Source organism: Polyodon spathula, chromosome 2, assembly GCF_017654505.1.
Source record: "Polyodon spathula isolate WHYD16114869_AA chromosome 2, ASM1765450v1, whole genome shotgun sequence".
Taxonomy (NCBI): Eukaryota; Metazoa; Chordata; class Actinopteri; order Acipenseriformes; family Polyodontidae; genus Polyodon; species Polyodon spathula.
This window is the reverse complement of record NC_054535.1, coordinates 57,871,904-58,005,555: the sequence shown is the minus strand read 5'-3', so window position 1 is coordinate 58,005,555 and position 133,652 is coordinate 57,871,904. Positions and strand designations below refer to the sequence as shown.

The window sequence follows — 133,652 nt, the reverse complement described above, 5'->3', positions numbered from 1 at the left end:
TTACAACATTTTTAGGGTTAAAACGGCAGGTTTTCAGTCTGAAACAAAAAGGTTTCACTAAATAACACAGTACAGTGATTATTATTAATTAAAAACTGACTATTTTTGGTAAGGGACTGTGTGGACATTCACTTTGCCACCCACACCACTCCCCTTCTGACAGGCATGTATACAAAGAAATCAGATTGAAAAACAAAACCATAGAATAGACAGTAAACCTTGACGTAGGTAATGTAATTGCATTCTTATATTTTTTGGAAGACTTCGACATCGAAATATGTGCACAATATTGATATAACATTCCATATCGTTGACCACTACTAGAATATACAGTATATAGAATAGAATTGACTAATATAGAATAGAATTGACTAATATTGTGCTACGTTAAAAGGTGTCTTATAAATAATAACAGCATAAGCACATTAAATGAAAGTCTAACTTATTTGTAGATGAACTGGTTCAGGTTTTTTTCTGTGATGCAAACACTTCTATAAACTGATGGTCGGGAATACTGCAGATAAGCTCCTTTTTCGATCGACAGTGCGTTAAGTCTGTCTTGCGCATGAAAGTTTTTTAAACTTGTAATTGGGGAAGCAATGGTGCTCTCCATCAGTTGGAAGGTTTCTGAAAAAGTGCCCCGAATGTAAAGGGTCGTTCACACCGGACGTGGCACACATGCCGCCTCCGTGTGCGTCGCTCTGTTTCGCCACAGACCACTGTTCACACCGAACGCGGCAGGGGAAAGTCAGTGGGCGGTCTGTTGTTACTTCACGGCTGCATGTACAAGCAACAAACAGTAAATGCCAGCAGGAAGGGAAAACTGTTTTTATACAGAAGACACAGAAGAATACACAAAGCTAGTAATCATATATATATATTTCAATTACAGATAATAAATATATATATATATATATATATATATATTTTTTTTTTTTTTTTTTTAATAAAACCTAATTTTAACCCCGCGCACACACCATCATAATCCCTCCACAATTACCCAAATTATCAGGCAATTGTGTTGTTTAAAATAAAACAAAAACATGTTGCTTTTAAAAACTGAGATATTTTCTTTCTTTCTTCGTGAGTTTTGTCTGGTTTGCTGGGTATAGGCAAAGACAGTGTGAGTTAAAGGCATCATTATGCGTTGATATTATTGTGCATTATACATATGATTAAACAATGCAGCTACTGCCATCCCATCATATCAAACTTTGTTTGGGGGGGTATTGGCGGACTGTAAACATGATAAACACAATACCTGGAATAATGAACAGCAAACAAAAAAGATAACTGCGATCGCCCTGCTATACCAGAGAAAGAAAAAAAAAAGTAAGATCGCTATGGGTCCATGACACCCTCAAAAAAAGAAAAAGGTATGGCGAATATCATTGGCTGATACAGGAGTTCTGGTTTGATGACGGCAGATTTCAAACCTACTTAATGTTGTATTATACAACGCTGGAAATCAGAAATTAGACCCAAAAGCTATTCCTCCATTGTATTTTTCTTTTCTTCCTCACAAAGGAGCCTCCTACTTTCCCCTGATTGGTTTGTGGCAATTTACGTCACGGCACAGCGCGGCGATAGTTGAAAATATTATCTCCTGCATGCTGCTCTGCGTTGCTGCTTGAGTGCCACTTCCCTCTGCCACTGCGCATGACCGCCATCATTGAAAACAACTGCTTTTGCTGGGCGGCAGTGCCATGCCGCTTCCAGTGCGAATGCCCCTTTATTCTCCTCCAGCACTTTAAGCAATGTCAATACTCTTTTTACACTTTCGAATTCTGCATTGCTGTACAAAACTGTTAGTTCACTTTGAAGCTTTTCTTTGCATGGCATTGGGTATAATGTCCAACTGGTCATGGGGAAAATCCACATTAAATTGATGGAAGCGTTCTTGATCAAAACGATAAAATGACAGAGCGTTCCGTTGCCTGTAGAATCATAGTGTCACATGCTTCCTTCCCGACATCAGCATTATTCAATCTAATTCTTTTCTTTGGTGGTTCCGTTTCGCTTAGGTTTTCAGCTTCTTCTGCAGAAAGGTTTTAGCTCAATTCTCCAGAGAGTGTTTAATTACTACTGCAAAGAGACTAAGAGACTGTTGTACAGACAGAGCTGTTGGTTTTCACAAAGTTCCTTTTTTATAATGATTGAAACAACAACAGTATTTCGATCTGACACAGTTTAGAACAGTTGAATATAATGTACCCCTTTGCCTGGAATTCAAATCCACTGAATGCACTTGAAGTAAACAGTTTGGATTTATTATAATTCCACTAGTACCATTACAAACCCTGTTTATATGTATTTAGTGATTACTGGCAAAACTTAAATTAAAACACAGCTCCTTGTACATAAGTCTCTCACTTTGTATTATATTATGACTTCCATGCCTATTGTTTTCAAGTGCATGGTGGATACAATTGGCTGCCAGTCATGTGTAGTATGCTTCACTAGTTTAATTCACTCCTTAATAGTTGCAAGAGGGAAATAGCTGCAATATTCAATCAATTGCTCTATCACTCACAAACAACCAAGCATTAGATATATACAGGTATTTAAAGCAAGATAAAAGACAACCACCACATTCAGGTTAATAATGCAAAGACAATGAAATAAACACAATTCAATATTAGGGCCTGTGACGGAAAGATGAGTTCTGGTGATGAATCTTCCTCCCGACCTGTGAGGGCGCTAAAGAACGGGAGGAGAAGTATCTGGAAGGGCTGGCCTGACAGTTCATTTCCAGGTCAGGGAAGTGGGTCAGCCTGGAGAGGAGCGCGACTCTGTTGTAAGACCATATTGATTTGAAAGGTAAACGAGAGGCAGCTGCAAGTAAAAAGGCAGCTGCAACCGTTTATCTCGATATCATGCGGGATTACATATAGGGGCCAGGGTAACGCTGATCTTCTCCTTCGTTTGGGTAACGTGAGGAGAGAAGGACTGAGAGAGGAGCTCTCAGAGTGTATTACGTGTTGTGTGTTGTCTTTGTTTAATTGTCTTTTTCGCACCACTAGACAGTTAACGCACACCTCCGGAGCTGTCGCCACGTAAAGCACTATCCGGAGCACCACTGCACTGAGCACCTGCACGTTTTCGATCACCCAAGACTGGTGACCGTACCGTTGTTTTTGTTCGGGACTGTGCCCTTGTTTTCATTATCCCCGTGCTTTACACATTGTTGTGTATTGCCGGGGATTTATTATTTTTGACGGTCGCCAGACCTGGAAAAGAGCAATAAAGCACTTATTCACTGAATCACTGTTGTCTGTTCATCACTCCTGCACCGCATCACCGCGACATCTGTTCCCCTTACCAACCACTTTGCCACAGGGCCAGATAGGAAAACTTCCAGCCCTGTGAATGTGGAAATAGTAAGATTATGTCTTAGTGTTTGCAAGTTAAGGGGGAAAAAAAAAGATATTCTAGTTGTCCCTGAAGCAACTTTACTCAATTTAAATGGTCAGATATTGATGCATACTTACTATATATATATATATATATACACAAACACACACACACACACACACACACACACTACCTGTATAATACCCCCTTTATATGTTTAGCACGACTGCAATTTCATTTATGATCAAGCTTTGTGCCAAAAGAAAAGCAGCAGTAAAGCGCAACACTGCCAAAACAACAATTCTGTCAATCTAGCGAAGAAAAGATTTATCCTTTGAGAAAACAATGAATGTGTACAAGAACATAAAAATCAGGGAGCAGATGGAAAACCATATGGACATGTACATATTCTATGATTTAAATGCAGCATGACAGTGAAGGCAATGGCAAAAACATCAGTCTGCACAACACCATGTGTGATTTTCACAAGTAGGCGAAATCAGTTATCCCTTCAGCATAACAGTAGAAATTAGCTAAGCCATTTAGCACCATTTTTTCTTATAAATAGTTAATGTTACACAATAAAATGAAGCAACTTCAGAATACTTTCTGCAACAATCCACCAATCAGAAGTATTTATGCCTGTTTTTGTAACTTTGGTGTTTTCCCTCTTTTTAGAAAAAATGCTGCAAACGACATCTTTGAGTAAATAGCTTTGCCCCCTGGTGTGAATTAGCACCAGACTTAAACTACAAATACTCAAATGTGTTACCTCTTAATTTTAAACCAAAAGTAGCTTGTGTTCCTGAATTTTACAAGTTGTTAGGTATGTCACTGTGTGGCATTTCCAAGAAGTTTTCTTCTTCTTGAAAAGTCTATGAACCCAATGTCACCCTGGGGATGTGTTTAGCCTTTTGCAGCATTTCTATTCCTAAATTAATGTGCTGAGAGCCAAGGACTGTGCCAAAGACTTCCGTGACAGGGGTTGTCACCTGTCCAGGTTTGACCCGAACAGTCAAAGAATTGGCATCTGTGTTAAGGTGGCAGGAATTAATAAGCCTGGCCACCCTCCTAATGTCTGGGTTTAAGTAAAATGCATAAAAAACACCAGTTTTCCTTTAATATTTTATTGACATATACATATACAGACAAATACATGTGAAAATGTGGCTGGAGCCTTTATGTAATTGTTACTGATTAACTGGGTTCCTTTGCCTGAGGAGAGCGTAAAGGAGACACACATGGAGAGAAAGAGAAAGAAAGAAATATAAAAGTAAGACAATTGCTACCTGGATTGTGAACTGTGTAGGTGTTGGTTTGTTTGTTTTTGCATTGTTTGTTATTTTTGTTACCTTATGAGTTTGTGATTGTAACTGAAGAGACACGTGTGCTTCCTGTTGCTGGCTGAAACAAACATCGAAATAGGTAAGCGAATTACAGTTAAATTGATAGTTTAAATAGTTGATTACTAAAGTAACCAAACTGCACTTAAAAATTGTAATTTAGATTTCCTTCGTGTGCTGGGCTATGTTGAATTGGGAGGCTGATTGTACGTGTACTAAGTATATGGTTCCAGGCCTACAGCATAGTATAAATTGGCAAACAGTGTTTTAGAGCGCCAGCCATCTAAGGGCCACACATCCAAGGGAAGTCTGAGCTGTGCCAGTCCAAGTGAGGAGCTTTCCCAAATCTCTCCTAATGGCTACCAGAGGTTTCATTCCTACCTTGACACCTAATGTCTGGATCCCCTGGACACAGCGTGCTCACTCTTTCTCCTCTCCTAGAATGTACACTGGTAAGTACTTGCTTCAGATATCGTTACTAAGTCCCTCTCCCCCTATACTGCCTGCTACAAACTGTAAACTCTCCTTCCTGAATCGCCGTTCTCTGACTAACAAATCTCCGCTGTCAACAAACTTATAACTGATACTAATCTTGATCTTTTCTGTCTAGCAGAAACCTGGCACTTTGTAAATGATAAGAACTCGCTACATTTATCCACCCCAAATGGTTACTTGCTCTTTGACATGCCTCACTGGTAGAGGTGGGGGCACCGCTGTTATTGCTAACTCTGTGTTTGCCGCCTCAACTCTCTCTTTCCCAGCTTTCTCTTTGTTTCAGCATCTCGCTATCAAGTACCCCTCTCCTGTCCCTCACCCTTGCTGTTATCTATCGTCCACCAAAGAATAACTCTGCTTTTATTGCTGAGTTCTTGCAATTCCTGTCCCTAATCTGCACTTCAACTGACAAAATTCTACTCCTAGATGACTTCAACATCCATGTCAACTTGCCTTCTTCTCCCTCTAGTGACCAAATTTGTCACGCTCCTCGACTGTCTTGGACTCTCAATCTGTCAACCTTCCCACTCGCACCCACAGACAAACCTTCAATCTGCTCATCACCAGGGTCTTGATCTCTCCAATCTCTCAGTCATGGATATCTCTCTCTCTGACCATTTCTTAATCACTGCCAATATTAATATTCCTGCACTTTCAACTACTACTGATACTGTTATTTCCTTCTGTCCAAAAAATCGGAATGTGTCTCTTCTTCCCCTGTGACTTGTACTCTCCCATCTTTGGTCGATGATGCAGTGTTCCTCTACAACACCACCCTTACTCAGATCAACATAGTTGCCCCGCTTACAACCAAAATAGTGAAGAAACATCAAAACTGTCCATGGTATACCCTCAAACTTTGACTGCTTAAGTCTGCCTGCCACAAGTCTAAGCACAAATGGAGGTCGTCTGGACTAACAGCTCACCGAGAGATTTGGACCGATCACCTCAGTAGTACTTCTCAGAACTCATATCTCTGGGACATGGTAAACCAAATATTGCCTTCAAAACCATTGACCAAATCCTGCATCCAGCCATCAATAAATCCCATTCATCCTCCTCTCTTACCTGCAATGATTTCTCCTGTTTCTTTCAGAACAAAATCGACACCATTTATTCTACTCTCTCCGGCCACGAACCCAGCATAGTACTTGACCACCTTGACTCTCCTCCGATTTCCCCTCCTGCACTGTTCCTTCTCTACTCTCTGTATTACTGATGTCTCCAACCTATTGTTGAAATCAACTATTGCCACATGCCACTTCGACTCCTGGCCAACAAATCTTGTCCGTCTCTGTGCTCCTTCCATTATGCACACTCAACCTATCCCTGGTCTTGGACCTGGTTCCAACTGTCCTCAAGACTGCCTGAGTAACGCCAGTGCTCAAAAAACCCTCCCTTGTCCCGGCTGTCTTATCCAACTTCCGTCCTATATCCAATCTTCCTTTTCTCTCCAAAACTCTTGAAAAGGCTGTAGCCAGTTAACGAAACATCTTACAGATAACAACCTGCATGAATCTCTGCAGTCTGACTTCCAGCCGTATCACAGTACCGAAACTGCTCTGCTCCGGATTGTAAATGATCTCCTGGTAAGTGCTGATGCACTGAGCAGGAGACATTGTCCTCCTTGACCTAACTGCAGCTTTTGATACCATAGATCAAACCATTCTTCTTGACCACCTTCAGAAGTATGTTAGGATCTCTGGAACCTGTCTCTCCTGGCTGTCCTCTTACCTATCAGGACGCATACAGTCTGTCTTCTATGATGGAAGCACATGTGGTGTCCCCAAAGGATCTGTTCTTGGGCCTCTTCTCTTCAATATCTACATGCTTCCCTTGGGTCACCTTATCCTCCAACATAGTCTCATGTTTCACTCCTATGCTGATGACTCCCAGCTCTACCTAAAACTAGACCCTGAATGTCCCTTTGCCATGGTTCGGCTCTCAGCTTGCATCCAAGACATTAAGGCCTGGATGTCTGCCAATCAATTTTCTTCAGCTCAACACCAACAAATCTGAGTAGGATCAAAAACTCAACTCAAGAATCTCAATATTGCTGCTTTGAACATCGGAAATTGTCTGCTGCCGCCTTCCCCCACTGTTCGAAGCCTTGGTGTACTTCTGGATAGTAACCTCTCCTTTGATGCCCACATCTCCTTTGTAGTTAAATCCGCCTTCTATCACCTCCGAAACATCTCAAAGGTCCGTCCCTACATTTCGCTAATGGATGCAGAGATACTCTGTCATGCGTTCATCTCCTCTTGAATCAACTACTGCAACTATCTCTACGGTGGTCTTCGGTCACATGCCATAAACAGACTACAGCTGGTTCAAATGCTGCTGCTAGAATCCTTACCAGATGTAAAAACATGATCACATTACCCCCTGTCTTGCCCAACTGCCCTGGCTTCCTTTTAAGTTCAGGATTATTTAAAAATTCTCCTGCTCGCCTACAAGGCCCTCCATCACATAGGTCCAGAGTATATCTCCAACCTGCTGACCCGCTATGTCCCTATCTGCAAGCTTAGGTCCTCTGACTTAGGCTTGCTGGTTATACCCAAGCAAAAGCACGCCACATTCAGAGAGCGCTCTTTTAGCTTCATGGCCCTGACTCTCTGGAACTCTCTACCAGCCTTAGTGCGTGCAGCTCACACAGGGCAGGGATATATATACAATGTTTGTGCTGTTTTATTATTATCATCGTAGTTAGTCGTAGCAGCATCATGTCACGTACATAAACGATGTATTTGTGTCTTGTGTGGACGGATGAAAGCCGTCCGATTTTTTATCTGCTGTGTGAGACCGGTGAAAAGCCGGTCTCATAATATAGTCACATGAATGGGGTTAAAATCTCCATTCATAAAAACCTTCTGCAAAAGGTGGTCATCTCCCGAGTTAATTGATTGATTGACTGATTAATTGTTACTAATTGGGAGATGGTCACCTTTATAAAAGCCTGCAGCTGTCTGTGTCTCAACCAGCATACAATTTGTTTACCCTTGTGCCCTTTTGTTTTGTGTTTGTTTAAATCTTTTTTGTATTATTAAATAAAACACTAAGGCGTACGGCATCTCAGTGTCTCAGTTTGCTCCGCCATTCCTCACTGTTTGCAGTCTGTGACTCTGGTCTGATTTCACCACTGCAAGCCACCCTTTCACAAGCTCCCACAACTGCTTGCTTCAAATCAACTCTCAACACCCACTTGTTCTCTCTTGCCTTTAACCCTTTGCGGTCCATTTATTAAGTGCTTGTCACGCGTGTCAGGTCCAATTTATTTTCACATGCGAGAGTAAAACAGGTTTAAAAGGCAATGAATCACAAAAGCACACTCAGTACTGTATCACCAGCCAAGCCCCACCCTTTGTTCGCTGTCTTTTTCACATACCTCTTTACAGATGTGCATAGTGATAAATCCTCTCCTGATCACTCATTGTATTAGCAAACTCCTCAATAACGCAATCCAAGTCATTATTTTATTACTATAACATCTCCAAAAAGATCTGCAAATGTCTGTGATATTCTTTGAGCGCTGGATGCGGAGGCAGCTATCTGCTTTGACTATGTCCGTGTTATCTATGTGATGCATGGGGCTATCAGATACGCCCTTTTTTTCGGCTTCATTCGGCTCCTATTGGTCTCACTCAGCCATTGAAAGGTTTTCTTGACTTTTTCTGGAGAAAAAGCAAATAAAGACCTGTGCTTTACGTCTTTTTGATGATGTCGAACAGGGTCCGACTTCGGACTGGAAAGGGAAAATTATAACGTCAGACCAGGTTGGACCGCAAAGGGTTAATCCTCTCTAAGCCTGGTATCTGTTATTAGCTGTTGTCTAAATTGCTATTTCAGGTTTCTGACTCCATCTTATCTGTACGATTCTGCTTGACACACGCATCCATCCACAAATTCAGATAGCCTTTTCTTTAATGTATTATGCCTATATGTAATGTATTATGTATTGTTCCTCACTTGTAAAGCTCTTTGTGATGGTGCTCCACTATGAAAGGCACTATATAAAATAAATAGTGATTGATTGATTATTAATAAAATACGAGCGCAGCGGTGCAGTTTTGCCCCTTATGCTTTTGTTTTGTGTACTGCTTCCTGGATGCTCACGTCACCACCACCAGTCATCCTGTCACAGACAGTTCTTAGATATACGTTGTTAATATGCACCTTTTACTTGAACATGACAATTATAATTTATTTCCATGTGGACGTAAACCAAATATATGTCTGCCACTGCACTTTAACAATTCTGTTAATAGAATATCTGTGACAAGACCCAATTATCTCTCTGACATTTGTTACAGATTCATACATGGTAAACGTCCAGGCAGGGACTGAAGGAGGTGGGTCTCCAAGGTATGAGAAAAACTGTTTCATTTAAGGTAAAAGTGTCTGTAATAAAGCAAATGTTATGCAACATTTCAGAGGTAAATTGTGATACTAATTCTTAAAAATTGCAATGGAACAGTTTGACACTGTACATATGAACACCTCTAATATCCCCATCACCATGTAAATGTATTCTCTGCATGGAATAAGGGGCATCAAGGTTATCCCAGTGTAGATCCAACATGTTGAACTGTTTGATGATCAAATGACAAAGTAACTGAACCTTAATGCAATTTTAAAACTATTATCCGACTGTTATTAATGCTAGTGTTGCATTTGAGGAACACTTATATATCAATATAAAAAACATATACAGCTTTAGTATATCTAATCAACTTTGTTTCCAAATTATTTAAAAAGCATGAAACTGAGAATTGGAACCCCTCGAGAGCAAGAAGAGTGTATATTAGATACTATATGGGTCTTACTCTCCTTACATCTTCTGCTGCCCTCAATATTATACAATCTAGTTCTAATTCTAAGTAAACAGATATGGAGAGGCTGCAGCACAAATTGTATGTTACAAAGCTCTGGCCTCTAACTTCCTGAAATGTGGGATTACCATGAATTTAGCAGAATGGAGATAAATACATATTAGAGTGCACAGACACGAAAACCAATTAAGTAACACATGAACGTTCCATACTTCACTGATTTTGGAGAGGGTAAAATTAAACTCATTCAACATTTTTTCAGATCCAATTAATTGTCACAACCCTCATTTCAAGAAGAAAACAAAATGCATAAATAGGTGACTCTGGTACTGGCATAATTTCCACATGCATTGCAAATGAATGTAACATTAACTGTTATCTTGGACTTCTCACAACATGTGTTAGGAGGTGTGGAAGGTCGCCAAACTCAAGTATTAACGTAGGGTGGTCAAACGAAATGTTAGATTTCAACAAACAAAATAGATTATTACATTTAGTTTTAATGAAACAAATTCAGCTACTTGTTCTATCATCTTGGATTTGAGTTATGCCTTCTTGATTTGAACTTCATACTGAAGCTTTAAATTATATATATATATATATATATATATATATATATATATATATATATATATATATATATATATATATATATATATATATATATACACATACACACACAGTATCAGTCAAAAGCTTGAGTACACTTGCTGGAAACTAGGTTTTTTTTTCATAATTGACAATGTTTTACGTCGTATACGTTTCTGTAAATACTTGAAAATGAAAACAAATGTTACAATATGCAAAACAAAACATAAGGAGTATCAAAGCAATGTTCAAGAAAATTGAACATTGTCTCTAAATCTTGGATTCCTCAAAATGCTATGCTGGTTGAACTTGCCATGGACTTGATAAAGATCACCAACTCTGTCACCAGCAAAGCAACCCCAGATCATGACACTGCCTCCTCCATGCTTGACAGTGGGAACCACACATGCAGAACTCATGCGCTCACCCTCTCTGCGTCTTACAAATACTCAGCGGTTGGACCCAAATATTTCAAATTTTGACTCATCGGTCCATAAGACCGACTTACACTCCTCAAACGTCCATTTCTGTGTTTTTTGGCCCAGGCAAGTCTCTTCCTCTTATTCTGCACTCTTAACAATGGTTTCTTTGCAGCAATTCTTTCAGTTAGGCCAGCTTCACGCAATCTCCTCTGAACAATTGAGGTTGAAACATCTGTACTTCTAGTAGCATTTAGCTGAGCTTGTATTTCAGGGGCAGTTAATCTCCAGTTTTGCAGACTTGTGACTCGAATGAACTTATTCTCTGATTCTGAAGTCACCCTTGGCCTGCCTGACATTGTTCGGTCCTCATGAGTGCCAGTTTCTTCAAATCGTTTGATGGTCTTGGCCACAGCAGTTACAGACACTTGCAAAGTTCTTGTGATTTGTCTTAAAGATTGACTTTCATTTCTTAAAGTAATTACAGACTGTCTTTTTTTCTTTGCTTAACTGAGCGTATTTTGCCATTTTCTTCTCCCTTACATTCAGGAATGACAAACTTGTGCCTATGCTACCTATATTTATAGTAATCATGGACACTCACCTGTTAATAATAATTGTTGACAAAAGGTTAACTAGGTAACATGCTAGTTAACTCTGAGAATATCTAACAAAGACACTTTTATACTTAGGCCAGTGTTCTAACACCGTGTTATACACATTTCAGACTTTTAACTGACTTGGGCTTCAGACAGAAACCCCCTTGCTTTGGGTGACAATTTCATTGAAATTGACAAGATTTACATTTTCATTTAAAAATTACATTTTTGAATGCAATTCACTTATGATTATCAGCTTCTATAAGTACACATGTTATATAATGAAATATGAAGTGTTTATAGACAAGTTTATGCAGTTAAAAGCATAGATAATCATGAAAAACACCTGGTTTGACTGGTACTGTGTGTGTGTGTGTGTGTGTATATATATATATATATATATATATATATATATATATATATATATATATATATGATATATATATATATATATTATATATATATTACACAAAAATATCAGCACTACCAATAAAAAAATAATCTAAGCTAGATGGTGATTTTAAATTAAAAGGCTTAAAGTTTTACTGTACAAGCAAGCCTCCCAAAAACACACCTCTCACTGTGGGAAGACTGGCAAGGGTGGCATGTCACGCACAGTAGTTCTGCCAGTGCACTAAGTCTGTACTGAAGATAAATGTAACGTTTTAAAGGCATGGGATTTGTTTTATTATCAACACACAATGATTAGTCTTTTAAAAAATGAAATGTACCATTATGAAATATTTTACATATATTTTTACAATACATGTTTGAGGGTAAAAAGCCCCTGTGTTGAGACAGTACCAGGTGAAGCTCGCTCTGCCCTCCTACATCTCTGTTGTAAAAATGGTCATATTTCCACCCAAATATCTAAAAACCCAAGCATGGTTGGCTCTTGGTTTAATGACGATGCATTATAGACACCTTCAACAGCAAATAGTGCACATCGTACATCAGCCCTGATTGGTTTAGGTTCAGAGTAAAGAAAGGAAATGCTTTTTTTTTCACCTTTCTGTATATCCTACATACTAGGACCTACACTGGCAGAAAGCTTGAACTACTTCTCATTTATTATACAGCCATGAATCAAAGTAGACAAAGCTTGAATAAGGATAACAACAAAAAATGTGACGCCATGTACTTGTGGCAAACAACATTTTCACGCTGTCATCACTGACACATTTTTGCGAGGTGATGTTTTGAGATCAATATAGAAGATACTACAATACTATACCCTTCTTCAATTGCTATACTATACTTCTATTTTTTACTCTAAATTAACATTTAACAACATTTTTACCAGTTTTAAAATGTCAGATGATGATTTTTTTTTTTTTAATGACGGTTTTTAAAGGATAATAAAACAAAAAACATCAAAGTATGAGAATTATGATTATTAGGTATGTTTACCGAAGTATTTATACTTCTAAAAAATGAAGAAAGATTGTGCTTCACTGATTAGTATTCAATTATATGACGAGTTAAAAACTGCAAAGTTCATGAGCAGCACATTGCAGAACTCTCAACAGGCAGACTCGCCAGACCCTTGGTTTGCCCACCCTAGTTAAGGAATCTTACATATCCATAAACGAAGAGAACTTGGGCTCAACTTACGATGACTCAAAGTATTTCACATTCAGAAACAAGTCTGACTACATGCAAGGGCATATGACATTTGTCTAATATTGGATTTGTATGATTTAGAGTAGTACACACTACAATTAGTAAACATTGAGTTAAAGGAAGTTATTTCAAAGGTCATCCTTGTGGTTTATATGGATATCAATAATATGATTATTACTTTATCTAAGGTTAGATTTCTATCAGTTGATTGAATACTGTTTTATTATTATTTTTTTTCTTTTATCTCCTGTTTTATTATTATTATTGTTGTTGTAGTTGTTCCATTTAAATGGGCTACCAAATTAGGGTTAAGTGACAAAATGGAAAACCATTAAAAAGAGGATTAATGCTCTTGCTCTTCCAACTTATCAATTAACATCTTTTACCTCATTTATTTGAATTAAAGGTAATTCTTCTATAAAGGGACATTCATTTCAATCATGTTACTGCCTTCAACCGAAAGCAAAGAACTCTATGTCAGTGTAGAATAAGTTATAAATCAATTATAGTCTAATTACACAGTGCAGTTTTTGAAAATGGTAATTTTGTATTTCATGTTTCATTTTCTTCAGTCAGTCAGAGTAACTTGTGTTCAATGTTGAAATTCATTTTTTTCTGTTTGAATCAACCCTTCAAATTCTAAATATGAAATAACCCCTCAAATCCTATCACAATTATGTGCTTGAAATAAAACAAAACTCACCCATGTGTTGTGTCTAGGGCTTTGAGGTCTCTTCCCGGAATCTTATCAATAGATGTCTCCATGGGTGAGTGCATCAGTGCCAAACATGAGGCAATCGACTGGTTTGAATCCTCTCTGCAAACTGCAATTGAAGATTAAACACACATTTTAAAACACCAATGCTGAGTTATACTGAAGATAAAAATAAAATAAAAAACACCTGCTAGTGTTGGGACGATAATAACATTTTTGTATCACGATTATCAGCTGAAATTAACACGATAATTAATTTAGTGTTTTGAAATCTTAAAATTTCATGTAAACATGTAAATGTGTTTTTTGCTTCAGTGCTTAAACCTGCCTGCCCCCCCAAAAAAGTTCTAGCTAATATTAGAGCTTAGCAACCACTCATGCTCAATATGTTTTGTAATTTTTACATTCCTAAGAATGAGAGGACCAAGAAAGATGATTTTGTGCAGAATTACAGTGAAATTGGCACATGTCTCTTTAAGACCAGACTTGATTGTCCATTTTTTTATTGTTTTATTGTTTATAGATATATGTATATTTATAAAATGGGCCAGCTATTTTTTCCTTTTTTCTAAAATGTAAAAATAAACTTTTAACCTTACAAAATCATTTAAAAAAAAAAAATCATTTTACAGTAGCAGGTAAGGACATTAGAGTGCTCTCAGATCACTGAAAAAAATGCATGGGCTTACAAAAACAGCCAGGGGCAAGAACACAGTTTAACTCTTTACAACCTCAAGTTAAGTTTGATACATTTCACCAGCTTTCCAAAAAGAATGACACTTTGTATCAAATACAAAACAATGAACATAAACTGCTAAATAAGCATCACATTCCTGTGAATATCGAAAGCAGAAATATGTAGCTTTAAATAACATGTTTACACAGATAATCACGAATAAACTAAAATAAAACAGGTTGGCATCTCGCTTTCATCTTGGCAAATTTATCAACACCAGCCTGTATTAGTAAGTCTAATGTTTTTGATTGTCGGGTTTGCTTCCAATAACCAAAATATCGCTCAATCTCTCATCCCCAGTAGCTGTACGCAGGTATGTTTTGACCCTTTTCATGCACAAAAAGAACCTTTCATTTGCCAAACTAATACCAACATTTGCATATGGTGAAAATCTGTTAGAAAAGAAATCCACTAATTTTCATGTATAACATTGCCTAATCATTTCTTTCCATATAAATATATATTTTAAGAAATGTAACATTTTAAAACAGTAATTATAACAGTACATTTCAACCAGAGTGTATCTAACACTGTAGTCCACCACCATTTAAATATCATTTTTCGCTAACTTCTTTCTGGATCCAGGTTAGATTAGAAAAGAATGATGTTTGAAATACATATTTTATTAATTTTGGAAGTAAACTTTGACCATCTTATATGTGATTATATTATGTGTCTGGGAAGTGGAAGACATAATGTTCTTCACTCGCAGTCCCCCTCCCCCTACCTCCAATCCAAACAATGTCTGGGGGGGGGGGGGGGGGGGGTAGGGGCAACTGCCGGGGCCCCCTATAGGAAATGACGCCCCTGATTTACATAGAAGTTTGGGCTACATATAACAGATGCTACTAATGTATTCTTCAACCCTTCTATCATTATCATTAATGTGCTCATTAAAAATTGCCTGCAGCAAATTAACTGAAACATTGTTAATTGGAAATGTGGAAGAATTCAGCAATCACCTGCATACATCCAGTGGTTTGGTACACCTTGTGGTCGACAGTGTGAATATTAATTAGTTTACAAATATTCTGATAATTGTTCAATTTATGGTCCTGTAATGGAACAGGCTGATGAAATCAATCACACAAGGACTGTTTTAATATGTATACCAAACAACTAATCTTCTCCTATAACTTGAAACACTAATAGTATACACTATAATACAAACATTTTGTATAGAATGGTTTCCTGTAATTTAACATGAAATGTGTAGTTTTTATATTGTTATTATTTTCTAAGAGAAATCTAAATTGTGTAAAAATATAGATACATATGTTGAACTTCACCGTATGTAATTTTCTAGAAGCTAGGTATAATATTTTATATTATGTATACAAAAAACTTTAGGTTTAAAACAGAAATCATGAAATAACAGCCTCAAAGCTTAGATTAACCACTGCCCTTGCTTAAAACAAAAAAAATATAACACCCAAGATCTACTAAAAATATGGAAGCCTTACATTGGCACCTCGAAAAGAAGCTGCATTTTAAACTTTCAATCTTCATATAACCTTCTATAGGCTATATCTTGGGAAGTATTCAAGATAACTAATGCACATGGCATTTTGTATGTTTTCATTAAATATATTCCTGGTTGACAGACTGAAATCTGAAGAATATCTAAATAAGTCAAGCTGGAATGTCTATTTGATTTGATAATAAATTACCTGAAAACAAAATATTTAAACTTTAAGATTTTTGAGTTTGAGAGAAAACACCCCAGTTTAGATGAATGTGTTTCTTTGTTACAGATCTATAAGGTTGCAGACACTCCTCATTCCGTCAGTCAAAGTTTATTTTTATTTTTTTTAAACTGTTCAGATCGGACTTGATGGTACACTCTGAAACACATTACTACTCACTAATGTAAGTAAATCTTAAGGAAGTAAAATACTGCCCTTCTTTAGCACTGTGGTGAATGGACACCGATAAAACTGATTCTACTTTTATTTTTCTACTTCAACTGAAGTAAACCCATATTTCAATGATTAGGGAAATAATTTGAGTACAGATTGTCATCAGCTATAACATTAACGCCAGAGGTAGTAATAAAGATTGTGGTAATTAACATAGCCAAGTATCCAAATGATTAATAATGAACCACAGTAGTATTCTTAATAGGGTTACCCTCTGCAGTACAGCTATTCCTCTGAGGACATTGCATAGAGTGTAAATGTGCAGACCTGAAGGGTCTCTATCAGTTATAAAAGGAGTAAAATGTTTCCACTTCCATACCGTGAAGGTACAAAAAGTAGTAATCCGGAACAAAGTTACTTCATTTCTACCGATGTTCCATCTGGACCAAAGGATGAGAAGCACAGGGCCCTGAGTGCAGAGGGATTAATAGACCCCATCGTATCCTGAAAACTTTAAGCAAAAAAGGAATCAACCTCTTCAGGAGTACTGAAGGACAGCCGCTCCCCTCCATGATTTACTTTCAAAATAATAATAATAATAATAATCTTTATTTTTATATAGCGCCTTTCATAGTGGACCACCATCACAAAGTGCTTTACAAGATACTAGACTAGGGTGTGTGAACTATGCATCAGCTGCAGAGTCACTTACAGGACCCAAAAGACAGAGCACAAGGAGGTTAAGTGACTTGCTCAGGGTCACACAACAAGTCAGTGGCTGAGCTGGGATTTGAACTGGGGACCTCCTGGTTACAAGTCTGTTGCTGCTTTATTTAACCACTGGACCACACAGCCTCCTAGAGAGCTGGATATACCAAAAATTGTCCACTCCCTAGGAGTGAAGCTTTGCTCTCACTTCACCAAAGGCCCTCCTCTTCGCAGTGGTGATAGCATAGTAATCCACATAAAAGGAGAGCTTTTGACCCTGCACGTTGATCGGAGTGGATTTTCGAGCAGCCTGGGGGAGTCGTTGTCAATCATTATAACAAAGGCATTGAAATATCATGGTCATGGTTTACTGAAGTCCCGAAGGCCATCTGTGTATACACAATGTGTTTGATTTAAGTCCAGAAAAGGGTAATAATTGGAGTATGGGATCATGGCCTTCAGCCCCTTCAGGAAGCCGTAACCAGTCTGACGTTAGAGCAACGATTTCTGTCCTCAAGGTCTGCCATTTTATCCTGCATAGCATCAGTTCATTTTGTCTTTTTGTTTGGTGAAGATCAGCTGTGGTGATATCCTGCCTGGCAGTTAGCTGTCTCAGAGAGGAAGCAATATCAAAAACCTCCTGTTCAAGAATAATAGCTGTTTTAGTAACATTTTGAATCACAGGCCGTAAGGCTGTGTCATTTGCTTCCTGAACTGATCCAATAATCTGAAAATAATATAAAAGCAGCATAAATTGTTTGATTACAAATTTAAATTGCGAAGAGGTAGCAGAAGCTCTAACAGCAAGCAACCATCCCAGTGATAGAGTCACATGATCTCCTTAATCATAAATATATGATGATGCTTTAGTTGGTAAATTTATGGAATGCACTGATGGAAATGGTCAGTGTGATCTTTGATGCGTCTCCCGAATGCTTGGATTGTCCAGTGCTGTCCATTTTCTTTTCTTTTTATGATTTCAGGCGAATAAACCTGGCTTGTTTTGTGCTCATGTCATGTTCATACCTTCTGCAGATACTATTTCCGTCAGCACAGCGATTTCCCCAACGTTCGCAAAGTACCAGCTAACTTGCGAAAAAAAATTCTGCTTCATCATAAATCCCAGGGACATTAAATTTAATTAGAAATCGGAACTGCTACACATCATATTCCACACATACAGTGTGTACACAGAGAATGTGTTTTCCCAATGTTTCAATTAAAAACAAATTTTTACAGATTTTATCCCTATTTTAATATTTGTAAAATAAATATATTTTCTGGGACATTTTTTTTTTAAAGATAAATGAAAATGTGGAACACCAGTTATAAGTAAAACTGACTCATTGTTTACTTCTGTTCTATTGGCTCTTAAAATAGCTTTTTTGGCATTTACAGACCCCTAATTGCTTGAGAGTTGTAGCGTCAGATTGGGTCATAATATAATTCTGTGTATGAAAGTAACAGAAATGAAATATACAGAGGGGGATATTAAACCATTCTCCATGTCATCTTGGTTTCTGGTCACCAACTCCCCCACTGACAAAGAATTATTTTAAAAAGAGTCGTAAAGTAAATACAGCTTATCTTCACAATCGCTGAATGACTCTTTTGGCGCCACAACCCAGAGAGTTCTGGGTGCTTTGACATCTTAGACAGGAACCAGTCCATCACATAAATACAGACGGCAGGGGGCGGAATAGCATACCAATGGAGAATAAGGGGCCGCGTAAGTACAAGAACAACCAATGACAAACACTTCACATGGACTCAGGCACCGCCCAAAATAACCAAACTATCCAATCACATGGGTAAAGAGAACATTACAAAAGCATGAGTGCGACACTGAAATGGGGCTCCCAATATCAAATCCAAGGTTCTGATACACAAACCAGTCTTTGAACTGTGACAATCTGGAGATCCAGCCTGCGAACAGCTGGAACAGAGATACTGTTTTCGGACACTCTAATACGAGATAACTATTCTAGTGTTTGCCTTGGTGTGGGAGTCTGCTGCGTGAGACATCTAAAATCCTAAAGTACTTGTAATCAAATCTCTAACTTAGCCCTGACTGAAAGAGTTGGATGAACATTTGAAGTAGACATAAATTGAAATATATTCAGTTTATTGAGCACTAGCAGTGCCAGAGTTTGCTGTGGAATATCCCGGATGAAGAGTGCACATATTGCTGGAGGAATTGCTGTTTCAGTGGAATATCTAAATAGTTAATGACTAGTTCTTTGCAAAGACATTTCTTTTGTACCCTGAAGCGGAAACGAAACGCGAGGAAGGCAGACCATGGAACCTGGACCTGTTCTTGCCAGCAAGAGAGCTTTCTAGGGCCTGTACTGTTGAAGACACGGAACAGCTGGAGGAGGCAGCACAAGTCTGTTAAGCATTAAATGAGTAGTGTTTTAATCCTCTTATGAACTCGAGAATAAGCAGAACTGAAAGTAAAATTAATGTTTTGTTTTAAGTGGAATGTAAATAAAGTATTATTGCTTTCAATTCATGCTTTGAGTTAATGAACACTATGGTATTTGTTTTGAAGTGATTTATACAAATGGATGTGGGTTTTATAAGGCAATTATCATTCTGCATTAGAAACTAGAATCCAAATTTATCTGTTTTGTTAATAGATAATTCTCGATAGCTTGTCTGGACGCAAAGAGCGTCTTTATCTAGCAAGAGTGAGAATTGCCTTCTGAACCAAAACTATATATATATGAGACTGAATTAATGATGCTTTGATTATCAAATATTAACAAAAGTAAATATTTGTGTTACAAACGATATCCCTGTTAAGACTAGCCTTCGTCTTAAATAGCTGTCAGGAATGCATTTGTAACCTTAAGGGAATCTCCCATAATTGTGTTGAATCGCTAATTGCTAATCAACCAGCGGGAGTGGGGGGTGTCGTTATTTGAACTTTATTTTCTGTACTGTTTAGTTTAGTTAATTCTTCATTTCTGTATTATGTTAGTTTAGTTATTTCACCATTTTTCCTTTATTTAGTTTTATTTTTAATAAAACTGTTCCTTTGTATTCAGGAGAAGCATTGTCTAGTCTGATTATTTCAATAGAGGTCGGGTTCTACAAGACTTGAATTCAAAACAAAGTATTTTATTATTGCAATTTAAACTAGCCCAAATACAAACATACCTTGCACACTACAGAGTTATATATGCACAACTTGAGTATCTAAAAATAAAGTGTCTAATTTGAACCTCTTCATTCTAATTGTAGTGCTGATCACTCTGCCGAAACAGATTTAATTAAAGCACTCGTAAGGTTTTATATGAATTGTAATAATTTTATATACCCCTTTAGATGACAGAGAGGGGGGAAATCATTGAGGCTGTCTCTGCAGCATTGTCCGCAGCCAAGGGTGAATGTCTGCCTGGGGAGTCTAGATAAGAAAGTTTTTTTTGGGGGGGGGGGGCTAACTTTATTTCCTGGTTTTGATTGAAGATTACAACTACCTGGGTTGTGTAACCTGACCTGTATAGCAATGTCTGAAAACTGTAGTTAGTTGCTCGGAATGTGAGTCCTGAGTCCTGTAGATTTGACCTGCAGTATTTTCTGTTCAAGATCTTTCATGCAGCTTATGCATGTGATTGTATTCTGTACTGTCTTTTGGAACTGCTTTGTTTCTGAATTAAACTGTTTTGACTGAAAATTATCTGAAGAAGACTAACCTTTTATTTATAATAAGTAAAATGAACCTTACATACTAACTGATTTGATCCAGATGTGAAACCAGTGCCATTTTACTTTGCATTGTTAGTCTTGATCTGTAAAGAAGGGTTACTGCATCAGTCTGAGGTTTCAAGAAGAATTTGAATAACTAGATCCTGGACTGGGCAATTGTTCTATTGTTCATCTCTGTGATGATTTCATGAGATAATGCTATCCAATTTATACCAACTGTCTGCTGAAGGGTCCAACATGCTCAATTTGCTGACCCATATTTATATTTTACTTTTGTCATAAAAGCTACACATACCATGATAATGTAGCTTTTTTCTTACTGTCTGCATTGTTTTATGTTTTTATAACTCTCCACTGAAGAGTTTAACTTAGTACAGGATATTTCATTGTGTTTATCAGAGAATAATGATGCTGTTTTTAATTTCGTGCTCATACTCATGCAAGAAAACTTGGGGAGAGTGATACCTTGAGCGACAGCATTTATGTATCATTTAATATATGATTATAGGACGTTATATAATATATAGGGCTTCAACTTTTCGGTTCTTATTTACCAAATCACTACCTCCCTTTACATGTTAATTTGTAGTTGTTAAGATGACTGCAGCCTAACAGAGAAAAATACTTTTTTTTTTCTTTGCTATAAATCAAGGAGATTTTAAATCAGTACTGGGTATTTTATGCTGAAAAGAAAATCTGTAAGGACAACTCTTTAAACGATTGAAAATAACAAAAAGCACAACAACAAACTGGGCGACTACAAGAATGAAATCCAATTAGGATCAGGGATGAGAAATGAACATAATTTGTCACGTCTTTTTGATATAAAAATTAACAAAACAGAATCAGGCTCAGTCAAGATATGAAGGTAAAAAACAATGAGAGTGATCAAAAATAAAACCTGAAAACTTCAAGCCCTAATGATACAGAATCTTTTTCATTAAAGTGTTCACCCTGAAACATTTTAAACACATTGTGACAGGGTAGCTGATGTGGTGGCGTCAGGCCAGAATGCAGGAAGAAACCAAACACAGTACTGCAGGGCAAAAAGACACTTCAGCGCCGTTTATTTAAACAACAAAAATATCAATAAAAAAGGTTTAACAAAAACACTGCTCAAAAAAATAAAAATTTAAACAAAAATAAAATCACAAACAAAAACTAAACACACAGGTCAGGCTGGGCAGATCGCCTTCACTAGTTCTGTTTTCAAACTGCTCTCGCTCTGTTCTCTCCTCTGAACACCCACCCAGAATGCAGAGAGCTGCAGGCTTTTATTTACTATGGCAGAGGGATTATCAATTATCTCATTACCCTTTGACTACAATCTGCACAAGTTTTTTTAATGCATAACTGGCAGAGGATGGGCTGCCAGCCTCGCCTCTGCCAGAACACTTAAAACAAAACAAAAACACACGGCCTTCGCCGTCATATAGAAATACAATAAATAAATCATAAAACACAAAATACTAAACTGGACAGGGGCGGAGGGGTACCCTGTTCTAAAAAAAACAAATACAAGAACAGGGCTACTCGCCCTGTTACACCCATATACCAGGATTACTATTGAAAAAATCAATAAGGACACAAGTATGCAGCAAAACAGCAGGATCTTTATTTACAGTACAGACAGCAAATTGGCAAATTCGACTGTCATCACGACATTCAACAACACTCCTTACATCACCAACCCCTGAGTAGCTTGCAAGCTGTCCTTAAATACCCTCACAGACATACACAGTTGAAGCATTATAAATGCTGTACCCAATCAGAAGCCTAGCCTCTCCCCTGCCTCTGACAGGTGCACCCCTCATTCCCCACTTTCTCATGCTGCATCCATTAGTTTAGGTTGGGTGAGGTCTTTAGCATAGTCCCATGCATTGTGCTTACGTGTAAGTCCCGTGTGCCAGCAAATAATTACTAGCACCAAACAGTCTCAAGCAAGTCTCTGCAAGTTGCATGCTCTGAGCTCCGGTGTCGGATACAATAGTCCCAAGCGTACAAAACTTCCCAGTATGGTTTCCTTTTCCGACAATTGCTTTTTACATACGAAATGAAGGAAAGCTGCGCTTGCACATCAAAGTGAAAAAGAAAGACTTAATTTCCCAGTGTCCCTCCCTTTCACACAGTGGCACTGGAACAATGTTTTAAGTGGGGATGCTGAAAGCCATTGAACAAAACTGTAACCCCTGCATATGATGGGAGCCATGCAAAGCCAGGTGGTGCCACCGCACCCCCAGTTCCTGCGCCCTTGCTTTCACAACTGCGCTTGTACATTAAAGTGAAAAAGAAAGACTTCATTTCCCAGCATCCCTGCCTTTCACAGCTGCCCAGTTCAGCTCAATTAATTTGTAAGTTGTTCTGTAATTACAGAGGCCCTGTTGAACACACACAATAAAATATAGACAAATATAACAGTGCAAGCACTTTGTAATAGACATCTTAGTCGCCATTCTTTGCATTCATACATACACACACACACACACACACACACACACACATACACACACACACACAGTAGCTACATGTTTTACAGGAAGCCATACTGGGAAGTTTTGTATGCTGCATCTGACACTGGCTTGCACAGCATGGTCTGACTTGCATAAACGATCTCTAACAACAATCCAGCCACAGACACGCAGTTCCGCCCGTGCGTTTTCTTACAATATATCTACAGTGGGGTTTGTGGAAAAATTCCCCCATGCCATGACAAATCCATGGCACCTCGAAACATGGCACAGTTATTGTGCGGTGCAGCTTGAAGTGTAAAACCAATACTTTCTTTATTCAGCAGTATGTGCCAGAGAGCTTTTAGGAATGTAATGGGCTGTATACCATTTCCCCTTAAAGGTGGGGTGCAATGACATAAAAAGCCATTGTTCAGTGCAGCTAAACTTTGTATACATGTCCTGAAAGTTTTTCATATTCGTTACTTATAAAGTGAAAAAAAGGCAAATTTGCGGTTAGACTGTTTTCAAAAACCTTCGAGAACTCGACCCGGGAGAGCGCGCGTGCGTGACATCACACCAGGACATTCACTGCTGTAAATAAATCCAGTAGATGGAGGACAAAAGTGAAAGTGATGTTACCGGATCGGATGTTTTAGCACCTAAATAAAACAGATCAGAAATGTTGATCTTATGCTTCGTTTATATTGGCTTCACAATGTATAAAAAAAAGCGTGTTTACATTTGCACTTCTCGCTCTTCCGTGATTTGTTTGTCGGTACAGCAGCACAGGGCAGTTTTTTTTGTGTCAGTTTCAGGTTTTTTTTATTTGCTGTAGCATGTTAGTGGAATTTAGTTATTAATCAAACAATCTGAATGAAATTAATGTTTACTTAAATTGTATTACCACTGAATGTTCCCCAGTTACAGAAACCCCTCACTTTTGAAACCAAAGTAATGCCATTGTTCACAGCTGATATGTGTCGTTATTCCAAAGTGTTTCTTAAAGGAAAATAAAATGGTTACATTTTACAAAACCGGTAACAAAAGGCCTCAATCGCTTTTTTGTTTCTGTAACATTAACAGTTTATGATGATAACACACCTATATTTAGATAAAACGGAATATAAAAGTAATAATAAAATATTAAAATGTTACAATTAATTTGTAAAATTGGTAAATCTATAACTTAGTGCACAGGGTACAACATAGCGTACGAAAACTTTGATGGGATCTACAATCTCTGAACTAGTCTCTGTTCAACAATAAACAAACTCTGGCTACTTTTGACTTGCTTACTCTTCGGTATCGAACCCTGGTTCTGGTTCTGGTTTTCTCTCTCTCACTCACACACTTAAACGGTTAGGGGGGATTTCTGATGGGGGGATACAAGACTGATTACTGTATTTGTCATTTTGAACACATTTTTGGAAGATTTTTTTTTTCTTTTTCATGCTTTCATTCTTCTAAATCAAATCTTGCTTAATGAACTACTTTAAGATTTTACTTCAACTCTGTAGGCAATTGCTCAAGCCACTGCTGTCTGTAGCTGTGAAAGGGAGCCCTGTCACTGGTTCCTGCGAACTGAGACGCATTGATGGGAAACTGATTGGGAGTGAGGCTCATCAGCACTGAGCGGATCACTTGCTTTGTTCACATCGAGGAGGAGAGCGTCTGCTCTGTAGGAGCTACTACATAGAACCCCTCGACTGCAAGACGGTGTTTGTGAAGGCTGCCAGGCCTTTGTACAGCAGTATCGAAGCTGTGCTTTAGTGCGAGAGGTCTCGGTTTCGCACCCGCCCTCCGCCTGTGTGTGGATTGCATCACCCTGTCTGATGCTCCTGCCTGCGTTAATCGAGAACGCTACAATATTTTTTACTTTAAACATTCTTTACATTTTGAATCAGGTAAATTATTTCATAGCTTTAACACGGGCTGACAGTGCGCAGAACTATGGAGGATAATTCGTGCCAAAATTAATAAATAAATAAACAAACACTGAAATGCATTACATTTATTTAGTTTTTTTCATTTTGGCACAATCTTTTCATTCTAGTATTTCTCAATGAACATCAATCACACTGGAATGCCAGGACAATCCGTTAAGTAAACTGATGAGCTAGTAACTGTGCCTTGGAGGTTGTGTAGGGGTGTTGACTGCAGTTGTATAATGCTTGCAAGTTGCAACCTTGTCTACATGCGGTCTAGTCATTTTTCCTTTTATAAAAGGAAATTGGAAAACGGGAAAAAATAACTTATTTTTTGTTTTAGCTGTGAGCAGAGAAATAAAAAAATAAAAATAAACACAAAGTCGTTTTCCGATTTTATAGAATTAAATGCAAACATGATTTTTGGCTTATTTCATCATCAGGTTTGTGTAGTGTGTTAAGAATGTTACATACATGTCATTCTTTTAGGGTTGCCAACTTTCTATTTGTCCAAAACCGGACAAAACCAGGAATGCGAGCAAAGTAATTTGGGGGTGGGGGTGGTCATGGTCTGGTTCGTGCTGATCACAAAACCAGGAATGCAAGCTAAGCGATCAGAGTCAGGGAGGGAGGGAGGGGTGCTGTGTGTGATTTTTTTGTTGTTTGTTAATAATAGAAGCACAGTAATCGGATTCCGCTAAGCACTAAATGGCAAAAAATAACGCAGAATACATTTCAGTGTAGTTCTCAAACTTAACGGACCGATAATAAAAAAGAATAAAAAAAACATTTGCACAGTGGACTGGCTCAGCAAGAATGGAACTACCAAAACGGCAATGAACAGTGAGTAAGCAAGATTCACAAGAACCAGACTTTTGCTGTCTGGTCAGTGGTTCTAACCATACATGGTAGAAATTCCCTTAAAATCAAACATTGGCAACGCAACATTCTTTATATATTCATTTTGTTGTTGCCAAACAATATGTCCTGCATCCCACACTGGCCCACTAAAATATAAACTGATTTACTTTTATATACAGTAGTTGTAATTCACCCCAAAGACCTGGGGCTCGTTTGTATATCATAGAATATCGTACTATATAGCATTACTATATAACATTGCTTGTGCAGATTGCAGGTAATAACTGATCGAAAGACCTGTCATATCTGCACCTACGATCTCGCAATATAGAAATGGGCACCCGGTTGTTGTCTGTGCAAAAAAAAATCTCACTGAGCTCAAATGAGCTGTGTGACGGACTAGTATTGCTGGAAACGGGCGGGACTAGTGGCATACAAGGTTCCCATTTCAGGAAGTCCTTTGCTTGGCTATGCAGTTTACAATGCTTTTAACTGTTTTTTTTTTTTTAATTAGTTAAATGTTCACCTATTTAGCAACCTCTTTTTGAGGATGTTAATTGGAATGGTTTCTTCAGCCGTCAGTTCTCGATTCTACGCCAGCAGACCAGACAATCGAACTCACCAGCAGCAATGTCCCGACCTTCCAGTATGATTGACGCTCAGTGAGAAATAGAGTGAAAAGATTGTGCCAAAGTGAAAAAATAAATAAATAAATAAATAAAATAAACAAATAAATGTAATGTATTTTGATTTGTATTTATTTATTTCGTTATTTACAGTATTTATGTATTTATTTCCTTATTTATTTTTTTTTTTTTTTAATTTTGGCACGAATTTTCCTCCATAACACAGCAAGCTTCAATATGAAAGCTGAAAATGTATTTCAATAAACAACACGTTTTTAATAAATAAAAAAAAAAAAAAAAAAAAAACATTCCAGCCTATTTTAATAAAGCAGGCTTCTGTTATTTTGCAATACCACGGCTTCAGATTATTACCAGTGCTTAATAATAGTGACAACATTTTATTTAGAGTTGTTGTTGAACTTAAACCCGTTCATGGCCCCGCAGCAACACGAACCTACTCCTTATCTTTAAAAAATACACAAATTACCATTTGAATATAATTTAACTAATAGAGAATAAAAACAAACGAAACTAACAACTACCTAGCCACCTAGCCTGTATTTAATGAATCATTTTTTGTAGTCTCCACAAACTGCCCAGCATCTTCTGTTGCAGTCACACCACTGCTAACATTAGCTGTTGTAAATAGTGCAGAGCGGACTGTGTGTCAAACCAATGTTCCTGTTTATTTTATTTATTAATGTTGGACTTATGGTGTCTTCTGAATGACTTTAGGTTGTTTTTTTGTTTTTACATTTTAAACTGTTTAAAGGCAAAACCACGACAAAACATAGAATAGTAGTGTGTTTACAGTGAGCAAAAGAAGCAGAGTGAAAAAATGTATAGTTTGCCTCCCCTGTGCTTTATGGGTTAGGTGCCTATGGTCTCAATCAAGTCACTGTTCAACAGGAGAAAAATATACTAAAGTCTCACAAAAATCTAAAAGTTTCTGATGAGTCTGCTACCAGACCTGTCTCTGTGGCTGTCGTCACAATGGAGACACCTGATACTGCATTTCAGTTCCTTATGGATGGCACCTCAATTTAAAGAACTTGTATAAATTAACTGTGCACGAATTACATTTGAATTCTATACTGGCAAAAACATTTCACAGTTTTAAAAAAAATATACCACCACCTCCACCACCACACACACACACACACACATTTTTTTGTAATTTCTACACAAATCATAGGAATGGACCTGGGAGAGGCTATTTTGACAGAAGTCCTCATGGAGTTATAATAGGGCAGACAGTGTTGGAAGCCTGAAAGCTATGTGTACACTTGTTTGAACTAAGACTACAACCATAGCTGTCTGTTTTTTTTTTCTTGTAGAACAGGTCTGAATGTCAAGTTAAAAGCAGAAAAATGACATCATTAGTAACAATATGGCTGGTTTTAATGTAATGTTTTTATTTTTATTTTTTTATGAAGTAATTAAAGATTGGTATTAATCAGGGTCTATGAAACTAGTCAATACTACCACAATCACACAAAATCAGCCAACAGTGATTTACATGTTCTACCAAGCTAATGGGAGACTCAACACCCCATAATGTGCTAAAGGATAATTGTTATACAGCAAGTGGTGTCCAGTACCTCATTATCTAATAAAAAATAGGCTTGAGAGTCTTAATCCCCTCAGACTGACTTGGTGTTTTTCTTGCATTAAAATTAGTATACAGTTGTTATTACATTAATCCACAAATCTGTGCTTGAGAAACAGCATTGAAAATAGTTTTATTTAATTAAGTCATAAAATCACAAAGAAAGCTACTAATTGTGCCCAACCTTCATTTATTTTCTTTTAGAATTAAATTAATGCTTTTCTTTATTAATTGCTTCACATAAACCATGGGTTTAGGCACCTAAGGAATTATGTTACATGGTTCCAAATACTGTCAATCAAATGCATGCATGGAGTACAAAGCACTCAATTAGAGGGAAATCCTCTGTAGGTGGCTGACACAAAACCTGAACAAGACCCTGTGTTTAATGTGCAGTGCCATATGCTAATTTAATGCAAAAATTGGCCAGCGATAAAAGGGCACAGGAGATTTTTAAAGCAGTGCCACCAGAGATGGCCATGTGCAGTACAATTTTATGAAACCTAGACTAATGATTTGTTTAACTTTTAATCCAAAAGGCCTTTAACCCACCTACAAAACAAAACAAAACTTTAAAAATATCAATACTAAAAATAAACTTAGAAAAGTCTGAGAGAAATAGTTTGACAAGAAGTTGTTATCAATGCCTCTGTGTTGATGTGGTCTTTTTGTGTTAGAATATCTAACCAGAAAACCTTGAAATTCAATTCCTTTCCATGAAAAAGCATAGGAGAGTTACTAACAAAGCAGACACACTCCAAATGAAACACAAGGACTGTACCTTTCCAGTAATTACTGATTGAAATATAATAATGACCTGCTACGGAGGTCCAATGGCCACACCTTCTATAATGCACATTGCACTGTACAATACATGCATTCTTATTGGTCTACCTCCTTCCTATATATTAACATGTATAGGAATTTAACAAGTTTTACTTGTTCCTAAGCTGTGCCTTAATGGTCAAGGCATTACTAGCTACAAAAACATTAGGCGGAGCAGCTGATTGGTTAACAAGAAATAATTTAAAAAACAATATTTAAAAAAAAAAAAAAGGGGGGGTTACAGGGTAAAAGATCTGTACCCCGACTTGGTCCATACACCTGTAAATACTATTCGTATGTGTAAAACTGTGTAATGGTGACTTCTGTTGCTTTTCCTTATGTCACTCTCTGCAGTTATGGCCAAAAGTTTTGCATCAACTTGGAATTTTAGGATTGATTATGTAATCAAATAAACTACAAAACGATATCGCAAAAGTCTACCGGAAGCTATAATAGTAGTACAACACACCCTCGCTATGAGAAACCTGTTGGGGTCCAAGCCTTCTGTTCGTTATATCGAGGAGTTCGTTATAGCAAAAGGACAATCAAAATGAAAGATAACCTGTTGGAGTAAGTTAATGAGATGAGATTATGAATAAAAGTAGAATTGCATGTACCTGTTTGTCTCATGTAAGCAGTATTCTGCCTTTGCTTTATCCTATTTGTTAAACAATTAAAACACCGTACAAAAAACAAAAATCCTGAATTGAAGCTGAACTTTTATTCAAAATCAATCTGACATGAATCGTTTCAAAGTGCACCAAATCTTAATCCAACATACAAGAATCCCAAACTGAGTTTTTACTCCAAATCAACCGACATTAAAATTTTGACATGAGAAGTTAATCAGATCCTCAAGTTTTTTTTTTGTTTTTGTTTTTGTTTTTTTAATCAATTTTGCTTTGCCGCATGGTTGTTGAACAGGCCAAAAAACTGTGCTTTTTGACAACCTATATTCACGAGAGAGATATGCCTGTGTTACTGCTTTTTTCAAACGATCTATGCAGTTTCTAGCTTTGTTGCAACATTAAATTATTTTTGTTTTGGAGAGTGAGCTGTGAGCATGTTACAGCGTGTATTATTTATTAAGCCAAAAGAGTTGACTTCACTGCAGGGGTGGCATCCCGTGCGTACAGACCAGGATGTTGACATTGTGTGTTTATATTATCTTTTTTTAAATGTTTCTATTTGGGGTTTGTTATAATGAAGGGCATTATAGCAAGGGTGTATTGTGTGGGGGGAAAAAAGCATAATCAACAAGTACAGAGAGACATCATCTGTAATTGACAAACCCAGGGCTGGAAGACCCAAAAAGCTGTCTAACAAGTATGAGCAATATTTGAAGATAATGTCCTTAACCCTGTGCCACCTACTAGGAATAACTATAAATTGTGCATGTATCCAACAACGTTCTATTTAAGCACTAGTAGTTTTATAACCATTAATCACAAACTAAAACCCAATATATTAACAGAAAGGTATTGAGTAGATCTTTCCAATGGTATCTTATGATAGCATATTGTTGTAGGGTGTTTTATAGATTTTGTCTTATATGCAACACCTCAAAGAAAATACTGAAATATGAAATATTTAAAAATTGTGCACATTTTCATATTTTCCAAACGATATACAAAAAAAGTTAGAGCATATTGGAGATGTGCAATTTTATGCAGATTTCAAATACTTGTTGCTTGTACAGTTGTAGAGTTACATAAGGTTTTGTCACACAAAAGAAATGTGCATAAAAGAGCCAATATGGCAGATGAAGAACTGAAGGTGAAACTGAAGAAACCTGGAAATATAATATAATCCCGTTTGTGATTAAAGTTAATTATTTATGTGTAGAGGTCTCAATATGTATGCCACACAAGATGTTGAGTATGTTTATTATTATTATTTTTATTTCTTTATTTATTCATTTTTTAAAAAGAAGAAACTTGCGAATACTGTATAGGGTAATGTGGCAGAGCAAAGCTCTGCCCTTTAAATTGGCAGGGATGGGGTTAACTTCCCCTACCTGCCTGGGTTTATTATGTTCAGGTGGCTGGGGTTGATTAGTTGATTAGGTTGATTAACGATCAATCAGCGCCCAGCCACCTGATATAAAAGGAGGCCTCTGCTTCTCATTTGGGGAGAGGGAGCTGAGGAAGCAGGTTGGTTTTTTTTTTTTGGTTGTTTAGAAAGTTTGAATCCAGTGAAGGCATTGCCCAGCCTGGAAACTGTTATTTTTGTAAGTTTTGCTTTTTATCTTTTTTGTGTTTAAATTGCTTTGTTTTGGCCCTTGTGCCCTTTCATTTTGTGTTTATTTATAATAAAATAGTTATTTTTTTGAACTGCAGTCTGTCTCTGGGCCTCTATCCACTCGCCAGCCTGCCACATTTGGTGTCAGAAGTGGGATAGCGCCACCTAGAGGCTCAGAGCAGTATTTTTGTTTTGTTTTGTGGAATTTTTGGGATAATTTATTTAAAAAAAAAAAAAAAAAAAAAAAAAAAAAAAAATGGGAAAGAAGAGCAGACAGCGGCAAAGGCAGGAAAAGCAGCAGCAGCTGAAGAAATGTAAGCTGCTGCAGCCACCGCTGGAGGACCCGGCCAGCCTCTTCCCCTGGTGTTCCTGGTGTGGGAAGGAGGACCATCGTTGGCGGTCCTGCCCAGACGTGCCACCGGCAAACTGGTGTGGCCGGTGTGAGGAGGATGGCCACAACTGGGCAGGATGCCCCTACAACCAGGCCCAGGAAGAGGTGCCGTGTTCACCCCGGGCATCAGGGGCCACCCCACTACCTCCAGCACCACCACCTTCACCACCGTCCCAGGAGATCTGGGATTGGTTGATGCACCCTGAGGCAGACCTCGTCCACGATCTCCCCATAGTTATCAACACGCTGTGGCGTCGAGATGGGGAGAGGTGGGAACAGTGGGAGGAACAACACCACCCGGCCTCCTTCCCAGAGGTTGCCCTCATGGTGGTTAATTACCTGGCGGTAGACATGGGAGATGCCCCGGTCACTCCAATAAAGAGGGGTGAGCCGCCTTCCCGAGAGCCAGAGAGGGGTGAGCCGCCTTCGAGAGCCAGAGAGGTGTGAGGAGCTGCCGTCGCGCCTAGAGCAAGAGAGGGGTGAGGAGACTCCGTCGGTCCCAGAGCCAGAGAGGGGTGAGGAGCCGCCGTCGCTCCCAGAGCCAGAGAGGGGTGAGGAGCCTGCCGTCGCTCCCAGAGCCAGAGAGGGAGTGAGGAGCTGCCGTCGCTCCCAGAGCCAGAGAGGGAGGAGGATCTGCCGTCGCTCCCAGAGCCAGAGAGGGGTGAGGATCTGCCATTGCTCCCAGAGCCAGAGAGGGAGGAGGATTTGCCGTCGCTCCCAGAGCCAGAGAGGGGTGAGGAGCTGCCGTCGCTCCCAGAGCCAGAGAGGGGTGAGGAGCTGCCGTCGCTCCCAGAGCCAGAGAGGGAGTGAGGAGCTGCCGTCGCTCCCAGAGCCAGAGAGGGGTGAGGAGCTGCCGTCGCTCCCAGAGCCAGAGAGGGGTGAGGATCTGCCGTCGCCCCCAGAGCCAGAGAGGGAGGAGGATCCGCCGTCGCTCCCAGAGCCAGAGAGGGGGGAGGATCTACCGTCGCCCCCAGAGCCAGAGGGGGGTGAGGAGGCTGTTCTTCCTCAGATCCAGAGAGGTGGAGGCGTCGCCCCCAGAGCCAGAGAGGGAGGAGGATCTGCCGTCGCCCCCAGAGCCAGAGAGGGGTGAGGAGCCGCCGTCGCCCCCAGAGCCAGAGGGGGGTGAGGAGCCGCCGTCGCCCCCAGAGCCAGAGGGGGGTGAGGAGCCGCCGTCGCCCCCAGAGCCAGAGAGGGGTGAGGAGCCGCCGTCGCTCCCAGAGCCAGAGAGGGGGGAGGAGCCGCCGTCGCCCCCAGAGCCAGAGGGGGGTGAGGAGCCGCCGTCGCCCCCAGAGCCAGAGGGGGGTGAGGAGCCGCCGTCGCCCCCAGAGCCAGAGGGGGGTGAGGAGCCGCCGCGCGCTCCCAGAGCCCGAGGGGGAGGAGCCGCCGCCGCTCTCAGAGCCGAGAGGGGGAGCCGCCGCCGCCGCTCCAGAGCCCGAGAGGGAGGAGCCGCCGCGCCGCTCTCAGAGCCCGAGAGGGAGGAGCCGCCGCCGCCGCTCTCAGAGCCCGAGAGGGGGAGGAGCCGCAGCGCTCTCAGAGCCCGAGGGGGAGGAGCCGCCGCCGCTCTCAGAGCCCGAGGGGGAGGAGGGAGCCGGGCCGCCGTCGCCGCCTCCGCCACCAGAGGGAGCCGGGCCGCCGTCGCCGTGCTACCTTGGAGATTCGGGGCCCCCTCAACCAAAGAAGGCTTGGGGGCTCCGACATCAACCCCGCCCACCACCACCTACCATAACAGCCCACCCAAGGGACATAATTGGACTCGAGGAGGGTGGGGGGAAGGGGGGAGTTGGCCGATTGCGGCCGGTGTACGTTGTACATGGGGGGAGGTGTGTGGCAGAGCAAAGCTCTGCCCTTTTTAAATTGGCAGGGATGGGGTTAACTTCCCCTACCTGCCTGGGTTTATTATGTTCAGGTGGCTGGGGTTGATTAGTTGATTAGGTTGATTAACGATCAATCAGCGCCCAGCCACCTGATATAAAAGGAGGCCTCTGCTTCTCATTTGGGGAGAGGGAGCTGAGGAAGCAGGTTGTTTTTTTTTGGGTTGTTTAGAAAGTTTGAATCCAGTGAAGGCATTGCCCAGCCTGGAAACTGTTATTTTTGTAAGTTTTGCTTTTTATCTTTTTTGTGTTTAAATTGCTTTGTTTTGGCCCTTGTGCCCTTTCATTTTGTGTTTATTTATAATAAAATAGTTATTTTTTTGAACTGCAGTCTGTCTCTGGGCCTCTATCCACTCGCCAGCCTGCCACAGGTAATGTGACAGCCTGCGAGCAGTGACGTCAGGCCAGATACAGGAAACAAAACAAAGACACCAGTACTGCAGTTCAAAAGACACTTGCAGCGCCTTTTATTAAAGAACAAAAAAAAAAAAAAATTTTAACCAAATTAAATCCTCACAGAACACAAAAATAAAATGGCAAACAAAAGCAAATCTTAAACACAAAATAACCCTTACGGTCCAGCTGGGCAGTAGCCATCGCGGAACCTTTAAGTTATTTTATTTTATTTTCTAAATCAGATTATTCTGCCTTTTATTGCAACTGTAGAGGGGAAATTGTAAAGGGGTACTTGAGCTGAAACATCCAATCAGAAGGGGTACAGTTCTAAAAAAAAATTAAAACTACTGATTTTGAGGATAAAGTTGCATGCAAGTTCTTTTTCAATATTTAATTACTTTGCCAGTGTTCACTAGTTGATAAAATGGGGTATGGTTTAACTTTAATTAGTCAGTAATCTACTGTTATTTTTTAAAGGAGAAAGGCCTAACAGTATTTTTTTGTTTGTTTTTACAGTATTTATTATGCTAATCACTGCTAATATTAATCTTCTTGCTCCTTCCTCCGCTGCTGACACTTATTTCCTTCCATCCCAAGAATCTGCTGAATCCTCTGAAACTCTCAGAATGTGTCTCTTCATCCCCTTACTGGTACTCTCTCATCTTTGGTTGATGATGCAGTGACCCTCTACAATGCCACTCTTACTCAGATCATCAACACCATTGCCCCACTTACAACCAGAGGTCAAGAAGGATTGCAACTGCCCATGGTACACCCTCAAACTTAGATTGCTTAAGCCTGCCTGCCTGCTTGAGCACAAGTGGAGGTCATCTGAACTAATGGTTCACAAAGAGATCTGGACCGACCAGCTCGGTGGCTACAGACGTGCGCATGCTGCTGCTGGGGTGAAGTAATTCTCTGAAATCATAACTATGGGACACGGTAAACCCAATATTCTCTTTAAAACCATTGCCCAAATCCTACATCCAGCCACCGAAAGATCCATCTCCTGTTCATCCTCCTCTCTTACCTCTCTTCATGATTTCTCCTCTTTCTTTTGGAACAAAATTGATAACATCTTTTTCTACACTCTCCTGCCACAAACCCAGTTTACTACTTGACCACCTTGACTCATCACCGGTTGCCCCTTCTGCTCTCTTCTCCTTCTCTCCTCTCTCCATTACTGATGTTTCCGGCCTTCTGTTGAAATCAACTATTGCCACATGCCCCTTGGACCCCTGGCCGACTAATCTTGTCCATCTCTGTGCTTCTGATCTTGTTCCTTCTATTATGCACATTCTCAACCTGTCCCTGCATTCAGGCTTGATTTCTGCTGCCCTCAAGCTTGCCTGAGTTACGCCAGTACTCAAAAAACCCTCCCTCGACCCAGTTGTCTTATCTAACTACTGTCTGATCTCCATTTTCTCTCCAAAACTCTCGAAAGGGCTGTAGCCAGTCAGCTAATGAAACATCTCACGGATAACAATCTGCTTGAATCTCTGCAGTCTGGCTTCTGGGCATATCACAGTACTAAAACTGCTCTGTTCTGGATTGTAAATGATCTCCTGCTTAATGCTGATGCTGTTGCTCCCTCTGTGCTTGTCCTTCTTGACCTAACAGCTGCTTTTGACACCATAGATCATAGCATTCTTCTTGACCGCCTTCAGAAGTATGCTGGGATCTCTGGAACCTGTCTCTCTTGTATGTCGTCTTACCTATCTGGACACATGCAGTCTGTTTTCTATGCTGGATGTAGTGGTGTCGCACCCAGTCACTTGTGATGTCCCTCAAGGGTCTGTTCTTGGGCCTCTTTTCTTCAACATCTACATCAATCCTTTGGGTCACCTCATCCGCCAACATAGCCTCATGTTTCACACCTATGCCCAGCTCTACTTAAAACTCGTCCCTCTGCCATGGTCCAGCTCACGGCTTGCATTCAATACATCGAGGCCTGGATGTCTGCTAATTTTCTCCAGCTCAACACTAGCAAATCAGAATTCCTTCTAGTAGACCTAAAACTCAACTTAAGAATCTCAATATAGTTGCCCTGAACCTTGGAAACTGACTGCTGCTGCCTTCCCCCACAGTACGAAGCAATGGTGTACTTCTGGACAGCAACCACTCCTTTGATGCCCACATCTCCTCCGTGGTCAATCTTCCTTCTACCACCTTCGAAACATCTCCAAAGGTCATCCCTACCTTTCCCTCTCAGATGCGGTGACACTGTCATGCATTTGTCTCCTCTCAACTTGACTACTGCAACTCTCTCAATGGCGGTCTTCCAGCAAGTGCCATCAACCAACTGCAGCTAGTTCAGAATGCCACTGCCAGGATCCTTACCAGTTTTAAAAAAGTGAAAACATCACCCCCCCATCTTGCCGAGCTGCACTGGCTACCTGTAAAGTACAGGATTACTTTGAAAATTCTCCTGCTCACCTACAATGCTCTTTATCACACAGGTCCTGAGTACCTCTTCAACCTGCTGACCCTCTAGTCCTTGCCCGCAAGCTGAGGTCCTCCAACTTTGGACTACTTGTTATCCCCAAGCAAAAGTGCACCGCATTTGGAGAACGCTCATTTAACTTCATGGCTCCGACTCTCTGGAACTCTCTCCCAGCCTTGGCGTGTGATGCTCCCACCATCGCTTGCTTTAAATCAACTCTCAAGACCCATTTGTTCTCTCTTGTTTTCTATGATCTTTAAGCCTGATATCTGTTATTAGCTGTTGTGCCTTTGCTACTTCTAACTTTTAAAAATATATATATATATATATATATTTTATTCTCATGATTCTATACGACATATGCATTCACAATGTTCTAGAATTTTCACATCCTAGCCTTTAATGTATTAATGTATTATGCATTGATTTTTATTGTAACTTGTACTGCACTGTGATGGTGGTCCACTATGAAAGGCTCTATATAAAATAAAGATTGACTGATTGATACTAAGTAGGAAAAACTTGCTAATACTAGAAACACATCCAGGTCTAGCAACCAGCTAATTTGTGGTAATAGTTTCCCTGAAAACGATTTTCCAGAAGAACATGCTGAAAACTGCATTTCTTCAAATAAAACTGTGAAAGCAATCTTTTATTTTGAGGTAAAACATCTTAAATGTCAATGACACAAACAAGTCTGTATATTTTTACGCATGTAGGTCTGTCTTTCAAGATTTAAATGAAAGCTACATTTTCCCTCAATTATGCGTGTTCTGTATGTATTCACAATGAATATCAAATCAGTTTATTTTCTTCACTGCAGAATCGTTTTTGATCTGTAGTGTGTTGTTTAGCTTTGGGATGCCAACAGCTCAGTGTTTACAAAAGAGCAATAAGGATTCAAATGACCTTGTAGATGCATTGCTTTTTATTCTCTAATTAAACCACACAGCAATTCTGTCAAAGACTAAACAAGTTATGTTATTAGTTTGAAGCAAAAGGGCCCTGCTGCCATGTTAAGTGAGATCTGCATCACATAACCCCACGATAAACCTCACCCATAACTTGAATACTGACTAAAATAAATGGTGCTCCTGAAGAGCAGATGAAAGAGAGCAAACAACACTGGTATGCATTGAGTAAATATGGTGCAGGTCCAGAGTGTAATACACATTTCCAATCAGCCAAAATATCCTAGAGCTGACCTTTAAAAACTTTCAATAGTAAGTATGCATCAAACATTAGGTTATGTCTCTACAAGGGCTGATGACTTATACAAGGAAAATAAACAGTATTCATAACTCACATAGGAAGTATATCAATTATCTTGCCAATCTGACACCCGATGAAAAGAGCAGCACAAAGTAGAAAATGCAGTACTTCATTAAGATTCATTCTGCACATTCACAGAACTTAATTAGTGAAATTAATTTCCTTGTTAATGATAAAAAGATTTTTTTTTTTTTTTCAACCAGCTACAGTACTTGAATGCAGTTTGCATAACAACTTGTCATCTTTCACTTATGGTTAGTTTCTTAAATCACAAGACTGGTTAGTTTCTTAAATCATTGCAGGGGCTTTAAAGAGAAAATTGGTTTGGGTATAAAATGTCAAAGGAACCTCAACTAGTGTATTCCCATGTAGTTTAGATCCGCATTATATGTTTCCTATTTCATTCATCATATCCTTTAAAGCTCTGGGAATCATGTCTAAATCAACTGCAATCATGTATTGAGTTGGACCACCTTGCCCTGATCACAGCCTTGATGTGACATGGCATAGACTCCACACAGTGCTTGAAGGTGTCTGGGATGTTAATCCATTCAAGTATTAGTAGTTGGCAGCTGGTGCAGAGAGTTAGAGTAGGCAGAGAATTTTAATGAAATTAAAATTGGATTACGATCCATTGATTTTAGTGGACATTGAAGATGGCTGAATGAAAGTGGATGAGTGCATTATGGTCTTGAAAGTAGACATCGCCACCAGGGAGCAGCATTGAACTTCGACAGCTTTATAGTGCTGCAGGGATCACTTGTCACATCGCACGATAAAAGTAACTTGCCTATTTAATTCAGGGGGTGCCATATTCAATCTGGTGAACAGGTACTAATAAAGTGTATCTATCTATCAGAGAGAGAGAGAGAGATAAATGCATTTCTGAGGAAAAACAAAATGACCCCTAGCACTTAACCACCATTATGCAATTTGGACAGTCCTGCTGAAATGCTTTCAGTCTTAATCTAACCATAACCTATATTTGGGAAGTTCTTGTTCCATTGGGCTTTGAGGCTTACCGAAGCGGTGCCGCTGATCTTCTGGGAAGTCCAGGTCCAACATGAGGTCATCTTCATCCAGCTCACAGGAGCCAAGGTTATTTAAGACATCCTAGTTGTAACAAGAAGGGAATATATATATATATATATATTAGAAATACAAACTTAATACCATGCTTTTAATTAATACCATGCTTTTATGGTAAAACTATTTTAGCAAGGTGTTCCCATGGGGGCATTCTGTTCATCAATATTTACTATGGTGTCATCTGTGCTTGACTTAGATTTAGGATTTAGCCAGTTGGTAACCTACTATCTTTTGTATCTGTTATGACTGTTGTTCCAGTACTTTGCCAAATGTTTTGCCAAGTTTGATGGGCATAAATAATTTTTTTCAGAGTACCATTCTTAAAGAACTTTCAATTGTTCAAATATGTAATCACTGTTTTTATTTTTAACTTATAGTATATGATCATCTGTAACAGGATGGAGTGTGTGGTGATCTCAGACCCAGAAGAAACATTCAGTACTGCCAGGTGAAATGTGAATTGCGCTGTTGCGCAGTTTAATCAATAAACAGAAAATAAAAGTTCATCACTTCATCACTTCCTGAACAGAAGCATAATTCACTATTATGGAAACTACCAGGGTACCGGGAGACGGTTCTCTCACCTGGGAGCAGCAGCCACATGGAAATGAAATTTTAAAAAATGGGAATAATCTGTCTTTCTCAGTTTGCTTCGGAATTATAAAAAAATAGATTATTGCAAATAGATTCACAAAGCCTACTTTTAAGAAACTGATTGCATTAAAAAGTACACAAACCAAACAGTTTCTTTATCCCACACTGGAGGATGGGACTAATTTTCCAAATGTGTTAATATTTTCAGATAAGCGCTACAGAAACCCCTACAGTGTTTACAAAAAACACTTTGGGCCCGATCTTCGATCTTCGCGCAATCCCCTCGCTAAATTTGTGCCTCGCAAAAAAATGGTGCTTTGGCACAAAATGAGAGATATTCCAAAACGGCACAAAGCAGTTGTGAGACATTGGAATATAGCAGTTTTTTGAGCAATTCACAAATCTGTTTGTGCCTCACAAAACCATCTGCGCATTCACTACCAATATAGCAACTGCACACAAAAGCCAAGCGAGAATGCAGAATGACGGACAGTCACCATTAGTAATGGCATTACCCCGACAAGCTGCTATCATTGGTGTTGCCACAGTATGTACCGATATGACAGCAGACAAGACCACACAATATATCGTGCACACATACATACGGACCATTCAAATACACAATTGGCTCCACAGCTAGGCGCCAACTATTCAAATTAATGTACTGATAACGCCACTGTTTTATTGAATACGGACAGTATTGTATAGGTTTCTTTAAAGGCCAGCTGATCCGACATAGTTTTTGAAGTAACATTTTTTAAAAAAGGCTTTGCTGTCTGTTTTTTTTTTAATTTTTTTTTTTTTTTTATATATATAAGTCGTGCCATGACAAAGTCTACTGTGGTAGCGCACTCTTTGATTTGTAAATGATCCTTTGCTTATTATGCCCCATGGTCCTGGAATCAGTTCCAGTCCAAACTAAAGCTGCAGACCCAGATATCTTTATTGCAGTTTAAGAGTAAACTGCATGATTTTGTGACAGAGTTGTAATTGTTTTAAGTAGTTACGTACTTTTGTGTATTTAGATTATTGTTTTAAATGTGATTTGCCTGTGTCTTAATTGTATTTTATTGTGTACTTGTTCTTGTTGTCCGATTGACTTGCTGCTGCCTGCTTGGCTAGATCTCACTCGTAAAAGAGGTTTTAATCTCAATGTGACTACAAGGATTTTATTTATATATATATATATATATATATATATATATATCTATATATATATATATATATATATATATATATATATATATATAATCAAGGTATTGATATCAAAAAACTAAAAACTACTAAACTAACTACAAAAAAACAAAAAACAAGGAAGATATTGTATAGTCAGCAACCAGTTTGGGGTCATACAAGTACTAATATATTTGTGCACAGTTTTTGCAAAGGCTTTGTTGGGCACAAAAGTCGTCGTCTTATATAGTATAGATTATAAAATGACGACTCTTGTGTCTAGAAAAAAACTGGTTTTCTGAATAAGGTGTCTAGAAGGGCTAGTATTCCGATAGTATCCTAATACTAAGTGGGTATTCGGTATCACGTTTTTGGAATACTGGTGTCCAGAATACGGACGGATTCATTTGGAATACCCTGTTTACATGGTATGGAATAGTTATTCAAATTTCCCACTATTCCGAATACAACTGGAATCCTGATAGATCAGGACAACTGGAACAGGTGCCCAGATAGCAATATGGGTGCAGTCAATTGCACCTACCATGCGCGGCAGGTGCAAGACCTCATAAAAACCCTGCATTAATTCCTCACTGTTTGCTCTGGTACTGGGGAATTTAATATGTTCGTCAGCACGTTGCAACAACGCAGTTATGAAGCTGTCGAGGTGGTGGGACACTGCTGTCCCGGTAGCAAGGATACACATACAGACAGACACTACCAATTGCTCAGACAAGGCATGACTGCGCAGGTTTGTTCTGACCAGGTCATCATGCAGCATGTGGCATAGATGAGTCGAGAAGATACCTGGACACAAGGCATTTACACCCTTTCAGCATATCTTCGCCTATGTCGGGGTTGCTGTTGCTGGGTGTGCCTTGCATCATTCACATCCTCATGTCAACGGACACGCTGCATGCTACCCATGTTTCTCATTGCTGCCTGTTTGTAGTCAGTGCTGGAATGGTAGTGTGCGCTAATCCTTATTCTGCGCATCACAAACCTGGTTTTGTGCTTGGCGCATACCTTCCTATATACCAGGATCATGCATATTGTCAGCCACTCCCCCTATATTGCGCGATGCATACATTCTATTTCTGCACAGTGCAGAATGGATTGTGACACGCAAAAGGACGTTTCGAATATGGCAACTTGGCACAATTTCGGCACAGCAGCCATTTGCGATGCGCATACCACTCTACGTGGAGCACAAACCTTTCAAAGATCTGGCCCTTTATCTTTTCTGTATTCTGTGTTTTCCATATCATAGTCATTTATTATTATTTTCTGACATATTCCCAATAGTTTTGATATTTTTATATTCACACATCGTAGGTAAATAAAATAGGGAATTACTTTTTTCAACTTTTACACAGGAATGTTCATCAGGAACGAGATTTTTATCATCTAAACGTTGTGTTGTATCCAGTTCATGCTTCCTCCTACAACAATGCCTGTGCTCTGATTGAAATGAGGGGCAAAACAGAATAGAACAGATCACTGGCATTGTTTCAGGAAGGAACGTGCTATGGATACACTCTGATCCTTAGACATTTTGGTAAACACTCCTAAATTAATGTTGAGGAATCTGTTGCCCAGTTTATTTATGATCCATGATGGTGACTAACGTTTTCAACAAAATAGTTGGCAATATGTTGGCAACATGGAACACCGTAAAGGGAATGTAATTTAGAAGAAATGTCTGTTTCTTGTAAATTTGTTCTGTAACACTTTAAGTGTTCGTAACCCAAGTTATCAGTATGTCAGAACTATTTTAACATTAAATCTGTGACATAACATTAATTTGTGGGTCACTGTGGCAGGGCAGACAAAAAGCCCTGTATGTAAATGTGTTGTAAATATTGTACTGTTATTTCAAACTTATTATGTATTTAAAATAATGGTTTGTGGGTTTATTTAAAAGAGAAATATATTGTTTATGTTTATTTAAACAGGTGATATTAGTGTGTTATGATTTAAATGTATTCTGTGTTTATTTAAAATGCAGTGTTTTTGTTTTTTTGGTTTGGATGTGGCCTGGCAGGGGTGATTGTTTGCAGTTCGTGAAAATACGTGGATTAATTAGTTGTTGTCGACCACGCAAACATTAAAAACCCTGTGCAGAAGGTGACCATCTCCAGATTAATGTATTGATTAATTTATTGCTAGTCTAGAGATGGTCAATAAAAATGGCGCACAACTAATTTTTACTTCAGTTGCTAGATGCCATGCTGGATAAACAGAATATTTAATAGATTTGAATTGTATGATTTTACATTTCTAAAAGTAGAGGTAAGACATTTCATAAGTCACTTGAGGCTTTGCCTTTTGTAAATCGTGGATCTTAGAATGGGGCTAAATGTAAAAATAAAACGTTCCAGCTGGCAACAATGTTCATTCGGCATGTATGAGAAACCTAAATAAACACTAAAGTGCCTGGCCACACGGGTGACTTTTGTCGACGGCAACAAAGGGATGACAGCTGTTGTTGGTTTGTCGCCTCGTGTGACCACCCTGGTCAACACCCTGGCAACACTGTCTCCCACTTTAGGATAATGTTCTATTTTTCAGGCAACACGAGGGTAACATTTTCAATACAAACCAATCATATTTGATAGTAGTGCACATGACAATAAAATGGCGATGTGGATGCATGACTTGGAAGTGAAGCTAACAGATTATTTGCATTTGTTTTATTGATTTGAGAAATAATTACGTATAAGAAAATTAAAGATTCCCGTGGAGGCCATCTGTTACTTTTTGTTTCCTTTGTTTCAATATTATTTATTTATGTATTTATTTATTTATTTATTTATTTGTCGTGACTGGCTTATGCGTTGCTCAGCTGGAATGTATGGTTTGTATCGTAGATTTGTCTCTTGACATCTCCTTTTGAAAGAGCTCTCCTTAGAGCTACCCTTCACCGAGCTTGTTCCTATAAGTCCACTGACAACCCTGGAATGGAAAGCTTTCAACATCATGGAGACTGTCCTGAAATATCCCTTATACAAGACCAATGTGTTTACTACAGTTACATCAACAACGTGCCACAGGAGTCTGTGCCACCACTTCCTGCTCTTCCTATCAATGGCATAAAAGGATTTCAACATGTCAGTCTCATCCACACAGCCCATGTAACAGTTGTAATCTACAACCATTTAAGTACAAGGCATCCAAATAACAGACCCATCTTTTTCCTTTCTTTTCACCTGTGTAATGTCAGTAGGACAGTGTAAGGCTGACAGTAACTGGACAGCATCTTTATCCTTCCATCTGACACAGGACACTCGCAGTTGAAACTGAGAAATCAATTTCTCCTCTTTTTAACTCCTTCTCTAATTTCAGGCTTGGCAAACCTTTTCTATTTGTCCGCGCTGTTCCATAGCACTACAGTCCCTTGCCTTCATTTCCTGAAGTAAGGGCACAGATGTGAAGTAATTATCAAAATAATATGATAAGCATTTCCTTCCAATCCAGAACAGGGTGCCTTTACTACCCTCTCTCCTAAATTATGCTCAGTGCTTCCTTCGACCTTTCCAGTATAAATCTCAAAGTCACAGACGTAACCGTTCATGTCAGCTCGACCCAGATCTTATACCCTTGCTTTACAGGCTTCATGGGCATGTACTGTTTGAATAAAGCCCTGCCTTTAAATTTGACCATAGTTATAATTTGACCTACTGCCTGCTGCATTGTTGAGGAGTAATGTTTCTGTAAATTACTTTTAGTTTGTCAGTGAGTGGTCTAACTTTGTAGAGCTGGTCAAGGTTAGTGTCATTTCTCTCAGACATTACTGAATTATCATTCAGATGAATGTTTGCAAGAAGCCAGCTAAATCTATTTACTGCAATAAGTGATGAAAGGAATGACATCTTAGTGGAGGGTGGGATGACCAAAAATCATGGCAGGCAGGAGTTTTTTTCACCCCCATCAGTATGTTAATGGCAGCCAACACCTTCAATTAATCATTTGTTGTTTGCTGAAATGGATTGCCTTTTTGTGTTGCATACAGGTTACAATACCATATAATATGCTCTACCAGTTCGTCATCAAACAAGCACGTGAAAAAAACTACTGGATTTTACAAGTTATCTACATCTTTGGGGCCAACATCTTCTGTCAAATCCAGCAGATTTAGGGGAATTGGATCCTTCACCCACTTCATTCCCACTGGCTTCTCTACATGCACATATGCTTCAGTGTGTATGTCCTCACTTTCAGTGTCTATGGCCTCACTTTAAGAAAGGTCAGTGTCCCTGTTTTCTGACTCAATGTAGGCTTCTAACCCCCTCCCTGACTGGTGCTCACTGGGAGCCACTCCATGTCTTCCTCATCAACTCCTTCTACCTCCTTCTGACTCAGGATCTGCAGGAATATCTTCCATCAGCAGTCTTGCTACCTCCTTTACAAAAACTTTTGTACCTGCTTTTTTTTTTCCACGAACCTGAAAAAGAACACTGTGCTGTGGCAGGGCAATTGCCCTGCACAGGTGGGAATGGGTTTATCGTGTGTCTTTTTGGAGTTGATTTATTTGATTAAATTATTGTTTACAGACTGGTGCTCGATTGAGACTTGCTACCTACTAGGCTCGGTTGAAGGGAAGGGCAGCAAGTGATTGGCTGTGCTGGTCCTCAATGAGCAGGTGGGCGTGTCTTGACCAAGTGTCCGTCAGCATAAAAACATCCGGTGGAGATGACTCTGGGTGATTGCAACGCCATGCTACAGAGCGGACGACAGCTACGCAACCCTGAAACTGCAAGCGGTGCTTGTGAAGGCAATGCCCAGTCAAGGCCGTATGAAGCAGCAAGAGTCGTCGTATGAATATCGGCTCATCAGTAGGTTAGTTTAGGGGATAGTGATCCCATTTAACGTATAGCAAGGGTTACGTAGTGTAGCCGGGACATCTTGTTCATAAGGCTAGTGCTTGCCCTGTATGGAACCTTTTATTTGTAGTTTTGTACTGTGTTTTATTTTGCCTTTTCTACAGCTTGCTGTATGTGTCCTCTGTGCGTTACCATCGCAGGTAACGTCACATGACCCCTTTGTTTAATTTATTTTTGTATTAATAAATCCTGTATGCCTGTGCTGGCTTTTCAACTCTGTCTCCATTGTCTCCCGGTATTGCTTAAGCAACAGTTACCCACACAGGTGACACGAGCACCCTGTCACAAACACATTTGGATTTACTTTTATGATAAGTGAAAATAGCTGCATCAGAATGAGCATGTTTCCAAGCAGCCATCAAAGCACATAAAAATAAATTTGAATACGGTGCTATGTACATGAAACCAAGTAATGTAAAATGTCTTATACACAAATCTTATACATATTTCTACTCTACATATGAAACATACCTAACTTACATATGAAACAGGCAACAAATGCTGAAAAAGCTAACTTGAAATATGTTTTCTGTTATTCGCAATACGCAATAATAATAATACATTGCATCATAGTGGTATGGAAATAAAACCACATAATATAACATGGTTTAAAACTATTATAAATATACAATTTCGTAACTTCGCAATATATATATATATATATGTCTACTCTAGGTGATACTTAACACAAGAAACAAGCAAAAACCACAAAAAAAAAACCTGAAACCAATTTTCAGTACTTCAAAACATACACAGCAAAAGCATGCCTTCCGATCAACTTTCTCTCCAATTCTCACACTCTGACTTCACTATTTACTGTTTAGTCCAATAGAGGGCACCCCTAATGAATGTCAAACGCAGTGGTTTCAGCTGTAATCCACAATGCATTAACAGGAAACAGTTACGAATTTGTGGTTTCATAATAAAACTACATCGTCTGAAACGGTTTAAATAATTTTGTGCATATCTTGAATACTGTCTTCATAATTAATCTAGCGTATCTGTTGCATTTTTTAACATGTGTACGGGTGCTGTGTTAATTTATTTTGACAGTTTATTAACGTTAGTTTGTCTGTTATATTATTATAGTTTATTAACATACACTTGACTATTGCTTTTCTTTCACTTGTTCTGTTCATTTCATGTTGATGCACGTGCGTCATGACAAGTAATACATATTTATTTATTGATTCATATTGTTTCTGGTGGTCAACTCTGTCTTAGAGAACACTTCGGATAAAAGAGCACTTTACTTGCTTCTCTAGGGGTGTTCTCTTAACCGGAGACTACTGTGTGTCAAACAAACAGCCGCGGGCCGGATCCAGCCCCCGGAGCGACGTCATCTGGCCCACAAAATATCGTGGAATATATATATATATATAATATATATATATATATATATATATATATATATATATATATATATATATATATATATATATATATATATATATATATTCATTATTATTCAATAGGATAGTGGTAAAAAGACGAGGAGTGGGAAAGAGAGTGTGACAATTGTAGATAGTCAGGAAGAGTGTGGAGCAAAAGTGAGAAAGATCAGCTTTTGAGTTGATCTTTTGTTTTATTTTAGCGTGAACCCTGGTCCGAACAGGAATTCGTCGTTTCTATCGGTTTTAAACAAACAAATAAATAAACCGGTATCATTTGCAATCCCACCTTGTCTTCTGAGTCGTGCTTCACGCGAACCTGACGAACGCTACAATATAATGGCTTTGATAATGTTTTACAGTATAATGCTTTGATAACACACGGCACTATTGTTACACTTTTCATGGATAAAGACATAATGACACTTGATACTACAGAACTTACAAATCAGAACTAAAACTCTTGTTCTGGCATCACTGGTGTCATCTATACGAATCAGCTGATGTACTGCCGTCTCACCCACGTGGTCGGTGATTTGACAGCAATCACAGCAAAATGACAATTTGAGTTGCTCACGTGAAGGAACTTGCTGGAGGCATGTTTGCACATGTGTTCTAAGAAGTGACGGTCAGTGAAATAATCAGTATGTGCTATTTAGGGGAATGCAAATATGCTATGTATGATAATTTTTGTTAAATACAATAACTTTGAGGTTTTGGGTTCTTCTTTGTATTTTTACAACTGTCACTCAGCCCACACCAAGCTCCTGGGTATCGGATCAAGCCCACCAAACTAAACGAGTTTGACACTTCTGGATTAAGGTATTTATTTTGTGTTCTTCTTTCTGAAGGAGAATAAAATACGCCTACAGTAATGTAAATTATACTGCTTTGTCCAGATTCTTAACTATTCTCCACTTTGACATATTCCATTTCAGAATGACAGAAAGCATTCTTGTTGAATACTGTAGGTATAAATAAATTGGACAAAAATTATACATGGGATCGGAGAAACAAAAAAAATGCACAATAACATATAACTGTTTTCAGACCAAAAATAATAATCAAACACAGCTGTTACTCAGTTTTCTTTGCTACCAAAAAGTTACAGAGACGGCAAGTAGATCTGACGTTTTAAATATCGTTCCTGATTATACAGTATTACGCATTTTTCAAGAACGACACAAAATTTGTTTGTGGAGGTCATCAAATTTGATAAAAACAAATAAGCAAATAAAATCAAATAGTTTACTGTTTGGTTATTTATAGCCTATGTTCATTATTGACTGCTGCATCACATTGGGCATAAAAAAAGACTGAGGTAAAAAAAAAAAAAAAAGAACACATTTTCTAATACTGCTGGTGGGGTGGGGGGTGGTTGGGAGGCTTGTACAGAATTTCCTTTCCATTTGAATTCCAGCCTAGAGGTGTATCACATCTGTGTATCTATGAATATTTCCAACTACAGCACCTAGGGGTACCAAAAATTAATCTGATGGTAGTGTGCAAATATATGTTAAAACATAATTACTGCACAGCTGCATTTTAGATAAGAGCAACAGCAACAAGATAGAGGCAGAATGAAATGGAAGCATTGCGGACTGACTACAGGAAACTTTACTGCACCATCCTACTGAAAAGAATACATAATCAGTATAGCTACTGTATTCCATTTGTAATGTGAGCACCATTCCCAAAATGATCATGCAATCAATGACATGAATGTGTAAGCATCTGCTACATTTGCACATATTTGCTATTATACCATGAAACAAATGTATTTTTAGGTCACAATCTATGTTAATGGTCACTTTTTCATTTATTAACATTCCGAGCTAACTAACTATTGTCAACAAAATGTTTTTTTTTTTGTTTGTTTGTTTTGTTTTGTTTTGTTAATGGTTAGTTATTATATAGTAAAACATTGAAAAGTATTCCTATTTTTAAAATGAAACACATTTCACAGATAAAATCAACTAAAACAGACGACAATCACTTTTTGTGTGGTTAGGGGATCTAGTTGATATCAGTTAATAAACAGATATTGGCAATTCAAATAAAGCAACACGTACTTTTAGATGGTATGCCCTTTGTTAATGCATTTAGTTAAAATGCTCTTTGGTTTATATCAGTGGTTTTCAACCTTTTTTTAAAAATGGAACCCCTGTTGTCTTTTTTTTTTACAGTAAACTTTTAAATTACAAGTCTTTGGATGCACAGAATCAAAAGACAGTATTTATGAATCTCTTTGGAAACATATGTATTCACTTTCTATTCGGCAAAGTTATTATAAATAATCCAAAATAGTCTGCACTGTAAATATTTATCACATTACCATTAACTTCCCATAACAGCATAACTATGTGTGTCATTTAAAAAGTACTTTCTGTATTCTTCGATTGTTTTTCTTATGCAAGTGAGAAATGTAAACCTTTTTTACTTGAGAAACGATACACAGGATGTGTATCTGTAATCTGGATGTACTCTATCAAACACCAAAAACAATTCAACCAGCCATGATAGCTAACCAATAGCAGTCAACTCCTGGGTGATGTCACTGGAGGCTCATCGCTTCAGAGATGGACAGTTATTTATAGGTCTGTAATTACTTTGAGAAACTGAATGGGGTTTTGTCCTGTTATTTGCCTTCTTTCGCTTTTATAAAACTATAATCCATAAACACAGCTAAAACTAAAGCCTGTCAAACACTCTGTACTGTAATCCTATGCAATGAGAAGTTGCAACGTTTGTAAAAACTGAAAAAAATTGCTATCATGTCATTGCTGATATAAGTTTATAAAAAAAGTTAAAAAAAAAAAAAAAAAAGGAAGAAAAAAAGAAAATCAGTGATAACTGTGGTGTGGTAATGATAGGAACAGGGTTCACTGCTGATTGAGTCCAGCAGAGGATAGTATTGTAGCTGTGAATTGAGCTTTCATTACAGTGTCCTGTTACAGTCATGATTTCTCTCGTCTCCAGACCAGTGTCAGATAGAAGTTGAACAGCTGTTGCTCTCACACATGATTTGTGTACCTTTTGGTGAGACTGGCTTTTTCACTGATGGTAGCCATTAAGTTTAGCTGTAAGCAGGAATGGAATTTTTAAAAAGCTGGTAAACTTTGATTCACAGTTGGTGCCGAGATGTTCCAGCGAGCATCTACCATCTATTAGACCCCGCTTCAGCTGGAAACTGATTGGCTGATGGTACAAAATCGTTTTCAAATGTGAATTATCGACATCCTTGTCTGATTCATATACTGTGTGTTGATTTTTTGTTTATATAGGTTAACATAGACTATATTCCTTACATCACAGCGTTCTGTACACTTGACTTTTTCAATACATAAATTATATATAAATACATCCTGGTTCAAATTAATTCTGATGTTAAACCCATTTCCCTCTATTTCCATTTCTAGCACAGTGAGGATCATGTTCTTGTACAACCATATACCTGAGTCAGTAACCATACAGCAGAGTTATGAAATTGTATTTAAAAAATGAAAAGAATTTTAAAAAAAAAAAACTGTTTTCTATGTAAGATCGACTTTTTTACTCAAAGTGTATAAACTACAGCAAGTAGTAGCATTGTAAAATGGCTAATAATCTGATTTAGAACAATCTGATACCTAGCATATACAACTGATTCAGGTAAAGATTCACATTCCACAATTAATTAATATGACTTGTTTTATTTTTATGTGCTTTGTTTTGCTGATTCAGTCTTTATTAAAAGAAAGGTACCGGTGAGATCTTTTGCTGCATAATCAGCTGCTGTATAACTGTGGTCAAGTAATATTATTGACTGTTTACACACAAATAGTATATACAGTTAAAAAAGAGACCCCCACGCACACACACAAACACGCAAGTACACATACTATGATTGTCTATATATGTTTAAATAGGCACGGTACTAAAGTAGGATGACCATACGTCCACAATTTCTGGGGACAGTCCCTGGATGAGATACCGTGTCCCATGTCAATCAATGTCCCTGAAAGAATCCCTGAATACTCTTACTTTGAATTTCTCATGTTGGTTAATAAGTCAGATGCACAAATCCGTTAGAGAGAAATATCCAGACCGTTTCCATTATTGTTATTATTATTATTAGTAGCAATAACACTGGAGAGCCACAATCCTGCAGGTTTTCTAGGTGTCTTTACATCATCAATGGCTAAAGATCTGGAACACCTGTTAACCTGACTAATTAAGATAATAATTGGTGCAATTAAGTAACTGGGAGCTGGGTTGAAACGAATACCAGAAGACCCTGTAGCTCTCCAGGACCCGGGTTGGAGACCCCTGGTCTAGATGGTCCAGCACTATTGCAGTTGCCATAGCTAATCCAGCTTCTCTAGTGCTGCCAGCATCAGGAATACTGGAGAGTACAAATTTTTATGTGTGTCTAATGCTATAGTACTTTTTTACCCAGGAAAGGGAATTGAGGGTTGGGTATAGACTCAGTGATGTGGCACTGTCTACCGCATGTCAAGAAAAAGCAAAGTGCTGGTGTGTCCAGGCCTTCAGGCTGTATTCACACTGGGTCCGTGTTATCAATGCACTTGCTGTTCACACTTATATGCAAGCAAAGAGACCTAGTTTGTTTGGCTACAAGCTAAAGTTTGTTTTTTTGGTCCCGTTCATAATGCAGTCTGCAAGTCCAGTTGGTTTGTTTAGATGGTCTGTGAACCAGATGTTTACTATATCCTGCAAGGTATTTTGAAAGATGGCAGCTATTAAAGTATTGCTTCGGTTTTTAACAGCATGTTTTAGATTCTTACATATTGCTGCCGAAGAAAGCACAGGAACTGGGGGAGCACTTTGCTAATTTCAATAATGAATTTGTGCCTGCAGTAGGAGAATAATAGTGCAGTATTCAGTAGTGCAATGCTGCACTGTTCTCCTACTGTAGGCGTTAAACAAAGTAATTTACTATTTTTGTGAGTTTTGTCCAGTTCAGCTTGACACTTGGTGTCTGACCAAATTTTTATGAGAACTTTAGTTTCTCACACTGTCCATGTAATTTAGGGTTACCAGATTTGCAGAGTGAACAACTTTTTTTCTTCTTCTTCAATTCACTGACACTGCAGCAACCCTGAAGGCATTAAAATAAAAGTATATAATAACAAAATAATAGTTTAAAAATTAAACATTGGGTGTATTTATTGCAGATCATAATAACACATATTTTCTTTATATTGTCATCACAAAACATGATCATCTATTAGTATTGCCATTTAAACATTTAAACACACAATCGGAATGATTAAACAAATAATCCATAAGATAATTTATTTTATTTTTGAATGATGCGAACATGCAGCCTAATACATTACTCTGCTATTAGCTTGCTGAGCTCGCTGACACAGTTTTGTCCAACCGGGACAAAAAATGAAGGCTGAAAACTGGGGCATTTTGTTTTTGCTCTACTTGTTTCATCAGAATATGAACTAAACTATGCACAAAATGTTTTCTTCCGAGTTAGGTTACCTTGTATAGTTTGTTTCCTATGTGCAAAAGGACCGAGTACAGCAGTTGAGGTTCAGCAAGCAAACCAGACTACCTCTTTAGGTGGACTCAGTATGGTTCGTTTCCCAAGTAGACTTTGGAGGACCAAAACCTATAAAAAGACCCAGTGTGAATACAGAGCTACCCCTAGAAGTACGTGTACCCCAATTGAAAACCCCTTGTTTAGATAAACATTTGTATTGATTTTGAGGACATAGTATTGCGGAAACCTACACTATACTGGTTTAGTAAATGGATTTGACTTCAGGTCACAACTCAATCCCTGTCTAACCATATCATTCAAATTATAGAACAGTGCTGCACAAATCCGGTCCTCAATACCCAAAGTCACCTAATTGATTAAGTCCTGGAAGGAGGTATAATTGATTAAATGTATTAATCTAGGGTACAGGTGGAACAAACCTCCAGGACCAGAATGCTATAGAATATTATATCCTCCACCAACAGAAACCAAGCAAATGTCATTGAGACATCGATTAAGTATTGCACATAACATTGCTGTTATATATTAAGCACTGAAAATATCTCTTCAGCATTATCCCTTTATGTAAATAAATATACAGTAGACATATATACCGTTCGTCTTCTACTAAGAATCAGGCATTTCCAAGCTGGCTGTTGTCTGGACTTCATCATGTGCGAAGACATTTAACACAATATTTAAAGCAGCAAAAGACATACACCTGTTTTGTATGAGTCTTCAGTAATAATTCCAAAACATAAACAGCTGCTTTTACACTAATTTTAAATATTCTGCTGCCACCTGGTGGCAAGTCTACAGAAGTGCATTTTCTATAGCTTCTGTATGTATCTCAGCTCTTATTGTGTATACAAAAATATGAAATCATTTACATGAAATGTAAGTGATTTCTTGAAGCTATACTTTAGAAGAATACACTGTCAACTGTCCTCTCCTTACCATGTTCCAGGCTTGTTCAGCCAAGGCATTTGAGTTACTGTGTAACGTAGGTCAATTCTATATTTCAGTACTTAAACAGATACGTTAATTAAAGGTCATTTCTTTGGAAAAAAGAAAAAAAGTTACATATACAGCACAAGCACTTCCCGTATAATATACATAAATGAGAAGCTTACAGCAATGTCTTCGTATCTGTTTTAAAATACCTCTGCACTTTTGCAACATGGGTATTTTTTTAATTGTTGAATAAATACAACATATAAATGAAATAATTTATAAATGAATCTATTTCTATTATAAATGCAGTATGCACATATGTATTGGTTTATGCATATCTCAATAAAACACTTTCTGCACAGCTAGGAGAATTTCTCACTGTTAACTTGCATTTCCATTTGTTTTTTTGTTTTTTTTTAACAATTCACCCTGATGATTTTATTGTAAAGTAAGAAGTTGATAGGCATTTCCTAATAATTGCTACTAATTTACAATTTACTAGCAACTATGATTTTGGCGATATATTACAATAAATATAATTTTGGATTTAATATGCTCCATAGATATTCTTGATAAACACCTATAAGATTAATGAAGGGAGTCTTGAATACACAATATGCTAATGATACATCTACTTTGCCATCCTCCATTAGTTTCCATTCAGCTACACATTGTTTATATATGGTTTACAGATTACAACACAGAGATTAATAAACCGAGTTTAATGACTTGCAGTCACTGCCTTGTCCCTCAGACCCATTTCTGTTGAAATTATATATTTATGTTCATTTATTATTTAGCAGGTTCTAAAATATGTAGCCATGAAATCCTCAGGAGGTTATATTTCTATTAATAACCAAACCATTAGGCTCTATCAGGGGATTACATTACGAGTGCTACATAAATCAGAAAAAAAGTTAATTTAATTTATGAATAAAATTCATGTTTTATCACAAGTGACAGAGTTCATAAAAGTTTAGTACAATTTGTCAAACATTCCATAACATACTTTGAGAGGGTGAGTCTATAAACTCTCTAGGGTTCACTTCCTAAAGCAACTAACTCATGCTTTTAGACGTTTAAAAGCAGGTTTAAGAGCATTGTTTAAAGCACTGAATAGTTAATCCAGCACTTAACCATTACGATGCAGGCATGATTGTTTAGACTTCATTAGCCAGTGTGATTGGCAATGCATTTGCATGTCTCAGATGAGTTGTTTACATATGAATTACAACTACAACTTTTTACATTTAGTGTCAGTTCTGGGAGTTGTGTTTTTTTAGGATACATCAAATTAACTTTCTATTGGAAAGTTACATTTTCTTATAATCTGATACGATAAATTGCACCATAGCATACATTGTTATGTTAACTTTGCTATTAGGATGATAACCAGTATAATTTAACATGCTACTACAATAACATGATGATTTAGGTTTCCATGGAAACAGAACGCTATATTGAAAATTTTTTTCATGTACATACGTGGGTACATGCAAAAAATATATTACTAAAGTACACATGTTCTTATGTCTTGATGCTCCCTGGTATGCGTCTTCATTTAATAACAAATTAAATGCATTTTTTAAATAAATTATTTCAGCAGTTTATGAATAAAAGCAATACAAATAAAATTTAAAAAAAAAAACCACTTTATTCTACATTTCAATAGAAATGTGTTGTGATTTATTCACTTTTGTATGCTTTAAGAAACTGAGAATATAGCAAAGAATATGTGGGTCAGAATATGCTGTCACTCAATAATATGTGTCTCTTGTTGGTTTTGGGCTGGTAATGCACTCGTAGCTCTGCCAATATATTTTGACCCATACATTATTCCAGTTTTAGCCATTTTGTATGCATTTTCAAACTTGTACCTTTTGTGTGCAGAAACAGCTTTTATGCAGATTCTAACCAACAGTAGTGTCAAACACGCTTTAATGAATGTGTAGTAGGGGATTACAAGACTGTAATTGCAGGACACATGCAGTAATGTTTACAAAAATGTAAGAAAAAAATACATGTGCAAAATACAAGTGTCGAATTTCAGGTTTTGACACACTTTGAATGTACTATACAATATACTGAAAATATATACATGGACCCCAGCAGATCCCCGACACCATGGTGAGCACAGCAACTGGGGTAATTTCCATCACCTGATTGCATTAGCAATTTCAGAGTTCTCTCCTCCTGAATATTTATTTTTAACTTTAAAGTAAACCTCCTGAACATTCAAAAGTTGTTTACAAAATGTTAATCCCAAGCAATATTTATCACACCACAAGCTGGACCTACAGGCAATGGCATGGGTTTAAATTCCAATCCCTTCATAAAATTTGGCTTCAATCTCCTCTTTTCTGTCATTTAAAATGTACTATTTTAATTTCTAAACACGGGGGCACAGCTTCCAGTGATGACTGCTTGTAGCCACTGCTGTGACACACACCTACCTCTTCTTTCTACAGTCAGGTAATATGTGCAAACATCAGAGCTATGTATAAAAAATACATCACTTCCTATTCATTTATAATATAATATAATAATAGCTTTATTTTTATATAGCGCCTTTCATAGTGGACCACCATCACCAAGTGCTTTACAGAGGCAGGCTATGAACTTTGCATTATATGCAGAGTCACTTACAACAGGACATTGATTTAGTATGTCATTCGCAGGATGGAGCACAAGGAGGTTAAGTGACTTGCTCAGGGTCACACAGTGAGTCAGCTAGTGGCAGCAGTGGGATTTGAATCGGTGACCTTCTGGTTACAAGCCCTGGACTTTAACTTCTGGATCACACTGCCCCCTTTACAAGCAGTATAATGCTAACTTACATTCTGCCTAGACGGGGTCGATTATAGTCTAGAACTGAAAATCACACAAATCGCAAACTTACACATCTAAAAACTTATACAGTCACTTTTGAAAACTGAGTTCCAACCAGTCTGAATCTAAAAATTCTGAAGTCTACAAAAAAATGTAGTCGGCTTTCAATATTCCTACTGTATCTACAGGATAAAAACTATAAAAATGTATATAGCCATAAAACCTTGCTTAGTCGTGATGTTTCATCCTGTAATAACAGTTTAACATCTTCAAGATGTGTATCTGGGGATGCTTATTCACCTCCAGTTCTGGATTCCTTTAAGCATTGCTGGGTCAAATTATTCAAGTTGGTCAAAAGAAGTTTTGAGCAACTGATCTGTTGAAAAGAACCACACAATATCTCCTAGACGTGTAAAAGTACATCCTGTTCAGCAACACTTTAATGTAACGATATCGTGCATATTGATTCAAATTACATTTAACAGATTTGTTTTACTCCTCCCTCCATTTATGATGTTTGCATAAAAACATGATCCAAGTTCCACTGTTCTAATATTAATAGTGGTTTATCTTGTATCTGTGTTTTTATGGTGAGATCTTAAAACAGTTACTGCTGTTTGCCTCTTAAATAAATAGGTTACACAATATATACAGTATTTAAACTTATCTCATTCTTCTAATACATTTTCCACAAACATCTAGGTACTGTGTAAAAAAAATATTCTCACAAGCTATTCCTAACATTGATCTACTTTATATTCATGAAAACAGGAGAAACTGTCAGCTTTTTTTCAGTCTCCCGGCATCCACACATGCTAATTTACATTTACAAATACTGTAGAAGAGCTTTAATACTTCATAGCAGATGGTCTGCTTCTTTCTCAGAAAACATTTAAAAATGGTGTAAATACAGGTATTATTGTGTACCAATGTATGAAATAGACGTATCATTTTAAGCTATAATTATATATTTACCAAATCATGTTTTACCAGGAATCATACTAGAAATGATACTTTCCTATAAAAATGCACCAATAGGTTTCTGAGCAGTTGAATTGCTTTGTAGGAGACAAAAATAGCTTTAAAATTCGACGTCTTACAGGAGCGTTAAGTGACTACTGGTATTGACTCATTATGCATGTTTGTTTCATCAAAAGATTGGACATACTCATAGCTGCTTCTTGGCTTAAAGTTTAATAAAATATGAATTATTAATTTTGGAATGTATTAGTTAAGATATATAAATATAAATCCAATCTATTCTTAGTGTTTGGACTATCGGTTCTACTCTTACTGTGAAAAGATTGAAAAATTTGTCAAAGAACTTAACTATAGTACAGTGTTCTGGTTAACTGATTTTACAGATAATTGACCCACACCCTGAAAGTAATAAAGATGCATGAGAAAAACCCTGTATATACCTAGCCTAGCAGAAGCACATTGCTGCCAATTATAAACTTTTGCAGCGTGCAAAACCCAAAATAAAGTCTAACGCATGTTAAAGATTGTTAAAGAGACAAGGTTATGGTCCTTTTAACCCAGTTAATAAATTATCTTGTGCACTGGCAGGATTACAGGGGGGCGGCTGCCCTTCCGCTTTTATAGGTGATGAATAGGAAGATGCAGTCTAGAAGAAAACAAAAGTACCATAGAATAATTCTATGAAATTCACATGTAGTTACTTTGATTTACCACCAGATGGCGAAATAGCAAACTAGACTACCTGTATAAACAGTAGTATTGTCTCTTCTCGTGGTAACCGGAAGGGGTATGAGAACTTTCGAATAACAGCGTTTTTTCTGTTGCATACAAGTACTGGTTATTTAATCATGGCTAAATGCACTTATACACTGAATTTGTATTTCACAAAACGTAATAAAATGACCAATTACAGTGTTCAAGTGAGGAAGAACCAGAAACCTCTGCTGTGCAGGTCACAGAAGAAAGTGAAGCCCCCATGTCACAGCTGGACATGAACGCAACACACACAGGCCTAGGACTGGAGCCTACGGGAAGGGATCTGTTTCATGGGCTTGGAAATACTGTCAGATTTATCGAAAACGGACCCTACCAACCAGATACTTCATTCCCAGTGAGTGGAGGGAGGACGTTTAGAAAAGAGCTTAGGTCTGTAACCTGCACTTACAGTGGAGTTGCCTCTCGTATTAGGGAAAATAAAATTCCTAAAGCAAGCATTATTTACTTGAAAAAAAGCAAAGCTTTTCTGCTAGAAAACACAAAGTGAAAGCATCTTAAATGGACAGCAATAAAGCAATTTGGATTGCTCGACTGACTCATTTGCTGCTACTGAATACCACTGTCTTATTTGAAAGCATGTCATAAGAAATGGAATGGTGTTGATGGCAATATTGCATGCATGCTTGCTTGCTTACTAAAAATAGTCTAAATGGGAGTGATTTCTTCTGCACAGTTGCCATCAAGTTAACTCAGTTTTCTTGTGCTTTACTTTTTTTAATGAAGACTGTTATTTATTTTGAAGTACATTTTTAGAATAAGATTATCTTATTTGCTTCTGTAAATACAACAGCCGAATCTCTTGACACCTCAGGACAGAGAATCCGCAATGTAGATGATTTAAATTGCAAATGAACTGACGATTTAATGATGGACGATGAATTTGGCCAGAGACCTTGTCCATAGGTGCTGACAACTATCTGCAATGCTGGATGACTAGCGAATAAACGATGACATCATGTAGTGCAGTGGTTCATACAGCCACTTTCCCCCCCAAAAGACAAAGCCACCAAACCATGACTGGATAAAATAAAGTTAATGAATGTTTAATGCAACAACTGCTGTGGCGCAGTGCCACCTACCCCCCGAAATAGGAAAAGCACGAATGAAAAGTAAGCAGCTGAGACACGGCCCGCCCGCCTCCCAGAGCATGAAATCCACTGAGGGAGAACCTGGCCTCTCCAGACAGCCACACACCATGCAGAAACTAAATACGAACCACTCTGCACTTAGGTAAGGGAAAAAACCCACTTGCTGGTAGGAGAAAACCTTAGGGAATCCGTGGCTGAGGGGAGCCCTTCCTCCAGGCTCTAAAGACGGCCGTATCCCTGTTTGGCCTTGCCGCACGTAACTGAGAGGCCAAACGAGAGAAGCAACACGAATGAAAGCCACACTGTTTTTAATGGTGCTTGGGTATGATGTGTTGATTAGTGGGTGGATTCTCCTTCCAGAAATACAACTAAGTTTTCCAACAGAATGTTTTTTTCTCAAAATATCACCAAAACATAAAGAATGCCTTTACCAAGTTTCAGTTATATTTGTGGTTTGTATGTAAGGTGCCTTAACCATATTTTCATCAACAAGGATATGCATCCCTAGCTGGGCTAATAAAAGAGTCTGCTGGGATGTGACAAAAGCCACTGGGATGTAACAAAATTGTGCAATTTGTAAGGGTGGCAAAAATGACAATCACTTGTCAGTGGAAAGCAGACTTTGGCACAGGAACTGAAACAGACCTTGTTAAGTGTATCTGACATACAGCATAGAGCAAAAGGTTTTTGCCTGGTAAAAGGTCCTTCACTAATATAGTATAAGCTTCAAAAGGGTGTTTGAGAAACGTTAGCTCTATGTTATACCTGATTTAAATACATTTCAAGCATGTTTTCTAAAAGTAATGTGTTTTTGCAAGTCAATTGTACTTCTCTTAGACATTTTTTCTACATGCAAATTATACCTTCAGGCAATAAAATCAGTGCATGAAATTGTCAGGAGTACATTTTTCACTCAATTTGTATTCCCCTTGATAATACTGTTAATAATCCTTTTTCTAAAAAAAAAATATTAAGCAGAATCTGTTCTTAAAAAAAAAAAAAAGAGAGAAAATGCCCTTTATCAAGGTAGGATCTATTCAAATTGTAAGAAAAACATTTTAAAGTTCTAGGCCCTTCTTATGTTAATAGAATTGTAAAATAGGCTAAAGCACTAAGGCTATGTGCACACAAATGGCAGTTGCTGTGGTTGTTTGTTGTACACACACACCTTTCATTACTGAAGTGAGTGCACTCCCTGTTTAAACAAACCACTGAACTCAGGCCATCATCACATGCTGATCGTGAGGTTTTGTGTGACAAAATGGAGGCTGTTTTTGTTTATGATTCTGGAAGAAAGTACTGTACATAATTGATTGAGAGCTCCTCGAGCACAGCTATGCTCTTTCTGCAAAACTAGAAGAGACTCCATTTTGCTTTTTTTACACTGCAAAATACAGTGGTGATGATCTGCACTACCATGACGGTAGAAATAAACATTTGGGCGATCTTCTGACCAGAAGGCTGGTGGGAACGACTTGAGTGGTTTCCAAATGACTGGATTAAAAATACACGCATATCTAAGGAGTCGTATATGTGTCTTTGTCATTTACTGAGACATTTCCTGGAGTGCCAAAACTCACAGATGAGATGTTCAGTATCGGTGGAAAAACTTTTTTTTTTTCCTTACAACAAAATACTATACAACTGTACTTTGATTAAATATAAAAAAGTATATTATATGTATGCACTATTTACTGGTGCCATTGTTATGTATTTACTATTCATCGAGATTTCCATTACATGAGAGTAGCTGCTAAAACTTCATGCTGATTTGAACTCGGCTCTCACCAAGATAAGCACCAACTAAGACGTAGCTTTACAGTAAACTAATGTGATCCATCTGCATCTCCATCCATTTGTGTTGCTTTCCATCTGATGATGTAGATATCCTTCTGTCTGGTGGTGATGGATGAAGTGTAATGCTGGCTCCAGGGATCAGCTTATTTTGCCTCCCCAGCGCATCAGCACACACAATGGCTGCGATGCTGGCTCCAGGGATCAACCACAGTGTGGTCTCCCCAGCGCATCAGCATGACAACCGTCTGGATTGAGTTAAGTAGGGTACATCTCTGGGGTCTTCAAGTGGGTACCTTCTGTCCTTGGTGTTTTGTCGACTAGCCAACGACACCTCAAGTGGGCTCAACAGTGATTCTGGCATCCCAGCATCACCCCCCTCCATCCCCCACTCAACTCAGCCCAGCTTACTTGCCCATACAAAAATCAACTTAGCGAATAACGACATAGTCCGCACATGATTAGTAGTCCGTGTAATATATATATATATCACACATATATATATATATATATATATATATATATATATATATATATATATATATATATATATATATATAGCCATGTTTATCACACAGAAATGTCTGATAAACAATGACATCACTAGCTGTGCAGAATACACTGATCACCAACTGCGGTTGTGTTAGTGTGGTTATAATACACACACACAGTAGTTTGTGTGCATTAACTAACCACACTGAATTAATAACTGCACTCAATACTTGTTCTGAAAAGGATTAACTAGTGTGTTTGTCGCTGCCCTTTGTAACCGAACTGTTTGTGAATAGACAAACAGTATTAAGAGCAAAAGGTAAACTCACAACCACATTTAGCATGTGTGTGTAAATAGCCTTATTGTACTAGATACAAGGGCCATCCCACTGCTGGGCAAAATACTAAAATTATCCATGTTTCATCACATACTAGTTGGAGGAAAGACAAACAACAAGTAGGACAAGTATTAATACATCTTTTACTTTTTTACATTTAACTACACAAGTAAGCCAGTGTGTGCTAAATGTCAATGGTTTGACATGCATTAAAACCTTTTTTTCGCAAACCTTGTTTCTTGGCAAACTATTTTGAAATTCCATAAAGCTTAGCAGACCTGTCAACTCTCCTGTATTCACCACGAGTCTCATGTGTTTTGGACCCTACTCCTGGGACATATTTTCTCCTGTATTCTACCGTTAACCCCCATTATGTCAGCAAACCTTTAATGTCAACAAAATTCATGGCCAGTGTGTGATTAATGCAATCCCCATTTGTACTTAGCAGTGTTTAAGACCCAGGGGAGTCCTGTGCATGCTTGCATTCAATGCACGAGGCAAGTTCACATTATTAGCCACGCACCTGCAGCCACCCCCACCCCCCACCAAAAAAAAGTTGACAGGTATGAGATTTCAATGAGATTTCAGTTTACAAAAGCTCCCAGATTTTGAAAACTCAATGTTGACAGGTATGGCTTAGCCTTCTTTCTTTTATCAGAAAGCAGAACATGAAATGTGTTTCCCCATAGGTACTTTTAGCTGCATGGAAACAGAAGCTTTTTCCTCCTTGAAACCTGCTTGCCACAACTTTAGTATGACTATACAGTGTATAAAAAGTGTAATGCTAAAACACATTTGAATAATTTACTGAAATTCACCAGTAAGAAACATGTTGGTAACAAAATGTCAGTGGTTCAACTTAATTTGCATGGAAAATTGTAAAATGTTATTACAAAATTGGAAACAAATGTGGAGCTAAGATTAGATTGTTGTTTGAGTTTCTTATTAATTCCTGGATGACATTTCTGCAAGGCTTGTCTTGGTGATTTATCCACAGATTGCACTGAATAACAAACTAAGGTAATACAAACGTTAAGGATGCGTCTATGTGCATTAGCCCTCACAATGTTGAACTGCATATCAGTAGTTTAAAAAACATATTTTTTAAAAAACAATATGACGTTTATATGTACAAAAATGCAGGAATGTTTTTTTTTTTTTAAATATATATATATATATATATATATATATATATATATATATATATATATATATATACACACACACACAGTGCCTATAGAAAGTCTACACCCCTTTTCAAAACTTTCACCTTTTGTTGCCTTATAGCCTGTAAGTAAAATGCATTAAACCCCACATCCTACCCCACAACTTCCAAGTGAAAAAAAAGAATTCTAGAAATTTGTAGAAAATTTATTAAAAATAAAAACTGAAATAGCTTGGTTGGACAAGTGTCCACCCCCCTTGTAATAGCAATCCGAAATTAGCTCAGGTGTAAGCAATTGCCTTCAAAATCACAATTACGTGGACTTCACCTGTGTTAAATTGTAGTGATTCACATGATTTCAGGATACATTCAGCAGTTCCTGTAGGTTCCCACTGCTATGTAGTGCATTTCAAAGCAAAGAGTCAACCATGAGCACCAAGGCGCTTTCAAAAGAACTCCGGGACAAAGTTGTTGAAAGGCACAGATCAGGGGATAGGTATACAAAAATATCAAAGACCTTGAATATCCCTTGGAGCACGGTCAAGACAATTAAGAAGTGGAAGGTGCATGGCACCACCAAGACCCTGCCTAGATCAGGCCGTTCCTCTAAACTGGATGACCAAGCAAGAAGGTGACTGATCAGAGAAGCTGCCAAGAGGATAATGGCATCTTTGCAAGAGCTACAGGCTTTTATGGACAAGACTAGTCAAAGTGTGGATGTGACAACAATATCCCAAGCACTCCACAAATCTGGCTTGTATGGTAGGATGGGAAGAAGGAAGCCATTACTGAAGGAAGCCCACCTTGAATCCTGTTTGAAGTATGCAAAAAAAAAAAAAACAGAAGATTCTGTAGCCATGTGGCAAAAAGTTTTGTGATCTGACGAAACTAAAATGGAACGTTTTGGCCTAAATGCAAAGCGTTATGTTTGGCGCAAACCCAACACAGTGCATCACCCAAAGAACACCATCACTACTGTGAAGCATGATGGTGGCAGCATCATGTTATGGGGATGTTTCTCACCGGCAGTCTGGGGCACTTGTCAGGAAAGAATGGAAAATGAATGGAGCAAAGAAGTCCTTGAGGAAAAGCTGCTGCCCTCTGCAAGAAAGCTGAAACTGGGACAAAAGTTCAGCTTTCAGCATGACAATGACCCAAATCAAACAGCCAAACCTACACTGGAGTGGCTAAGGAAAAGGTAAATGTCCTTGAGTGGCCCAGTCAGAGCCCCAACCTAAATCCAATCGAAAATTTGTGGCATGACTCGAAGATTGCTGTCCATCAACGCTCCCCAAGGAACTTGACAGAGCTTGAACAGTTTTATAAAGATAAATGCTCAAATATTGCCAAATCTAAGTGTGTAAAGTTGGTAAAGACCTATCCCAAGAGACAAACAGCTGTAATTGCTGCCAAAGGTGCTTCCACCATGTATTAACTCAGAGGGGTGAAGACTTATCCAATTATGATCTTTCAGTTTTGTACCTTTTAAATACATAATTTTTTTTCTCAATAAAAACTTGTTTCCCCTTAAAATACTGTACAGGTTGTCTGTATACGTCTTTGTGCACGTGTGAATTTAATATTTCACTGAATTAGACCACACCTTGTGTCACACACAGCGTACAGGAGAAACACTTTCTCCTTAATACTTACTGATACCGCTTTGATTAGCAAGAGTACTGCAAGCAGCCTATGACAGATTACAGTAATGCTCCCTGTCTTCCTGCTGTGTGCCCCTTAAACTGCGAGTGATCCAGCTGACATGCTTTACGTGAAGGCGTCCATCTCTGAGGAGATCATGTGAAGAAATACAACACACCGCTAATTACAATACATAAAGTGCCAGTCCTGGGCTCCACAGCACCCACAAAATACAAATGAGAATTTCTTGTAGCCATGGACATTTCCATTAGTGTGTTTCTCCTTTCTGTGCTGCGTGTGAAAATGTTATAAAAGCACTCTGCAGATTGACAGCTTCTGTTAGCTACCGGAAGACTAAGGTCTGAGAGGAGTTGCGAATACTAACACAAGCCTCATCTGGGTTGGCTCCTACCTTAATGAAACCTGGCAGTGTGAAATAGTTCAATTAACATGGTGAAAGTTCCCTGTACTGTCCTGAATATAATTATGAGAAAAAATATGTGCCATAAATCTAAATTCACCCCTTTATACATTTGAAACATTTTACAAATTTCTTTTCAACTAGCAAAAAGCTAGTTCCTGGTCATCTTGATTGGAGCATTTGATTATGCTGCACAGCTGCCCTTACAGTCCAAGGACCAATGTCTTCGCTTCCCCCACCTCCTTTGCATACTACAGTGCCAAAAGTTCCACACTTTTAAGAACGTTTGTCAACATGCTAAACAACAAACTAAATCAGATATTTTTGTTTGTTAGATCTAGGAAAAAATACACAATTTAAATCTGGGAAAAACATTGTTAAAATATAAATACAAGGCCACCATTTCCCTACAGTTTCACTGACACTCGCCACTTCAAACATAATTTCTTATAATTCTTCTTGTACTTATATAATATTGCCATATAATCCAAACACAACATGCTTTGAAACAAAAGAAGGTAAATCGGTAGATTTAACAGATTTAAAACAAAACAAAAAAAAATGTATTGCCTTAATTTTTTTAATCAAGAAAACTTGAATACAATAGGCCTACTTCTGATTTGGCTTTTCCAATGCAAATGTAGCAACACACTAATCTACTGTACTAGCACTAAAACAGGTGCACTCTCACAAACTAAAGGTTTAAATACAAACCAGCAACAGTAGACCTCAAACTGGGTTCTAGTTTGATGCATCAATTCACCAATATGTAATCGAAGCTCTGGAAATTTAAGGACAGATGATCAATGAATCAATGCATCGATTAATTGTTGCACTCCTAATCTTTATCTATACAAGGTAGCTACGCTGTGACCAAGCGTTATTTCAATTATAATGTTGGTAACCATGGTTTTGTTGCATGTTGAATATGATAAAGGGGTTTCGCTAAATGACACGTTTCTCAATGGTATAAAAAGTCTGAGTTTTTTTAAAGCATAAAAGGTCAATTTCCCCCATTCTCTGCTTGAATTGAAAAATAAAAATTGAAAAAGGTAAAATCCTTGAAAAATAAACGTTGATATTAATTGTCGATTTGGCCAAAAAATAAAAATCGAATAGCAGCAAGATTACATTTATGCATCAGCTGTATTGCCACAATATCTTACCATATATTAATGTATTGTATTTCAAGAGAAAGAAGTCGTTTTTTTTTTTTTTTAAACAGATTTCCATAGTAGAGTCAACAGTTAGGAACATCCAGTAGCTAATGTAGAAACCTCGATGTCACAGTGTACATCATGTTTAAGCTGGGTGTCAATTGTTCAGGGAGATGGGACACAGATCACAAAAGAAGACTGCGACAACCTTTTGTATACAAACCAATTGATGTTGGTGTTCCGTGAAATTTTATATCACTAAAATATTCTGTACATATTTCAAAAAGCAAAATTCTCAGGAAATTGCATGAACTTGTTTATTACTATTTCAAGCAAAACATGCCTGAAATTTATTTTACATAGATGAACTACAGTTGAAGCAGATAAAAAAGGAACCCCAAGCATCCTTTTCTCTGTTTTTTTTTTTTTTTTTTAATCATAGCCCTGCTGGACAAAATTTCACAAACTAACATCACAGCAGATCTAGCAGGTATCCAGCGGTGCAGCTGAGGGTATAGTTTTTTGATAAATGTTTCTAAAGCAAGTTTGTTTGTTAGCCAGCTTCCTAAAAGGATTTACTTTTTCTGTCTTAGTAAGCACAGCATCCACTTGACCCCTTTTTCAGCTTAAATAAACCTTTCTCCAGTTTAAATAAACTGTGACTCATGAACCATGGCGTGGATGGCAGCCTATTCTTTTTCACTAATTTCATGATCTGTATCAGTGGTACCTGCAGAGGCTTCTGCCTGCTGGGATATAGACTCCAATGGGATATACAAACTGACCAGCCACCCCCTGATGGGTTGAAGGCTCCAGTGAAACTGCAGGCACTGTTGTCAAGGGTGACTGCATTTACCATGATGCCATTTTAGGTCTACTTATGCACTGCAGTTTACAGGACAGTTAGAAACTTATGTTACTGTTCATGTTTAATATACTGTGGTCTGATCAAATCTGTGGATACATGCATGGGCTGTAGGGATACAAAGTACCATGCTTAATTATCTATGCACTGTGTTTAATTACCAGGTTGTTACAACTAAAAATTGTTCTCAGTGTCTTCAATGAATGGGTTCACATGCAGTTTAGAAATTACACATTCTCTCTCCATTGTCATGAGAATATGACATACCATGATAAACTGCCTTCACACACTAAAAAGCCAAGCTTTTCTGTATAGCAACAAGTATGAAAACAGTGCCATGTGTTCAAAACACTTCAGCAGTGAGGGTCTTGCTTGTGACATTACCTCACACAACTTTCTACTCCTATGTTTTTATATTAACATAATAGGGTCATTTTAATTTTGAAGGTGAGAAGAAAACTACATGTAAAACCAAATTGCTGAAAAGTTACTACTAAATAGTGTGATTATTATTGCACGTAAACCAAGCCAATGTTGAAGGCATTGAAGACACTAAAATACACGTTTCTTTTATTATTACTACACATTCTATCATTGAGCGTTTTTACAGCTATGGATCAACTAATGGTATGTGAGGAATGGGTACTGTGGTTCTTACAGATGCAATTTTCTTTTGAGAGTTCTTCCAATCATTTGTCTTAATTATCTTCATGTTTTACTAAAAATATTATGAGTTTTCTCATATACATAAAATGCATAATGAATGCCTCCACCATATGACTTTTCCCTTGAACAAATAAGCCTGGATATCGAATTGAAGAAGCTTAGAAAGTAAAGAGAAAATGTAATAATATAAGTGATCCAAATACTGTTAGTGAAACTGTTTTATCCATTAACTGCTCCACAGCCCAACTGATCTGTACTTCCAGAAGAGGAATAATAAATTCACAGAGGTATTACCAGTAACTATTGAGAACTGCATCTTAAGTTAGCAGTGATGTGCAGTGGTTGTCTAATATATGACCAACAGTGGATAGCACCAGTCCTATGTGATCAAAAAGATGATACCTGTTTCTGGATGATGTTTATTATGATACTGCTGTTTCACCATACAATAACTGAGAAGCACTGAGTGTTAACAGATGTCAACTTCACTGCAAATTTTTACAGTACTTGTTGATTACATAATCATTTACAAATATAAGGAATAATGTACACCAAAATGTGCATAATAAGCCTGTAATTCTATCGAGGGTTTCTGGCGACATATAAATAAAGAGAGCGGTAGCTCAAGTCATTTATCAATGTCACCAGAAACCCAACATGGAATTACAGCCTTATATGTTTTGGTGTACATTATTTGTTATAATACATAGTGACATAACTAGCTTGAAGTGGTGAGAATAACATTGAAAAACAGAATAAAAAAAAAGAATTGTAAAACAAATTTATTTTTTAACAATTCATTTTAAACAGGAAAACCACATGTATATTACTAAGAATCAGAGTTAAAAATTCTGTTGGCTTTTTCAGAGGGTGGAGTCAGATGATTTCCTCATCACTCAAGAGCACCTGCTTTCTGAAAACAATCGGTCTAAACCAGGGGTGTTCAACCAAGACATGCAAAAACAAAAATTAAAGTAAAAATGCTTTTGAATTGATTTTCTTAACAGCATTATATATTATCTCTAAACCACTGTGCATAAACATTATTATTTTGTTTAGCAGCTCAAAGGTTAGTATAGTATAGTTTTAAAAATATCATCCACCTGCCGGTACAAATGATTTCAATTGAGAGAATTTCCTCTCTGGTATTAGAGGGGGTGAAGCAGTCATCTGGATATTGTGCTATGGAGTGTCTACTCATGAACTTTGCAGTTTTCAATTCGTCGTATAATTGAATACTAATCTGTGCAGCACAATCTTTCTGCATTTTAAATATAAATGTTCTGGTAAACATACATAGTAATCATAATAATCACAATGGTTTTTGTTTTATTTATTAGGCACGGATGGTTTAATTTGTTTTAGATAGAGTACATCCAGATTATCCTGTGTATTGTTTCTCTAGTCAAAAAATTGTTATTTCTTACTTTCAAAAGAAAATTGAAGGAAGAAAACTCAAAAGTCTACAGAAAGTGCAAATTGACAGAAGTTATATCAACTTCCTTTGGATCATTTTTTGTTGACTTTTTAAAAAAGTTTATCAGTGACGGCCTTTACATAGACAAGTCATGACAGTTTTCCTCACAATGTTTTGCCATACTTTTCAGGAAATGCGTTGCTATGCTATTCTGACTTAGGGAAAAAAAAATGGCTGTACGAATGCAAATGACTCAATTCATAGTAATTTAGGGGAGGGGGTATTTAAATGTCTGTGTCTGCCTAGTAATTAATTAATAACAAGAGAAAAGAATTAACTTCTTGTTGAATTATCACGCATTACTTGTTTGTGTCTCGTTATCTTTCCAACACAAACACACACACACACACACATACACACACACACACATATATAAAATAAAACTTTTACTAAGTACAAGTTTTACTACTTTAAAAAAAAGCTATACGTAACATCTAAAAGTTGTATTTAATTAAAGTAGACTATAAATGTATGCGGAAAATGTGGGAACACGGGGGGTTACACTACAATACAATAAACAGTATGATCCTTAGGCCTATATGAATATAAGGTTGAGAACAGGGTGTGTTAAAATACATACAAGGTTCCTGAGCAGCTTCATGCACTGGCAGTTCTATAGGCGGAGTACCAGGCTGAGCATCCTAATGTTCCTGCACACATCCGCCAGTCCCTATACCCTGCCTCTGCTCCGAGAAGCCAGTGACTGCTGGTCTGCCGCTGCGGTAGAAGTGCCAGGCGCAGAATCCGCTTAACACACACATTTTCACATTATAAGGAAACGTGGATGTCTTGTAATATTATAAACATTCAAACAAAAGTACTTATTTAAAGCGATATGGTACGTGTATGTTGTTTGTTAACTATATCCATTACTTATTGCACATTATGCTTATAGATGCTAACAATTCATTCCAATTCTGTGCGGTGGAAGAAGAGGTGGAGCTCTGTTGTTCATGGGATACCTTAAAAGAATTATAGAAAGAAAATCCGACGACTACAACTACTACAACTAATAATAATAAGAAGAAGAATAATAATAGTAATAACAATATGAGGCTAAAAGTTCAGTTAGTTGTGCTTAACAACATGCATTTATACAAACATTAACAATAGGATATACGAGAGAGTTACATTTGCAATGTCTTTTGCGGTCTTTCTTGTCTGTGTGTGTCTGGTTTGGTACGGCTTTGCTGAGGAATAACGTGAGATTCTACCAGTTAAACAGGATCTTGACTGCTGAAATCTCATGAGACACAAGCACGATTCCTGCTCCGGTTTACATGGGTTTTTATAGCTATTTTTATCGTGAGAAAGCGATTGACCCTGCCCTTAAAGTCGCACTGACCAAAAGATGTTATTTTTCTGTTTCACGATATATTCGTACGACAATGTCACAGTCATGACTATAGAGTCGATTTTCATGTACACGTAAACCCAGCCATTGTTAAGGCTGTGTTTTTTATGATTTATCAGGTAACATGAAATTTACTCATTGTCATGGAATATGTACAGTGCCTATAGAAAGTCTACACCCTCTTTCAAAATGTTTACCTTTGTTGCCTTATAGCCTGGGATTAAAATGCAATATTTTTTTTTTTTTTTTTAATTTATCTACACTTCCTACCCCACAACTTTCAAGTGAAAAAATTCTAGAAATTTGTAGAAAATTTATTAAAAATAAAAACTGAAATAGCTTGGTTGGATAAGTGTCCACCCCCCTTGTAATAGCAATCCTAAATTAGCTCAGGTGTAACCAATCACCTTCAAAATCACACACCACATTAAGTGGCCTACATCTGTGTTAAATTGTAGTGATTCACATGATTTTAGGATAAATTCAGCAGTGCATTTCAAAGCAAAGACTCAACCATGAGCACCAAGGCGCTTTCAAAAGAACTCCAGGACAAAGTTGTTGAAAGGCACAGATTAGGGGATGGGTACAAAAAAAATATCAAAGGCCTTGAATATCCCTTGGAGCATGGTCAAGATGATTATTAAGAAATGGAAGGTGTATGGCACCACCAAGACCCTGCCTAGATCAGGCCGCCCCTCCAAACTGGATGACTGAGCAAGAATTATTCCTTAGAGAAAGTCAATTGTCTCTCTTTTGTACTGTTGAACAGGCTCTCTATGTCCCGAAAATACCTCGATAAAAGTTCTTTCGGGTGGAACTTAGGGTAACCTTCATACAAAAAAAGAACTTTGGCGCAAACCCAACACAGTGCATCACCCAAAGAACACCATCACTACTGTGAAGCAACATCATGTTATGGGGATGTTTCTCATCGGCAGGGACTGGGGCACTTGTCAGGATAGAAGGGAAAATGAATGGAGCAAAGTACAGAGAAGTCCTTGAGGAAAACATGCTGCCCTCTGCAAGAAAGCTGAAACTGGGTTGAAAGTTCACCTTTCAGCATGACAATGACCCCAAGCACACATTCAAAGCTACACTGGAGAGGCTAAGGAACAAAAAGGTAAATGTTCTGTGTGGCCTAGTCAGAGCCCCAACCTATATCCAATCGAAAATGTGCGGCATGACTTGAAGATTGCTGTCCATCAATGCTCCCCAAGGAACTTGACAGAGCTTGAACAGTTTTGTAAAGAAGAATGGTCAAATATTGCCAAATCTAGGTGTGCAAAGTTGGTAGAGACCTATCCCAACAGACTCACAGCTGTAATTGCTACCAAAAGTGCTTACTCAGGGGGGTGGAGACTTATCCAATTATGACCTTTCAGTTCTGTATTTTAAATATAATTTTTCGCAATAGAAACTTTTTTCCCCTTAACAGTGTGGAGTATGGTGTGTAGATAAGTGTTAAAAAAATCCTGTGTAGACTTTCTATAGACACTGTAGTTCTCTGTGAAAATTCACATTTCTGAAAGAACAGTGTAAATATACTTTTTTTATTAATAATAAATACACTAAATGTTTGCCTTACTGATGCACCAACTGTTACACTGGATAGAGCTGCAAAATCTCTTTAAAATGTCTTCAATGAAAAAGACACCTGCTGCATCAAAGATCGAAAATATTTCTGCTACTCGTTCGGTCCAGTTCAAGAAAGAGGACATTTAAGATGTTGTCTTTTATATATATATATATATTATATATATATATATATATATATATATATATATATATATATATATATATATATATATATATTTTTTTTTTTTTTTTTTTTTTTTTATTTTTTTGATTTGTTACTATTAAGTTAAAGTGAAAAAAGAATGTCTTCAAAAGGTGAACTCTAAAAACTAAATATTCTACAAGTTAGCATTTGCTGTTTTTCAGGTAAGCACTTTAATATTTAGGAATATTATCAATTTTGAATGTGGCATTTTGCCATTTTTACTGCTTTAATAAACATTTTTTGAATGTGAAAAGTAATTTTTACCGTGAAAAAAATCCAGCCCTGATATTGTTAGTTATTATAGTTGTAGCCTGAGGTTAACATGTAAATATTTTAAATGGCACACATAATTATGCTGAGATGGGAAGTAAATGGTAACGTGATAAACATTTACAGTGCAGACTATTGTAGATTACTTATAACTTCCGAAGAGATTCCCAAATACTGACTGGCCCATCAAGATTGGACCCTTGTTAGCACACCATTTTCCCCTACTCGGAGAAACTAAATTTAAAGCACAGAATCTAGTCTTTTTTTAAATGCCCCCAGTGTTTTAGATCTTACTATTTCGCCTGACAGGCTATTCCACACATTTACAACTCTCTGTGTAAAAATGTGCTTCCTACCTTCTGTTCTAAACTTACTTTTTCTCAGTTTCTACTTATGTCCTTTTGTTATTCTCTCTGTGCTACATGTGAAGCAGTGTCTTTGGTTAACTTTATCTATAGCATTTATGACTTTAAAGACATCAGTCAAGTCTCCTCTTTCCCTTCTTTTTTCTAGGCTGAAGAGATTGTATTATTTTAATCTGTCCTCATAGCTCATGTCATTAAGTCCTGGGATCAGCCTAGTTCCCCTTTTACATACCTTCTCCAGTGGAAGTCTTTTTTGTAGTCAAGTGCCCAAAACTGCACATAGTATTCTAGGTGGGGTCTAACTAGGGCATTGTATAACCTTAGCACAACCTCTTTAGACTTGTATTCCACCCTTTTTGCAATATAGCCTAACATGCTATTTTCCTTTTAAACCGCATTGGCGAGATACTTTTAATGATTACTCCACTATAACCCAGTAGCAGGGGAGTGCTCTGTGTGTGGATTTGTAGCAAGGCAGAGCGCTGCTGATAAATGTATCGTTATGGGTTGAAAGGGGATAGTTTATTATTATGATTTAAATGTAGTGTTATAGTTTCATGTAGTTTGGCAGGGGAGATGTTTGCATCTCGTCTCTGCCAGACTACATCCTGTGATAATGTGCAGTCGGCAGCCAATGATTTATTTCAAATTGGCTGTCGACCACTCATGTTAAAAATCTCATGCAGAATGTGGCCGGATTAAGTAATTCCTAATTTGGATATGGTCACATGCATTTTTTCACCCACTATGCAATGACTTACTCTGGTATTTTGTCAAATTATATATTAAAATCACAGGGAAAAAATGTATGTGTTTATTGCAACCATACATTACTATGCCACACATCAAATTTATTTTCCACCATATCAAACACGTTTCCCTTTCAATTCGAAGACGGGCACCAAACATCGTTATGGAATACACTCCTGCCTATTGGTAGGTGTCACTGAGCTCCTTTGTAAAAGCAGCCGATTGGCCCCCTTCCCCCAGTGACATCTTCGGTCCCGCCTCCCGAGGGTACTTAACCGTCATGCATGCGAAGAATCACCCTCTTTTGCTTCTCACATTGGTAAGGTAAGACCTCTGTGTTGCATTGAGCCCTGTCTTCTTATAAAAAGTGCCACGTAAGCTACTGCTAGTTCCCCTGCACTTTGTGCTGAAAGCTGGCATCGCCGCTTTCCGGGAATCAGTACCCGTAGCCTTTTTATTCTGTTTCTGACTTTCAGCACCTGCATGCTCCACGCATCAGGCTGCTTGCTTGCTTGCTTCTTTCTTTCTTTCTTTCTTCTATCTGTCTGTCCGTCCGTCTTAGCAACGTTAAGTATTACTGTTAAGAATTGTATGTGTTTTCACCCCTTCTTACTTCAAAGAGTAGGTAGGGCTGGCTTCCATGCCTGCGTGGCCTGTGGGACCAGTATCCCACAGGAGGACAGGCGCAGTATGTGCGCGCGGTGCCTAGGCCCCGATCATGCCGCCTCAGCACTAAATGGCGCCTGCGACATATGCGCGGCTTTTCAGCCCCGCATGCTCGCGAGCCACCTCAGTCGCACGGGGGCGTTTTTCGTCCCCCCACAGTGGGCTCCTCCCACTCACGCCTCTCGACGCCATCACAGAACCCCTCCCGGGAGATACTCTGTGCTCAGGCGTCCGTCTCAACCCGCAGCTGCTCCCCATCGCCTCAGGCTAGACAGCTGAAAAAGTCCCGGCAGGCGCAGGATATTATGGATATGAAAGCTCAGATCGGTCGCATCATGGAGCTTTTAGAGAGGCAGGTCCCCCTGTGTGGTGTCCCTCCCCACCCCCTGAGCCGGTCATAACCTAGTTCTGAGGCTGCCTTGGTTACTAGCGCGCAGCCACTGGCAGGGTCCGTGACCGCGCTTATGGGGCGTGTGGCGTACCTGCAGGTCCCCTGGACAGCACAAACAGAGCCATGCCGTTCCGTCTTTCGCCGCATGATGTGGCTCCTCGAGCTCAACCTTTCCCAGCGTTCCCCGATTTTATGGAAGAGGTGGGTTCCTCTTGGATTGTTATGTGAATAGGTCAAGAGCGCTGCGTCAGTCTCACCAGCTCTTCGTCTGCCATGGAACACAGACCCTGGGACAGCCCCTCTCCAAGCAGTGGCTGTCGCATTGGATTGCGGACACAGTCTCGACTGCGTATAATAGTGCTGGCTTACCCCCACCTGGGCGGATAGCCGCACATTCCACAAGAGGTGTGGCTGCGTCATGGGCCCTCTTCCGAGGTGCCTCCATGGCTGAAATTTGTGATGCAGCTAGCTGGGCTACCCCGCATACCTTTGCCAGGTTCTATTGCCTGAATGTGGTAGATCCCTCATTGCCCTCTGTGGGCACTAGTGTCCCCGAGGTTGCACGCTCACGCGGCTGACCTTGGTCAGGCAGAACTAAGAGTCCCTCATATGCTGCAGTTTTTTTCTCCCTCGCGACAGCTCTGGTACACGTTTCCCATAAAAATGTTGGTGGCCATCTTCAAATTGAAAGGGAAAGCTAGTTTACCTACTGTAAACCTGGTTCCCTGAAAGAGAAGATGGCCACACACCTAAAGGTGCATGTTTGATTACCTTGCACACCAAAGAAATACAAGAAGTACCAAACTTTGGGGTCATTTTTTTTATCTCAGACTCCCTCTATATACTACTACAACCCTCAAAAAGATCTGACCAAATTCAATGTAAAAAATGTGCAAAAATGCAGAAAATCAGACAGGGGGCAAATACTTTTTCACGGCACTGTAATTCTATGACAACATACCTCATCTCCCCTGCCCGCTGGTGACTACACATGTTGTCAGAAGTGAACCCACCTACTGTACCAGTTAAGCAGTGTGTGCTGGACAGCCTTGTCAGAACATGGGGCAGGTAAGGGTGCAGTGGCGGTCTTACTTGACAATTTCCCATCCTTTTTGGAATTGTTAGCTCTTACCCTCAAATAAAGCGCAGTTTAATCATAGATAAGAAGAGTTATAAAATGTTTTTTTTGTGTGTGTGTGTGTGTTTAAATTGTGATTAAGGCCTACTTCTGTTCTGTAAACAAAACATCAGCTTATTTCTAGTCCTCTGCTGACATCTAGTGGTAAGTTCTAATGCTTACACAAAAACAGTACATTTATACATAAATAAAAATAAGAAAGAGAACACATTTTATATGTAACACACATATATGTAAACCTCACCCTTTATTTATTATGTGATCTTGCAGTTGCTTGAGGAACTACACAAAGCACTGGAAAACAGAGACACGAAATGCTGGGACCTGGCATGTTACAGCTGCCACTGTAGTTGACAGTAATCTTGTGTCACATAGTTTATAAGTTTGGTTTTCATGAAGCTTAGAAACTCGAAAGTTTGTTGCATATCAACAACATACTAGATCCCATTATTGTCAACACCTTTCAAGTATTTAAAAAGGCCATACCAACAATTATTTTTTAACAGAAAACTACTGAGATATAATCCTGGCAAGCTTTTTTGACCAAATAAGAAGTACACATACAAGGTGGCTTGAGGTTTAGATATCTCTTCAACAAATGTTGCAGGAGCCTTACCAGAACCTTGCGAAACAATATGCAGTCAAAAATGATAAGCAAATACCGCAGAGATACAAGCCCTCTCTTATTTTGAATGTTGGTAATTTTTGGTTTCGATACAGCAACCTGTTAAGCTCCATAATGTTTTGAAGTGAATTCATTGAAAGGAATATTTCACCTGCACTTTGCAATGCATCTCGATAAGAATAACAGCCGATATGTAAGTGGAGGGTTGCATAATTTCCCCACATCAGTTAATAGTGTGTTGAACCCCTTCTTGAAGAGATTCAAGCAGTCAGTCGACACATACTTCTGATAAGCTTGCCAATGTCTTCCTGGGGGATGCCATTCGATTCCTCCTGCAAGAACAAGGTCAACCTGGATGTTGCTGAAGGCATAAGGTTGGGCTCACAGACACCTACCCAGGGTAACCTAGAGGTGTTCTGCAATGTCTAGGTCAGGTGACATAGAAGGCTATGTCAAACGATTGATTTGGTGTTGCTGGAGGAAATCAGTCATCACATCATCTTGCCTAGTACCCATTTCCAATATAGTCAACACTTACATTCGATCCTCTCCTGAGAGTCTCCTTCACCCAGAGGTGGATTTACTAAATCCGGGGCCCTGGGCACAAACTTCTGACGGGGCCCACCAGTCACCCACCCGTTCACAAAGCCGCCTTGCCTCCTTGTGTAACTTTCCCACATATTAGGCATTTTGTTTTGATTATGTAATCAAGTGTTTGTGTGTGTTTAATTTTATACGGAAATCCAAAATAGGTTATTTTTAAAACGGAAATCAGGAAAAATGCAAAATACCTTAAATTTTCTCTATATTAAATGTCATTTGCCATGTATCTGGTTAAATAAACTTTTTAAAACTGAGATCTGGAAAAATGCTCTAAATCACTTTCTTTGTTTTCACACTCCCACACATGTGTTTCCATCCCTACGTTCAGTTTGAGAATTAATCTTTTTTTCAGGACTTTGTCAAAACTGGAAATCTAAATAAACCATGTCATACAATTATCCACGATGTTGCATCCTCAAAAAAATGCAGTTAGGCACGATCTCCCTTTCACAAACACTCACTCACACAGAGTACGTAACCACATGAAAACACAGCATACTGTCTGTCTACACACCAACCCAGAGTCTGCAACAAGCAGCGCCTCATCTCGGTCTGAGACATCGTTGAAGCCAGTGAGGGTGGGGACGGTACCTAGGCAGATGCTGGGGACGGAGCTGAGCAGGCGCATTGGGCAGAGATGCTGCCTGACCAGATACTCAAGGACCTGGGCCACTTGGTTCTTTAGGTCTGAGATTTCCTTCGCCTGCCTGCTGTGCCTGGTTCGCTTACTGCTCCAAGAGGGAGACTGTGAGCGGCTACGGGCTCAGTGGGCAGGAACCTGTGTGCATGGAATACCCTGCGACGTTGTGGAAGGCAGGTGAAAAAGGGGGAGGGTGTAGCTCCCAACGCTACAGAGGGCTCAGCTGAGCTGGCTGATGAAGCTGCCCATGATGCTGATGCATCAAGGTCCTGGAAGGGGCCGAGGGGTTAAGCAACGAGGCACTGAAATTATCGATGCACAGGGCATCTGTCCAGCGAAAACAATGAAGAACCGAGGCTCTCAAGCACCAAGGGTGTCGAAACATGGATGGTACCTGAGGCACCGAAACACCCAGGGTATCGATTCAGGGGGGTGTATATGCACCGAACACCGAGGCTCTGAGACAGCTATGGGGATCAATGCAGGGAGCGATTAAGCACTGAGGGCGCCGAAGCACTGAGGCATTAAGGCTCTGGAGCACTGAGGGTGTCGAAGCACTGATTCCAAGGGTGGCCAAGGCTCTAGAGCACCAAGGGTGTCGAAGCACTGATGCTCTGAGGCATCAAGACACCGAGGGTGGTGAAGCACTGAAGGTACCAAGGGCACTGAAGGCACCAAGCACCAGGGCTGTAAGCACCGAGGTTGCTGGGCCAGTATCTAGTCTGGAAAGCATGCAGTCACAGCTTGCATGGGTGTGGAGACAGTATAAGCCAGTATGAGTAGAAACACAACTGGGGCAGCAGAAAGCTTACAGCAGCATGGAACAAGGCTACAGCCCTATACACAAAAGGAGAAAAAAAAAGATCTAACGATTTATTTATTTTTTAATGTTTTTTACAAAAAATGACACACACACACAGCTGAAGGGTAGAGTAAACAATTATTTTTTTTTGGGCCACACACGCCGAGTGGGAGGGTAAAGTACACAGCGGCATCGACTCGACAGCGGGTACGGCAGCACTGGCTCCCGGTGGAAGAAGCAACTCTCTTTCTCTCTCTGTTATTGGCTTTTTTTTTTTTTTTTAGCTGCAAGAGCAGAGGAAAAAAACACAAACAGCTGATGCTGTAGGTTAGAAAGCTGCCTACAATCGGTGAGCGATAGATGTAGGCTGTTGAATAAAGAAAGAATGTTTTTTTAAAACTGCACGCAGTTGTGCAGCGTTTGCTCAGTTCTCAGAAGCTGAGTTACTGATTCTGGGAAGTGGCAAGCTGACTTCTTTTACAAAGACTCAACTGGAGAGGTTAGTTGTATCTACCTACCTGATGGTGAGAAGCAAAAAAGGGAACTCTTCTTGCACTTTTTGTTTTTTTCCTCACTGCTGTGTTTGCTTGTGTAGCAGAGTTCAATTTCTCAAACTGGCATACATGTAGAAACCATTGCGTCAGCCTGTCATTAGTGTTCATTCCTATATTATTATGTGAGTTTCTACATAATCCTGCTCTCCTGCCTGCCTGCATGCTTCTTAAGATCAATAAACCGCTTTGAGCATCTCTGCTGTAAAGGCTCCTGTAAATTAAGTGCTTGGCAGCTGCTCAGTTAATTGCAGGCAACATATAAAGGGTCAATTGGAGAGACAGTGCGGTCTGCATTAAAGGGATTGCCGGGCTGGACTTTGGGAATCCTTGTTCAACACAATAACGAACCAAGTTCCTTTCATTCTGTTACAGATACTACTCATCTAATATAACATAATTATAAGAACTTATTCAAACAGTTGTAATCCTTTTGAGCACTGGTTAAAGATGCTTGCTTGGGTTATTTTGGTATCAAAGTATTTCACAGAGATTACATGATTGTGAACTTTCCTAAAGGTCAGGATGAATGGTTTAAATGTTTTAGTTTAAATGGGGTATGAAGGTCAGACAACAAGGAGCAGTTGGGATTTATGGGGGAGCGACACCAGTGCTTGAGTCAAAGTGTGGTCAGTTTTATAATTCTGACATAAATCTAAAGTCGGATAAAAGGTACTGTATATGTAACCCAGAGCTAATAAATTAAAAAAAAAATAATCTTGCTCTTTTCCCATGAGATTAAACATGGGTTGTGGGATTTATTTCAAAGTCAGGAAGTATGTAGTGTCCTCTAATTCAATGAACATGCACATCAAAGTGCATACCCTTAAGTAAAAAAACAAACAAACACTATTGCCTTATAGTGAGCATGCATGCATGTTTTAAATGTATGTTTAGCTCCAACCTCAGTGCAATATACTGTGCTTTAAATTACTGTCAACAATATTTTATAATCTAATAGGCTACCGGTACAATTTTAAATGAAACACCTTTTGGCAGATCGTTATAATAAGTAGTAAAACTTACTATTGTATTTTTTTTTTTTTTAAATGCTCCGTTAAGGTAATATCCAAATAAATATTATACTGTTTATTGGATTAACTATGATTTACAGAGAAACAAAATCTGAACTCATTAGATATGCAAATATAAACAATAACACCTATTTCTTCACATTTCCACATACACGAAGAGAGATGTTATGTCTTGAAAGCTAGTAGTTGCACATCACAGTTAATTGAAAAACAGTATCAGCTCTTCAAATCCATTAGTCTTGTTTTAATACCAAAATAACATAATAGTTTACCTTATGCTTGCAATTACTGTCATGTCCAGGGGAACGTTGCAGAAACCTTCCTTTTGTATCTTCATAAGATAGTCAGGAATCCTTAGCCTAAGTTGTAAACCCACCTAAACCCAGGGCCAAAGCAGACCAACCTGGTCTGACCTTAGCAGCATGACACTATAAATAGCCTATTTCTCTGCCATGGGGGTACCAAATAGAGTGACCAAATGCCTATCTTCAGTAATGTTCAAACAGATGTTTATTGAGGAAACTACCTTTAACAATAATATTTTTTCTTCAAATGAACAGTAAGAAAATAAATTATTACGATAAAATGTAGATCTGACAAAAGGTAATCAATAGCCACTTTCTCAAGTTAAGGAGTAGCTACTAAATTTGCCAGAGAAGTTGTTTAGAAGTTAATTGGACTTTTTTTTTTTTTTTTGACAGAAGAAAATTCTAAACAAACTCAGATGTTGCATCACTTACCAGGCTATCCAATTTGGAAGATGAAGAATTAGCTTTCTGTTTCTGAAGGCTACTGATCTCTCCAGTATGCACATCTCTTAAATTCAAGTGTAGCCTGGCGCTTCCAGCAGTGCTTTCTGAAGAGGACCTCAAACGTCTCTCCATGCGAATGACATCCCGGTATGGACTCAGACTGCAAGCAAGAGCAACTGTGGGAGAGTACAAATATAATATGAAATCACCAAACCATAATAACAGCTTTTCTGTACTGAACTGTTAAGCTATTTTAGTGAATTTAAGGATTATTAATATACAATGAAACAGATAACTGATTCAGACACTGACCAATTAGCACTGCCAGTAATTTACTGTCCAATTCATTCCTTCTGTTTTCTTTGATTTATATACCTTGTTTGAACAGTAAACATAAAATGACTGTATTTTCAATGGTACGAATGTGGTTTATTCTAAGGTCTAACAATGTGCAAAATTAATAATTTTCTTGCTGAAAAAACATAATAATCCTGTTCGTAATTCTAAAGGATCAATACCTTTTCATGTTTTTTGAAAGTGCTGAACCCACCAGATCAGAGAAAACATTGAAGTTCATCCCTGAGTGTGTAAAATTAAAAAAGTCAAGAGTCCTCACCAGAAGCAAAGGGTGCAAAGATGGTTGATCATTTGATACAATCTTCACCAAAATCAAAGATTAATATCAAATTTTACATGAAAATCTGATGGACATCTATCTAGCCTTTTCAAGGTAATTGTGGTGACAACAAGATCTCTTGAACTACATACCATATAGACTTGTACTGTTATGCAAATGTTTTTTTTGTTTTTTTTTTTTATAAAATAATATATATATATAATATATATATATATATATATATATAATATATATATGATATATATATATATATATATATAATTAAATTAAACTATTAAATATGAGTCATTAAGGTCTGTATTTTGGATTTTTACTGCCTTACTATAATAAATATTTGTATTTATATATTAATTGATTTATTTACAAAATGTCTAGCTTCTGGCTACAAGCTTTCAAATGCAGACAACAAAAAATGTATTTATAAACAAGACAGTTATATTCACAGTTAGTGTACTTATTATCAGGTGTATCATTTTGTTAAATCAGCATATTAAAAAGAACAAAACCTTTCAAATTCAGATGTACTATATACAAGTCTACATGATACAGTACATATGATTTTGTTTTATTCTGTTATTTGAGAAACAAATTGATAACAAAAAATAACTTGTGGCTTGAACTACAAGCACCCTGACAAACATGGTTTAATCTTGCTGTATTTGTGTGATGTTTCCCTTCATACAGAAAATGTAGTGTGATCTTGCATTTAACAACTTTAAGCACTAAAATAGCTGTGGATAACGTTTCGTGAGTCTGACAAGATATACTGTGGCATCAGACATGCACAAAAATAATCAGTATGTCTTATAAATTGTATTTAAGGGCCATCCAAATGACTAAGCATAAGCATCACTGTACAGTTGCATTTCATTGTATATTTTGCAGCCACTAGGTGACACTGTGAACCAGTGTAGTTTTAAAAACGCTAAACACAGTGGTTTCAGGGGGTTCTTGCTTTTAAGTTTGCATGAACAGGTAGACAAGCAGCTTTGTGCTGTGTTCTTTTTTTTCTTGCTGTTGGTAAATAGCTGGAATCGCATAATAAATGATTTCAAATTCCAGTATAGCATAATATGATCTATTATAAAGTGAGTGAAACATATTTTGAGAATATACTGTCAAGAATTCAATTAGGATGTGAATTGAAGGTACCCTCATTTGGCAGTTGTGCAATAATATCCGTCTTGTACAATGTGTACACAATACATACCTGTCTCAATATGCAAACAGACACTCAATAAGCACAAACTCATAAAAAAAGTAAACAATTATTATACTTTTTTGCTATTATAATATTGTACAGCTGTAACAGTCTACAAGAAGCATTTTAAGTATATACCATATCGGTCTGGAACTTTTTTTCTGCTCCTGTACTAGAAAGTGTGTCAGTTCATCAACATGTGCCCTGGGGAGAAAACCCCTCGCATGTAAAATCGTGTCCATTGTTTGGGGTGTAGTTTACGCAAATAGCTTATTTATTTTGTATCGGGGCTTCTTTTCATAGTCTGCAGTGTAAATGTGTATAACTATTCCACTACATCAATTAACAGTTGCATCTTTATTTTCATATGTAAATGTGATACATGCGTTACTTTATAAATGTTCTGAGAACATCTGATCACGTTGACCCTCGATTTAAATACACATGAAAATGTGGCTCAAACTGAGAAAACTGTGGGCCTTGTTTGGTGGTTCAATCCAGACGGTTGTCATGCTGATGCGCTGGGGAGGCCGCACTGTGGTTGATCCCCGGAGCCAGCATCACAGCCGTTGTGTGTGCTGATGCACCAGGGAGGCAAATAAGCTGATCCCTGGAGCCAGCATTACACTTCAGCCATTAATACCAGAAAGAAGGATATCTACATCATTATATGGAAGGAAATGCAAATGGATGGAGACACATATGGATCACATTAGTTACCTGTAAAGCTACCTCTTAGTTGGTGCTTATCTTGGCGAGAGCTGAGTTCAAATCAGCATGAAGTTTTAACATCTAATCTCGAGTAATGGAAATCATGAAGATCTGGATACGTCCAGTGACTGCTGTGAATAGTGGAGCTGAAAATAAGGGAAAGCCTGGAGAGACAGCTGACAGGAGGAAAGAGACCCCATTGGGGATGGCAAGGGTTAGCTACCCTTGTCGGCAGTATCCAGCTCTGTGTTTACAGGACGCTGGAGACACCCGCCCAAGGCTTCTAAGAAATTAAAGAGAAAAATACCCCTAGAGTCTGTGAGAGAGGGGGCGGAAGATGACTCATCGTTGGACAACACGGTTAACAACTTAGGAATGGAAAAGGATATGAGTATGGACAGTACTTCACAAAAGCCTAGTTCAAGATCTGCAGTTAGCAAAGACATGGAACTCCGGGTTTGTGTCTGCGGCTGGAGCAAGGCGACAACGGTCAGGGGCAAGGGCCTCACATTGATCAGTACTTACGAAGTCAGTCAAATCAGTCGAATGAAATCCAGCGACAGGAAGCAAACCACAGTTCGCAGGATATCAGCACCCCTGTCATAGACGTGAGGAGGACTTGCATGGACACAGTTAGTGATGAACCTAATGATCCTTGTGAACCCGGTCAGACAAACCAGCATAAGAGAGAAAAGAACCTCAACGGGCACAAGCCTGGAGTTTAATGGCCAAGAGCTTGTGAAAAAACTGCAAGGGACACAGTAAATACAGATCTCTGCTTTGCATTGGAAAGGTTAAGTGGAACAGTTGAAAAGAATGGCACACTAAAAGCATCTAAGGTTGGTCTGGAGAGATATTTGGAGGAAACACACACATATTCAAAAAGGCAGGAGCCTATGTCAATTCCTTCAGACATCCCACCTATCAATCCACCAGAATACCAAATGGAGGACTGTGCACCTAAGTGGAAAGAAGTAGAGCAAGCTGTGAAAAAAGCAAGGGCTTCATCATCACCAGGGCCTAATGGAGTTCCGTACAGAGTGTACAAGAGTGCTTCAGGAGTTCTACAAATTCTGCGGAAATTGATGAAAGTGGCATGGGAAAAACAGGTTGTACCAAGAGCATGGCGCAGAGCAGGTGGAGTCTTTATACCTAAAGAAAAAGATTCTACAAGCATCAGTCAGTTTCGTCCTATTTCCCTATTAAACGTAGAAGGCAAGATTTTCTTCAGCATTATTGCTCAGAGATTGTCAACTTACCTATTAAAGAACTGCTTCATTGACACTTCAATACAAAAAGCGGGCATTCCAGGTTTCCCAGGATGCTTAGAACACATCAATGTGATCTGGCGACAAATTCAATCAGCTAAAAAGGAGAGGAAGGAGCTCCATGTGACATTCCTGGATTTGGCTAATGCATATGGCTCAGTGCCACATGAACTTCTTTGGGCAGCATTTGATTTTTTCAGTGTACCGATGACAATAACAAATTTAGTGAAAGCCTACTTTGGAGATTTGCAATTTTCTTTTTCAACTTCAGAATTCAGCACTACATGGCAATGCCTAGAGGTTGGAATAATGGCAGGATGCACCATTTCTCCACTGGCTTTTACCATGGCAATGGAAGTAATCATTAGGGCATCAAAATGGGTAGTAGGAGGAGAGCGCTTGGCTTCTGGAATGCGACTACCACCAATTCGAGCATACATGGATGACATGACAACCATGACTACAACAGCAGCCTGCACTAATCGGTTATTGGGCAAATTAACCAATAACATTGAATGGGCACGAATGCAATTCAAGCCCACTAAATCAAGGAGCATCTCTATAATTAAAGGTAAAGTAGTAGATAAAAGGTTCTACATTAATGGTGAGGCAATACCAACAGTGTCTGAGAAGCCAGTGAAAAGTCTTGGGAGATGGTACGACGGGGATCTAAAGGACATAGTTCGTGTGGGAGAAGTTAGACAACAAGCAGTGGAAGGGTTGAAGAGCATAGACAGCTGCGCTCTACCAGGCAAACTAAAACTCTGGTGCTTTCAGTGTGGTCTACTGACGAGGTTGCTGTGGCCACTGACTGTGTACGAGGTTTCTTTGACAACAGTAGAGAAGCTGGAAGCTTTAATTAGTTCATACATCAGGAAATGGTTGGGAGTTCCACGCTGCCTCAGCAGAGTGGGACTTTATGGTAAAGGAATACTGCAGCTACCAGTCTCCGCTCTAACCGAGGAGTTTAAGTGCGCCAAGGTCAGACTGGAAATGACATTAGTAGAGTCACGCGACAAATGCGTAAGGGAAGCAGCACCTGTGTTGAAAACTGGAAGAAAGTGGGCGGCAAAGAAAGCTGTGGAAGATGCAAAGGCTGCCCTTCGAATTGGTGATATCATGGGGCAAGTTCAGCATGGAAGAGGGGGTCTTGGTCTCATTTCAGCTCCTCCTACATGGCACAAGGCAGCCCCAGCTCAAAGGAGGAAGCTGGTAGTCAACGAGGTGCAAAAGCAGGAGGAGAGGATGAGGTGTATAAAGGCCATTTCCCAGGCCAAGCAGGGAGAATGGATGAGATGGGAGAGTGTGGAACAACGCAAGATTGGCTGGCAAGACCTATGGTCAGTGGAACAGAGCAGGATCAGTTTCCTCATCAGGTCAACATATGATGTTCTCCCATCACCACAGAACCTAAACCTCTGGGTAGGAGAGGATCCCTCATGTCCTTTGTGTTCATCACCTGCAACATAAAGGCACATTTACTTTTGCCAGTTTACTTGGCACCACGACCAGGTGCTGCGATGTTTGGCCTTAGCAATGGAAAACAAGCGTAACCTGACCAATAAGTTGCCACCTGTTCCATCAAAACATTACACACAAAAGACAACATTCCCCCGCCCAGGAGAGCAACCACCAAGAAAAAGTGTTAAAACCAATACTCGCCCAGGACAACTAGAAGCTGCTAGAGACTAGAAAATGCTGGCAGATGTTGGTCAACGGCTTATTTTTCCACCTGAGATTGCCACCACTAACCTTCGACCAGATGTTGTCTTGTGGTCTGGATCAGCACGCCTTGTTCACCTGGTAGAGTTAACAGTGCCATGAGGAAGAAACTGCGGTATGCTCAACTAGCTGCTGAAGCAGAAGAGCGAGGATGGAGAGTCCGTGTTTACCCAGTGGAGGTGGGTTGTCGAGGATTTGTGGCACACTCTACAACCCGGTTTCTCAGAGACGTCGGATTCAGTGGCCAAGAGTTGCGTCGCACAGTGAAGAACTTATCTGAAGCAGCAGAGAGGAGCAGCAACTGGCTGTGGTTGAGACGGAAAGATTCTGGCTGGGGATCTCAAGCACAATAGAAAGAAAGAAACGCTGATGTACAGGTAAGTAAGCTGGGCTGAGTTAAGTGGGGGACGGAGAGTGGTGATGCTGGGACGCCAGAATCACCGTCGAGCCCTCTTGAGGTGTCGTGGGCTAGTCGACGAAACACTCAGGATGGAAGGTGCCCACTTGAAGACCCCAGAGATGTACCCTGCTTAGCTCAATCCAGACAGTTGTCATGCTGATGCGCTGGGGAGGCCGCACTGTGGTTGATCCCCGGAGCAAGCATCGCAGCCGTTGTGTGTGCTGATGTGCCAGGGAGGCAAAATAAGCTGATCCCTGGAGCCAGCATTACACTTCAGCCATTAACACCAGACAGAAGGATATCTACATCATTATATGGAAGGAAATGCAAATGGGTGGAGACATATATGGATCACATTAGTTTACTGTAAAGCTACGTCTTAGCTGGTGCTTATCTTGGCGAGAGAGATTTAACATCTACTCTCGTGTAATGGAAATCTTAATTTATAAATGATGCAGGTGCATAAAGGCTGCAACTTGTCTGCATGTTTAGTCTTGTAGAGATAGCCAACAAATTGACTGAATATTGTTGTGTGTGTGTGTGTGTGTGTGTTATATATATATATATATATATATATATATATATATATATATATATATAATTATAATTATTTATTATTATTTTTGTTTCATTTTACTATTTCAACCAATGCTTAATTTTCTGCCTTTCTGATTGCTCAGTTTTGCCTAATCCTTACAACATGCTGTGATGAATTCATAGAAGGACTTAGGATAACCCACAACAATGTTAATGCTTTCTGATTGCTTGACAAAGGGCACATAAAATGACAAATGTAATGACAGAAAACTGGACAGAGACTAATAATTTCCAAAATGACAGCACTACTCATATCCCAGCTAGATATTCTAGGGACTAAAGAATCCAACAAGATCACAGTTCCACAAGGCTGTCCAAAGTGACTCCAGCATGCTGGCAGAAGGTTAATTAACATTAACACATGAGTCATGTGATGTCAGTAGTAAAACTGAACACATTTCTACTACAGAAGTGATTATCATTTACATATTTCCCCATGGATCTTAGACAATGCTTGCTGAAAGCCAAAGCAGAATAAAACCCCAAAAATAACCCTTAGAACAGTTTCTCAAACGGTTTCTAATTGGGTCCCCTTATATATCATAGAAAATACAGCTATACTACACGTAGATTTTGAACATTAAAAATGTGTATTATTCCTTATTAGATGGACTTTCATAACACAACATCTTCAAAATATTCACTGCAATTGACTGACCATAAAACTTGAAAAGTCTGCTTGGGTAGTTTTCTTTTCTGCAACACGTCACGAGATACCGACACCCAGTTTTAGAATCATAGCCTAGACACTACCCCCTAGAATATATGTTTTTAAATGTCATATTTTACTTATAAAAGTATGTAGACAGTACAGTATTCTTTGCCCTGGGTCTCAGGACTACCGATAGAACATCAACAAACAAAGAGTTAAATAAAATTGTGCCAATTGAAAAGGGATTCAGGATGTCCAACAGTGTAAAGCTATGTTATAATGGATTTAAAAAGCTCAAACATTTTTTTAAAAAGCTACCTGCATGTGTATTCCTTGGATGGCACGTTTTGAGGTCTGGTTTTAGGCTGACAATGACTTGTGATGCTTCTTGAATCACTAGTGCATCACTGGTTTTGTTACTCACTCTCACTTCAGTTTGGTCAATAGGAATCTTCTGTGAGTTATCACTTTCAGGGTTGGTAACCTCTAGGACCTGTGCATGTACTTGGATTTTCTCTTCTTGTCCACTGATCTCTTTTCCGTCATCTGTATCTAAGGATTCCTCATCTATATCAAGTATAGTGGAATCTTTTCTCAGAACAGTTACTGCGCTCTCTGTATTCACAGCGCTAGTTTCTGCTTGATGACTACTTTCTTTGCACAGCAAAGAGTTTGATCCTCCTATTGATGTAACTTGGTTTAGGAAAACTTGTGAGGTAGTAACGTCATAGCCAAAGTTATCAACGTGGCTCACTGCAGGACTACAATTGGGCAACACATCCGCCTCCGAGACTGAGTCTTCAGTTATTGGGATGAATTCAGAGGGTGTATGAGCCGTAGTGTGGTCTGTTGAAAGCATGGGGGACTGCAATGAACATTCAGCAATCTCACCGGGACAAGACCCAGGGGTCCCTACATTGGTAGGCTCCCTTCCTGCACTTTTAGCTATGTCTCTGGGCTGTTCTATAACACATGTGGACTGGCTCTGCTTGGAAAATCTGTAGTGTGAAGAAAATGACTTAGGCAGCAGCTTTTTACTAGAGTGTTTGGAGGAACGCTTACTGTAATCATCTAAAAAGCCAGAGTCATCCCCTTCGTTGGTTCCTGAACTGATGCAGTTTGTAAACACGTTTCGGTTAGTCGATTGCTCCTTCCCCTTCTCAAAGTCTTCTGTCTGAGACCTGGTGATCTTTTTGCCCCGGTGGCCTCCAAAGCCGAACGAATGCCTAGACTTTGATTTAATACTCTCCTCTGGGTCCACCTTCTGGAAGCTGGAGTCTGAAGCTTGGCTGCCATTGTGCAGGCTGAGATCCACAGGTTCAACTGTGTCCAGTTTGTGATCGCTGTGCTTCTTGCTGTGGAAGCCAATGGAAGAGGTGCGAAAGAGATTCCTGCGCTTGCCCGTGCTGCTGGAGCTGGAGTTGGTGCTGGACGGGGAGGGGGTGTGAATGCCATTAGCATTGCCAGAGGAGGGAGAGGACGGCAACGAGTCTTGCTTTTTGCCTGTGCTCCGTCTGAAAATCGGCAACCTGGAAACTAGAGTTGAGCGTCCAGCCATCAGAAAATTAAGTTAGTGTTGCAGCAGGTAGCACAGTCTATCTGAAACAGATAAAAAAAAAAAAACACTGAATAAGGTCACCATTAACAAATCCCACTACATTTACAGCATAACTCTTCTACTGTAATATCAAATTAATTGACTAATACAAATGTTTACAGTAAATCAGGTTATCACAATGACAACAATGACCTAACAGCTATAAGCACTTCACTTATTTACTTCAATATTCACAGATGTGAGTATCAACCTTTTAAAACAGTATAAATAAAACAAAATATTGCTGTTTTACTGTATTCTACAGGTAAATGCTAGCACAGAACTGAACATTGTACTAAGGAAACTAAGTATTGTTTACTAATTTTCACCCAATTTGCATATTTTGTGGGACCTGCTATTTCACAATTTAAGTTACAAATTATAACAATGAAAACAAAATATGAGCACACAATAACGGAAAGACTAACAAAAATGAAAAAGGTAAAAAAGATAAATATTGAGGTATAAATGGCAATGTTGTGACAACAGATTTCACTGCCATATTAAAAAAGCCAGAGCTATTTCCATCAAGTTTTAGAACATTGTTAACACTGTTTTACTCTGAGTGGAATAACCTCTACTATTTAGCAATGAAGCTGAGCCCCATTTCAAGCATTACAAGCAGGTGGTGGAAGGAATCATTGCTGTAACATTTAATAAATCATATACTGTATGTGCTGATTTATATGTACAACTTAGTAAAAATAAAAAAGGAAATCAAAACCAAATAGAGTGCAGTGCAGGAAACTGTCAGTAGGTGGCACTCACAAGCTATATTTGTTTTGTTTTTAAATCACATCATTATGACTGAATGCAAGGCATACTGCAGTTTATGCATTACCCACAGCTATATACCTAACAACAGTGGAGGTTCAGCACGACTCTGACAACAAACAAAAACTGAAACAAATGTTAGACCTTTTCAGAGCTGATTTAAGGGCCATTGATCATTTTACTGTTTAGTCATGTTCTGCCATGTAAAGGTGAAACAAACAAAAAAAAACTAAAAGACCAGTTGGAACATTACATTTTTCATAGCAGCCCTTGAATAAGAAGCCAATGTAAATGACAGAAAGGATTTTGGATAATCGTCATATACCCTCAGATATTGACCCCGCCTGACAATGTATTTAGATGTGTTTTTAAAGCTATATTTATATGTATTTGCCTGTGCTCTATATTAAGGTTAAACAGTGTGCTTTAATATTAAGACAATACTTTCTTGTCAATACTTACAGGGAAAGAAAGCTCTTGTTTATTTTACATTTCAGTGGTTCTATGACCAAATCATTTTATACAACACTGAGGTTTCCACATGGCCATGCAAGGCCCAATTAACATAAATGGTAGTTACATGGTCTTTCTAAAAACCAAGACATTAACAGTGCTTTGTAAGACATGAGAGTATTCAATGTATCTAAAAAACTAAAAAAAAATAATAAGTACTGAAGACTAGCATAGAAAGTTTGGTCCGAAAGCCAAAGTTAATGAAGTTAATGTTAATTTGTTACAGAAGCAATTTTGAAATATTATAGTAATTATTAAACTTGGGAAAGAATCTTGAATTGATTCTTACTGGACAGTTGCATTACTGTGGAATTCCTCCATTCATAAAGCATGTTTTTCTTTCCATGTATTCAAGTTTGCACTAAACCCTAGACGTGGCTAGCCAAAATACATTTTGTTAAGCAAGTCTAATAATATTAAACACTTCTGCACATGCTGGTTATTCCTGAGCAGCCAGATACCAACTGAATCATGCCATCTTGCCACAGGATGGTTCCTCTCCACATATTGAACAGGTCAAGAAGACCACTCTGCAACAAAATGTATGTAAACTGTGATCAGAAGAAGGTTCAATTCAATCCCTGAGGGGAATGTAAGCGTTCCCCCAGAGATGCGCGTGCGCCTCTGTTGCTCATGCTATTGATCAGATACAGGAGATTGTGAAAATAGTGGGTGGTCATATCGTACAAAAACAAAAAACATTACTGCCATCATAATCGAAACAATTGTTTTCTTCTGGGTCTACCCATTCGTAAATTATGTCCCCACGAAATGAATGTTTTCATTATATTTGTGATGCTGTTTAGCTAATCTGCAGTGCTGCCAATTCAAAAATTGAATTGCAATATTTTATTGGTTTTATTTTTACTGGTTTATTTTATTTTTTATACAACAGATACCACAGTGCTCAATTTCCAAATTTCTCTTTTAACTCATTGGTGTTAAAAGAGAAATTTATTCAGAACCATCACCCAATCAGCTTCCAGCCCTAACGGGCTTCCATGAGACAGTATGCCAGCTGCAATGTCACAGCATCAGCTATGTATAAAACTTAAAATCAATCCAATCAAGATGCCAGCTTTTCTATTTTGACTTAGCAATTCACATCTATTGGACAGCAAAAAATAAACAGACACAATTGGTACAAATGCATTTTATTATCAACCAAAATCAGCCAATCAAAACTTTACACTGACGAACGCAACCAGCCCTGAACTCACCACTGCCGTATCAGCCAATCACAGCCCGTGAACTCTGCTGGAGCACAGCATCTTTCATCAACAACAAACCGAGACACTGACAGCTCAGTAATATTACTCCATTTGGATATCGGGCACTGTTAACATAAGCTACTCTTTAACACTAGAACTACCAGAGTTATACGCATAGCTAGAACTACCATGAGAGGTCAATTTGACAGCCATAAATATTATAATGAAAGGACAATCGGATATAAGTTGTAGTTGTACTCAGGTATATTTACTCGTCATATAAACAACAACATATGCATTGATTTTGCACCTGTTTACACAGATATGCACCCCGCCGTGGAACTTGAGAGTTTGTGTTCTCCATTGGAGTGCTTTTTGGCTTTTGTTCCCGAAAAGCTTATCACTTACCTTTACGACTGTATAAACAAAAGAGCATGCAGCCACTTTACAGGTAAGCCAGCTGCAAACGGGAAATGGCAGTGCTGTGACGAAATACTATCAAAACACAGTACTGGGTACAAGGCAATGAAGCAGGCGTCTGTGGCAACCAGATCCATCGCAATTCCTACGCAAAGTAGCTGTGTACACGTATTTGTGACTATCCCTCTGTGACAGGGTCTTCCTCGGGTCACACGCGTGGGTAGCCGCTGTTCAAGCATACAGAGAGACAGAGGTGGTGTTGAAACGCCGGCACAGGCGCGCAGGATTTATTAACAACAAACAGAAAGTGAAAGTAAAATAAAGGCGGTCATGTGACGTTACCAGCGATGGTAACGCACAGAGGACAGATACAGAAAACCGTACAAAAAGTGCAAAATAAAACACAATACCCCAAACTATAACTCAAAAGGTGCCGTGAAAACGGCAGGCCTTGCAGCAGCCCCGATCACAGCGATCGCCATGCTTTTATACTGACGCTCCGCTGAGACACGCCCACCTGCCTGCTGGAACAGCTGATTGCTTTCAGCTGCTGCTCCACGCAGACGGGTAATCGTCCCCAGCGGAGCGCCACAGCAGCTAAACAATTAAATCAATATTAACAATTAACAAAAAGACATACAATAAACTACATATTCCATTGTGCAAGGCTTACGCTTTGCCACACCCTCCAACACAAAGGAAGCAGAGACCGCAAAAAAGGTGCAGGGTCTGCTACAAAAATGAAAACAAAATAAAGAACACAAGAAAAATGTGCAGTGGTTGTTAAGGCAATCCCGGGTTCTTTTGTATTGAATACTTCAATAAATGGCACACGTTTTGATGTTGTTTGATTTTTATTTGATAATTACTGTTTACAATTGTTAGCAGTGTTTTTGTTTTCTTTGTTCAAACAAAAAAAATTAAAAAATTAAAAAAACTTGTTTTTATCTATATATTGATCATTGGTATGTAGTACGTAGGAGCATAAAGGGTTAATGAAAAACACAGTTTAGGTATTATTTGTATTTTATTCATCATATGTTAACATTTTATAGCAATTACAGGTTTGAAAACATTATTATTATTATTATTATTATTATTATTATTATTATTATTATTATTATTATTATTATTATTATTTTCAAAATCTGGTACCTGGGAAGGGGTTTCATTTTTACATCTGGAGCTGAAGTGGTCAACAATGATGTAATTGTAAAAAGATACAAATAAATAAAATTTGATTTGATTAAATATGACCGCATATATATTTTTACATTTGCAAGGGGTGGGGTAAGTTTTTCTTGCTGCTGCAGGTGACGTCAGGCACTTAAGATTTACACACAACCAGAGCCGTACCAGTCCTTGATGCGCCCCGTGCAAGATACCAATCCAGCCCCCCACCCCGAAACTTGCAGTCAGCAAATAAAAATAAACAAACTGTTCAAAATATTTCTAACTGACTAATGGAATGCATCAATAGAAATGAAACTCACAGCCTACAAACTTACTTTTCTTGCCTTCGGTGATGCAAAGTCATCGATGACATGGTCACAGTTCATAGAGTTGGCCAATGCAAATGATAAATAACTACAAGTACTGCCTGCCTCATTTGGCCATCAATTTATTTTATTTTTTTACAAAAAAGCAAAAGTGAACAAAACAAAAACCCAGACATAGCGCTACACAAATACACACAAAAAAACCCCCAAATAAGTATTAAAATTCCCACAATCCATAAGGAAACGTTGTATGTTATCCATGTGTCTAACCCTTTCCTGACTCTCTATATATACAGTACTAGTCAAAAGTTTGAGTACACCTGCTTGCAACCAGGTTTTTCATGATTATCTATGCTTTTAACTGTATACATTTATCTATAAACACTTAATATTTCATTATATAGTACGTGTACTTATAGAAGCTGATAATCATAACTGAATTGCATTCAAAAATAAAATTTTTAAATGAAAATGTAAATCTTGTCAATTTTAATGAAATGGTCACCCAAAGCAAGGGGATTTCAGTCTAAAGCCCAAGTCATTTAAAAGTCTGAAATGTGTATAACACAGTGTTAGAACACTGGCCTAAGTATAAAAGTATCTTTGTTTGATGTTCTCTCAGTTAACTAGCATGTTACCTAATTAACCTTTTGTCACCAATTACTGTTAACAGATGAGGGTCCATGATTACTATAAATATAGGCTAGCATAGGCACAAGTTTATCATGCCTGAATGTAAGGAAGCAGAAAATGGCAAAATACGCTCAGTTAAGCAAAGAAAAAAGACTGTAATTACTTTAAGAAATGAAGGTCAATCTTTAAGACAAATCGCAAGAACTTTGCAAGTGTCTGTAACTGCTGTGGCCAAGACCACCAAACGATTTGAAGAAACTGGCACTCATGAGGACCGAACAAGGTCAGTCAGGCCAAGGGTGACCTCAGAATCAGAGAACAAGTTAATCTGAGTCACAAATCTGCGAAACTGGCGATTAACTACCCCTGAAATACAAGCTCAGCTAAATGCTACTAGAAGTACAGATGTTTCAAAATCAACTGTTCAGAGGAGATTATGTGAAGCTGGCCTAACTGGAAGAATTGCTGCAAAGAAACCATTGTTAAGAGTGCAGAATAAGAGGAAGAGACTTGCCTGGGCCAAAAAACACAGAAACTGGATGTTTGAGGAGTAGAAGTCGGTCTTATAGACCGATGAGTTAAAATTTGAAATATCTGGGTCCAACCGCCGAGTATTTGTAAGACGCAGAGAGGGGGAGCACATGAGTTCTGCATGTGTGGTTCCCACTGTCAAGCATGGGGGAGGCAGTGTCATGGTCTGGGGTTTCTTTGCTGGACAGAGTTGGTGATCTTTACCAAGTCCATGGCAAGCTCAACCAGCATGGCTATCATAGCATACTTCAGTGGCATGCCATTCCATCAGGATTACGGCTAGTTGGGCAGTCCTTCATTCTTCAGCAAGATAATGACCTGAAACACACCTCAAAGTTGTGCAAGAACTATCTGGCGAAGAAAGAAAGTGAAGGACAACTCCTTGCTCCAGACCTCAATCCCATAGAACTTGTATGGGACGAACTTGTCAGAAGAGTCAAAGCAAAGCTACCCAAAAGTGCAAGGTTGTCCTGGAAGAAAACTTGCTTCCTTCTGCTCTGACAATGTTCCCCAACATTTTTCCAGCAGGACAATGCTCCATGCCACACAGCCAGGTCAATCAAGGTGTGGATGGAGGACCACCAGATCAAGACCCTGTCATGGTCAGCCCAATCTCCAGACCTGAACCCCATTGAAAACCTTTGGAATGTGATCAAGAGGAAGATAGATGGTCACAAGCCATCAAACAAAGCCGAGCAGCTTGAATTTTTGCGCCAGGAGTGGCATAAAGTCACCCAACATCAATGTGAAAGACTGGTGGAGAGCATGCCAAGACGCATGAAAGCTGTGATTGAAAATCAGGGTTATTCCACCAAATACTGATTTCTGAACTCTTCCTAAGTTAAAACATTAGTATTGTGCTGTTTAAAAATTAATATGAACTTATTTTCTTTGCATTATTCGAGGTCTGACAACACTGCATCTTTTTTATTATTTTGACCAGTTGTCATTTGCTGCAAATAAATGCTCTAAATGACAATATTTTTATTTGGAATTTGGGAGAAATGTTGTCAGTAGTTTATAGAATAAAACAAAAATGTTCATTTTACCCAAACACATACCTATAAATAGTAAAACCCCACGAAAATCCCCACGAAAATCCATGGTAAAATTTCCTAAAATCTGCAATGAGAAAAATTAGTGTTTTCTACAAAATTTGGCGACAATGACTTTTGACGAAAAACAGTGTTAATGAGTATAAATAAACAAGACAAAGTAAGTCACAGTTTGTTGTTTGTTGTTTTTTTTGTTTTTTTAAATTAACATCACATTACTAAAATCTGGAAAAAAAAACAGAACAAACGTGTTATTTTATGGAAATCAAAGAAGAAAAAAAACACATACAATGAAGCACAGTTCACTTTTTTTTTTTAAAACTCTGACAGCACTGACTACTGGATGCCATTTTTAAAATATACATAAAACATAACAATTCTTTTTAAAAAAAATTAAACACCATTATGGCCAAAACATATGACTATATTTAATCACATTAGTAATAACATTTTCCGAGCAGAATAAGATTGTAGTAGGGCACTGGAATTCAAATTAGCATTGGTACATTTTACAAATGCACTATTTTACAAATGTTTACTAGGCTTGGAGCATTTGTGTACATGCAACAGGGTATTTTTAGAAACATTTGTTGTTCACCAAAATGTTGTAATTAAAACGTATCCACATCAAGACAGCACATAGAAATAGTTTGGAAACAGTGACACGACACTGATTGGCTGATAAACTAGCATTTTTGTTTCTTTGACCAAGGCCGCAATGTGAAAGTGCAACCATCACATATTACAAAACAAATGGGAAAGAAATGATTTTTAAAAAAAAGGATTTTCACAAAAATGTTGTCATCCGAACTAAACGGATAATATCTAATATAGTTCGCTGCCCCCTTCCTTTAAGCATTCATGTTACTACACCATGTACAAAAAATGTGTGTATTTCCATATATAATTAAAATGACATCTTTCAGGTCCTGCAGCACAGGAAGTACAAGCAAGGTCCTAATTGTTTTTCTCTGACCTTTCACATAGGAGTAACAGAACAATGCTTCACTTTGAACTTGCGAATAAATTATGAAATCCTTTTGTAAAATAACAATAATAATAACAAGAATCTGTTTTCCAGGTCTTCAGTGTTTTTTTTCTTATCAATGTACGCACTTCTCTGTCACTCACTTCTCAATTTGGTTAAGGTCTTCGTGCATTTCTTTTATCTCCTGTCTAATATCTTTCATATGTTGCAAGTTCTCTCCTAAATACTCAAATTTCAAACAGTGTTTTTTCAAATTCCGTTGAATGATACAATTTTTCATTCGGCGAGCGGTCAGATTCTATCATGGCTGAGCTGGGGTTTCCTTAATCTTCCGATCTTTCAAATTCTGGCGTTTTAGCTTGTTGACGTTTCCTGTTTTTGCTTATTGCTGTAGTCATTTTTGTACCACTTATTACAATAACTAACAAAAAAGCTTTTGCTTTGTAAACAAGGAGAATTTGCGGAGCTAAAATTTATGCCGCCATCAGCTAGTGCACCTCACCGAAGCCCAACCCGCTTAGTGGCTTTATGGGTGTAAACCAAGTATTGGAATTTGTTACAGATGCACGTTTTTTCTTTCAATGTGTATATGCATCTATCATGGATGACGGGGTGGGTGACGTCACAGACCAGGAAATACACACAGGCAAACGACTGCGGAGTAAAACAAGTACCGTGCTGCTGGTGCAAATCCAGCACGTGTAGCAATTGTCGTCTTAGTTATTTACATTCCTTTTTCTCTCCACTCTCATCAACCAATACATTTAAATAATAACAATAAATAATAACAATAATAATAATAATAAAAACAAAAACACAGGGGAGGGGTGTACCCCATCACAACATCACACAAACACTACTGCAGAAGGCTTTTATAACAAGAAAATCTAAATGCTACTTCCCTCAGAGGAACTGTCTTCTGCAGCAATTAAGAGTTGCAACATTTCAAATCATTATTTTTTACTGTACCCTGCTAAAGATGATGGCATTTACATTTTTCAATGCACTAATTAGATCCACATGTACTGTATGTGACTCAACCCCTTTTATATCAAGCTGCACAGCATGAAGACAGGCAACAAACAAACATTGAAGAGGCTTTAAACCAACAGCAGTTTGAAATGTAAACATGGTTGTTTTGCATAATTAGGAAAGCAAGACAAAATGATTGATGGAAAGGACTATCAAGAAGGTTTGTGTACAATATTTCTAACATAATGTGGCTGTGTGCCCCGCCCGTGTGTGTATTTTGTATTATATGTTGCATGTGGTGTGTTAATGTTGGTGTATAGGTATTGGTGCACGGGATATAAATGGGTCTGTGTGATTTAAAATGTATAGTTGTATTTAGGCAGGGGGATTGCACTCCATGTGCATTTAAGGTATTTAATAGTACATGAGCATGTGGTTGCACAAATTAGTTCACATGCTGGGATTCAAGTGAATAATTAATTAGTAAACTGAATCCCGGCACATCTGTATATATAGATGCACGTTTCACTCACTCAGGCTTGTGTGTTCGGTGAGTGGAGAACGGGTGTGGAGAATGAGAAAGTAATTATAAAAAGCAAGAGAAAAATAACAAATACTACTCGTGCAAGACCTGTTTAGTGTTCGTCCACTGTCTCTTTTGTTTGTCTATTTATTTTGGCCTCAAGTGCCTGGTTCTGTTTTGTTCAACCTTTTATTTTATTGGCAATAAACCAGCGCAAGCAAGCACCTTCACCATTTCACTCGCAATGCTGTGTATGTTTCTTCCAGGTCTGACGTCACCACTACAAGCCATCTGTGACACATACCTATTGCTTTCTTGGAGATATACCAAACACATCAGTTTGTCTGTGGAGGGAAATTTTTGTTTGTTTATGATGATATCTAGTTAGGGTTAGGGTTAGGGTTAGGATTCTACCATACGATGTATAAATATAAATGTATATGCGTATTAAAACCTGTGTAAATGGGTTATGTACAGTGATTTTTTATTTATTTTTTTTTTGAAAGGATTTCAAGAAAAACGGTAACATCCAAAAATTATACTCAGTATTTGGCAAAACAGATTTCAAATTAAAATAAAAAACTTGATTGTCTTTTTATTACTTGGTTTATTTAATAAATAAAAATCCAATAAATAAAAGGCACATCAATTAAATCTCTACAGTTAAGAAGACAGATCACCTATAAACAGTTTAGGTAAATTCCATCAAAAGTATTGCCACTGGTATATAGGCACAGTACATGCAGCGTGAAGGTAATGGGATTCACAGGATTTTTATTTTCACAGATTAAAACTGGTTGTTCACTTGTTTACAAATAGAAATACATACAACTAAATTAAATTCCAACTTTGAAATAATACACATGCCAACTTATGTTTACTATAAGTTTACATTAGGACAGGCTCGTATTTATGGTAAACTGATAAACTTATCAAATATGCCTCTGTTCAATAATCAAACAGTTTTAAAAGTACTTAAACAAATGATACAATATTTCATACAAAGCACACCGCACCACAAACTCTTTAACTGCCTAATCCTTAGGACAAAAATCCAAGTTGTTTTAGTTTAAATACAATCTTCAATGTAGTTAAAACGTGTAAGCTTAGCACCAATAGAGACCAAATGTAATTTGAATAGCCCTACATGCAAAAGGCTTGTATTGCAGCTGCTGTTTCATAGCACACACAAAATACCCCAGCACCACAAAAAAGTAGATACTTTCACTGACTTAAAAATACATTAAACAAAAACAAAATACTAGTGGTAAACCGATAAAGATTTTCTTGACCGATACCGATAGCTGATGTTTATCCACCCATATAGGCTGAAACTGATAGGACTGATAATAATAGACAGCGCTGGTAAGCGATTCTAAACTACTAGAGCAAGACAAAGGGCCTACATTTAAACTGTTTTATAATTAGAAATGTTAAAAAATTAACAGATATCGTTTACTTGTGTATTTATGACAAAAATGAACAGGTATTGTTTATTTGTTGCATTTACTTCAGGAAATGTAGAACAACATAATCGAACACCATGTGCTTGACAGCAATGTATACATTTGTTTTACAACAGTCCCACAAAAATACCACTTTGCATTTGTACTAGTAAAAACACTTCTGTAGAAAAACCTATATATTAATGTGACATTAACTTTAATAGCCACTTGCTGGCAAACATTGCGTATTATAAGCTCTACTTATACTGCACAGTAGAAAAGAAAGATTTAGTCTACACAATGTCACCTACAACAACGTTTGTTACATTTTTATTTTAAGCACACACTGCACAAAAATGCAGCACAACTTAAATTGTTCGCTTAATCCAACAAAAAAAAAGACATTTCCTGTTACAAAATGGAGTCAAACTTGAGTTACTTAACAAAAGACGGCACAATAATCAATTCCTGCTTCAAAACGCCACCGAACACACCCGCAGCCAATGCAGACCAAGCAAGAGCAACACAAATTACAAAACATCATTTTGAAGTACATTGTGTAATAACAACAACAACAACAAGAATCAGCAGCATTGCAGCACAAGTGTCAGCAACAGATCAGTTTTATGGAGCAGTTTTAATTCAAAATACTGCATTAATTCATTATCTCACAATACTTTAAACACCACAGTAACCATGACCCTATCTACTGTAAGGAGTTATACAAGCTACTTTTACATTTAACTAAGGGAGAGGTCAAAGGTCAGGATCAAGGTAATTTTTTGAATAGAGGATATATGGATTCACCTCTGGGTTCCATAGTAACCATTAACCTATAAGCATTCTGTAAGTTAGTAAGTTAGCTTTTCATTTTAACTTAAGTAGAGGTTAAAGGTCACAGGCAAAGTCATTTTTGTATAGATCACATATGGTTTCCTAGATGTGTTCCATAGTAACCATTAACCTGCACTTTTTAAGGAGCTACAAGCTAGTTTTACATTTGACTGATGATTTCGAAAGGTTTTTAAATAAATGTGTCATGTAGCCATGTTGGTATACGCACACCTTTTTTGAAAAAGTCAGTTGTACAAACACAGGGACAATGCTTGTCAACTTTGGAGTTAATCAAATAAACAATTTTTCAACTGAAGCGGTTTTAAATACAAGAAAAAATGTAGGTCTGGCAGCCATCTTGTTTTACCAAAGAAGATAATTTTGCCATAAATGAATTCCATTGTCCCCACAGTGATGCCTACCATGTTAGGAGTTAGTTGGTTAAACGGTTTGCAAACAGAAGTAGTTTGATGTTTGGGCGCGTTTTGGTGAATTTGGTGGCACTGAGCCATTAACCATTAGCAGTTACAACAGAACTGAAATGTACTTTGGCTTTAAAAAAAGAAGAGTCCGCCAATGTAGGTGTATACAGAGAAAAGGTAATGAGACAGCTTGTTTATTTTTAACTGCAACTAAAAATTGAACGTGTTAGTACCTCGTTATTGACAAATGTAATATTATTACAGCGACGCGTTACTTAAGTAACGCATACATGGTCGGGACAGTCCCAATTGCCTAGCAAATGTCCTGCGTCCCGATGCATAGGAAGAAAGTCCCAATATTTACACAAAGAAAATAAATCATTGATTCTGTACAGCAGAGTTAGTGAAAACCACACGCTGTGCTCTTTGTGCGGCTGACATATCTTCTGATCACTAACTTATACAAAGGGAAGAACGCTTCATTATGTCTATTTTTACTGTCATGATGGTTGTGTGAGGTTATGTTGGGGGGGGGGGGGGGGGGATACATCTATTATATGACAAATGTTTTTTTTGCATATGACCCCTACTAAACTAATAGGTTGATAGGCAAACAGTTTATTTTCCAAGACAACAACGACCCAAAGCATACGGCTAAGTCAACTCTAGAGTTTTTTGAACAACTGATCTGAAGGACTGATCTCAAAAAACCTGTAGCCAAGCATTGAGTATCCAACCTGTCTGAGCTGAACGAAATATGAAAGATTAGGCCAAACATCCATATTAATGAGTTGTTTACAGGATGATTCAACTCTACAGCCTTACGGATGCATGGCAGGAAGTCCTCAGATTGAACAGCACAAAGCTAATTAACATCTGATAGCTGGATTTAATGTTACCTAATATACCAAATTACATAAAAGCTCATGGGTCTATATTGCAGGTACCGCATGGTCTCAGCCTTCACAGTCTTCACGGCCTACAGGACAGATTTAACAATGTTCAGTAAGCATATTAAAACATCCCATAAATACACACGCAACTGTGGATAATAAGGCTGTTATTCGATCGAGGGTAACTGGTAACAAATGTCACCGGAAACCCAAGATAGAATTACAGCCTTACATGTACAGTTTTGGGGTATATTATTTGTTATGATACATGGAGACACAAGACAAGAACTGCAGTGTTTATTTTGAACAACTGAAAAAGAAGTGTTGAGAATAACACTGGAAAACAGAATTTTAACATTGTTTATATTTAACAATTACATTTAAACTTCTGTAATGTGCTTGGCTGTTTTGGAGGGTGGAAACAAAATCATCTACAAAAATGGCGAACTATGGCACAGTACTCTCCGTGATAAAACTGAAGGCAATGCGACATACAGTTTAGTTAAGCTGTCCTGTATCTTCGGCACGCTAGACAGCATTATCTGACTAAACTGGTTAGTCACAGAAAATAGTGTTTAACCATACCAAAAGCGCAAAGCTTACACTGAGTTAGTCGATTTTTATACTGTACTGTACGACTGCACTAACGGCTTGAATATGATAAAGCCTATAATATATCAAAAAGTTTAATGTTTTTGCTGGAGATGGATACAATGTAGAATGCTGCAGTCCAAATGAGAATACTTCTGGTGATAGTATATAAATGAACCATACAGGCAGAGTTAGTGGGTGCTCTGGAGCTAGAGCTGCATGGGACAAAATAGGAGATGATGTGCAACAAATTAAACAACAACCAATTCAGCCAGAACGTTTCCTAATAGTAAAACAAATTTTAAAAACTGTTGTAGTAAGCAGACAAATAAATATCCCACTTCCCATCTGATGTTACATTTTTTGTGTATTTATGCAACCCATGGTTGTATTTATTTTCACTTACCAAGAAGTATTGAATGGGTTTCTATCAACAACGCATTTTCCAAGTGTTACAAAGGTTGACAATATACAGTAAGAATTTAAAATTCAGGACGACTAGCGAGTACTGTAATGTACAATTTCGTTTTGCTGGTTACACAGAACTAGCAGTTTTGCTGGTTGAACTAGCAGTGACACCCCCCCCCCCCCCCCCCCCCCAATTAAAAAAAGTATTATTCCTAGAATTCTTGAGTGAATCAGATGGCACATAAACTGCAGGATCATCTAAATTGTTTCAAGAAATATGGAAAACATACAAATAAGCAAGACGTCAATTATTTAAAAATTGTCTGCACATATTTCTTGGTCATAAGAAGGTTGTCTTCCTGTTAAATGATTAGGAATTGGATGTTCAGGGCACTCATTATAAATGAGCGGCATCAGGACTAGACCATCAATGTCAATTACGATGGATCCAGAGGCAAAAAATTGCCGACTAGAAACCAGAAGAACATTCTATGTGGATACTTGCACAAACAGTTCATAGTGAAAGCACAGCACTACAAACTTGTAAGGGACAGACAATTAACAGCTCTGGATGACAAGGAAAATAGAAACTATGGCTTAGGCTGTATTTTACCATGGTTATCAAGGATTTCACAATTCCTGTGAAATGTAGTGTAATATGTATTTCTCTGTGAAAATTCCCATTTCTGATCATGTCTGCCTTATTGACGCACTACCTGTTAAGGGCTAGTCACACGACAACATTTATTCACACTGTTTTTCGTTTTGAAAAATCAAACCTATGAAATTGAATACTGCCTTTCACACTTGAGCATAATCGCTGTGACAAACGCTGAGAAAAAAAATCGAAACAGGTTTGATTTCTAGACGATAAACGCTGTGATTTCCAGAGTCCTTCTACATTTGGAGGCAATATGAAATCGGGTGCAGGCTGCCGCATTGATGTTTCCGATGAATGAGAGAAAAAAAGGGGATGAATGCACTATAATAAAATACCACTGACCTGCATAAAAAATACTGGTATGTAAAATAATAAAATTAAACCAGAGATAGCCAATTTGATCTAATTTCATTAAATTCCAGGAAAAAATAATCGGTCCATTCAAAGGTAACATGTTGACAGCTGAGACGAAATCACCGTCTTCTGTGGGTCAGAGAACATCTGAGCTGGTAGCAGAGAAAGTGGTGGAGTGTTTTATTCACCGACGATTGCTGTTTTACCCCGGACAAACCGGGTGGATGGCAACGTGTGTGGAGATGCTGATTGTTGCCTTGTTCAAGCCAACCAGTGGGGACGTGGTTGGCTTGAAGAATGCTTTTAACGCAGATTGAGGGCAACCTTACTGCTCAGTGATACGTTGACGAAGTCCTTGAGGCAACAGTTTTTCCATTCCTGCAAGCCAATCCGGAAGTTTCGATTTTCCAGCAGGTCAATGCAAGACCACACAGTGCTAGGATTACAATTGCACGACTTCAAGAAAACAATGTCGAGGTCTTGCGGCCAGTTTTTTCTCCTGACCTGAGTACAATAGAACATCTGTGGGACCAAAAATCATCAGTGCCATCCACAGGAGACAACCACGACCAGTCAACCTTCGCCTGCTGGCTGCAGCTGCACAGGAAGAGTGGTGGAACATCCCACAGCAGTCTGTCCAGAGGCTGATCAGGTCTATGCGCCAACACTGGCAAGATTGTGTTAACCCTTTGCGGTCCGTGTATTCAGCGCTTGTCAGGTGTGTCAGGTCCAATTTATTTTCATACGCGCCGTTTATTTTACACGCGCTGTTTAATTCCCCCCCCGCCCCCCCGAGAGTAAAACAGTTTAAAAGGCCCTGTATAGCAAAAGGAGATCAGCACTGCATCTCCAGCCAAGCCCTACTCCCTGTTCGCTATATTTTTCACACAACTCTTTATAGACGTGCATACTGATAAATCCTCTCCTGATCACTTAACTCGTTTTATCTCCAAACTTTAAGATTAATTATGTATATATATATATATATATATATATATATATATATATAGAATATATATATAAATACACTAATAGTTTTATAAGGGTAACAGCATTGTTTTTTTCTTTGTAAAAGAAAACGGCATTATAATACTTATATATATATATATATATATATATATATATATACATACACACATATACACACACACACACACACACACACACACACACACACACACACACACACACACAGTGCCTATAGAAATTCTACACCTCCTTGAACTAACATTTTGATGCATCAGTGCCTCAGAGTTTCATGCATTTAAATGATTTTTTTCCACTTCTCTACACACCATACTCCACACTGTTAAGGTGAACAAAGTTTCTGAGAAAAAAATTATATATTAAAAATACAAAACTGAAATCATAATTGGATAAGTCTCCACCCCCCTGAGGTAATATAAAGGTGCTTACCTTTGGCAGCAATTACAGCTGTCAGTCTGTTGGGATATTTCTCTATCAACTTTGCACACCTAGATTTGGCAATATTTGACCATTCTTCTTTACAAAACTGTTCAAGCTCTGTCAAGTTCCTTGAGGAGTGTTGATGGACAGCAATCTTCAACGCACAAATTTTCGATTGGATTTAGGTCGCGACTCTGACTGGGCCACTCAACGACATTTACCTTTTTGTTCCCCAGCCACTCCAGTGTAGCCTTGGATGTGTGCTTTGGGTCGTTGTCATGCTGAAAGGTGTCCCAGTTTCTTTTTGTTGCTTTCTTGCAGAGGGCAGCAGTTTTTCCTCAAGGACTTCTCTGTACTTTGCTCCATTCATTTTCCCTTCTATCCTGACAAGTGCCCCAGTCCCTGTCGATGAGAAACATCCCCACAACATAATGCTGCCACCACCTACTTCACAGTAGGGACTGTGTTCTTTGGGTGATGCGCTGTGTTGGGTTTATGCCAAACATAACGCTTTGCATTTAAGCAAAAAAGTTTTTAATTTCGTCAGACCACAAAACTTTTTGCCACATGGCTACAGAATCTCCTGAGTATTTTTTTTTTCATACTGGGTGGGCTTTCTTGATTAATGGCTTCCTTCTTGCCACCCTACCATATAAGCCAGATTTGTGGAGTGCTTGGGATATTGTTATCTCATGCACACTTTGACCAGTCTTGTCCACAAAAGCCTGTAGCTCTTGCAAAGTTGCCCTCGGCCTCTTGGTAGCCTCTCTGATCAGTCTCCTTCTTGCTCGGTCATCCAGTTTGGAGGGACGGCCTGATCTAGGCAGGGTCTTGGTGGTGCCATACACCTTCCACATCTTAATAATCATCTTGACCGTGCTCCAAGGCCTTTGCTATTTTTTATACCCATAAACCCTGATCTGTGCCTTTCAACAACTTTTTCCCAGAGTTCTTTTGAAAGCACATTGGTGCTCATGATTGAGTCTTTGCTTTGAAATGCACTACCCAGCAGAGGGAAGCTACAGGAACTGCTGAATTTATCCTGAAATCATGTGAATCACTACAATTTAACACAGGTGGAGGCCACTTAACTTGGTGTGTGATTTTGAAGGCGAACATGATAATGTAATATGTCATGGCATATGTCATATGTGAGCAAGAACATAAACAAAAGAACAGGTACAAAATCAAATAATGAATCATCTTACCTTCCGTGTCTACAGTGAAAATAAAATCAAATACACACAGATCACATATCTGCATCATTTTAAATGATGCAATTGGAAAACAAAACAGGCAGTGCTGTGAAATGGTGGGGCCCGGAATACTCGGGTTCGGCCCGGAGGTAAATGTTCTGGGGCCTGAAGTATACAGGCTCGGCCTTGAAAGGGTTAATTATTATTATTAAATATATACTTTTTTTTTTTTTTTAATCTCACTGCTCAGTGGAGAGTAAACCCCGCCATTGGGAGGCACACTCTGGTAGTCCCGTCACTGGGAGGCACACTCTGGTAGTCCCGCCACTGGGAAGCACATTCTGGTAGTCCCGTCGGAGAGATGGCCCCCACTCCGGGCATACTAGACATTTTTAAGTAACAGATACTAACCCTGAGTGAGTGAAACATGCATCTATATATATACAGCTGTGCCAGGATTCAATTACTAATTAAATTATTCACTTGAATCCCAGCATGTGAACTAATTTGTACACTCTCCGTGCTCACATACTAATACACATTTTATCTGCACGTGAAGTGAAAACCCAGTGCCTAAATACACATTACAACACTCCATGCTACATAGCCCAAATACATCCTGTACACCAATACATATAGACCAATATTAAAACACCACACACAACATAAACACAAAATATGCACAGGGACGGGGGCACCCCGCCACATATCTCCCCACTTGTGCACAGCATGCATAGCCTCCCCACTCGGCAGCCCTAGCCGGTGCAGGACAGGCAACCGCCCCTCGGAAGGCAATAGCAAGGACGGACTCTCAGGAGGTGAAGCCATTTTTAAATGTACAGCTTTGATCAAACATTATTTCAATTAGAATGTTAGTAAACATTTATTTAAAATAGGATGAGAAAATAAATAAATAAAACTACAGTGTGAACCTGCCTGACGAACCTTCGAAGGTTTAAAGCAATCTTCGAATACCTGGCTAGCGAACGAATCATCGGACACAGCCCCACCAGACTGCATTAAAAATAGTAATTTAGATTTCCTTTGTGTGTTGGGCTGTGTTGAATTGGGAGGCCGATTAGAAACATGACTTAAGTATATGGCTCCAGGCCTACAGGATAGTATAAATTGGCAAACAGTGTCTTAGAACGCCAGACGTTCTAAGCGCCAGCTGTGCAAGGGCCACACGTCCAAAGGCAGTCTGTGGCAGTCCGAGTGAGGACAGGTGGAGTGAGGATCTTTCCCAAATCCCTCCCAGTGGCTACTGGAGGCCTCATTCAAACCAGTAAGGTCAGCAGTTAAGGGCTGTGCAGAATTTTTCCGGCTTCGAGACCATGGCAGACATAGAAACTGCATATCAATATTACTGTGGTAAAGCCCCTTCGTCAGGATAGCCCGGGGCTCTATCACCAATTTTTTGTGGGTGCACCAAGAAAGTCTGAGTCAGTGTATATATTTTAGCACAGTTTGCACACTTATTTACAATCAAACAAAAACTAAATCTCAATCTCAGCTCCCTTTTCAGTAAACAAACCTAAACCCAAGGCAGGGAAGTTAAGTCCTTTTACCCTGTAAAACCAAACACATATTTTGAAAATATCTTTCTTTTGTCTTTAAGTTTCTGTGCTTTAAAACCCACAGCATATGTCCTTTTCCTGGTAGTGTCTACTCCTTTACACAACATCTCAACCTGTCTCCTACACGCTCTCCCGTTCTGGGTTGGGCTGTTGCCTTCACATCAATTTCCTTTGTTCTGTTACAGGGTGTGGCCAGGGGAAACTGACCTCAATAATTCAATTCCTGAATGACCACATTCCACACTTTTCTAATTAACTAATAAAGCAACTTTACAATTGAACACTTTAACATGTGGCTGTATAAAGCAGCCACCTTGACCCCAGGCTGTTCCTCTACACCTGAGCCCAAGATGACTGCCAGCCACAAAACACACATTTTACTTGTGCAAGGCCGGTGCCCTCTCACATTACAGACTAAAAGAAGGTTTACCTTTCACATGTAAGGTACATTTCACATAAGTACAATTTGTGATTCTATGGAATCAGAATGCCAACACTGATTTTTATGATGAAGCCCTCTATTTTAAAAAAAATCTGGTTCGCCTGTGCTAGAAAGATGGTCCTTTAGCACAATGATTAATCATGCTTGCATATAAAATAGTAATTACTAACAGGCTAAATCCTTTTCAGTGGTTAGCTGTAGATAAGTGGCAAGATTATCATGGTAAAAACACAATATCTTGTGGCTTGTTTTAGGTGATCAAAACACATTTCAGCCATGATCAATTATTTTCTTACTGTTTACACCTGAATTTGATTGTGTTTCTTGTGATTAGTGACACATTTTATCCCAGTGTAAAAATGCCCTCATATGATCTCTACGGGTTCGATGGGTTTTCCCCGATACAGGTGTTTGTCAATGAAATCAAATGCAGTCAGACCCGTTTTATCAGCTGTATACAATGTCCACCCGTATATACCGTGAGCATTACTCCGTTAATTGCACTGAAAATCTATATAGGTCTTACAAGACTACAAAGTACGAAGTATTAGCCTACTTACTGTTTCCATGTCATTACTATGCATTAAAGTATGTGTTAAGCCTTCCTTATTATCAATATGCACCATCCATGGCTGCTTGCACCATACTGATGGGAATATTATAATAGAAATGTCTCCCTAACAGACAATGATGACATCAATCAAAGTCAGCTCTTAAATGAGTGTTAATTATACCCAATCTGGGGAAGCTATAATAACCAGCCGTTTCCTCAGCAGAAAGGAAGCCTATTACAATATGAATTATAGATGTTATTCCATTTACATAAATTGAAAAGAAATAGGGCCCCCTGGGGAACCTCTTTATCTCCAGTATTTATGGTTTGTATTATTTCCATCAGATAAAATCACATTTTCAAATTCAAGAAATATAATTTATATTCAGCTGCCACTTTCCTTTCCTTATAAGCCTATTCAATACATCACCCTATTATCAGTACAAGGGGGGAGACGATACACCAAAGCCACGATATGACACGTATCGCGACACTAATGAAGAACTCATCTCTACTTGACGGACTTGAAAATAATTACAATTTGAATTCTACAGACAAAGATTCAGTTCAAAATAAATTATATTTATTTCCCACAAAGTAGTAAACCACTAGTTTGAATTAAAAAATTTGAATTTAGTATGTCAACTAGAGTTCCTGGGATAATCCATTTTAGCTGAATTAACCAAATCTCCTTACCACACTTCTGAGAGAAAAAAAAATACTAAGCAATGTGATAGATTTCGTTAAAGTACAAACTTTGTTCATGTGTTTCTTTAGAAAAAGCTAAATATCAAGTTTTTCAGTATTTTGATGTCTAATCAATAACAATTTTAATATTTTTAAAAAGTACATCAGCATTTTTGTGTTTAGAAATAACTGTAATTATTAGATTAAAATGGTAACATTAGTATTAAATAAGTCATTTTCATCAGGATTAACACATTTTTTTCAAAGTAGTAAACCAAATTAAAGTCTAAGGGTTATTCAACCAAATAAAAACATTATTAGGGTGCACTGAAAGGTGAGGAAAAAAAAAAAAAAAAAACTTGTAAGAAATGTAAAAATGTGATATGTTTTGTCATCTATAACAAATAGCTTTACAGGAAACAGGAAAAACATAGCTATCTATTTATATGAAATAAAACGCTCTCACAAAAGGAGACAAAGAAATATATAGAACTTGAATTAAAAAAAACTAAAAAAAAAAAAACTAGTAACTAGTAAAATTACAGTCATAGAAGCGAGTTTCTACAGATACTGCTCGCTTCCTGATTCCTCTCCGTCCACAAAAAACAAGGCAGGTTGTCTCTGCCTCCTCTACGCTCCCATTGGCCAGAATCACAGCTGTCTCAACTTCCACTGGCCAGGCAGCTTTTCTGCAGCCTGTTCTTAAACCTTGAGTACGGTGTCAGTATTCCCTGCTTGCTAGCAATGGAATACGGGGAAAAAAAAAAAAAAAAAAAGAACAACATATAATATTATATTGTTATGAAATAATATTATTATTATTCTCCAAGTTTAGTTTTTTTCTCTAAATTTAATTTAACATTGTATTATTGTTAAGTCATTTGCTTCACGTTTTTGTCCGTATTAGTTTTCATTAACGATTGCAACCCTAAATTAAAACGAAGAACTCGCCATTATTTCCTCTACTCTCGCTTAAATTCCAGAAGCGTCTGGCCGGCTCATTGCACAATATGTCTAGAATCAAGTGGAGTTTACGTTCAGACAACCAAAAACTTTTCTTTCATGATTTACAGTTTAATAAATGTGGCACATTAGCTACTCATTTCAAGCTTGTATCTCGATACATGAAGGTGTATCATGTTGTAAAGTATCGTAATGCATCGATACATCAGTACAGTCTAATCAGTGCACAAGTATGTATCCACAAACTACCATAAACTGCCTACCCTACTACCATTAGCTAATTAGAAGGGATACAGCAAATCCTGTAGATTATAAAGAAACATACAGTATATTTTAGAGCTTGTTCATGTTGTCAGTGTCTGATAATATCTCAAATGTAAGTTTTTTCAAGACAAAAAGGGTCTCTTCTTCAGGTGAAAGTAGGAAAGAGAGATTGATGTTTACATTCGAAAGATAGCATCAGAGCTTTAACAAAAAGAACCCATTTTGAATCACTACAGTTCTAATGTTAGGGGAAAAAAAGGTTGTGTGGCATAAGCAATAAGGCACGACAGGGTGTGGGATATACTGTAATATCCACACGCCCCGAGTGTGTTTTAAGTCACGAGGCGAAGCCGAGTGGTTTTAACCGCCCAGGGTGTGTGGATATTAGAATATATCCCACACTCTGAAGTGCCTTATTGTGCTTGTAAAATGCATCAACCAACATTACAAAAAAAAAAAAAAGTTAAAACATGTTTTAATTAACAAAAAAGTAATTTTTATTAAATATCCTTCCACCTCTGCCTGACCTTAGAAAAACAGTCCCTTAAAACATATTTCAGGATGTTGAATTGAACATTGCCATTGAAATTACAGTTTTGATTCGTTACACTTCTTGGTTTATTTATTACATTTTAAAGTAAAATATTACTGCCCATTTTCATGACACAGCACAAAGAAGACTGCCTTTAAATCACGCAGACCCTCACAAAACCTGCAATAGGATCAGGTGAGAGCGCTTTTTTTTTTTTTTTGTTTTGTTTTGTTTTGTTTTTTTTTTAATCATCCTTTTTTATCCGGGGTAGTAACAGGAGGTATCCATAACAGATTTGTGTTACAGCTTCACAGTGGCAAGAAAGACGTTATTTGCATGGAATACCCGGTTACTTATCAAACTGACTTTGCAATTTACAGCTTGGTAACATGGAGAACTACTGGACCAGTGTTAAGAAACAATTTAAAACAATGCAGGGCACAGCAGAAGACATGATACCATCGTACCTGGACACATTTAAAAGGTATGGCAGGAACTGTCAGGATGAATTTATAAATGTTCAGCATCAGATCACACATCTGTGAAGGGGGTGGGTCTAGTGGCAGCAGGCAGGCAGACCGAAGAACGGACAGTGGGGGCAACGGCAACAAAACATATTTTAACCACAAAGTCTCTTAAGAGGGACCCAAATCTTTTGTGAAAAGCTGAAAGTTTAAGAGATATGTTTGAAACTATTTATTTTCAAAATGTGATAGGGAAACACCGTAGTTCAGGGAAAAGGCACAGAGCGATCAGAATGGCGAGTTTTGAATTTATTTGAATACTTTTGCTTTTTTTTTTTTTTCACTACTTTAATTAATCATTGGTGTCCGATTCAGATTCATTCAATATCTCATGTACACTTTGGTTTCCCGAAAGGTCAACATTTACATAAATCTCGTCAGTCATGTTTATTGCGAGAAATTCCAATATGTCTGCCATTTTTGTTTTTAAATTCTAGTGTATGGATATCAGTCAGCGATTTGCCCGTTTTTGAAAATAAGTGCCGACTCATGGTGATATGCTGTAATAAACACCCCCATGTGACCTGTTTTGACCAATCAGGATAGTTTTTTGTTTATTAAACATTTTATAATGTTTAATAAACTATGACAATACACAGGTATTTTTCGGGTAATGATTAAAAATAAATAAATGAAAAAAAAAGTCACCACCACTTACACCATACAGGGTTATTTCGGGCAGCCATTTATTTCAGACAAATTGGGTCAGTTAGGATTAAGGATTACGGTTTGTTGTTATGCTACCAAACAGGAACTGAAGCGGGTGCGGAGCTCAAAATCTGAGCGATTGGTTTCAGCGAGCTAATTACATTTTAAGAGTGTATTTTTTAAAATTTCAACCTATTCATTATTATTATTATTTAAAAGTTTTAAACTTATGAAAAGTGTGTATGAAAGTATATTCAAGTAATTAAGTAATAGCCTGAGTAAAGCTGAATTAATCATTTCCTTTACACTGAATTCACAGGCATCACCATTTTCCTAAAACACTATCAGAATGAACCAAGCTGTGTTCAATTTGTTAGTGTTGTGTTGTATTAGTAATTATTTAATTCACACACACACAAAAAATACATGAATTTATACAATTAAAGTATTGTAGGAAATAGGTGTTAATCAAATCAGCATGGCTGATAATTAGGACATATTAGAAGTATAGCTTCGAAAAGCATCATTTCTCAGTATATCCATACGAATGCAATCATGGCCAGTCCTGTACAAAACTACACAAACGAGCAAAAACTGTATTTCATAGAGTGCATACAGGATTTTGTGGGGGGTGGCTGAAAGGATTCCACGACCATTTTGAGCGCACAAGTGCTGCCTTCCCAGAGAGACTATGTGTACTGCCTATTGTGTAACGTTGGTATAAGTGTAACACAAGATTTATACCCTTGCATTGCGCATCCTTGCAGCTCGGGTGAGGTCATTAAAAATTGCCTCCCTATTTAATAGCAAAGGTAGGAAATGTTAACATAAGGTGGCCAGCCATTACACGTTTGTACTTTGAGAACATTTTGGTGCTGGTAGGAACATTTTAAGAAGTAGCAAAAATTAACGTTACAAATGTACTCAACAGGTGCTGCAAAAGACTCGGGACGTGAAGAGGAAACAACACACTCCAACAAAACCAATGTCATTTATCCCATCATCTGACTTCCCACTCTCTGCACATCAGAGTTGGTGTCGATTCCATTTCCAGTCCCAATTCCCTTTTAATCAATTCCAATTCCTATTGCATTTTATTGCATAATCTTTACTGAGGTTATGTTTATTATCAGGTTACAAGCTGAAAGGTTAAGCTGTAGGCAGTATTTGTTTGCAAAAAAAAAAACATTGTTGTTTAATGAATGGCATGGGAATTAGAATTGATTAAAAGGGAAATGGCATTGGAAATGGAATAGAAAAAATGTAATTGACACCATCTCTGTACTATATTACCAATTATAACACTTTGTTCTAGGAATTACAAAGGAGAGGGGATCATAGCGGTAGTAGGAGTAGTTACAATATTTCTGTTTCCACGGTGAAAGCGACTTCCCCCGCAACACAAGAGCCTCAGCCATCAACATCTAGTTGTATGCCTTTGAGAGAAAGATTTCACAGTTGCCGAGAACACAGTTTCACAACCTGAACTTGATACAACACTATCCACTGCAGGATCATCCACGGCTTCAAATATAGAACCAATTTCTGAAGTAGCAAACATTCACAGGGCAACTCATTCTCCACCGATACAGTCATTTAATTTAACAGATTCAGAGGACGAAGGTTCGACTGTCATGGAAGCAGACGAAAATAGAGGTAGGCTATTGAAATTGTGAGAGTGGGTGAGAAGGAGAGATATACTGGTAGTGCAGAAATAACAGATACAGGAAGAACAGGGCTGTACACCAGTGAACTCTTCCTTATTTCGAGACGACAATGTTAGACCTTTCAGTAAAATTATACAATCTTAAAAAAAATTATTACTGAGACAAGAAGTGAGTGATAAACGTGCATTCGAGGGCAATTTATGTGTATTAAAACAAAAGCAGAAAGCGCACAAATACAAAGAATTGTACTATCGTACAAAATTACAACTACTTAAAGGTACACAGGCAGTTAACTCCAGCGATTCTGAAGACTGACAAAAGTGATTAACCCCCTACCCCATATAACAATTTTACTTTTATTTTTTCAAATGAGCACTTGAACAGTAGTAGCCTACTGGGTCATGTTGATTGATATAAGTGTAACACAAAATGATAGGCCTCCTTTAGTTCATCATGTGCATTTTGTTCTTAAAAATGAGCTCTCCTCTCATGCACCAACAAACTTAGGTATTGTGCCCATTCCAAACATTGAATACCATACTGGCCCAAATTTAAGGACGCCTCTAACTTTTCAAACTTTTTTTTTTTTTAAAGTGATAATTTATGCATCAAATGGGGCGCTTTCACATTTGTACAGTTTCCAAGACGCTTGTTAAAATGTTGCACTTTCGTTTGCATTAATTTACTTCACTCTGCTTTGAAATCAAAGGAAATAACTGTCATAATAAACAAAAGAAATTTCTAAATGAAAAATGTAATCTTCATACTATTAGTATTCTCGCTTTAGGGATGTTCAGTGTCATCCACATTAAATTAAGCTCAAAATGTACAAACACAGAGCTCATAGAAAAAGAAAAAATATATATTTTAATTCTTACATATAATTACACTTTATTTATTTATTTATTTATTTTACTGGAGCCATCTAGATAAAATGCTTGCTTACTCAAGGGTACAACAGTGTGTCCTCCACCTGGGATTGAACCCACAACCCCCCCGGTCAAGAGTCCAACATGTCTTCACAAGGTCTCCTTAGAAGTGATTATTTATCACATTTCTTTGGAATACCAGTCCTTCTCTTTCTTGTGTTTGTGGTCTGATTCTAAGTGTCAGAGTGTTCGAGGTGTGGTTGGTATCTTCCTGGATGTGGAACAGGTGGTTCATCCCAGTCGACAGAAAGATTCCACTGTGTAACACAATTTTTGTTCCTGGGTAGTAAGTGTTATTTCCTAATTGCTTATGCCTCAAAAGTATAGAAAATGGCTATTATTCCTGTATTTATAGTATAATCGTAAATCTCGAAAAAATTATCTCTTTTCTAAATCTTTTGTAGTCATTTTTGTATTACTTTAGTATAAATACATGTTAATTTGGATTCATATGTTGTTTTTTTCTGACTTTATGTGAACGAAAAGACACACATTTGCCCGTTTTCCCACTGGAAATAGTGATATTTTGAAATATCACTGTCCTGGTCACAAAAGCAAAGTCTGTGGGGAATAATAGCCATTTTCTATACTTTTGAGGCATAAGCAATTAGGAAATAACACTTACTACCCAGAAACAAAAAAATAATAATAATTTGTTACACTGTGTTATAGGGGACCGACCATGCCACAGTGATTGCTGGACTGGGGCGCAAAGGAGACAAGCAAAACATTGCTTTAAAATTCCAAAGGTTTTCTATGTTGGTTCTTGCTTTTTTGTGACTCCTGTTGTATCGCAGCTCTGCTGGTGTTGTAGGATTGTGCACAGGTGTCAGAAGATACCGTTGTAAAAGATAACCATGGTCACCCAAGAGGACTCCACACAAAATTGAATTTAAGGAGGAGGCTGTTGTGGAAAACACGAGCATCGTGTGCACTGCCTGCCCATCTTGCTTCCTCGTTTCGTATTCTAAGGTCACAGTCACACACCGTCTGACAATTCATAGACGTATACTCAAGTCTGTTAATGTAAGCAGATGTGTGTGCAGTCAACAGCTCCAACAACTCCTGGTACTCCTGCTTTGGTGTAAAAGTCTTTGTAGATGTCCTGCTGCTCCTCTTCATTTGGCATGGCAATATATGACTCGTGTAGTGTTGCAATGAGTTTAATGACCTTATGAGCTGTACGGCAAACAGTGTTTTCATGTACGAAAAAAACACATTGTTAACAAAACCTGCAGTGAGGGGTCAATGGGATGACCCCCTCTTCCCCTGGAACACAGCCGTGCTCCCAGTAATTAAATTAATCTTCTGGCACCATTTTTGGAAAAGCAATACCTGTTCATTGTATCTAGTTACCAGGCAATGCAAACAGCGGTAATGCCTGGATATTATTCAGGCACATTGTACTTGCTGCGCATACAAAACACTCTGGTAATGGCTTATCTTTACAGAGTTGGAGAACGGGTGCACATTGTATTTTCTGCCTTGCTACTCTGCCATGAATCCCATTCCAGACTATTAGGCATCAACAACTTTTTTCCAGAGGTCAGGAATTTCTTTTGATCATGGAATGATGTGCCTCTAGAACCTGTGTGCTGACAACTTCACTCTGATGGTAAGGGCCAAAGTTAGTCAGATTTATACTGGGCAGGGCTCGCCCAAATCAGGCCTGATTGCTAACCAAAGTATTCAAACAGCTGACCCTAATTATCCCTTTAATTGGGTTGAGTTAACTAGGGGGTCAATAACTTTTCCAGACCTAAAGACTGCATGTTTGATAACCTTGCACACCAAAAAAATGTAAGAAGCACCAAACTTTGGTGTCATTTTTTCTCTCAGACTCCCTGTATATACTACTACAACCCACAAAAAGATCTGACCAAATTTAATGTGAGAAATGTGCAAAAATACAGAAAATCAGACTGGGGGCAAATACTTTCACGGAACTGTGTGTGTGTGTGTGTGTGTGTGTGTGTGTCTATATATATATATATATATATACACACACACACAGTGTGTGTGTGTGTGGTGTGTGTGTGTTCTAGCTGAAGAACGTCAACGTTTGCAGTTTGAAATACCGCGTGTGTATGGCGCACATAAGTTATACGAATTCACGTAATTTTTTCTATATATTTTTACATGTCCAAGCACGTGCCGTGGTGTCACGGAAGTAGTACATATATATATATATATATATATATATATATATATATATATATATATACACACACACACACACACACACACACACACACACACACACACACACACACACAGTGCCTTGCAAAAGTATTCAGACCCCTGACCAATTCTCTCATATTACTGAATTACAAATGGTACATTGAAATTTCGTTCTGTTCGATATTTTATTTTAAAACACTTAAACTCTAAATCAATTATTGTAAGGTGACATTGGTTTTATGTTGGGAAATATTTTTAAGAAAAATAAAAAACTGAAATATCTTGCTTGCATAAGTATTCAACCCCCACACATTAATATTTGGTAGAGCCACCTTTCGCTGCAATAACAGCTTTAAGTCTTTTGGGGTAAGTATGTACCAGCTTTGTACACAGTGTCAGAGTGATTTCGGCCCATTCTTCTTGGCAGATTTGCTCCAGGTTGTTCAGGTTGGTTGGACGATGCTTGTGGACCTCAATTTTCAAATAGTGCCACAGATTCTCAATGGGATTGAGATCAGGACTTTGACTGGGCCATTGTAGGACATTCACCTTTTTGTTCTTGAGCCACTCCAGTGTTGCTTTGGCCTTGTGCTTGGGATCATTGTCCTGCTGAAAGGTGAATTTCCTCCCAAGCTTCAGTTTTTTAGCAGACTGAAGCAGATTCTCTTGCAGTATTTTCCTGTATTTTGCTCCATCCATTCTTCCTTCAATTGTAACAAGATGCCCAGTCCCTGCTAATGAGAAGCATCCCCACAGCACGATGCTGCCACCACCATACTTCACTGTAGGGATGGTGTGTCTTGAGGCATGGGCAGTGTTCGGTTTGCGCCACACATAGCGTTTTGTGTTTTGGCCAAAAAGCTCTATCTTGGTCTAATCTGACCACAAAACCTTTTCCCACATCGCAGCTGGGTCACTCTCATACTTTCTGGTAAACTCCAGACGTGCTTTCAGATGGTACTTTTTGAGTAACGGCTTCTTTCTTGCCACCCTCCCATACAGGCCAGTGTTATGCAGAGCTCTTGATATGGTTGACTCATCCACCATTTCTCCATTCCCAGCCACTGAACTCTGTAGCGCCTTCAAAGTGATTGTTGGCCTCTCTGTGGCTTCTCTCACAAGTCTCCTTCTTCTTTGAGCGCTGAGTTTTGAGGGACGGCCTTTTCTTGGCAGTGCCTGGGTGGTGTGATGCAGCTTCCACAATATATAGAATGGTGTTCTATATATTGTGACATCATTTTTACTTATATCTTTAAATCTATATTAATTTTAATTAACATTTTTTTTATATAAACTTATATTTATATTATCATGCAATGCTGGCTCTGATACAGCGCATCAGCACGCACAACTTTGGAATTAATTTTGTTTATTTAATTATTTTTAACTTTGATATATTTATTGGAATTAATTAGTTCATTCTTTTCTGTTGAGTCCCGCTGGCATAACTGTGTTCAGTCTATTTATCCATTTACTTTCTTTTATTCTTCTATGTGTTGCATTGTCTTATTTTAGCTGTTCTAATACTACAAACTTGACATAATTTATGTCATGTCCTTGACTGGTGAAGTGCTGTGCTATTGGTTCATTCATTTTTTTTAGTTCTAATTAATGAAAGGTGGTTCTGAATTATTTTATACAAAGTTGTTCCAGTCTCTCCAACATATTTTATTTCATCACATTTTTGACAGGCTATTCCATAAACAACATTGCTATTTTTACAGTAGATATTAGAGTTTAGTGGATATGTGGTGTTCTTATGTTTAATTATATTTTTACTTTTGTCCATGTATTTACAAACTTTTCATGTACTAGTGCAAGTATTTGTAGAACCTATTTTGTCAATTATTATTTTATGTTTACTGTGAACTAGAATATCACCTAAATTATCTTCTTGTTTGAATGCTACAACTGGGGCCTTAAGAAATATTTTTTTCAATTTTTCTGAATTATGTAGAATCCAGAGTTTTCAAACTACCTTAGAAATATTGGGCAAAAGTTTAGAGTAAGTCATTACTAACGGGACTTGACTTTTTATCTCTATTTTTATAAACTAGTAGATAGTCTCTTTTTAGTTTTTCGACTTTCCTAACTCTGTCTCTATAATTCTTTCTTTGTATCGTCTTTCTTATGATTTGTTTTTAATACATTTCTTTGTTTTAAATAGTCACTTTCTTTTGAGCATATTCTTTGTATTCTTATTCCTAGACCCTTTGGGATTGCCCTTTTAGTGTGTATTGGATGTGCAGAGGACATGTGTAAATACTGATGAATGTCAGTACGTTTACAGAAGAGGTCAGTCTCAATTGAACCTTCTTCAAGTTTTACTGTGGTATCTAAAAATTATATTTCTTTTCTTGTCCATTGAAGGTCCACCTTAATATTAATATTACTGTGTATTAAACTTGCCATTTTATGAAACTGGAAAAGAGATTCTTCTCCATGTGTCCAAACCCCCAAAATATCATCTACAAACCGAATGTATTCTAAAAGGTTCTCTTTCTGATTTCCTAAGTAATTGTTCTTCACATTTCCCCATGTATGTACTGGCAAAATGCACTCCTAAATTTAGATCCTATTGCTGTACCATCGTTTTGTTTGTAATTTTTATCAACAAATGTAAAATAACTGTTTTCTCAAACTACGTTGATCATGTTCAGCACCTCTGCTGTTGGTACTGATTTATCTAGTCTATTATCTAGTGCTTTTTGACAAGCTTCTAAAGTTTCTTTATGAGGGACACTTGGGTACAAGAATTTTACATCCATGCAAAATAAAATTTTGTTCTCTGGAAGGTTGTGCTTTAGTGATTCAGGTCTTTTTAAAAATTGTGTTGTATCCTTAACATAGCTTGGTAATTTCTCAACGTGTGACCTAAATTGTTTTTCCACTATTTCAGCTATTATGTGTGTTGGCTTATCAATCGTGCTGACTACACCGTGTAATTTTTTTTTTTTGGTTCCTGGGTAGTAAGTGTTATTTCCTAATTGCTTATGTCTCAAAAGTACAGAACATGGCTATTATTCCCCACAAACTTTGCTTTTGTGACCAGGACAGTGATATTTTGAAATTCACCTATTTTCCAGAACATTCCAGATAGATTCAGTGCTGAGTAAACTTGGAGTAAGTTCTAGAACTTTCTAGAACTTTCCAGTAATATAAATAGTAGTATAAATACAGGGGCCTTAAGCCCACCAGTTCAGTTTAGTTCCAGCTGCCTAAGTGGATACATATCTGCATTCTTCTGAGATGGTATCAACAGGCTGCAATGATGGCATTCCTGATGGGTCTCCAAGGCGGTTTTACCAAGTTTCCCTGTTATCTTTGCCTTTGGGACAGCAGGGACACCAAGGCGCACTACCACATGCGGGACTGGCCACAGCGGACCGAGTTCTCTGTGGGGAGGAACAACGTCAAGTGGGAGCCACTGGTGGACCCCCGGAAGGTGCTGATGCCACCACTGCACATCAAATTGGGCCTTATGAAACAATTTGTCAGAGCTCTAGATAAGGAGTCGGCAGCCTTCAAGTACCTTCAAGACTTCTTCCCTAAGCTGTCTGAGGCAAAGGTCAAAGCCGGTGTCTTCGTCGGACCACAGATAAAGAAGATCCTGGAGTGCAATGAATTCCCCAAGAAGCTCACTAGTAAGGAGAAAGAGGCTTGGAACAGCTTTGTCGCAGTGGTTCAGGGCTTCCTGGGCAATCACAAGGCCGAAAACTATGTGGAGCTGGTTGAGACTCTGGTGACACTGGCACAATGGGCCGTAGGATGTCCCTCAAAGTCCATATCCTTGATGCTCATCTTGATAAATTCAAGGAGAACATGGGAGCGTACTCGGAGGAGCAAGGTGAGTGCTTCCACCAGGATATACTGGACTTTGAACGCCGTTACCAAGGACAGTATAACGAGAACATGATGGGAGACTCCATCTGGGGGCTGATTCATGAAAGTGATTGACAGTATAATCGTAAATCTCGAAAAACTACTCACTTCTAAATCTTTTGTAGTCATTTTTGTATTACTTTAGTATAAATACATGTTAATTTGGATTCATATGTTGTTTTTTTCTGACTTTATGTGAACGAAAAGACACAAATTCACCCGTTTTCTCATTGGAAATAGTGATATTTTGAAATATCACTGTCCTGGTCACAAAAGCAAAGTCTGTGGGGAATAATAGCCAGTTTCTATACTTTTGAGGCATAAGCAATTAGGAAATAACACTTACTACCCAGGAACAAAAATTGTGTTACATAGTGCTATCATTCGCATAAGGTGATTTTCTTTGTGCATTTTAGGATTTCCTCTTGCTAGACCTGTTCTTGCATTACGTGGCTGCATGTATTTTTTTTTTAATTCTTTTGATATAATGCCTTTATTGTATAATCTCTCCGCAATTTCCTTGACCTCTTTTACTGATTTATTGATCTTATTGCTTTTAACGTCTTCATATGGATCCGTATTCTTTAATTCACATTCTACAGATTTCATATAGTCAGCTGTGTTCATTATCACTATTCCCGAACCTTTACCTGCTGGTCTTATACTTATATCATCATCATTTAACAACTCAGTCATAGCTTGTTCTTCAAAATTGGTTTTCTTTAGTCCTACTATTATTTCTTGTTTAACTACTTCAATATACATATCTAACCACTTGTCTCTTCCATCTGGAGGAGTCCACGTGCTTGTACTATTATCCTTGCTCATAATTACCTCTGAATCTGAGATATTTTCATTGAAAAAATATTCTGCTAATCTCATGCGTCTCTCCCACTCCTTTAATTCGGTGGCCAGTTTATCTTTATCAATGTATCTTTCAGTCGGTATAAACTTAAGTCCTTTACTCAATACTGCTTTTTGGGGAGTGGTTCAAGTTTTCCTTGATAAATTAAATACTGTGTATAAGCCTCCTATGTTGTTTTTGGGAGTAGACTTTCAATGCAGTGGGTTTGTGCATTTGAGAAAGGAGAGGAAAACTCATTAAATTAATTGGAGACTGAAGTTGATGAGAAGCAATTACATTCCGCTGTACTAACTAAAACTGTGTACTGCTTTTTATACAAAAAATGAGAAAAAGTAAATTGATTATTTTTTAAATTTTATTTTAGTTATTTTGTTTACTATTATTTATTTCCATATATTGTTATGTACTGTTAAAATTGTTTGCTTATTTGCATTTTATTCACCATCAGTAATTTATTTATTTATTTTGTCTTCTTATTGTCATAGTTTATTATATGGCCACACATCCTGTTTTTTTTTTTCAACAGCTTGTTTGTTTGTTGCTTGTTACATTACAATTGTAGAGATTCAAAATTGATTCTTTTTGTAACAGTTCTGATGCCACCTTTGAATGTAAACATCAATCTCTATTTCCTACTTTCACGTGAAGAAGAGACCTTTGAGGTCTTCAAAGCTTGTGATTAATTACTGTTTAGTTAGCCCAATAAAAGGGATCACATCTCCTTCTCTTTGTCTATCGTCTCTGGACTGATGCAGCTTCCATTTGATTTATCAAAGATTTTTTCAGAAAGCCAAGTAAGGCTTGTAATGTAAGAGCCAACTGATTTACAAGGTAAACTTACAGTCTACATTGAAACTTTATTTGTTTCTTGACTTACATGTACAGCAGGATATGGTAAGAAAGTATTCTATAATTAGATGTTCTTAAGTATCTGAATTTTTATTACAGTAATAAAGAAATATGTAGAAACTACTTGAAAATGGCAGTGTTTAAAAAAATCAATTATGTAATCACTGTCTTGTACATTTCATTAGCCGCAGTGAAGAATGTCTCAGTGCTCCAAGCTTTTATATCAACTCTATGAAACTCTAGCCTTCTAATGTAATGAATAAGGAACCCATGGGAATCCTGAAAGTTTTTTTTCAAGACTTCTGTCATCTTGGGTCTACCAGTTTAAAAGGAAATGTAATTACATGAGAGTGTACAAATGTATTGCACATCTAGCAGATCAATCTTTTATGAAATATTAAAGTTATAAAATTATGGTTTGCATAATCAGTCCATCACGGTCAACTAAAATGACAAGCTTCACTCACACTGATGGATTATTTTATCTGCTTGCCTAATTCCAATTTTTCCTACTACTGGAGCCACCTGGGAGGTTCTGTGCAGGTCGTCTTTTATTAAATTGGTGATGAAAAAAATACCTTCGGGGGGGGGACGGGGGGGACAACAAAAAGGAGAATATCATTTGAAATCATTATAAATGTCTAACATGTTGTGCCTCTAAAAATCTGTTCTCTTCACAGTGCTCTGCGCATATGTACAATGAATACAAGGCTTGACATTGTTGATCATTTTAGAATTACTGATTTGAAATGCCAAGTCTGACTTCCAGCCATCCCCCTACCTAGGCTTGAAAAGTAAGTCTGACTTACACCGGTTGTCAAGTCCAGCTTCACACAGCAACCAAACCTATTTTCAAGTCCGACTTGGGGGTGGATTTCAATTCTAACTTGGTAGGTAAGTCCAGCTTACGTGTTTCTTGCAACCAGCTCCAAAGTATTGGTCTGATGAGTTCCTTTTTATTATTCAACAGTCAGAACTATTTGTATGTTGAGCAACATTATTTTAACTAGGAATTTCGGTGTCCCAGACTACACAGTAAATTACTATGCAAATCCTCCCCTTTATCTCTTTGTACTCCATAAAAAATAATCCAGCAGGCAACTGTTCCCTTCTTAACTCCCCCCCCATAGCTTTTCTGTCTCTGGCATGCACTGTCCTGACCCCAATCCTCAGAATCTCACATGTAACAGATGCAGACCAGGTCAGAGTGCAGATGATATGCCAAGTCCTCCAATCCTGGGTAAAAGCATTTTTTTCTAAAGTGATCTGGGATTTGACATGTTGTGGCTGTCAATCTTCCAAGTCAGCACAGTAAAGTACCATGCGTAATGTGACATTTGAAATGACAGCTAGAGGAAAAATAATCAAATGTTAGTAGCTGTAATGATTTCTACTCCTCGATTATTGATAGCTTACCACTGCAATTCGGGGAGGGAGGTACTACTAACTACAGTTTCTATTGCCAATTCCATCTGACAAACAAATAAATAAATGTGACTGAATGTGTCTGGCATAAAAAAAAAATAGATTTTAAGTATGCAACTGTCATTGGAATATTTCTGAAGACTTCAAATCATACCCATGTCTGTATCAGGGGTAGCACTGAATATAACTCCCGTGTGAACAGATGTTGCAATACTGTTGCACAACGATACCGGTGTGGTGTTATTTTGCAGTACGTGTTAAAACATGGTACACCGTGTACTGTGCTTGCCCAGGCGTAAGCAAATGATTTTAGCAAAGAAAACAAGGAAAGGGGTATAGTCTACTGAGTTTGGCCTTTTAAAGTTCTTTTATTCAAAATTTATTTGATTTTGCTGATGAGCAACACATCTGGTTATCTAAAATTGGAAACAAATATGATTTTGTGGGTGAACTACAGTTGTCTTGTTCATAGCGGTTTGTATACTAGTCAATTCTGAATCAATGTGCTCTTAATTAGAGCCTTGTATGGCTGGAGATCTAATTTTAAAAGGTGTCACTTTTTCAATTATCATAAGAGATGTGTATTTTAAGTGCAATGAGCTTTAAAAGTTATGCTAAGATCACAATGATAACTGAGCAGTATTTTTGTTTGTTGGTTTCTGCCAATCACTTCCAACCCTGTGTTAGCTAGTTAATAAATGCTTTGACTGTTTTGAACCGAACAACACTTAAACAGAAGTCAAATCCACAGAAGAAAAAAAAAAACTAAAAAATCTGTTAAAAATATTAGTTTTTTTTATTCATTTATTTTAATTAATGGTAATTACCTTTTTATCTATTCTAGCATGGTTTGTTTATTCTGATGAGGAGACTCCCTGGACCCATTTCCTGCAAACGGCACATAGTAGCACAGTTCCCAGCAATTCTCCAAGTGGAGTCCACACAGTTTTTTTTTTTTTTTTTTTTTTATTTGTTTGTTTGTTTATTTTTAAGAAAAAAAGTTTTTTAGCAACTCCTGTCTCCCTTTTTTACTTCGCAAAATATACCCACTAGACTTTCCCGATGAAAAACGACACATACCATTAGAGCAGAGGTTTTCCAACTGTGAGGGAAAAATACATTCACAAAAAAAAACAAAAACAAAAACAAAAAAAACAAAAAAAACAAAAAAAAAAAGCAGATGTACTTAGATACATCTGCAGTTTATAAATAGGGTGTGGGGAGAGGGTCTTAGTTTTTAGTTTAATTTACTATTTTTTCTGCATGCAAAACACAGAAAACCGGCAGACAAGGGTGCAACATTTTTTTTTTTTTTTTTTTTTTTATAAAGTTATAATAAAAAAAAAAATAAAGCTGGACAAACAATACAATTACTATTTGTAATTGCATTAACATTAATAAAGACCAGTCACTTATTAAAATGTTGCACCCTCATTTTCTCATTATTTATTATGCTTTTAAAGGTGAAAGTAAGGACTTGGAGGATTTAAAAGCTCAATTAGTTGTTTCACAGCAAAATGCCATCAATTAAACTGACTGTATTACTGTCATTATTGTTAATACAATATGCCTTTTATTTCACAAACAAACAAATTGAAATTTCAGTGATTGTAAATTAAAAGCATTCAGGGCGTTACTACTAGTAAAATCAGTCTGTGATATAAATAAAAGGTATAATGTAACAACAATACTGTAATAACAATAGTACAATCAGTTTAATTTACGGGCCTTGGCTGTGAACCAATTAAAGGGGCTTTGAAATCCTCCACGTCCTTACTTTCTCACTTAAATGTGGAATGAAGAACGAGAATGAGAAACTGTGTATTGATGTTAGTACAATCCATCTTAAAAATATATATTATAACTTTATTAAAGATTAGTCACTTATTTAAATGCACCTTTTACTGCTGCACCAGCTGCACTGTATACTGGGAGAACCTACAACATGCTTAGTGCTATAATAACAATTATAATCTTTATTTTTATATAGCACCTTTCCTAGTGAATCATCATCACAAAGCTCTTTACAAGATACAAGCCTAGGGTGTGTAAACTATGCATCAGCTGCAGAGTCATTTACAACATCTCATCTGAAAAAGCATAATGTGGTTAAATGACTTGGTTAATTGACTTGCTCAGGGTCACACAATAAGTCAGTAGCTTAGCTGGGATTTGAACCAGGCTTGTAACCTCCTGGTTACAAGCCTGTGTCTTTAACCACTGGACCACACAGCCTCCTTAATAGTGCAACAATCTGGCTATTTCCATCACTGCAGGACTTTTATGTGGGGGGGGGGGGGGGGGGGGGGGGGGGGGGGGGGGGGGGGGGGGGGGGGGGGGGGGGGGGGGGTCTGTCCGGGTTCACCAATTCTGGTCATGCATTTGTACCCCCAAAACACTGGCGGGAGATTGGGGTCTGAATGGCATGCCTGGGATTGGTGAAGGCAGATGAAGGGCGCGGTTTTAATGCAAAGAGATAAATAGGAGTGCGTGTCTGAGTGCAGTTGTGCGACCAAGTGAGTGACAGAGGCTGGAGGAGACAGAACGAGAGGTAGACTGTTTAGCACAGAGAGATAGGTTTTTATTATTTTGTTTTGCTTTGGCGTGGTCCTTAATTGCTTATTTATCCTGTGCTAATAAACTGCTGAATTCGAGCACAAATCTACTGCCTTTGTGGCGCCTGCTTTCATTTTACACGCGACGTTACAATGTTATTTTTCTAAATATTGTACTGTCAACTGAACACGTTTCACTGCTTACATTTACATGGTGACATTCCTATATGGAGTGACTAGGTATACTACAAACATTATCATCTAGCTATAGCCAACAAAACAAATCCAGTGTTGAGTCCTTAGTATACAGTACACACGGGCAGCATGCATATTTTTTTTTTTTACTGTTTGCATTTTATTTATTATGCATTGTTCCTCACTATCTTGTAAAGCGCTTTGTGATGGTGGTCCACCATGAAAGGCTCTACATAAAATAAATATTGATCGATTGATTGATATACACCTCATCTGATACAATAATTATATGATATTAAGCTGTTTAAACGAGGGAACACAATGAAGACAACAATGGTTCTGAAATGTATGTATTTAAAGCAAGCACAGTAGCCTATTCAATGCGTTCTTGCTGCACATTGTACTGTTGGCTAAACCGCTATCGGTGTATATATTGAAAAAGAACGGGTACATAAACTTGCACATGCATTAAAAGTACTTGGTAGTGTACCACATTATGATGGTGTACCACTTTCTGGCCCTACAACGTTATAAATATTCAAGTGTAAACAGGGTAAATGAAAAAATAAAACTTGTCATTTTTCACGAATTCTAATTATGTCAGAATAGGATGTTCATTCCAAGAGTTTCTCAAGTTCCTAGTTTAAAAGACAAATTCGCGTTTCCTTTTTTTCCCCCGAGCCTAACTTGTTTCATACCATGACTGATCTCACAGATATGGAATCTTCAGCAGTGTGATTATCATTGCAAAGAACCCTAGGTGCTTAATTTACCTCGTACACTGTTTAGGAAGCATAACTGCAGCAGCACATATTTGCATAAAGTAATTGCCGCAAGCTCCAGTACTTCCATGTTCAAAACAGCATTAAAGTCAGCTGTTTTGAAAAAAAAAAAAACATTACAAAACCATAAACGGATTTCTTCGGAAAGAATAAAGTATTTGGTGTCTCCCTTTTGACAATTTCTTACCTTACAGAACATTTATATAGTATATATATATATATATATATATATATATATATATATAAGAACCACGCACGCGCGCACACACACACACACACACACACACACACACTGTATTGTTTATATATATATATATATATATATATATATATATATATATAAATATTGCTATTAATAAATAAGACTGTATCAAAATCAAAATGTGTCTTTAATCGTAATATTCCCACGCATTGCATTGAATTCTCTTGCACACTACACTGTCCAATAATCGTTAACGTACATACACTGTACATATAATCTATGTGTCTGCTTGTTCCTTATTTGTGGGCTGACTGCCACGTTTGCCAACATGCTTCTCAAACGCTGTAATAAAATGCGACATGCACGGAGAGTCATGTTTAAAAAAGGCCCGAATGTGAAAAGCTTGCACATTCCCTGCAAATTGTAGGAAGCTAGACACCGACAACAGTGACTACCTGTGTGGCACTGTATCAACTGACAGGCGAGAAAAAATAGATGCAATGAATGTTACCTTTATAACAGAAGAATATCCTTGTCCTTGTCTGATGATTAGGTCTCACAAATTGCAATGATGTATCCAGACAAGACTGTAATCCATAACTCGGTTCTTGAAAAAAATTCAATGGTTGGATTTAAAGGTCCGCCGATGTATTTTCACTTAATGTTTGTTTTACCTCAATGACGTGAGTCTCCTTCTCCGCCTCTTCCGTATCTGTGAAGGCAGAGACGTGTGACGCTGCCCAGAAACTCACACCTCCTTCTTCCAACCGGCTCATGACAGATCTAACTGCGAAAATCACACATGAGCACTCCACAGCACTGCTTCCCTATTACAAAGAACTGTCAGCAGCAATTAACCATGAAACTGACTCTGATGTTTAATTTAAACGTAATTGCCTACAGGATCGTATTGTTACATATCTGGATCACAAATAAGTGGACTTACCTGATGGTAGTTCCAGTTGTGTACGTGGTTTATCTAAATACAAGACTGAATTTCTAATGTTTATTCAGAAATATATGTGAAGCAGGAAGGAAAAAGCACAAAATGTAACATTATTTTTGTAAATGTTTATATTATATGTTACATAATACAATTTAATTATGCCATCTGTTTAATCAGTCTTAACAGCCGCAGTTTTTTTTATTTAAATACTGGTACATTCATCAGCTTGATAGCCTTCAAATTTGAATGTACAAATAATGGTAGATCCACAATGATGTAAGTTTATGCTGAATAAAGGACATCTAATAATTGCATAATTTAAATGTTACAAAATAACACAAATAAACAAGTTTAAAGAAACCGTGATACATTCTGTAAATTAGATTTGAAAGAATAACAAAAACAGATTTGCTTTTCCCATTGTCACTGGAAGATAACCTATCCTGGGGTGTTTCAATACTGTAATACAGTGTAATACAGTACTACAATGAGTAATATTTCTGATGAAAAACATACTGTAGTAGGGTGGGACTGATAGTGTGGCATAATAGTTTAACCTGCTTTAGGGTGTGTGTGGTGTTTTTAAAGCTAACTTGTCTTGGAAACGTAGTTGTTTTTCTGAAAGGAGAATCCTCCCCCTAATCAAATACGTAATCATCGGACCATATATATATATATAAAGCACAAAAAATACATTTTACTTGCTGGTAAGAGCTACCAATTCCGAAAAAGACGGGAAATTGTCAGGTAAGGCCGCCACTGTGCCCTTACCTGCCCCATGTTCTGACAAGGCTGTCCAGCACACACTGCTTAACTGGTACAGTAGGTGGGTTCACGTCAGACAACATGTGTAGTCACCAGCGGGCAGGGGAGGTGAGGTCTAAAACCAGAACAACCATGGTTGTTTTCATGTTGTCATAGAATTATATGTGAATTGGAAAAGCTAATTAGAATAGCTGAAATATTAACATATCTAGAGTGTTTTTCTTTTTTTTTTTAAATTTGTTTTCTTGTTTATGAATGACACAAAACATGTGTTTGATATGTTGGAAAAGAAAATGGATGTATGTGTGGCATAGCAATGTACGGAATTCATAAAAGTACATGGTGTAAAAATTAAAAAGGGAGGCTATTATCGCGTGCTCACGACTTGCTATATATAATAGCTCTTGCTGACGAGATAGTAAGTCGTGTGCACGAGATAGTAGACTCCCTTTTTAATTTACACCATGTCCCTTTGGGTTCCACAGCAGTTAGATCATTGAAAGAAGGCAAATAATATGTTACACAAGCATTTTCCAACCAATCAATCCATTAACTTTATACATCTTTCTTATCCATTTATGACTAAACTTCTAAAGAATATCAATAGGCTGTTTCTGTGAACTTTTGAATCCTCAGCAACATTTACCGATGATGTAACCAATCCTCTTCTCTTGAACAAATCTATATCTAGGGCATAAATGGTTGTTCATTTAAACAGCAGTTGTAGCAACACATGGGGATGTGTAACGTTATATTTTTCTGAAACCCGCTACTTAATCTTAGTACTTCCAGAACAGCAAACACACACACATTTATATATAGTGATGCTCATAAAAATATTGTAGCGTAGCGTAGTAACTCAGTTGTCGACCTGGGCTTGGGGCTGCTACATACTAGGAGGGGAGGGGAAACCAGCTTGGGTTGGTACACCTCACCGCACCACTGTGACCCCTACTGGTTATGAGCTGGACGAGATATTACTCCTGCACTCAGAATTACAGAACATTTTCTCTATATGTCTAAGAGGAGTTTCCTCCAGAATCATGTCCATAAATGTGATCTATTTTACAGCCCCATAGTTTATGCCTATTCTTTATCACATGTTTATGTATGCTAGTCTGTTTGCATTCTGTTTAACATTAATAGGGACATTGTAAGTTCAATTAATTGAAATATCTGTATAATATATGATTTTGCACCAGCATAGCAAACACAAGAAAGATGTTATGGTTGGTTAATCATTGTTTCTCTAAAGATGATGGAATTATGTGGATAGTTCTTGGATGTTTTTTCTGTTGTCTGGATTAGGTGGTATTCTGAGGACTCAATCATGAAGACAGTTGCTTATGTGTTTCTTGACCTGTTCTGAGAAAACCCAACAAAACTCTGATACGTTTAGAAAAATAACTTCCTGATTATTGCTCAAGCTAGACATTTATAACTGAATACCCCTCCCCCACTCCCATTCTAACACCAACGTGGGAAATCCCAAAAGAAAATGACTGACCCACGATCGTTTATTAAGGTAAGGACAGCACAAACAGCAAAGGTTCGACTAACTTTTTTTTTTGTGTTAAACTTGACAACATTATACTTATAAAGTTAATTATAGTTCAGCTATTGTAGCATGTGTTTTTGTTTTGTTTTTTTCTGGTGGAGTTGAGTGAGTGAAAAGGAGCAGAGCATGAAGGTTTCAGTTCCCTTTAGCATCTGCATTTCTCTTATCTAACCAATACAACCAAATATAGTGTAACGTAGCCTCTCCGCGGTCGGCTCGTTTGCCCATTAGAACATAGACCCAGACACAAAAATTTCACAATGAAACACTTGCAGGCACTTTTATTTTTACAAGACAAAATAAACACAACAAAAGCCTATCTCAAACGGAGCGCCTAACTATCAGACTGGACAGCAAAGCCATTTACCGGTGACAAACACTTTACATTTCTTTGTTTAAACAGCACTGCTCTTCATAAACCAGCTCCCTGGTGATCTCTCTATAATGGACCTGGAAGCTCTTTTTTATAGTATGTGGCTGTTCCCAATTGACACCAATTATCTCATTTGGAAACAGCCACATTCTCACATATTTTTGCAGGGACAGGAATTAACCCTGTCCCTGCCAACTACCACCAAAACACAAACAGCACCCAGACTCTATTTTCATGCAGAGCTCTTCCTCTGCCACAATAGGTGTAACATTGCAATATTCTGTGTATAGACGGGCAAGCTAAGCAAGCGCATCAATCCCTAATCAATTTGCATTGACATGGAAAATAAAGAAATCAAGCACACACAAGTTGACTACTATAGCCTTGTGCACAAGAAGGTGTTCACAGTGAAGAACTGCCTCTCATTTGTTTTTCCAATAGCATGATTTACTACACACCATGCCACTAGCCTCTGTTTGTACTCCAGCTTCTAAGGATCATTTATACCCAAGGATTAAAACGAGTACATAAAAAGAGCATCCAAATGGCTTTAATGACTCACTCCAGAAACCCAAAAGCCTCATGTAGCAGCAGGTAATGTGTCCCACACAGCTTTCCATACTGTCATCTGCTGAAACTAAACAGAAGTGTCTGCATAGTATTGTTAAAAAATAAAACAAATAGGCATACACATGCTTAATGCAGGTTTTGAAAAACTGCTTGATAGGATTCAAAATGTAAAGTTCTGCAGAACCAGAGCTTGACTAAGAGTGGTATGTTGATACAATAATGTGTTAAAAATGGAGAGCAATTTAAACAAGTTTCATGTTAATGCTTTCTTTTAACACCTTTTTTGTAAAAGTATGTTTAGTTCTCCTATCTAGCTGAATTGCTGATACATTTGAAAAGGCATATTTTGTCTTCATTATTGCTTTTTTTAATCTAAATAACCCCACACAAGTCAGCACATCTTGCCTATGTGTTGAATTCCTTATAATGGGAAACCATTATCTGTGAAACATAGTTGCTCTTATTGAATACAGACATATTCCTTCAAGTAACCTCAGACCAGCCATAATGTTAACATGATATATCATTAAAATGATAGCACATACTATAAACTTAGAATACACAGCACAATGTCAAAGCAAAATAGCACATTTAAGGCGACAAGGCTGCAGTGTAAATAAACTTCAAAATATGGGAATTGTGTTTTTCTATTTTTGATTTATTAGTTATTGATGGCCATTTCTACATGAAAGCATGGGTTACGTCACAATCATTTACATTC

The 133,652-nt window shown here is 38.1% G+C and overlaps 1 protein-coding gene across 1 annotated transcript; it reads right to left on the bottom strand.

Moving 5' to 3' along the window:
• Nucleotides 1-13,934: 13,934 nt before the first annotated feature.
• On the bottom strand, nt 13,935-129,412 carry LOC121298774 (serine-rich coiled-coil domain-containing protein 1-like). The gene is made up of 5 exons (XM_041225985.1): nt 129,231-129,412; nt 88,389-89,669; nt 80,871-81,058; nt 38,912-39,002; nt 13,935-14,074 (listed from the first exon to the last, which is right to left on the bottom strand). The coding sequence occupies exons 2-5, from the start codon at nt 89,626-89,628 to the stop codon at nt 13,950-13,952; spliced, it is 1,644 nt and encodes a 547-aa protein (XP_041081919.1). The 5' UTR covers nt 89,629-89,669; nt 129,231-129,412; the 3' UTR covers nt 13,935-13,949.
• Between the last annotated feature and the right edge of the window lie 4,240 nt (nt 129,413-133,652).

Excerpts from the sequence above, each read along its gene's own strand:
- LOC121298774 (XM_041225985.1), bottom strand. The coding sequence starts at position 89,628 with ATGGCTGGACGCTCAACTCTAGTTTCCAGGTTGCCGATTTTCAGACGG. Across the intron at positions 39,003-80,870 it reads CTTCCAAATTGGATAGCCTG|GATGTCTTAAATAACCTTGG; the intron begins GTAAGTGATGCA and ends TGTTACAACTAG. Across the intron at positions 14,075-38,911 it reads AGATCAGCGGCACCGCTTCG|TTTGCAGAGAGGATTCAAAC; the intron begins GTAAGCCTCAAA and ends CTTCAATTGCAG.